The sequence below is a fragment of the Mustela putorius genome, unplaced genomic scaffold (assembly GCF_011764305.1).
Source record: "Mustela putorius furo isolate JIRA1106 unplaced genomic scaffold, ASM1176430v1.1 tig00000460_pilon_pilon_pilon, whole genome shotgun sequence".
NCBI lineage: Eukaryota > Metazoa > Chordata > Mammalia > Carnivora > Mustelidae > Mustela > Mustela putorius.
The window spans coordinates 6,032,486-6,158,818 of record NW_025421389.1 but is presented as its reverse complement, the minus strand read 5'-3'; the positions used below and the strand labels follow the sequence as shown (position 1 = coordinate 6,158,818).

Here is a 126,333-nt window from a genome sequence, read left to right as displayed (position 1 = left end):
GAAATTATTATTATTTTTTTAAAGTTTTTTTAAAATTTTATTTATTTGACAGAGAGACATCACAAGTAGGCAGAGAGGCAGACAGAGAGAGAGAGAGAGAGGAGGAAGCAGGCTCCCCGCTGAGCAGAGAGCCCGATATGGGACTCGATCCCAGGACCCTGAGATCATGACCTGAGCCGAAGGCAGCGGCTTAACCCACTGAGCCACCCAGGCGCCCGAGTATGGAAATTATTAAAAAATGTAAAATACAGGGGCTCCTGGGTGGCTCAGTGGGTTAAAGCCTCTGCCTTCGGCTCAGGTCATGATCCGAGGGTCCTGGGATCGAGCCCCGCATCAGGCTCTCTGTCCGGCTGGGAGCCTGCTTCCCTTCCCCTCTCTCTGCCTGCCTCTCTGCCTACTTGTGATCTCTGTCTGTCAAATAAATAAATAAAATCTTTAAAAAAATGTAAAATAGAAATATCATATGATCCAGTAGTTTTACTACTTGGTACTTACATGAAGAATCAAAAATACTAATTCAAAAAAACGCGCACCTTTGTGCTTATTGCAGCATTACTTAAAATAGCCAAGATATAGAAGCAGTCCAAATATCCATGGATAGATGAATTGATAAAGAAGTTCTGGTATATATATTTCATACATACACATGCACATTCATATACATACATAATATATATATATATATATATATATATATACATATGCATACACATACACACAAGGGAATATTACTCAGCCATGAAAAGATTGAAATCTTGCCATTCATGACAACATGGATAGGTCTAGAGGGTATTATGCTAAGTGAAATAAGTCAGACAGAAAGACAGACACCATATACTTTCACTTATATGCGGAATCTAAAAAACAAATGCACAAACAGAAATACATAAATACAAAGAACAAACTGGTGGTTGCTAGAGGGGAGGTGGAGTGAGGGTATGGGGTGAAATAGGTAAAGGGGATTAAGAGTTTTAAACTTCCAGTTACAAAATAAATCATAGGGATGAAAAACACTGCATAGGGAATATCGTCAATAATCTTGTAGTAACTTTGTATAGTGACAGATGGTAACTACACTTCTTATAGTGAGCATTTTGTAATGTATATAATTATTGAATTACTGTGTTTCTACCTGAAACTAATATAAAATGTGTCAACTTTACCTCAATTAAAAATATAAATATACATATACCATGCAAATTCATATTAAAAAATCTGGAGTAACCATATTAATATCAGGCAAGTAGACTGAATAATAATAGTCATTACCAGATATAGAGAGTTACTGATAGTGATAAAAGATTGAACTCATGAAAAGATATAATTCTAGAGTTGTAAATTCTAGAGTTCCTAAACATTTAGCCTCAATATATAAAGCAAATATTTCTAGTTCCATACATAGAACAAGGACAAATAGAAGTACTTTATATTTGAGAAAAGTTTTTGAAATTGAGATATGGTTCATATATGAGAAAACCCATCCTTTTAAATTTTACAATTCAGTAGTTTTTACTGTCATATATTCATAAGGTTGTTGTAACCATTGTCTAAATCCAGAACATTTTTATCACTCTGGAAAGAAATCCTGTACCCATTAACAGTCATTCCCCTCTGCCCCTCCCCAGCTCCTAGCAACATTAATCTACTTTCCATCTCCATGTATTCACCTATTCTGAACATTTCATGTACATGGAATCATACAATATGTGGCCCTTTGTGACTGGCTTCTTTCACTTGGCATAATGTTTGTAAGATTCATTTATGTAGCATATATCAGTACTTCATTCCTTTTTAAGGATAAATTAAATTCTGTTATACGGATACAACATTTTATTTATCCATTCATCAATGAGTGGATATTTCTGCTTTTTGGCTATTGTGAATAATGCTGCTATGAATATTCACACTCAGGTTTATGTGTGAACATATCTTTTCAGTTCTCCTGGGTAAATACCTAGGAGTGGGATTGCTGGGACACATGTTTAATTTTTTGAGGAAACACCAGACTGTTTTCCTAAGTGGCTATACCACTTCACATTCCCACCAACAATGAACGAGGGTTGTAATTTCTCCACATCTCCTCACTACACTTGGTTTAATCTTTTTTTTTTTTTTAAACCAGTATAGCCATCCTAGTGGGTGTGAAATGCTGCCTCATTGTAGCATTGATTTGCATTCCCCCAAACATATATCCCTTTAAATACTGAATATAAAAATCTAACAATGGAGTCATGTAACTGTACTTCAAGATAACAAAAATAATCTCTGAAACTTCATCTGCATTTCAGCTTTCATTTTCACAGAGTACTAGTATTCCTCAGCAAGTGTCATGTTACGATAACTTTTCATCTCAAAGCATATCAATGTGCTGCTTTTTCAGCAGGTTCAAGAAAATAAATCATTTGTTGTTTGTATGGCCTTCTATGTTGCTATTATTTTCTGTAAAGTTAGACTTTGGCTTTGTTTTGCTTTCTTTTGCTAAAGCTTAATTTTTTTCTGTACTTCTTTTTATTTCTTTATTTTTTTTCTTAACTTTAATTTTCTTTGCTAAAGCTTAATTTTTTTAAAACATGTTTTAGCTGATATTCAACCTTTCTAAACATCTTGCATAAAGTAAAGGGACAAGAGAGTTTCAAAATATCTTGTATGTTATGAAATTTGTTTCTAGTTGAATAATGCTAAGTATATAAAGTATATACCACGCTGAAATTACTTTCTAAATAAGGAGCTGAATGTCATAAATGATATTTGTAATTCCTTTAACCATGTATGTCCTCTGCTAATGACAAATACATAGTATCTGTATTTCCTAATTTTTCATTTTATAAATATTTCTTAGTTTGCTGTGCTAAACTAAGATATCATGGTAACAAAGTAAAGGAGAAGCATAGTTAAACTCATCACTAATTTATTATGATGTCAAACTTTAAGAAAATTTCTCTTTGTTCCTATATATCCAGATACCTGATAGATAAAATATGGATATTTCATATCACTAACTGGTGCATAGCAAAATATAATTTGGGGAAAATGTTTTCAGTGACATGTCTTATAGAAGGAAATTCACACCTGGGAATCATAAGTTGGGCAGATTTTTAAAAATCTTTTGGCGTTTAGAAATGATGGAAAATAGCAAGATAGAGCAATTATTTTGAGACTTTTTATTTAGCCTCCATAGACTCAAATAATAAGAAATTGTCTTCTTAAAATTTTATAAGTCTGTCCTTTTGAAGTTTGGTAGTGAGAGTAAAAGTGTGTTTAATTTTTGGTTAATGTTTTCATCCTTTCTTCACATGTTCATTCTTTGTCCTATCTGGATTGAATGTGATTTTTCATAGATGTAGCTGCATATCATGTTGCAGATTTTCCTCCTCATGACATTTCAAGAAGGCAAGAATTCCCAAAGAATACTTTTTTCCAAGACTCAAGGCTGCAATGAAATTATGTAATAATTATATTCAGCTTATAAAAATTGTGTTATTTATTGTTATGAATGGTAGACATCAAATAGTTCTAAAGTTATAAAATTGTGATATAACAATACTGATAGCTCTTAATTATTTATATTTTTACTTTGTATGCTATGTAAATAGATGTCTATCTTCTTTATTTTCTTTAAGATGTATTTCTTTATTTTAGAGAGAGAGATGAAGAGAGAGTGCATGTAGGGTGAGGGAAAAGGAAGAGGAAGAGAGGGAATGTTAACCAGACTCTCCACTGAATGTGGAGCCCAATGCAGGGCTTGATCTCATAACCCCGAGATCATGGCCTGAGCTGAAACCAAGAGTCCTATGAGCCACCCAGGTGCCCCATCTTCTTTATTTTCTAAAGACCATTTATTTACATACATTTGTTGGCTCAGAGAAGATAGGATATTCTTCTTTAGAACTTGTAACGCTAATGTACTCTCTTAATATTGTTACTGGCTATTAATGTACTTCTCTATGTGCTTAAGTCTTTGAAAGTTCTTAGAATAATTCTGTACATTATGGTAATGTTTCCATAATAATCATTAATTATTACTTTATTTTGCTTAAACTTATCAATAAAATTTCAATGTTTTACTTCATGTCACATCTCAAATGTAGAGTTAATAATCAGATATTAACAACAAATTCAAATGATGAGTCCATTTCTCATTTCTGACAATGTTGTACTGTCTGTATTCGAAATTAACCTAAATGATCATTCTATCACAGAGAATGCTGATGTATGCTGACTCGGTCACCAGCCGCTAGCCACTTCACCTACTCAAGGACATTGCTCCAGAGATTCTGTAAAGGCTCTGCTGCTTCACAGTTTTCATCTCTTTTGGTCACGATCACTATCAGCGTACAAGTATGTGGTAGTTTCTATCCAAAATAGAAATGAAGATAGAATACTATCCCTGACTCCAAGTTAAGAACCACCAGCTACTCTTCAAATTACTGATTCCCCTTTCACTCTTAGATTCTTCATCCTTTCTAAACCTACTCCAGGGACGCCTGGGTGGCTCAGTTGGTTAAGCGGCTACCTTCAGCTCAGGTCATGCTTCTGGGATTGAGTCCCACATCGGGCTCCCTGCTCAGCAGAGAGCCTCCTTCTCTTTCTCCCGCTGCCTGCTGCTCTGCTTACTTGTGCTCTCTGCCAAATAAATAAATAAAATCTTAAAAAAAAATCAACCTCCTCCAGTCAGCTTCTCTGCCCCTAACCCCCTCCTCCACCTAAGCTGCCTGCATCCTAGTCACCAAAATCCTCCATGTACTGAATCCATTGATTCATTATCAGTCTTAACTTGACCTGTCAGCACCATGTAATGTAGGCCATTACTGCTTCCTCCTTGGTAACTTCTCTCTCGGCATTCAGGATGCCATCTTTTCTGAGTGTTCTTCCTACCTTACTGGCCGCTCCTTTTAGTTCAACTTCGCTGGTTTCTCCTGAGTGTCAGGTGCCCCAGGGCTCATCCTTGTCCTCTCTTTCTTTGTCTGCACTTACTTCATTGGTGAGCTCACTCAAATTCTTGCCTTTAAATACCAACTCTATGTCAGTGTCTAAATTTATATCTCTGTGACAGACCTCTCTTGGGAACTTCAGGCTTGTGCATTCAATAGCTTATGTGATATCTCTTCTAGCACATTCACAGGTATCTCAAAACTCAACCAGCCCAATTTGTACTTCTGATATGTTGGAGTCATTCTTGAATCCGCCTTATTTCTCTCACCTCACAAATGATCCTAGAATCACAACAGTCCTCCAGTTTCTGCTTTCAAACTATTTCCAGAAATCCAACACTTCCCACCTCCTCTATTCCTACCACCCTTGTGTGAGCCAGCATCATATTCCACTGGGATTGCTGCCTCAAAGCTGGTCTTCTTTCTTCTGCTCTTACCCACTCCTGGTGAGCCAGGGGAGTCTTTCAAAGCATAACTGATGTCCAAAGTCCACAATGGCTCCCATTTCATTTCAGAGTCCTCTGAAAGGCCTTCCATCGTTAGGCCCCTGTACTTTTCTGTCCTCCCGGCCTGTCGTTTTCCCCCTCCCTTTCACTTCCCACACGGACTTTGCAGTTCCCAGAACACTCTGTTATGCTCCTGCCTGAGAGCCTTTGCACTGTGGGTTCTCTCTGCTTGCCTAGCCCTTCCTCCAGTTATTTGCATGCATGGTTAACTCTCACCTCTTTCAGATCTTTGCTCAGTTAACATGGTTTCAGTAAAGCCTCCTCTGTGCATTCCCTTCCCCCCGCCCTGCCACACACACTCACAATCTCCTTCCTTTATCTACTTTCTTTTTGCCATGCAATTTATTATCTCTGGACAAACTCTATAATTTACTTATTAATTTGTTAATTTTTGTTTTCTTTCTTCCTCAGCTAAAATATAAATTTCAAAGGGAAATTTATATTTTATCCTCATCCTTTTTTTCCCACTGATGTACTGCAAGCACCTAAACAGTGTTCAGCCCACAGTCATTAAACGTTTGCTGCTTACTTCTCAATGAATTAGGTCTTTGGCCTTTCTGCCTTTCAAAGGCTGAGGCTGAAAAGTGATATTTTTGGACTTCAAAGGCCAATGATGAAGTTCAGTGCATCCCTCCCCAGTGCATACATGTCCCTTCCAGTCCCACTGACATATCTCTTGGGGTGAGAGGACTTATTTATCTTAACTTGGATTTGCTTTCTTTTTCTTTTTCCAAGGCCTAAATCACCTTCTTGGGACTTTCTATTTTCTATCTACGGTTGAAATTGTCCTCATTCATTCCCAGAAATTCCTCCATGTTCTTAATTTATTTGCTCAAGAATCTTCGGCAACTTGGCATCATGACTAGTTTTGTCATGTAACCTGGAGCAAAAGAGCTGGAGTGAGTGGGTGGGGAGGGCTGGTGCAAGTGTCTATCTTTAAGGAGGAAGGTGAAAAAGAGCTGAGGACCTGCTGTATCACAGAAGCCACATTTTGCATCTTGTTCTCATGACTTTAAGAAAGATTTTATCAAATGTTTTTCTAAAATTCAGATACATAACTCAGATACATAACTCTTAAAGCATTAGCACAGTGCACGAAAAAATAAGACACAATTGATCTATAAACCTGTTTGTTACCTATTAAAAAAGACAATAAGGTTAGTTTGATATGATTATTTTTCTTGAGAGCCTCCACTGTACTGATTCTGAATGACTATAGCTTTTATTCCCCTCTGGAGTTCTTTGTATACTATATGGGATACGTGACTTCTCAAAGAAAGAGCTGAGCTCTCTGGGTCTGTTGGAGCTCTAACTTAAAGTCGTGGGCTGAGGATGACAACAGGACTTCATTAAAAAAAAAAAAAAAAAAAAAAAAAAAAAAGTTTTGTATGTTTTCTAAACCAATGACGCCAGAAAGGTAGCCTGTGAGTAGTGATTCCTGAACATCAGGGATTTGTTTTCATCTCACACACTTTGCCAGAGCACAGTTTTTACATCTCTACCAGGCCTGCTCATTTAACTGTAGCTTCTGTTCCCAGGATTTGAGTATGTCATTGTCTACTTTGGGTTAAATTCATTACATATTTTGGAAAGGAGTATTTTGAAGGAGTATCTTGCTAATATTTTAAAAACCAAAAGTCTCAACTCCTCAGCAAAACATCTCTCAGACTAGTGCTATCTTTGTAACACTCTCTGTGGTATCATTAAAGCCAGATAAAGTGAAATTGTTCCTAAATTGTGGGTAGCTGTATCTATGGTTCTGAGCTTCCCAGAAGTTAAGGGCTAATGACTTTTTTTTTTAAGATTTTATTTATTTGATGGAGATCACAAGTAGACAGAGAGGCAGGTAGAGAGAGAGAGGAAGGAAAGCAGGCTCCCCGCTGAGCGGAGAGCCCAATGCAGGGCTCGATCCCAGGACCCTGAGATCATAACCTGAGCCGAAGGCAGAGGCTTTAATCCACTGAGCCACCCAGGTGCCCCTAATGACTATTTTTTTTAAAGATTTTATTTATTAATTTGATAGGCAGAGATCTCAAGTAGACAGAGAGAGAGAGAGAGAGGAGGAAGCAGGCTTCCCGATGAGCAGAGAGCCTGATGCGGGGCTCTATCCCAGGACCCTGAGATCATGACCTGAGGTAGAGGCAGAGGCTTCAACCCACTGAGCCACCCAGGCGCCCCCTAATGACTTTTTTTTTTTAAAGACCTAAGTTATTTTTATTTTTTTCATAAATAAGAATGAGGGGTACAGGGATGGCCCAAGAATTTCAGAGGTTTTATAGCTCATATTATCAGGTTTTTACTAATATCTGAAGAAAATATGGAGATGCTGATATTGATTATTTTTTTAATAAATTTTTATTTTTTAATTAACATATAGTGTATAATTAGCCCCATGGTATTGATTATTAACTTCAGGATACCCTGATGTGTGACTGATTGTACTACTGCCCAGCAATATCACAAGGAGAGAAGGGTGAATGTTGGGTATGTGCCAGGTCTCCAAAGGTAAAAAGGGGGCTAACCTTTGACACTTTCTCCGTATCTCATGGGCTAGCGTTTCTCTCAGTTATAGCAGAATATTTTCACCATAGTCCTAATAACTATCATGTCTTTAAAAAAATGGAGAAAAGTACTGATTTTATAAAGTGTGAAAGGAGAGCTACTTCTCTAAGTGTCTCCAAGAATGTTTCTGGCCCTGCTATCTCTACTCCTACCCCTACCCTTGTTTGGTTGTTTTTTCCTCTCCTTGGTTTAACTTTCTCTCTAGTAAATATTTGCCTAATGCTTGTAAAAGGATCCTTCACACCAAACTCTGCAACTTGAACTTGTTCTGAGAAGTAAAATATCATTTTGTCCCTATCAGCTTTACAAGTTCAAAACTATGTACATGTGTAGTAAATGGTTTTGAAACATGGAACAGGGACACTTAGGTGGTCAGTCCGTTAGAGGGCTGCCTGGCTGCCTTCAGCTGGGGTTGTAATCCCAGGGTCCTGGGATCCAGTCCCGCATTGGGCTCCTTGCTCTGCAGGGAGCCTGCTTCTCCCTTTGCCTGCTGCTCCCCCTGCTTGTGCGTGCTCTCTCTCTGACAAATGAATTTAAAACAATCTTTGAAACACACCACAGGGGATATTTTCTAGAACCTCGGGTGCTCTGAAATTACATTAGCCTTCCTAGAAAATGTTTCAGATTTTCTTTCAGTAAAATCTGAATTTTGTTCTTGGGATGAATTGGGTGTGTGATTGTTAGAAAGCATAAATTTGTCCAAATATTACACAATATCCTTTGTGACATAATTCTGTACCCATAGGAATTGTATTTGTCCTTTCATAAAATGTAAGGATTTTAGCTGGACTTTTTTAAGATGAAAAACCGAAATTACTGGGAGTCAGGACCAGAACAAGACTTGTGGAAACTAAAGGCAAAAAATATTTTGGTGCTCCTTCCTCTTCACCTCACCACGCCCCACGCTGTTCAAACGTGAACCACACTGTCCTAAAACATGTCTAAAGGAAATTTCACAATGTTCTGACTTTTCATATGGTAGTTCACTACCTCAAAATGTTTTTCTTCCAAATCTGAACTGTTCTAAAACATTGTGTCGGCTTTGCAGGCACCGCATTCAATACATGCTTGCTAATGTAGAGCGCTGGTGGGTGTGCTCTACGATCCGCAAGGACTGGGCAACAGGAGCCCAGTATCTTTGCACCTGTTTGCATACCACGTGAAGGAACATAGAGACAACCAGCGCCTCCCTGAGACTAGGGGGAGTTGACGGAGGAGACCGGGAAAGCCTCCCGGGAACCTTCTCGGAGCTGGAAACTGCTTGGGGAGGCAGTGCGCCCCGCCTCCGTCAGGCTCCGCCCCCGCCTACGCTTAACTTGAAGCGCGGGGGGCGGGGCCCAAGGGCTCAGCCAATGAGTGCCTGTGGGCCAGGGGAGGGGGGACGCGGTCCGGTCGCCCGGGCGACCAGAGTGCGGCCCCGCCCTCCCCCCCCCCCCCACCGGCCCCGAGCCTCCCGCGCGCGGCTGAGCTCTGGCTACAGTGCTAGCTGAGGTCTCTGCGCGCCGCGGGAACGCGCGATGGGCAAGTGGAGCATCGGGCGAAAACCGGGCCGCGCACTCGGACTCCTGCTGCTGGTGATCGTGGGTTTCCTGGTGCTCCGCAGGTGAGAGAGTGAGAGAGCCCCGCCCGACACCTGCCGGACTCCTGACATCTCAGCCTTCCACACCCACAGTTTTCGCTTCCCTTCTCACCTGAGGGAGGCAGCCCCAGGTGTCCGCGTCCCGCGAATCGCGAGACCCCACTGGAAAGGCGTTTTCGACCTCTTTTTTTGCTGGGTCTGGCGTTCCTCTCCATCACTAGGCACTCTGCTCTTACCTCGAGATCCAGGCTTCCCGGGTGACACCAGGCGTTGTGCTCTCAGTCCCCAGGCTTCTGTGCCCTAGAACTTCCCCCACTTTCTCGAAGCTTGTGATTCCTGGGGCTCTGCTTTTCTCGTGGATACCCCCAGCTCTCTGGGAAGAGCAGCAGAGCTAGCCTTCAGGACTCTTGTCAGATGTCCCCCGATCACTGCTCTTTCTCTAGTCCTCCTTGGGGAGCCCACTTCTGCTGTTCTCCCGGGTCCCCACATTTCCTGCCAAGCCTGCTGGGATTCTTCTCTATTCATCAGAAGCCCGAGCTCCAAGGCTCACAGATGTGGTTGATATCGCCTGCCCAGCACAGTCATGAGATTGCTGTCCCACGGTTCCTTCAAGGTCCTCAATTCTGGGTTTATTAGCCCCACTTTAAGACTGATATGTCTTCTCTCTCCACTTTCCCACGTTCGTCAGTCATCAGCTCACTCCTTCCCAACCCCCTTTTACAAACTGTTATTTGTGGCAAGTGGTTGTGTTAATGGCAAAAGGACTTACCCACAGCCAGTGGGTGCCGTGGCCCAGAACTTTCATAAACTGTATCTATTTATAGGATTCTACTGTCCTGACCATGTTTTTCAGGTCGATGGTTGGCACTTTTCATATTCAAAACCTCCAGTGTTTCTGGGAAGGCAGACCAGGAGTATCAAATGCTTTGGCACTGCAAGTTAACTTTGAAACAGGTGATGGGGCAGACACACCACCCCTTCAGCTTTATCTTTTGTTTCTGCTAAACCCCTTTGTTAGTTTCTCTAAATTTCCTCTGGAAAATAGGGAAGTTTTTGATGGAGATGAATATCTGAATGTTTTTGCTGGCACAGAACACATTCAGTGACTCTACTTCCACTTTTTTCAGACTTACGTGTCTTTGTTTTACCTCTTCTTGGCTTTGGAATTGACGAGGGTGTCATAATATTGTTTGAGAGAAAGAAATGGTGCTCTTCTCACCCGGGGGTCCAGAAAACTGAAAGAGGCATTTTGTTTCCTGAGTTGTTCCCAAGACTTTTTTCCATCTTGTCAGTGATCTCTAATCCCTTCCTCTTTGAAGACTGCTCCTGGCTCTTGTAGGATGTTCAGCATTCCTCCTGATGCAAGGCTGATGCAAAGCCCAGGAGGATTACTTAATACAGCAGGGTATCAAGAAGCCCACATCCCAGAGAGAAAGGCCAGAATTGCGCAAGTAGCATGTGGTTTGTCCATTGTTGGAAGTCAAGGATATGGCAGTCTATGCAGGGGCATTGAGGGGCAGCTCTGAGGGGCTTGAGTTGGGCCAGGTAGTGCACCCTAATATTCCACAGGAAAAGGTATAAGAAGGAAGCTGGGTGTTTGCTGGTGTCTGGCAGGAAAGAAGATGAGGTGTCAGGGAACTGACTGGCTGTGAAGCCTGAGCTTCTCATAACTGAGTTAACCATGTCCCTGCCTGGGTTAGAGTGGCCGTAACAGGAGTCACTCCTGGGTTTATGGAGGTGCCTGGGAACAGCTATAATTCAAGCCTGAGGAAATAGTTTGAGATACTTATTAAAATCGTTATTCCTGATATCTCTCATTTCTCAGCAGGTAAGATAGAGGCCAGAGAAGCTCTGACCCCTATTCAAGGCCATCTCTTAGGGTCCTTCAGAATATGTGTCTTTTGGGCATCTTTTAAATTTTATCACCTTCATGGTATTGGGCTTTTTGCCTAATTCCTCCTGTTTGCCATGGGCTGGAAACCAAGGATTATCTTTGGAGGGCAGAGAAGAACTCACTCTTTGTTGCTTCCTCTTCTTGCCTTGCTCTAGTTTTGACCATCATTAACTGAAAGGGAAGTGAGGACCCCTCCCAACCTTTGCTGGAAATGTGGATATGGCCAGGGGAATATAGGTCACATGGGAATTTGCTACTCAGCGGCAGGTTTGTGGAGCTGAGCTGCCAGGATCAGCCTTTTCCTGTACCTCAGAGGGCAGGTATTTGGTTGGGGGAGGGACCTTCTGGGATCCATTTTTTGTTTTTTTTTCCCATGAACTTTACCTTGGGCTGGTTCACGGTCAATCAAAGCTGTTTGATTATATCGTATCTGAGAAATAGGAAGACCAAGATGACTTTTGAGGATGATTTCAACCTTTGCTATTTTTTAGCTTGAACAGTGGTCTGAAATTACCTTTATTGCAGTATAATTGTCATGCAATAAGCTGTTCATGTTTAGCTTATACAGTTTGATAAGTTTTGGTGTATATATCCATTTGTGACAATACCACCATAATTAAGAGAGTGAAAATATCTATCAGCCCTAGAAATTTACTTTTGCCCCTATGCATCTCTCTCTCCAGCCCTTCTCTGCTCCCCAACTCCTAAGCACACTGATCTGTTGCTTTCACCATATATTATAAGTTTGCATTTTCAAGAGTTTTATAGAAATGTAATCCTAAAGTATGTACTCTGTTTTGATTTGGCTTCTTTTACTCCGTATATTATTTGGAGATCTTTGATGCATATCAGTGGGAACCATGTCTAATCTGGTTGCCTTTCCTTGTCTTTCCTCCTCCCACTCCATGGACGCAAGAATGCCTACTTGATATGATCAAGGCATGGTTGTGATTCTTTTACTTAATATAAACGCATCACTGAGCAATATTTCAATTAACTTTGCATCTCTTATACCTGATATTTTAGCTGGCAAAAGTCAGGAGAGGAAAGTGGCAAGGTAGGCACCCTGCATCATGCCTTCTCAAAGGTAAGTTCATCTGTTTGCCCAGCTCTACCTCACTCAGTGCTCCTATACTAGCATTATTTGAATTCTAGACCCCACACTCTTCCTGAAGGAAAAAAGAGGAGAGCCTATAAACATCTTCTCTCTAGAGAAGGTGGATAGCTTAGCAACATGACCTGGTCACCTTTGATCCAAATCATGGCCAGTCCTGCCTGCCAAGATGTGTGGGCAAATTGTGTCTCTCTTCCTGCGCTTCTGTGAGGTCACTGATTTTATGAGCTTTACCTGTTCTAGGACTCTACCCTGCTTGAGGCCTGAGTCATATTCCCTGGAATGTTCAAACTCTTTGAACACTGTTCCTTTCATCTTCTAGTAGTGAAGTTTTCAGCATCTGGGAAGTGTCTTTCAGCAGGTAGTCATTTCTCTGACAGAACTGGAGAAACATGGCTACCTGGGCAGTGGCTTTCTCAGAGAAAGAGAGAGGTAAGATGTCTGAGCCACCCTGTGCTGGGAAGATAGAGTTGGCATTGGGATTCTTTTCACTGCCATACTAGCCAACCGAAGGGGACCAGAGTGTCTTAGATCAAGAGCATGGACATTATTGCTGTATTTCTGATTAAAGGGACTGGGATACCCAGGAGATTCAGGGCAAAAGCTACACAGCCTTGGCAGCAGAAGTATCAGAAGGTTGGCCAAAGAGTTATCTGTACCTTGGGTCAAGGAAGTAGCAAAGGAAATAAAAGCACTTAATCTTTGGTGAAATGACTGAATTCCACTGTATCACCTAGAATGCTCTTCTAATAAAGATTCAGGAGATGCTGGAGTTTAGAGAGGTCTTTTCAGAGCATTTTGCACCTGAAACAGACTCTGGAGGCCAGCCCTCCTCTTCCTCGTTCCTCCCCCATCATCCAGCACAGTTCTGCTGCTGCTTCCTCCCCACTAAGTTTTATTTCTTGCTTAAATCTATTGCTCTGGATATGAAAGGTCATGTTGAAAAAGAGTTCCTGTTGTGTGAGACTTCTCCTGGGAAAGAAGGGCAGGGGTATTTTTAGAGGCTAATGGTAATGAAATAACTCTTCACTGGGGTCTACTAAGTAGAGATCCTTAGTTGATGGGATTCACTGGTTTCATACTCCCACATATAGATAGTGGCATTTTTGCTTTCAAGAACATGCTGTGTTTTCCTACAAAGTTTATTTTGTGAGTAGGTAATCTATGTAAAAGGATTAAAATTCAAATAATATAAGGAGAAAAATAAACCCCCACTCCTGGCCCTTAGGCACCCTTCTCCACCCCACCAGAGGTGATTACTAATAATGGCTTCTCTCAGGGGTATTCTGTGCATATATAAGAAGGCAGCTATATTTATTACCCCATTGTCCATTAGGGATATAATTTATTCAAACAGTTCCTTATTGATGGGCATCGATTGTTTGCAATCTTTTAGCTACTACAAAGTTGCAATGTATGTTAACTACACTGGAATTGAAACAAAATAACGTAAAGTAAAAACAACAAAAAAACCCCAAAGTTGCAATGAATATCTGTTGGGTATATTTCTGTTCCTAGAATTGCTGACCATATGAGATATTCACTTTAAATCCTGACAGACGTTTAAAATAAGTAAGTAAAAATAAGTTAAAATAAGTAAAGTAGCACATTCTATTTTTGTGGATCAATGTGAGGGAGATTCTCAGCTCTGTCATCTGAAGGGGAGGTACTGTTTAATCTGCATGTATATGGGTTCTTTGTATCTTTAAGAACTAGTCCATCTCTTCTGTATCTATGTACATAAGTATCATGTGGTGGATTTTAAAAAAATATTGAACATATTTATGTTTCCCCTGTTTCATGAAATAATTTTATTCTGATACCACAAGCATCTCAAGAGCAGAGTCTTGCTATTAGTAGAGTCCTTTGGGTTATCTAGCAGAATTTTCACCCCTTTCTAGGTTGAGATATAATCCTTTTTTTGTTGATGATGCCACAATGGAAATTTTTCCCCAAATGAAAAATTTCTGTCACATAACATCAGGATACTTTTTATTACTAAAATGTGGTTGATTACTATTATTAATACGTGGTTGGGCAGTTTTGTTGCTTCACCCATGCGTCTCAAGGTTTTGGTCTAATTAGTGTTTATTCACATATAAACTTCCTATAGTATTTAAATGGTCCAGAGCATGTCCCTGGATCATGTAGGCAGCCACTTGGCCTGACTTGCTGGAGCCTGGGTGCTATGCCATTTCCTGGCTTACCAAGAAGCCTTTTCAGAGGGAAGGACAGAGGTATGAAGGTTGCAGTAGTGCCATTGACCTGCAAAATGCTGCAAAATGACCTCACATCTCTGCAAAACGAGTATACTAGCTTTTGGTATGGAAGGTTCAAGCCCTTTGGAAGTATTTCATGCTGTCCTAGCAAAGCAGGAGCCTAAAGCACTGGGCCCCAAGCCAAGGATCACAATTAGGAAGCTGGATCAGCTACAAGGACAGAGTTCTGTTTTGCTGGAGCTGAAGTTTTTGGGGTTCCAGGATTGATCCAAGAGCCATTATTCTGGATTAGAGGCATTAAGAGTACTGGCCTGGGCCAAAGAAGGGTCTGCTCCTTCCTTAGGCCCTCAAGTTCCCCTGCTGAGGGAGGAGTGTACAGCTTAAAGACTGTTAAGGCTGAAACATCCCCAAGGGAGCAGTTGAAGGGAATGGAATACCCAAGAAAATGGGACCTCATGGGAACCTGTAACCATATCAGAATCTTGGACTGATGACTAGAAAATTTGTATTTTAGATCCAAGTGAGGAGATTTCTATGTATGATGATATCTTTTGGGCAATTTAACATAACTGCCATCTAAATAATAGTCTCTGGCATGACCACCTGGATGAATGAAAATGTTAGTGTTTTTTGATCAGTATCTTTAATATGATGCATTGGACTCAGATGAAGGTGAACCTCTGCATAGGGCGGCCCTAATAGGATCACAGTGCACCTGGAAATTGGATTTGTAAGTTATCTCTCAATTATACGTTATGTGTAGTGACAAAAGAACCAATCTTTAGGATCAATGAAGACTTATGCTCTGTAAATTGAAGAACTATATCTGCAGATTCCTACCTCATGTACTGAGCTTGTCCATATCCATGGCCAGTTTAAAATTGCCTGGGCATTGCCTGGTCTCTGCTGGAGGCCAGTATGCCTCAGTTAATGATGGTATCTCTACCACATCTGTTTGAGTGGATACTGGCTTGTCTGAATCTGGTCACATTGTGTGCATGATAGAAAGCTGAAGGAGATGGCTGTGACTCCAAGTGAAGCCTCCCAATCCTACGATGGCCCTCATTACTAAGCAGTATTTGCAGGTACAGGTGACACAGAGATGCCTTCTGGCATGGCAAGGGCCATTTCAGACCCACCTTGATGAGCGCACTCTGTTCAAGGAGATCATTCAAGTAGGTAACTGATCTGGCTCTTCTCCCACCCCACCTGAAAGACTGTCTCTGAGAGCTGAGAATCAGTTCGGGGGCCCATTTCACATGAAAGAAGTTGTAAGCTTGTCACCAGCTTATCTGCCTTTTTCCATTCAAGCAGATTAACCCAGCACTTTTGATCATGTCAGGTGCCATCCGGCCTGTGTGGAGCCTGCAATGTGTCCTTTGTCATCATGATCCACGAAAGGGATAAAGCATAAGAAGGATTGGTCCCTCTTCCCCCAACAACCTCCTAGTCACTGCCTAATGTCAATTCCTCACCATAGGGAACTCAGGCCCCAGGTCCTCTGCCTAGTTTCTGCTGTAACCTGTTAAGTTTATAGCTTGCACAACCTTTATCACCTGCCAAAAGGGATGGTAGCAATCAGAATGTGGAGGTCTTGTTACATGGTGTGAGGCCTTGTCAGAAATTGTGACACATGTGGCTTCTTCTAGGAAGAAGTTTATTCTCAGACTGAAAATTTACTTAGCCTACAATGAAGCAAAGATATAAAGGCAACAAAATTTCCAGGAAAAAGTAATATATGCTTCAGCTAGAAAGAAGGCAGATGCCCTGGTTTCATAAAAAAAAGTTTCAACAAGGAGCGCCTTGGCTGGCTCAGTTGGTGGATTATGTGACTCTTGATCTCTAGATTTGAGTTCGAGCCTCATATTGGGCAGAGATTACTTAAAAAAAAAAAAAAACCCAAAAAACAAAAAACAAAACTTCCCATAATCTAAATAAATAAATAAAACTTTCTAATAAAAGCTTTCTACAATCCAAAGAAAAAAAGTTTCAACACGAATTACTTGCTCACTGGGAAAAGCAACAGAAATAAGGGTTTCTTGAAGATTTGATTACCTCCTTGGTAACAGGCCTAATTTAGAAGGAAAGTCTCTCTGACCTGATGTAACCAAACAGTTTCCATTTTCTTTATTTTGTTATTACTGAGTTAGTAACTCAGGAAGCATGGGGGTTATTATTAATTTATGATCTCTAGTACTAATGACTGTTATCAGTATTAATAACTATTTGCATGGTGCTTTCTCGTTTATGAAGTTCTAATGTGTATTATCTCATTTCCTCACAGTGAATTCCTTGGAGAAATCCCACATTTATCATCCTCATTTTCTCAATGAATTTATCCTTTTCATTAATATATTAAAAACTCATTTAGTAACCTACCAGAAGATTTTCAGAAAGGAAACAGTTGAATTCTCCAGAATTTGGTATTTGATATGAGCTAGCTTTAGTTGTTTGCAGTGTTAGCTTCATGCCTCTTAAGAAGCACTGAGAGGAAATATTTTTTTAAAAAATCTAGAAAATGATAGCACATAAAGACAGTAGCAAATAGAAGCTCTATCCAGGAAGGGATGATAAATACATATATCAAGGACAAAATAAGGATTAGTGCTTCTCAAACTTTACCTTGGGGTCTGGTTGAAATGCAGATTCTGATTCAGGTGTCAATTAAGGCCTGAGTTTCTGCATTTGTAGCAAATTCCAGATGAAGATACTCTGCAGGTGCAGACCACATCTGGAGACAACACCCCCCTGCCCAAAGGAGATTTCCTAATGATTAGCTAGGGGACAGATTAGGGAGAGTGTGTTACTAGCAGAGATTATGTTGGAACAAGGGGTCACAGAGAGCACTTCCAGCCCTGTATATACCTCTACACTGAGTGGGTAAGGAAAGGGAGGCTCTCACAGCATTTGGGAGACACCTTAAAATTAAGGTCAGTGATATGAGCTTGGTGAGTTGCAGACTGTTCCTTTGAAGCTCTGGCCAGTGAATAAGGAGTGCTGCCCAGTGGAGCGATTGCTAAGTTGTATTTTCACTGTCTTTAAAAATAATGAAATTTTATGTGTGCCTGTGTGTATTTTCACCACTTGGACTGTCAGTATACTCCCCGAGTTTAAGAAGAGAATCTGTCCATCAGTTCTTCCTCATTCTAGCCTGGGGCCAGCCTGGAGGGTGGGGCTCCTGAGGGAATGCCTGGGGGTGTCAGGAGGGGAGAGTACATAAAGCCTAGTGAGTACATGAGGCAAGAAGGCAGAGTGTGTGCTTAGAGCAGATGTGATGAAAACTAAGGGACACCAAACTCTTCTGTGCGTGTGGTATGAGAAACCTCAGACACAGCCAGAACACCAGGAGCTTGTGGCCAAAGGAAAGGGGGGTGGAGGGGTGGAGGGGTTGGGAAGAGCCAGAGCAAGGAGGTGGCTAGGAGGTCCAGACTGTGGTCATAGGGGACCTGAAGCCTCATTTAAGTATCCTAGGCCTCATCCTTTAGGGTAGAGTTGGCAAAGTTTCCTGTAAATGTGTTCAGCTTTGCAGACTGTACAATGTTTTTATCATAGCAACGTCACTGTGGCCCAAAGTAGCCAGTCAGGACTGGAAAGAGTGGGCATGGTGGGGTGTCAGTAAAACTATTTATGGACATCGAAATGTGAAATGTGAAGTTGATATAATTTTTTGTGTCCCCAAATCTTGTTTTTTTAGTTTCTTTCAAACCACTTAAAAATGTGAAAGACAAAAAAAAAAAAAAAAAAAGTGAAAGACATTTGTAGCTTGCTGGCTGCACAAAGACAGGAGGCAGGGTGGCTTTGGCCCACACCTGGGGTTTGCTGACACTGGTCAGGGGGCTGGGTTGGTTTGACAGGGTCCTGGTGGATAAAACTTTTCATTGTAACATTTTAGAAATTGTAATATGATGGGACAAAATCTTCCATATAAAATGTGATTAGACAGTAAATTAAATGGTTAAGAATGGAAAGATTGGGATTATTCCATGTTAAGGACATAAAAGAACCTCACTGAGGCTATTCTCTAATATGCAAAGCATGCAAAAATAAACTTATTTCAAATGGTGACAAACTCTGTTATAACACATTACAGAGTATTCCATTTATATCTGATCTTCACAGCAGTTAGGACAGGCATTCACCCCGTTTCACAGAGGAAGAAACTCATTCCCACACGGCTCGTGTCACTGACCCAAGGAGGCCATGCTACAAGGGTAGGGCCAGGATTCGTGTCCAGATCCTCCTCTTACAGATATTGTTCTTGTTTTTGTTTCCCCATATAGGTGGTCCCTTGGAAAAACTGTATTATTATTATTATTATTATTATTATTTAAGTAGCTGCCATGCCCAGTGTGGAGCCCAACATGGGGCTTGAGCTCATGACCCGAGATCTTGATCTCAGGGCCTAATGAACTGAACCACTCAGGTGCCCCTAGAACTGTATTCTGAAATATCCTTTCTAAGTCACTTGGAAAGTGGAACTTTTCTCTTTTGAGAAAATAGTAACGAGGTCCCCAGGTTATACACAAGTGACGTTTGAACTGTAGTATAACACAACTGCAGTCCTGTGGAGCAATAGGAGTTCTGGGTCCTGGGGGCTGTGGGAAGTAGAAAGGAAGGGGTGAAATTAATTTTCTTTGCCCATGAGTGGCTGTCGACAAAATTTCCAAGTAGTGAAATCTATGGCACTTCCTGTTCTCCCACCTCTGGCCACTGGGGCCCCTGATTTGCCCTAAGCCCTCCTGTAAAACCCTCCAGGGGCTCAGCCTCATGGGGTCTGTGGAGGAGCTTGTAAATACCACCAATCCCTGGGCTCCACCTCCACCATCATTAATTGGTCAGGGGTGGGGCCTGCACATTCCTTGTTTTTTTTTTTTCTTTTTTAAAATTTCTTTTCAGCATAACAGAATTCATTGTTTATGCACCACACCCAGTGCTCCATGCAATACGTGCCCTCCATAATTCCCACCACCAGCTCACCCCACCTCCCACCCTCCCCCCCTTCAAAACCCTCAGATTGTTTTTCAGAGTTCATAGTCTCTCATGGTTCACCTCCCCTTCCAATTTCCCTCAACTCCCTTCTCCTCTCTAACTCCCCATGTCCTCCATGATATTTGTTATGCTCCACAAATAAGTGAAACCATATGATAATTGACTCTCTCTGCTTGACTTATTTCACTCAGCATAATCTCCTCCAGTCCTGTCCATGTTGCTACAAAAGTTGGGTATTCATCCTTTTCTGATGGAGGCATAATACTCCGTAGTGTATATGGACCACATCTTCCTTATCCATTTGTCTGATGAAGGGCATCTTGCTTCTTTCCACAGTTTGGTGACTGCAATTGCACTACTGGGTATTTACCCCAAAGATACAGATGTAATGAAAAGAAGGGCCATCTGTACCCCAATGTTTATAGCATTCCTTAGTTTTAAGCTTCCCAGGTGATTCAGATATGGGGCCAGCTGTGAAAACAGCTGTGGCTAAACCCGAACCTCCCTCTTGTCCTATTGGCTGACCTCAGTCAAGTGCTAGGAAGGGTGCCGATGAAGCGATTTCACACTGTTTTGGTCTCACGCATCCTGCATCCATTTGGTTACTAAGCCTGTTAAACCCAATGGGTCAATATGTTTGTTCTCTCAGCTCTGATCACAACTGCCCAAAGACAGACTGTTGTTTCTGGTCTCAAGTAGTACTTCTCACTCTTTCTGTGCTGCAGCATCATTTTCCTTTTCTTCTTTAAAAGTCTTTTTCCCCCCAATGTTACTTTATCGAATACATTGAAAACAGATACTAGAAAAAGGAAATGAAAAGATTCACAAAGTATGTGCCCCAGTCTTTTATGATGAGCTTCAACAGACAAAATGACATGTATTGCTCTAAAAGTATGTTTCTTTCTTTCTTTCTTTTTTTTTTTTAAAGACTTCATTTATTTATTTGAGAGAGAATGAGAGAGGGGGAGAGAGAGAGAGGACATGGAGAGGGGAGGGCCAGAGAGAGAAGCAGACTCCCCACTGAGAAGGTAGCTAGATGCATGAGGGACTCAATCCTGGGATTCCTGGATCATGACCTGAGCTGAAGGCAGTTGCTTAACCACCTGAGCCACCCAGACGCCCCAGTATCTCAGTTTCTGTACCGGTCACAGACTAGTAGCTAGCGGTTGGGACTGGTGTGTGCTAGGCCAGGCCCGTGTTGTCGAGGGGCCCCAGGCTATCCACATGCTCACACAGCCTCTTCACCTGTCTGCTTGCTAGTCCTTGAGTAGATATGCTCTCACTTTTTAATGCTTTTGCCCCTAGTTCCTTCTGCTTTCTCATATTGTCTGCCTTCAAACTTGTGATAGTGTCATCTTGGACAAAGCTTTCTCTGGCTGTACCTGGATAATTTAGATAATTTCTGCTCTCTCATATTGTCTGCCTTCCAACCTGTGACAGTGTCATCTTCTTGGCAAAGCTTTCTCTGACTCTACCTGGATAATTTAGATAATTTCTTCATTTGACAATTACATATGTGTGTGTGTGTATATATGTATATTTATTTCAGCTACTGTCCTCTGCCCTTGCTAAGCCAGACTACCTAATTTGTAGAGCCCAGTACACAATGAAAATGTAGGGCCTTTGTCTAAAAAACATTGAGAATTTCAGGATGGAGATAGTGTCTGAAACCATGTATACAGTGTGTGCTCTGATACATTTATATATTGTAATGTGATTGCCACTCTAACAATATTTATCACGTGACATATTTATAGTACAATACGGTCTATATTCACTATACTGTACATTAGATCTCTATGGCTTATTTAACTACTTTTTGCAAGAGAGCCTTCTAAGCATGGGGACCTGGAGGATTCCATGGGTCATATGCCCCAGAGGCCAGCCTTGGGCTTATCTCTGTGCTTGCCTTACAACAGCACTCTGACACCGACTTGTAATTATCCGAGTGTGCACTGAGGTGTAGAAAGACTGTATGTGTCAGAATGCCGTATAGGACCATGAGGTCTGTGGCTTGGAGAAGCTTTGTTAGGATGGGAGCCAGCTTCCTGAGGAGCATGCACACCTGCACTGGATTTTCACTAAATGCCATTAACATTTTCCCCCCCATCAATCGCAGGGCTCTGGCTGTTTTGCAGTGTAGCGTATGCAAGTTTATGTTCAGAGCTGAAGCACTTGGCATTGTAGGCAGAGGAGAAGCTGGCTGGCATGTAGGGAAAGGACGTAGGAAAAGGACAGAGCTGTGGCAGAGATGGAGAGTGGAAGGGATGGCTCATCCCATGATCACACTGGGAGAGTCATCTATGGATGTGCAACATGCATGTGCCCTGTGCTCCCGTGACCTGCACTGCTGGTCCCCAGAGAGACCAGAGCTCTGTGAAGGAGCTGCCCCTTTGAAGGACACAGAAAATTGTTGAATCCAGAATCAAGATGGAAACTCTCAGCCTAATTTTTGTTCATGCATTTCTGTTTCTTCTAAGAGATGACAGTCTCCAGTCAGTGATTATCAATATTGATTGAGTGGAGCAATTTGGGCCTTAAACAGAGCATGTCTCTCAGTGGCACAGTTGTAGCCAGTGTTACAAAATGAATAGAAAGACAGGTGGGCAGCAGTTTAGGGAGCTTTTTTTTTTTTTTTAACGCAGAAGAGCCCTGCGGGGGCAATACGCCCTCTAGTGTCAGGAATTGTAATGAAAAGTGGGTGTAGAAAAGGCATATCCGGGAAATTTGCTTTCCTTTCAGACTCAGACTGCGCTTTCCTGTCCTCAAACTCCTCAATTTCTGGTCTCCCCCAGCATCTCTTGCTGGGTTTCTTCCATGGCCTTAAGAGACTGGGGATAAGAGAGGGAGGGAATTCTAATCATGAGAATTAGTTTGAGGGGACTCCCCTCGGTCAAGACCTGATTTTTTAGGGACTAACACTTTCCAACCTCTCTGTTGTGCTGGATTATCTCTTGAACTTAATCTTTAGTTAATAATTAAGACTTGGAAAGTTGGTCAATGAACAGATGCTGTTTCTAACCTCCTTCTAGGTATTTACACCTCAAGCCGGGCAGCTGTGACCGTGGGGTGGCTCAGAGGTACCATTTGAAGTAGCTGTTGCTTTGATGTTAAGTCGAATGGCCTGGAAGAGCTGGCCATTGTAGGAACCTGCGTGCCACACTTGTCCTGGGTACCCTGTACTCCCCTGCGAATACCCTTTCAATGCTGTGTGCCCCCACCATGTCCTCTCTCCTGTTAGCACATAGTTTCCTCATTGACCTTTGTGTTTGTCTTGTCCCTGACAACGGCCTCAGCTTGCTCTTCCCTTGCAGTGGGGTGCAGATGAGTGTACTAAAGAAAGACTCCTTCTAACGTTTGACTAAATCAGAGGGTAGGGAGCCTTTTCTGAAGGCCTCGGAAGCAGGACCTCTTAGAAAAAAGGAGGGCCTGTGGAGGAGGAGAAAAAGCCTCTCTCCTAAGACTCTGTACCCCTGCTCATTGTTGAGAAGGAGCCAAGTCTCAGCTGCCTTTTCTCTTTGCAGGTCGGATTGGTATAATCTGATCCCTGCATGGCTAAAACACCGGCAGTCAGGGCTTAAGGCCAATGGCCAATACTTCATGCTGGAGGACTCCACTTTCTGGATCTTTGGGGGCTCCATGCACTATTTCCGGGTGCCCAAGGAATACTGGAGGGACCGCTTGCTGAAGATGAAAGCCTGTGGCTTGAATACCCTCACCACGTGAGTGCTGCCCCACCCCACCACCAAGCATGGGCATCTGTGGCATCTGTGTCTTGGGCTTCTTTAAGGCAGCCCAGACTGTGGGTCTCCATCTGGCAGGATCAGCCCTGCCAGATCCTGAATGTGAGCTGTCCCTGAAGAGAATCTTTGGGCTGAATTTTGTGAGGAAAAATATAGGAGGAGCCCAGTCCTCTGCACAGGACTGCCAGGTATAACAACTGCCTTCCCTCACCTGCACAGTGCTCCCCGTTTGTGTGGATGAGAAGACAGGCTGGATGTATAAGCTTTAGAGGAATAGAAAGAGCAATGGCATACAAAGGTATACAGTGAAGGAGGTGAGTGTAGGTGTAGGAGGTGATTAAATTATCGAATATATATACATCTATATCTATATACATTGATATATCTATATCTAGCTACCTAGATATAGATATATATAGATATATTAGATATATTTAGATATATTTAGATATAGATATTTAGCTACCTAGGTAGCTAGCTAGATAGATATAGATATATTTAAACAAGCACACCACCCCTCAGTTTATTCAGCAAATGAGTAAGATCTTTTTCAAAATAGCTTCCTTGGGAAAGCATTTTCAGGCAGAAATATGTGATTATAGATTTTCTTGAACAGTTTATGAGGTAGCTTTGTAGACAATTTCTAAAAAGAATTACAGGAATGTTCTGGGCCATCACAACATAGCTAAAACAAATGTATATAATTTTCCAGAAAGATTACTTAAAAGGATCCATTTATTTGCATATGTGAATTCTGGTCCTATGGGTACATTCACACATCACAGGACTCCTCAATCTTGTGGGAATATGGCAAGCTAAGCATTCTATGTTATTAAAGCTAGGTAATCTGTATTTTCTCAAACACAGAACTCCTGAGTCTGAATTGGAAGCAAGCAAACCTCCTCTCCCTATACCTGAGCACATTCTTTGCAGCTGAAGAGCGTTCCATTGGAAGCTGGGGTGGGTGGGGGTCCAGGAGAGGACCAGCTGTTACTGGTTACTGATGTGTGTTACTGTCATACATCACCCCATATCTCTGCCTCTTGAGTTGGGCCCTTTAAAGAACTTATTTTATTTTCTTATCTTTTCAAGAGAATACAAGGAAAGAATTCTTTGGAATTTTGGTTGCATCAGTAAAAATAGGACTGACCACTGAGGTTTCCTCTTATTTTACTTTTAACTCTTTCTCTTAATAAATTACTTTTTTTTCCTCTGATGAAGGAAAAACGAGAGAGGTGGGGAGGGAGGAGGAAGTCGGGGAGTGGAGTGCATGCTCAAGCTGACTGGTGGTCCCATCTTAGGCTTTACCGAAATCTTACTGGCCTTCTCTCGCTTCTCCTAAGGAGATGACATATTAGCCCCCACACCCCATCCAGGGACTGGCCCTGGATTCTCTAAGGTCCCTAGATCTCTTCACTTAGTTCTTGGTTACAATCATGACACCATTACAACAATGTACCTAATATATCCTCAGACATTTTAGGGATAAAGGAGGTAATCTAGACGACAAACTAGAATAAATGAAAAGCTCAATCCTGTAAATATCTTCTATTACAGCTATGTTCCATGGAACCTCCATGAACCAGAAAGAGGCAAATTTGACTTCTCTGGGAACCTGGACCTGGAGTAAGTGCTGTTGCTGCTTCTGTGGCCTGGCCTGGGGTTGGGAGGCAGAGAGGTGACCCCTTGGGGTTGATTAGGAACCATGGGACCATCTCGGTTATGCTTTGAGAACCAGAGAAAGGCAGGTCAGGAGCCTTATTCTCAGGACCCACATTGCTGTCTCGCGACGAACCTGTTACTCCTGGGGGTCTGGGTCTGCCTACTCTGAGTCCAAACCTCTTCACTATAGCCCATCAGTGCCTAAACCCCAGTGTCTGTCCTGCTTTGCAGTATGGTCCAACCACCTGGGCTGGGACAGGGGTTGCCCCTCTCTGGTAGCAAGGCAGTTGGGGTCAGGTTCACTGTTAGGACCTCCGTACCCTGTCTAATACCCTTCATCCTTATGCCCCCAGTGGGGCTGGGCAGAAGGTCCTAGTCTGGGAGCAGGTGAGAACCCAGCTCCCAGGGCCTCTGAAGGCAGGGAGGAGAGGAGCTGGGCAGCTCCACCACCTTGGGATGCTGGTCTTGTCTCCACCCTCCTCCTCTGTGTCTTGAGAGTTGCTGACGCTGACCTCCCTAGGGCCTTTGTGCTGATGGCTGCGGAGATCGGGTTGTGGGTGATTCTGCGTCCAGGCCCTTATATCTGCAGTGAGATTGACCTCGGGGGCTTGCCCAGGTGAGTGGGGGCTATGTGGGGCTCCAGCTGTGGCTTGAACTGTCCTCTGAGCTTGTGCAAAATAGTGATCACAAATGTAGGTTTAATTTTGCTACAAAAGTATATTTTTCATTTTGTACTGAAATTCTTTTTCAGAATAAGTGGTACTAAAGGAGGCCATTTTAAATGATGTCACTTTATTTGATAAAGTATAAGAGAAACAAATTAATATTTTTGTTTTATCTTCAAATTTCAGGCTTGAATGAATTATGTTAGGAGACTATGTATAGTCTCCTATACATTATGTTAGGAGACTATGGATAGTCTCCTATACATTATGTTAGGAGACTATGGATAGTCTCCACTAAGGTCAGTAGAGTTGTCTGGGGTTGGAGGAGAAATCTGGACAGTAATCACCTGGTACCGCATTCATTCCTTGTCCTCATTATTACTGCATTAACTTTCCACAAAAAAGACTTTCTTGTTAATAGATATAATCTTTCCTATCTTTAGGGTGTTCCAGATGGTTAGATCCACTTTCTCCCTACCCCATGCTGCCCCAAGAGGGAGGAAGACTGGTCCTGTTTGCCTTGTGGTCTCCTTCGGGAATGGCCTCTCCCCACTGCACAGCCACCAGCCCAGGCCTTGTTTTCTCTTTCCTCTCCAGCGCAACACAGCCCTACCCTAGGGATCCAAGCAGCCTCTATCTCCATTTCCTTTGATCCCTAGGATCACCTCCCTGTCTCTGTGCCCTTGACAAGGCTGTGCACACAGCCAGAGTGCCCTCCCCCTGCACCTAGGGATTAGAAATCTCTGTGTCAGCGATGTCCTCAGGTTCAGCCGGAGCTGCCAGGAGGACAGAATTTAAGTGTTAGCTCAGAAGCAATGGGAGTTCCAGCACTTAGCCCTCCTCCTGGGCAGCACTGTCCATTCATATCCTGGCATATGGACACACCCTAGGGAGGCCCAAATAAGCAGAGACCCAGTGTTGACGAGAAGCTAGACCCTTCTAGGTGAGATGGAGGGTGGAGGTATCCATCTTGAGGAAGCTGCTCTTTCCTCAGGCATTTTTACCTACCTAAATTGATCATTTTCTGACCTGTTCAGGGCTTCCAATTTAGGAGAGCCCTCAGAGCCTTTATAAGAAAATATAAATGTTTTCTCAGAAATTTCAAGTTAGAAGGAAAACTTTCTGACTCCAGGTCTGGAAGGAATAATATGATCTGGGGAATGCAATGACAATGGACAAGTTGTGGAAAACATTCCCCTTCTTCCTCACCCGCAACTCCCCTGAGCTGAGGTCTGAAGAGCTAAGGAGGCTGATGCTAATGTGCCCCCCTCCCCCGCCAGCCAGGACAGCAGGGGGAGAAGTCTGATTAGCCTCTGATGGCCTCTGTGTCAGGACTGGTTTTCTGGGTGACACTGGAAGGTTGCATCTGGCCCCAGTGATTCCTTAACGCCTTTGGCTTCACTAATTTGTAATGAGATTTTAGAGTAAATGCTTCAACGCTGGGCCTTGCGTTCAGTGAAAAGCTTTTCTCACACTGCCTGGCAGCCAGACCTATCTATATAGCCATAAAGCTGGAAATAAAATCCCTAGCTGTGCTGGTTGTCTTTTTGTAGGGAAGCAGTGCAGAGTGCAGGGCTGGAGCAAACAGATCTCTCTGGATCTGTTTGCACAATCCACCTTCCTGGCTGAGTGGGGTGGGAATGGTCTCACTCCCCAGGACTCTGAAGCTGCTTTTCTCCCCCACCATCATCCTATCCAGAATAAACCCACAGACAGTGAAACTAATTCCCCCCCCCCTTTTATTCAAGCTGGTTACTCCAAGACTCTGGCATGAGGCTGAGAACAACTTACAAGGGCTTCACGGAAGCAGTGGACCTTTATTTTGATCACCTGATGTCCAGGGTGGTGCCACTCCAGGTAAAAGCAAGGAGCCTCCTCTTTGATCTTCAGCTGTCTCCTACTGGGAGTAAATAGTCCTAGGTGACCTCTCAGACTAGGGGCTCACAGTTCCTTTCAACACAGGAATGCTTTCTTTTCCACTGCCTGAGATCTTTAATTGGAGGGGTTTGTAATAGTTGTTTTCTAAAAGATATATTTCAGTGTTGTCTTAGGTGGCAAAGTGCTGAAGGGATAGACAGGCACAAGGACTGACATTCATCCTCCCAGTGTCAGAGCTGCCACATGTGATGTCTTGGTAACTGAAAAACCCACCAACTGGTGTCCCAGTACCAGTACCAGTGGCGTATTTACTGGCTCAGTCCTACATGGAGAAGAGCGTAAATGGATGGGCCCTTACCTGTAAGACAGCAGGACTTTTTGTGGTTATAAAATTACAGTTGATGACTTTTCAAGGTACATCTTTTGGCTACCTACCAAAAAAGTGCTGTGTGATACACATTTTATTCAAAACATAGGTGACAAAAAATCAGTTTTGGGGAGAAAGTATCTTATCCTTGCATGTAATATTTGGAGGCAATCAAAAGGCAGGAATGGGAATAATTAATCCAATAGTATATAAAAATTAGAAGAATCATGCTGAGAAATTAGTAATTTATTAAAAAAATTAACATCTACAAAAATTGCTGTTGAGTTGGGGCGCCTGGGTGGCTCAGTTGGTTAAATGGCTGCCTTCGGCTCAGGGCATGATCCCAGGGTCCTACATCGGTCTCCTTGCTAAGCAGGGAGCCTGCTTCATCTACCTACTGCTCCCCTCGCTGTGCTCTCTCTCGCTCTCTGACAAATAAATACAATCTTTAAAAAACCATGCTTTTGAGTCAATCGTTTGGAATGTTCAGAGCACACATAGACCAAAGGAATTCCTTGACCATTTATAGGGTAGGCCAATAAAACACAAGGTGCTCAGTTAAATTTGAATTTCAGCTAAACAAGGAGTATATTTTTTAATATAAATATGTCCTTAATGTTGCATGGGATGTACCTACATTATAATATTCATAATTTACATAAAAATGTATTCATTGTAAATCAAGTTTAGCTGACTGTCTTGTACTTTTTAACTTCTTAATTAAACCTAGAAACCCTAATCATGAAAGAAGTAAGAAGCCAGGAAATTATTAGCCTAGATTTTTGCAAGGAAGATGGGATTACTGAGATGATTCAGCAGGTTGTAGTAGATTGGGTGCTGGAGGTAGAGGCAGGGGTTGTAGGGAAGGTCATCCAGGAATATGGCTCAGAAGCATTCTTAAATACGGAAGTAGTATACCAGAAATTAAAAAAAAATTCTGGGTATAACATAATTATTTTATTTTTTGTTGTGGCAAAATATACATAACAGAAAATTTACTACTCTTACCATTTTAAAGTGTAGAGTTCACATACATTTACATCGTTGTGCAAACAGTATTACCATCCATTTCCTGAACTTTTCCATCTTCTGATACTGAAACTTTCCATTAAACATTAACGTCCCACCTCCCCTCTCCATAACCTCTGGCAACCACCATTCTACTTTCTGTTGCTATGAAGTTGACCACTCTAGGTACTTCATATAAGTAAAATCATACAGTGTTTGTCCTGTTATGACTAGCTTCTTTTACTTAGCATGTCTTCAAGGTTCATTCTTGTTGTAGCACATGTAGCAGGTGTCAGAATTTCCTTCCTTTTTAAGACAGAATCATAATTTTTTGTATGTCTGTATCACATTTTATCCATTCATTCATGAATGGACACCTAGGTTGCTTCTGCCTATTGTGAATAATGTTGCTATGCTAGTTAGTCTTACTAAAGTTTTATCAATTTTGTTAATCTTTCCAAAGAACTAACTCTTGGTTTTGTTGTTTTTTTTTTTTTAAAATTACCTGTTATTGTCACTATTCTAATCTTTATTATTTCCTTCCGTCTGCTACCTTTGAGTTTAGTTTGTTTCTTTTTTCTAGTTCCCTAAAGTGAAAAGTTAGATGTTGACATAAGACCTTTCTTCCTTTTTAATGTGTTTACTGGTATAAATTTCCCTCTTAACACCACTTTTGCTGCATCTTGTAAGGTTATGTTGAATTTTTATTTTCATTTGTCTCAAGATATTTCCTAATTTCCTTGAATCATTGGTTGTTTTTAAGAGTGTGTTGTTTTATTCCCACATATTTCTGGGAATTTGAGGTGTGAATTTTTCATTGTTCTTTTTGCTGTTGTTTCTAGTTTCATTCTGTTGTGATCAGAAAAGATACATTATATGACTTCAGTCTTTTAAAATGATTTAAACTTGTGTTGTGGCCTAACATATGATCTGCCTTGGAGAATGTTCCATTTGTATATATTTGAGAAAAATGTGTATTTTGGATGGACTGTTCTCTATGTATTTGTTAGGTTCATTTGATCTATAGCATTGTTGAGTCGAAATCTAGGTCTTTTCATTAGGGAATTTAATCCATTTATATTTAAAGGAATTATTGCTAAGGAGGAATTTACTTTGGTCATTTTTAATTTGTCTTCTCTATGTTTTATAGCTTTGCTCTCCCGTATTTCCTCCATTACTAATTTCCTTTGTATTTAGTTGATTTTTTAGAATTACAAGTTTTAATTCCCTTTTCATTTCTTTTGTGTATGTTCTATAGTATTTTCATTGTGGTTACCATGGAGATTACAGATACTGTCCTAAAGTTATTACATTCTATTTTTATATCGGTGCCAACTAAACTTCAGTTACACACAAAAACTACTCCTTTACACCTCTACCTCCCTGTATGGTATTTGTTTTTCTCTGACTGACTTATTTTGTTCAGCATAATACCCTCTAGTTATATCCACATTGTTGCAAATGGCAAAGTTTCATTCTTTTTGACATTCACCTCTGTTGGAGAACTTTGTATTTTCCTGTGGCTTCAAGTCACTGTCTAGCATCTTTTCATTCAACTTGAGGGAGTCTGTGTAGCATTTCTCATAAGTCGATTCTAGTGTTATCAAACTCCCTCAACTTTTATTTTAGAACGTCTTAATTTCTCCCTCATTTTTTGAAGGACAGTTATGCTGGATGTAGAATTCTTGGTTGATAGTTTTTTTTTTTTTTTTTTTACCTTTCCCTTCAGCCCTTTGATTGTATCATCCTTCTGTCACTGCCCTGCAAGATTTCTGGTGAGATATTCACTAATAGTCTTATTGGGGATCACTCACACATGCTTTTCTCTTGCTCCTGTCAAGAATCTCTTTTTGTCTTTGGCTCTGACAGTTTGATTGTAATGTGTCTTGGTTTGGTCTTTTTGTTAATGCTACCTGGAGTTAACTGAAGATTCTCAGATTTGTATATCTATGTCTCCTCAAATTTGAGAGGTTTCCAGACATTAATTCTTCAAATAATCTCTTTGCCCTGTTTCTTTCTTCTTTTTGGGATTTCTGCAATGTGTATATTTATCTGCTTACTGATGTTGTGTATGTCCCTCAGGGTCTGTTCACTTTTCCCCCATTCTGTCACTTTTTGCTCTACAGATGAAATAATTTAAAATGACTTGTCTTCAAGTTTTCCTATTCTTCCTGTTTGAATCCATTGTTGAACTTCTATGGTGAATTTTTCTATTCAGATACTGTTATTTTTCAGCTCCAGAAATTTTATTTTTTTAATACATTCTCTTTATTGATATTTTCACCTTGCTGATATAGCTTCTTCCTGATGACTTTGTCTAGGTTTTCTTTAGCTCTTTGAAAAAAAAAATATGTGTGTATATATGTGCGTGTGTGTGTGTGTGTGTGTTTTAAAATCTTTGTCTAGTAAGTCCAGTGTGTGTTCTTTAAAGACAGTTTCTAGAGATATACTTTATCCTTTTGAATGAGCTATGTTATGCTGTTTCTTTGCCTGTGTTTGTTGTTGTTGTTGTTGAAAGTCGGCAGGATCCTAAGCATTAAGATCACAGTGGGGTGATGGCTTTAGATCTTCTCAGATGTTTTCTGGACATGTGTCTAGTCTTGCCTGTGTGTGTGCCATCTTTTTTTCCCTCCTAATTTTCCTTGGCTGCTTTTACATGTCTTAATTTCCCAAAGAGTCTCACCTCAGTTTTTCTTTTCTTTTCTTTCTTTCTTTCTTTCTTTTTTTTTTTTTTTTGTGGCCTTAGGTGTTCTATCATATTCCTCTACCTATAACCCCTTGCACCTGGCATACATGGGCCTTTAGACCCCCCCTGAAATTTTCACATGTTGTGATCTTCATTGCCTTGTATAGCTTCCAACCTGAGGTCCAAGCTATGCTCTTTCCAGTATGAGCTCCAAGTCAGATGAGACAGAAACTAGTCTACTGGGAAGCCTATAGACAGTCCAGAATATTGCAAACAAGTTTCATTTTTCTCCTTCTGTCTTCAGGGAGGGAACTGGGGATTGGGTTGCTTTTTTCTGACTATGCCATGCTATGCCGGCGAGGAGGTGGGGCAAGGGTGAAGAAAAACACCAGGAGATTTCTTATGCTTTTAAACATGCGTTTTTCTTGATTTGCTTAAACATTTAACTGGTTTCCAGAGCTCTTAAAAAGTTATTTTAGTTGGCCTGTAATTGTTTATTTGATGTTCCCATAAGGGAATGAGGACCTGGAACTCTCTACCTACTCTTGTGTCCTACTGACATCATTCTCAATTATATTACCAAATCTTTTGAGACTTGTTTTCAAATGCAATATTTTGCTGGTAATTGGTGATAAGTGTGGTGAAATTAGTACAGTTTCCACTACAAACTCAGCTTTTGATTATTTCTCTTTTCCCAGTATAAGCATGGAGGCCCCATCATTGCTGTGCAGGTGGAGAATGAATATGGTTCCTATAACAAAGACCCTGCCTATATGCCTTACATCAAGAAAGTAAGAGTCAGTTTGGTTTATTTCTTCATATTCCTTCCTCTGAAATGTAGTATGGGCTATGATGTGATGTTGGTCTAATTCTTTTCTCATATTAATACTACATTTCCTAGCACCATTTATTAATTTTCTAACACCTTTCACCTAGCATATTTCACATATGGTGAATCCTTTCACCGTACTTTTATTTCAGTGGTGTCATCACTTTTATCACCATTTATCAATTGAGTCTAATTGTGGGTTGTAGTACATATATGGTATCGCAGTGGCTGAAAATAAAGGGATGGGTTTCATTGAGTGTGATGACAAGTGAAGTCTCTCTGCAGAGGCTGCTCTCATTCTAGCATCTAATGCAAGGGTTCCCAGCTTCATGTGAACATTAAACATCACTTTAAACATGTGAACATCACTTTAAAAATCCCTGTGCCCAGGCCATGTACTGTACCAATTAAATAAGAATCTCTGGGTTCTTATTCCAATGTGTGGGTTATTTTGAGAACCACTGATTTAATGTGTGGCAGATAAGGGTAGGGCAGGGCTAGATGACACTTAAAACAACAGGGATATACTCTGCTCTGGGTTCTATCCATTTGTAGCTAAGGCCTTGAGCAAGTGCCTTAATTTTTCTAAACCTCCATTTTCTCTTCTTTGAAGTGGGACTAATGAGTGAATTTGCCTCTCTGAATTGTGCATGTGTGTGAGATCACTTGGCTCAGGACTATTCTAGCGATATAGTAAGTAGTCAGTAAATAAGACTTTGATAGATTATTGGCAGTGGTTTTATAGTACTTAGAAGGGCGGGCCATGGTGTGGGCTGAGGAAATGGTAAGTGGCCTTAGGGAATCCACCTAATTAAAGCTGCTTTAGCTTTGGCCCTTGATATCAGCATCTCTTCTGCTGTCATAGGCAGATTCATTTTCCATTTGGAAATTACTTCAGTCCCTGCACACAGGCTCAAGTGCTCCAGCTTATAGGCTCTCATGTAGTCTTTCCCCCTTCTTATCACCTGCAGAAAGCCCTGTCTCTAGGGAGCAAGCCTGTCTCCAGGAAGAGGCATTCCCAAAGCTGGGAAGGGGAGCTCCAGAATTAGCTTCCATTCTGATAGTTAAGCCCAACTGCAGCCTATTTAGATCACACTTCCAGCTTCCTCTTTGCCTTTGAATTAACTAGAGAGATCTCAGCCAGGCCTCAGGATAGGAGGGCTTCTCCCACTGTAACTCCTTGGACTGTCTCTCAAATGCTGGGGTTTCTCCAGAAGGTGTTTACTGAGTCCTGAGCTGTAGAGAAGGAGAGCTCTGCTGATGGGTGGAGAGGAGAGTGCAATCCTTCAGGGGCTTCTCCGGTTCAACTTCCTTGGTGTCTGGGGAAGGTATCCACATGTGAGACAGGTGGATAAAGAGAAGCTGCAGCTTCTGTCATCCTCCGTCATCCTGAGCTCTTGGGAGGATCCCCTCCTAGAGCTGCCATGCAGCTTTTCCTGGATATTGCAGATATACAGACACCATCAGCATAGGATGACCTTGGGTCAAACACCTGACCTTTTTAAGCCTTAGCTTCATCATGTGCTCAGTGGAGTCAAGAATGCCTTTTTCTAAGGCTGCTCTGGGAATGAAGTGAGATTACAGATACAAGACCCCTAACTCTGTTTGACAGTTCACTGGTGCTCAGGAAATAGTAATTACCCCTTATGGTATGCAGTCAATAAATTAATGCCTGTGAAAAGTCAAGTGTAAATAGTACAGCTGTAAAAGAAGGTCACACCCTCCCAACCAACACGAGGCTGTATGTGTAAAGTAGGAACTGAGGCAAAGCCTGTTATATATCGGCAAATGACTGGGTTGGGAGTTGTGAGATGCTGAGTCCAGATTTTAATAAAAATCTCACCCTGCTTAACGAATTGAACTTCTGCAGCTTCTGTTGTTTCTGTCTGTACAGTTATTGCGAAGAGTGAATAGGACAGTCTATGTAAAGTATTTAGCAGAAGGCCTGCCATGATTGTAAGTGGTTCATAAATGTAGCAGTTACTCTGAGTAGTAAAATGGTTACTGCCTTTCAGCGCAGTGTGTGCTCCTTCTACTTCTTCATTTGATTGACAACTTTCGAGGAGATCTTCCTGTTCTCCTAGGCACATGCAGCATGTCTTGGGCATGTGACTATGTTGAACAGAGCCCACCCTGGCCCGGTGTGGGGGAGGGATGGGCTGCTTCTTTCTGATGTGGGGTAGCTAGAGGGTCAGGAGGTCCTGACCTGCTCATGGACCCCCTGCAAGCTGGCCTCTGCATAGGCCTGTCTAGGAACGGCACATTAGTCAGAACTGGTCCCTCACCAGATCTGTGGCAGCCAAGGGATGCCAGAGTCTGATAGCCCTGACCCTGCCTCAGCTTGCCTTCAGCTGATAGGAGCTTTGTTGAACATGTTGAACATAAACAGGATAGGTTTCTGTCTACATTCTGTGGTGAAGTAAATACTTTATTCTGAAACTTTCCTTCTTTCTTTTCTGTCTCTTCCCAACTCTGAGGAACGACATGTTGACTTGTTTTCTTTTCCCCCACAGGCCTTGGAGGACCGAGGTATTGTGGAGTTGCTCTTGACTTCAGACAACAAGGATGGCCTGCAAAAGGGAGTCATGGATGGAGGTGCCTGCCTGGAAGCTGTGCGGTGGGAGGGTGGGAAGCAGTACCCTGGCCTCACTCTGTATTCTTCCCCAAATGGCCTGGGCCACCAGTGGAGTTTCCCTGATGTCTGAGCTTCTCCCATTTGCATGGCATCGGGCCCGAAGCTCTGGGCCTCAGAGGGTTGGAGGATCTGTGGCAGACGGATCTCTGGTCTCCCACTTCTGCTGAGCACTCTCTCAGGACACTAATAGTGCTCTGCAAACTCCAAGATGGGAATGGTAAGTTGGTCATTCTAAAGGAAGGTCTTTTTGAAAGTCTGCAGAGAAGGCAGAACAGATGAATCAGGATGGGGTGTCCTGTTAGGGTGGCTTAGTCAAACCCTGCCAAAATCATGGAGATGGCTGACCACTGTCCAGGGGGTATGTAGCCCCTGTGGTTTTGGCAGCTGGCTGGGCAATAAGTATACAGTAGTACAGGGTATCTGTTCCCCTTACTCTGAGTCTCTTCCTGTTACTGTAGAGGCACTGGCCCAGCTTCACCCTTGTGCACTAAGCCCCTTGTCCCTGAGCTACTCAAGGACATTGCTCCAGCAACTCCTGCTTTTGCCTTAGGTCATCAGATTTTCTCTATCTATTGGGTCATTCCCATCAGCATATAAACATGTTGTTATTTCTCTCTTCTAAAACAACTCTTGACTCCTTTCCCTATCCAGAGGCTGCTGTGTTTCTCTGCTCTCCTTTCAAGAGATCTCTCCATGCCCATGCTCATTGGCTGCCCCAGTCTGTTTCCTTTCCATCTCTCTTAAACCGTGGGCATCATGTAACCATCCTTGCCATTTCACTGCCGCTGTTCTTTTCAGGGTTGCCAGGGACTTCCATGTTTCAAATTTAAATGCTTGTCCTTGTCGCCTCTGACCTCTCTGATTTTGTCAGCAACCATCAGTCTCTTTCCCTTGAAGTGTTTTCCTTCCTTGGTGTCTGAGACCCAATTTCTTGGTTTTTCTCTGACCTCACAGGCTGTTCCCACCTGATATCTCCCACCAGTCACTTCTCTGTCCCTGAGTTCTGATATTTAAATTCTTTACCTCTCACTCGTTGGAATGAATGTTCCTCCTTTCCTTACTTTCACCACCCTGGTGATATGATCTAGGTGTCTTTAATCTGACATGTGTACTGTTGAGTGTAAGATGCATGTCACCATGAGCGACCTTCCTGAACTCCTGCCTCACGTGTACATCTGCCTATTGCATACAGCACCCCAGAAAGTCTGCTGGTATCGTGGAACCTGCCGGGAACTGAACTGTCTCCCTCCCAGGGCATGCCCCACTTTCAGTCTTTTTCTCAGTAAATTGCAATTCCATTTCCCCCAGTTGCCCAGGCCCTAAACTTTGTAGGCACTCTCAAGCCTCTGCTTGTGTATGCGTGACGCACAGCTAATCCTTTTTATCTTTAGTTTTATCTTCAAATTTATCCAGATCCAAGTAAGTTTTACCACTTCTGCTATAACCATCATTTTCATGTGCATTGTTGCAACAGCACTGAACTGATCTTTCTTCACTGTTGACACCTGCATAACTTTTTCTCAACATGACAGCATTTGCAAATGTCATTTGGATCCCCTTAGGCCTCTCCTTAACTGAAGGTTTACCTTGCCTTCCTCAGACTGAAGCACAAGTTATGAGAAAGTCCTCAAAGGCCCTCCTTTGGCCTTTGACCTCTGTGACCTGTCTAGGTGTCTCCTGGTCCCCTTCCTATCTGTTTCTGGAACATACTGGACACCCCCAGCCTTCCTGCAGAGCTATTTATGGCTGTTCCCTATCCTCCCACTTTTCTGCCTGGTCACCTCGTAGTGCGGCTTCCCCTGAGCACCCATTTGAAATACAGCTGCTTCTGGAGCTCACCCAGCCCCTCGGCCCTGCTTTCTTTTTGCCTTCTAATATTCTAGATAGTTTCTTTGTTTTATTTACCTGTTTACGGCCATAAGTTCCGCAAGGGCCTGGATTCCCTCTTGTTTGGCTGTGCCCCTGTGCCTGGACATGATTCATGTTCGTAAAGACGGTGGTGGTGGAAGGGCCTCCTATCAGCTGCCCGATGCTTCCTGAGGGCTCCCACCAGCTTACTCCTTGGCCCGAAGCCGCCGCGCTTCCGGTTCCTTCGGCGTCGCCCTCCCCTCTACTAGATTGAACAGATAGGGCCTTTCATCTCTGCAGCCCTAGGCCAGCGCCGGCCTGCGGGGGGCACTCAGGGTGTGACTTGGATGAGCCCGCAAGAGAAGTCAGTCCCTTTCCCCAAACCCACTGACTGGGTTTCTCAAGGACCAGCAGCGATTCCCGCCACTTCCACGCGATGGCACTGTCCCCTTCTGGCCGCTTCGAAAGCCTCCGCCGGCCCAGTCCTTCAGGGGGGCCTGGGAGGGGCTGCGGCCAGAGCCGGTAGGCAAGATTCTTTTGGAGGCTGCTGCACAGGTTTAGCGCGTCAGCATGGTCCTGAGCAAGGCCTCCGGGGCCTGGAGGGAGTCAGCGAGGCCGGCCGCGGGACTCCAGGCCCTCCTCCAAGGCCCGCCCTCCCTGTGCCCTACTCCCCGCTCCCGCCCCCCACCCGCTTCCCCACTGTCCCACCCCTCTCCCCCCGCACGCCTCCCCGTCCCCCACCTCTCCGCCTCCACACCCCTCCCTTACCGCCCCCCACCCGTCTCCTCGCCCCCTACCGTCTCCTCGCCCCCATCCATCTCCTCGCCCCCTACCGGTCTCCTCGCCTCCGCGCCTCCCCGCCTCTGTCCTCTCGGTGCCGCCTCCCTCCACCCCTCCACGCTGCGCCTCCGCCCCTGCCTTGTTTGTCTCCCTGCCTCCGCCTCTCGGTGCCTCCTCCCTCCCCGACGCCCCGCCCCGCTTGCCCCTTCATCTCCTTACCCTCCTCTACCCCCGCGTCGGCGCCCCCCCATTGCCCTTCCCTCCCGGTGCCCTGCACCCCAGCCCTGACCTCCTGAGCTCTGCCTGCTGTCGGCAGAACTTTACTCAATTACTTAAAAACGTAATTAAAGTAAAGTGTAAAGATACCAGAAATGCTGCCGCCGCTGCCGCTGCCTCCTCCTCCCTCTCCCCCTCCCCCTCCTCCTACTTCCCCTCCACCCGCTGCCGCGACCCTGGCCTGTGCCTTCTGGCTATTCTGACCCGGTACTGCGGTGCGGGCGGTGCGGTATGGGCGGTGCGAGTGGTGTTCGGGGCAGTATTTGTGAAGTGACTCGCTTTCGGTGGGGTTAGTTTTCACTTTCGGTGTTATTTATCCTGACACATGTTAACACAGCTGACACATGTTACATTAATTTTAGGTGTTCCCTACACCTTCTCTTTAAAACAAACCCTTTAGGGCGCCTGGGTGGTTCAGTGGATTAAGCCGCTGCCTTCAGCTCAGGTCATGATGTCAGCGTCCTGGGATCAAGTCCCACAACGGGCTCTCTGCTCAGCAGGAAGCTTGCTTCTCTCTCTCTCTCTGCCTACTTGTGATCTCTCTCTAATAAATAAATCTTTTTAAAAATAAAATAAACCCTTTACCAAAGATTTCCCAAACTCCTGTCACACGTGTTCCAAATACTGTATATATCGGATTCTGTGTCAAGTCTGGTGGGTCTGAGACCCCACCACCCTCTGACCTGATGGAAGTCCACTAACTGGTTTCACCCAAGGGAGGCTGAGCTCTGGGTCTCCTGCCCCATCCCTTCTCTGCACTATGCCCAGATTTTCTAGCACCCGTAGTCACTGCTGAAGTACAAGGACATTCTGGTTCCTGATCCTTTCATATGTTGTTGTTGTTGGTGGTGGTGGTGTGTGTGTTTCCTTCCCATTCTAGAAAATAACAGGATTTTCTCTTTATCCTCGGTATCCTGGTATTTCACAATGATGTTCTTTGGTATGGGATTTTTTTTTTTCTTCTGTAGAACTTTTGTGCGTTATTTGAATTGACACAGTTCTGGTACTTGTCAGTGGGATATTCAGTTAGTGCATTATTTTGGTATGCTTTCCTTTCTTTTTTCTATCTTTTGATCACTCCTGTTATTTGTAGATTGGACTGTCATATCTATTCTCTAAGTTGCTTATCTTTTTGATGTATCTCTGCCCTTTAGTTCCACTTTTTGGGCGACTTCCTCAAGTTCTTTCATGTAATCCTTCTCTTATTTCCTGGGTCTTGTTTTCTTGAATATATTTCTTTTCTCATGGCATACTTTTTAAATGGACACTATCTTTCTTACTTTGCTTAGAGGATATTTTAATTTATATATATATATATATATATATATATATATATATATATTTATATATATAATTCTGCTGGACAGCCAGCAGAACTAGTAAATAAATTTATATATATATATAAGACTGCTCAGTCTTCCATGTGAGGGGATTTTCTCAATTGTTTGGCTCTTGACTGAGCAGTTTAAAGAGGAGGCACTAAATGGCCAGTTGGAAGCTGAGTGCCAGAAGGGGCTGGGGAAGGTGTGCTTCCCAGTGGGGTGATTGGGCTGGGGTGTGCTCTTTCCAGGAGGGAAGGCCAAATGTTGGGGGTTGGAGATACTGTCTTTAGCTCTATTAAGTGTTTGCAGAGACAAATCCTTTGGTCTGTTGCTATAGATATTCTGGGAGCCAGCAGAAGATATGGACAGGAATACTTTGGCTGATATGGCCCTTACTGATCTGTAGCACATCCCTTATTTCACACTTTGCTGTGCCAATCCCAACCTGGAGACACCTGGGCTCAGCTTTCCCAGAGAATGTGGTCCCCTGGGGTAGGGCTCCAGTGGGGAAGAGGTTTGAGGAGTGTGTGAAGCAGGGGAGGGAAGTGTGCTCCTGGCTGCACAGTGCCTGGGATGTGAGACAAGGACTGCAGCTGGAGGTGGGGAGCTGGTTGAAGCTTCTTCCACTCTCCTGGGCCATTCGCTGACCCACTGCTCTTTGCAGCCTCCTGAGATTTTCTTGAAACTTCCTCTCTGCTTTGTCTCCTCTCTAGATATTGTTCTTTATGGTCTTCCACCTTTGGATTCCTTTATTTTTATATTAGTGAGGATTCAGGAAGACTAGGAATAGATGCCAAGTCGTTAGCCATGCTAATCCTGTTCACTTCTGAGATTTCTGCTTGCTTATTTTCAGACAGGCCTCCTGTTTTTGAGGTTCCTCCTTTAGGTGAGGAGGGGTCTAGATATAGGGTCTTATCCAGTGGCTTGCTGGAGGATGGTGCTAATCGTGGGACAATGGGTCAGTGTCCGATTGGCCTGGGTTGCAGCCCTACTCTGTTGCTTACTAGTTGTGTGATCTTGAGGCAAGTTATTTAACCTCCTGGAGCCTCAGGTATTGTTTGTTTTTAATCACTGGTAATCAGTAGCTTATGTCCAATAGGAGAGTATCAGGGTAGCCAGCTTGGCAGGCTTGCTCAGTCTCTTTCATGCATTCCCAGACCTGCTGGAGCTCAGGCCAAACCCAGTTCATGTGAGGCCTGCTGTCCAAGCAGACAACAGGCAGGCAAGGAGCCTCAGAAGCCAAGTTCTGCAGCTGGGGTAGGCCAAACGTAGCATATCCTTCTTGGGCATATCTTTCACTGATGCCATTTAAAATATAACTTTAAACTAAAAAATGGACACATTGTGGGATGGAATAGAAAATTAGCCCTCATTTAAGAAATAAAAGGGTTACCATTCATTGGTGTATTCATTTAGGTCATTACTTTGCACTAGATGCTTAAGGTGCAAAACAAAGATCAGAATCTAGGCTCCTATGAAAGAATAATTACCAGAAATGTACCCTCTGCTTGTAAAAATTACATTAGTCAAGAACAGATGCCTAGTGAATGATTGCCCTGTAAGCTCTGTGCTGAGTGGTGGAGTTTCTGAGAGAAACAAGATGAATCTCTTGACATCTGAGGAACTAAACTCTAATTGGAGGTGGGAAACAATGCCAAGGTTAATTTATTTTGCCGGTAAATTGGGAAAGGTCTGGCTTAGTTCAGAAAGTCTCCTTGCCTTTAAGACCTGCTTTGTTTCTCTTTCTCCTTCCCATTCACAGTGCTGGCCACCATCAACTTGCAGTCACACCATGAGCTGCAGTTATTAACCAACTTTCTCTTAAGTGTGCAGGTAAGTCTGGCCCAGGGGCAGCTGTTTGCTCTGCTTGGCGTGTGTGTAGAAAGTCCTAGAGCTAAGTGGAGCCTCTGTCAGCACTGTACAGTGCTGTGAGGTACCTGCAACTATACCCAGGGCTCTGGGAGAGAAGGACTCTGGGCTCACTCAGACTTTCACCTCTCAGCCAACCTTCTGCACTGTGACGCTCAACCTTTGTGGCCCCTGTGTTGCCATGCCCTCAGGTAGGGAAGCGCTGTAGGAGTGTAAGTGTTCAAGGTGGTGGTGTATAGACTGATGCATGGATGTGGTTTCTTGCCTCTTGAGAAAGGGGCCCTTTTGGGAGGCCTAGGCTTGGTGTGTTCACAGAGGCTCTGGACTAGAATTCTATGGACTCCATTAGCCCAAGATATGCTCATTTGGGGATTGAGGAGAGAAGCTTTCCTGACCTATATTGTGTGTGTCTGACCTTAACCCGTAAGACCCCCCTGGGCCTAGAAAGATCATTGTCATCAGCAAGATGGGAGACCTGGGCCTTTCCAGGTCACAGGAGAGAGGAGTTTCTGAGTATAAGGTTCACATCCTTCAGGTTGATGGGAATTTACAGTTAAATCCTATTCTGATTGATTTCTGTTCTCTTGAGTTCACTTGTCTCTCCTTAGGAGGCCAATGGGATTTGGCCATGGTAGTGGCAGCCCGTTCACAGAGCTGGGGCCCCATTTCTCACCGTGTCTTACTGAAGGGTGTGAATGCCCCAAACTGTCACCACCTATTATGTGTAGGCATTGATTCCCCAGGCCTACTGTGGAGTTGTTGGAACATGAGTATCCCCCATAAATGCAGAGATGCTGGGGCATCTCCATTCTACCTGTTCATTTCTTGGAGCAGAAGTAGGCCCAAAGGCACATCCATATGAAATCACCAGGGGAGTGTGAAGCTGTGGAGCATGAGGGCCACCTGTGTGTATGATGTGGCTACTGCCTGAGTCAGGAGGATAAGTGGAATGTGCAAGGATGGTGAGCAGGAAGAGAAGAGACAGGTTGGGACCTGATGCCAGGCAGACTTTGTTAGGCCAGTGAAGGGAGAGACAGTTTCTCCCAGAGGGCCCAGGTCTAGCTACTTTGTCCTTTCTTTCCTTCCTCCAGTGTTGACTGAGTGCCAGCTCTGTGTGTGGAATGTGGCTAGGCCCTGTTACCTTGTGGTGACTAAGATGGCAGGTCTTTGCCCTTATGGGGTTTGTGACCTACCTGGGGAGATAAACAAAAAGAAACAATTGCCCAGCAACTAATTAGGATCGTACTTGAGTGCTGTCTAAGGACACTGTGAGCAGTCTCTGCCCACTGGATAGAAATTGTCACCTCTCTGTGCTTCTCTTTCCTCTTCTGTGAAGTGGGGATGATGATAGTACCTACTCATGGGGTTGTTTGAGGATCAAATGAAGTAATATTTGGAAAGCACCCAGGAAAGCAAGGTTTCATGCTGTTTCCTTTATGGTCATCCTTAGATAGGGGCCCCACACCTATGTACCCAGGCCGGGTCATCCTGCTGACAGACAGGCTCCATTAAACGGCCTTTCTGTCCGCAGTTCAGTGCTGTCTGTTTTCGTCAAGGAAGGGGACTTCGATCAGAGTCTGCTTTGGATGATCAAACAGGACAGGCGCAGCTCTGCTAAACTTCAGGATGTCCAACAGCACCCCACTGCGCCCTCCTGTGCATGTCCGGTGATGGAGATAATTAACATGAGTGTTTCTTGAGTACTTTCCAAGTGCTAGGCACCATGTGCTAAAGGGGTTATGTGCATTATTTCATGTAATTCTCCCAGGAACCAGGTCAGCTGGTTGTGTAGTTAAGGAGACAGATTTGATAACAAAAAGAGCACCCAGTAAGTGGCACATGAGAGGAGGCAGAGCACAGTCTGACTGAGGCAGAACTTCAGCTCTTAACCACAACATGCAAGGCAGTGACCTGGGCCACTGGTGGGCACCCCAGTACTTGACCCTGGCACCATCAAGTCAGGGAGCCCCCTCCTAGCTGTGGAGACTATTGACATGTGGCACAGAGAATCTATTTCTCCCTTAGGGACTTAAACATTGTACAGTATATCCCCTTCTTGGGAGGTAGACAGCCACCAACCTTGCTAAAAAAATTGGCTTTTGGCTTTTCCTCTGGCATGGTTGGTATCTCCTACTCAGCAGATAATAAATCTACCCCATGAGTCTGAACCAGATTTTGTTGCTCTGTATGTGTTGCCTTCTAAATGTCAGGCCATCACTAACGGAGGAAGTACTTGATGAATGAGGACAGCTCTCTGGTGCGGAACCTGAAACACCAGCATGTTAGTCCTTATATCTCCCTCCTGATGCTCCGGTGCTCCTGCAAACACAGCACAGTAACAGTACAGTAGAGCATGGTTCTGGAAATTGTTTCTGCATCCTTGGGGCAACCCCGCACCAAAGGCAGTATTCTGAAGTAATATTAAGGACTTAATTGTTATCAAACATCCTAGCCAAGGTACGAAGCCAGATACTGAGGCTGCAGGGCCTGTACTATGACTCACTGTGCTAAATAACTCCCTGATTTTCCTGTCCAGTTTTGTAAACTTATGTTTAAGCTAGATCTCAGAGAGGGGCACACTCTACAGCCCTCTGACTCTTCCAGCTAAAGGGAAACAGCAGCTGAGGGGTCTGTATCTCTGGGGTGCCTGTCAGAAATGGAATTATCCTGTTAGAAGATTCTCTTTCCCCAAGAGAGGATAGGAAAAGTGTGGCTTGCCCAGAAAGCCATGTAGGAAAAGTCTCCCAGAGTACATGCTGCATTCTGATGCAGGCTTACATCCCTGTGTTCTCTTGCCAGCTCCGTATGTAACATTAAAATCACATTAAGGCCTCAGAGTCTCCTGCACCAGCTTGGGTAGTTCATTCCACTTTCTACCTGCAGTGTGGAGGCCACATGTGGAAGATAAGCTGGTGCAGATGCCTTTGGTCCTCACCTGTGCACTGCTTTTGATGGCTCTTACAGCAAGGAGTGTGTGGTCAGGAAAGATTTGGGAGGGTAGAAGGGCTGGGATTTCCCTGAAGGAAGAACTCCCCATTTGCCTCTTTTGGCCAGCTAACTTTTCATTTTGTGGTGCTCAGAGGGTTCAGCCCAAGATGGTGATGGAGTACTGGACAGGGTGGTTTGACTCGTGGGGAGGCCCACACAACATCCTGGATTCTTCTGGTGAGTGCTTTGCGGTACCTAAATCCAGCATGTGTATTGACCTATGAAATAAAAATCAGTTCCAAATAACCTGCTAATTGATGTAAATGAGCTGTAGGGTACAAGGCTCCTGGATTATCTGCATGTCATAATCAGCTGTTGATATTCCAGAGTCATGTGTCCTGACATTTGTCATGAATGGTAGGACCCTTAACACTGCTTTATCATGTTTTTATAATTAGATAAGCAGTGCACGCCTATTGCAAACATCCAGCAAATACAGAAAATATAGGAAGAATAAATAAAAAGCCCAGAGCCCAGACAAAACACATACAGTTGACTTTTGAACAATGTGGCAGGTAGCAGTGCTGACCCCCTGCACACTTGAAGTCTGGGTATAACTTTGACTCCTCCCAAACTTAACAACTAATAGCCTATTATTGATCAGAAACCTACTGATAGCATGTAATTGATTAACACATATTCTGTATGTTATCTGTGTCATATACTTATTATTATGATAAAGCCAGCTAGAGAAAAGACAGGGTTATGAAGAAGATCATAAGAAAGAAAAAATACAGCACTGTACTGTAAGAAATCATGCATAAGTGGAGCCGTGCAGCTCAAACCCATGTCGTTTGAGGGTCAGCTGTATACTGTGCAGGCAGTTCTGTGTGTCTGTCTGCAGCCCTATATGCACACACAGAGATATGGACACTTGCGGTCCTACCTGCTCTTTGTTACTTGCTTGTGCCCTGATGGACACAAATGAACAGCCTTCTGAGAGATTCCATCACCGTTTTAAAGAACAGAAAGAACCCTATAGTATTGGTGATTAAACCACAATTTATTTAGCCATTTTCTTATTGATGAACATTTAGGTTGTTTCCAGTGGTTTTTGTTAATTAAATGCCATTGCAGCGACCATGCTTGAACATCCAGTTTTGCATATTAGTGCCCTAGGATAACCAATAGAATTCCCTAACCAGTGGAATGCTGCATTAATTCAATTTTGATATATATGTACTAATCTGCTCTTTCAGAAGATTACAGCAATTCTTACTATTATTAAATGAGAATACGTATTTCCCACAGATTTATTGACACTGGTTATTAAACTAATTTTTAATATTTGTCAATCTGATTGCTTGTGTGTGTGTGTGTGTGTGTGTGTGTGTGTGTATGTTAATACTGTATATTTCTCTTTTGATGTTATCTTTCACATCTTTGGTTAATTCTATAATAGAGGCGGGAGGCGGGATTGGGGAGGTGGTCAGAAATTACAGCTGCAATTAGGAGTCCAGTCTTTCGCACCTTACCAAGTGTGAGTAATTGTTGAGAAGTGTGGAGGTAGAAGGCTGCCATTGTTCAGACCATAGTCATTGGAGACTTGGCCATGGTGGAACAAACAACTATAAGGCTTCAGCTCGGGGGCTTTGGTGCTTGCTGGCCCTTTTCTCTTCATACCCTTCATCTTTTGTGATTGCAGCTCTAGTGGAAGCTGAAGGGCAGAGCTAGGGAGTTGAATTTGATGGGGTTGGGGGAGATCAGGAAAGCTGAGACATCAACAGGACTTGTGGCTCGTCCTAAACTTTGACTCACTCTGCACATGCCCTTTCTCCCCTCCTCCTGCAGACGTTCTAAAAACAGTGTCTGCCATCCTCGATGCTGGCTCCTCCATCAACCTCTACATGTTCCATGGAGGTACCAACTTTGGCTTCATAAATGGAGCCATGCACTTTCATGAATATAAATCTGATGTCACCAGCTACGGCAAGTATTCCCCAACACTGGCCCTTCGTGGAACACCCCACTTTTGCATGTTTGGAGCTTTTTATGCAGAGTCCTTTAGGGGCAGTGTCTGGCACCTTTAATGCATTTGGTTCTACAGTGCCTGAGGAAGGGATGGTTTTGCTGAGATTATCAGTTTTAAACTTCTAGAGCAGTAGGAGGTACTGAAGCCCACTGACATGCCTATGAGCCTTTGGAAGTCACTGGAGGAAGTGAGAGGTACAGCCAGGGTGAGGGAAGGTCCTTTGATGAAGGCAGCCTCTTCTCCCTACTCAGGCCCTTGAAATGTGTGACCTCTGAACCCTTTAGGTTGACAGTCCCCTGAAGTCAGGCAAGGTGCAGGAAATTGTGGGTCATGCCATGGCTATGGCACTGTTGGTGATATTTCATAGTGTTTAGTACTTATTGTATTTGGACTGATGGCTCACACCAAAAGTGTTGCTGCCAGATTTCTGGGGTGAGGACCCTGTTGCCGTACCCAGCTTCTCCTTTCTCTTTTTGCTGCTGTGGACACTGCTCTGTGACACAGGTGACCAGTGACAGCATTCTGGTGTCTTGCAGACTATGATGCAGTGCTGACAGAGGCTGGGGATTACACAGCCAAGTACTTCAAGCTCCGAGGTTTCTTTGGCTCTCTCTCAGGTACCTGAAGACAGAAGACTCAAGCGCCAACTTGGGCCCTTTTTGCTCTGCGACTCCCTAAAGAGTTACTTCTTCACTACCCTACCTCAACTCCAGTTGACTTGTATGTAAGAATGTCCCTAGACAGGCAAATTTGAGAGACTGTCTTCTTTATCATGGTCTGTGTGTCACCACCTTCACCTTCCAATGGGTGTTAAGACTCCTGAGAATATGAGGAAGTCAAGTTCCCGGCACCCCCCTGCCCCATGTTGCTTTCCTAAGTCTAAGGCCAAGCAGTCTAAGAATGTTTCCCTCTTGGCTCTAGGATAAAGGAGCACATTGGACTGCAGAAAGGAGCCAGGGCCTGGGGAGGTTGGAGGTGGCAGTGATTTTGGGTCCTCTTGGGATGAACCTGTTGTCTGTATTGCAGGTGTCCCTCTTCCTCCCCAACCTGACCTTCTTCCCAAGACTGCATATGAGCCCTTGAGACCATATTTATACCTGTCACTGTGGGACGCCCTGAAGTACATGGAGGAGGTGAGTGCCGTGGGGCAGGGAAGCTGGGACTGTCGCTAGGTGGGCTAATGGAACTGTGGAGAGAGAAAACAAGTACTTGATAGCTTTAAGGTCCACTTTGACTTTAGAGCTCAGAGGAAAGAGAATAAACTTGTGTTAGAGTATGGAGTGGAAAGGAACAAAAATAACTTGAAGAAAAACTGGGTAATACAGTAGGTAGTAGTCTCTCTCCAGCCTTGGTGGACAGGGAGGAGGGTAAAGAGGCATGTGAATGGGCTGTATCCCCTCTGAGAAGAGGGTGCACCCCTGGAGCTAACCCAATGGAGTGTAGTGATGCAGAAATGAAGGCAGGTTGAAAGGCTACAGGTCTGGTACATTTCCAGGCTTCATTCTATTGTTATCACACATCTGCCATCCCTTTGACCCTGGACAGCCCTAGGGCTAATGAGATGAGAAGTCAAAAATCAGAATTTTGGAGCTTGGAGAGCCTATCAACTGGATTGGCTCTCCATGTTTGTATAGTGAGAGGTCAAACTAGAAGAAAAGGTTAGAGGTCCTCTTCCCCCAAACCCCTAGTCCCAGATGGGGATCTGTCTGCTACCCTGCACTCCCCCAGAAGTCTCAAGGTGAGGTTGCTGCCTCTTTTCTCCTCTGCCTAGCCTTATCTCTCCATACTCTCCTCTATGCAGCCAGTCAATTCTGAAAAACCAGTCAATATGGAAAACCTGCCAGTAAATAATGGAAATGGACAGTCCTTTGGGTACACTCTGTATGAGACCACCATTGCTTCATCGGGCATCCTTAGTGGTCTTGTGCGTGACCGCGGACAGGTAGGGGTGATTTCTCTCTTTTTTTTTTAAATTTGAAATTCAAATTAATTAATATACACTGCATTATTAGTTTCAGAGGTAAAATTTAGTGATTCATCAGTTGCATGTAACACCCAGTGCTCATATATTCAAGTGCCCTCCTTAATGTCCACCACGCAGTTACCCTATCCTTCCGCCCACCTTCCCTCCATCAACCCTCTGTTTGTTTCCTATAGTTCAGAGTGTCTTATGGCTTGTCTCCCTCTCTGTTTGCATTTTACTTTATTTTTCTTTCCTTTCCCTTATGTTCATCTGTTTTGTTTCTTAATTCCACATGAAGGAAATCATATGGTATTTGTCTTTCTCTGACTGACTTATGTTGCTTAGCATAGTATACTCTAGCTCCATCCACATCGATGCAAATGGCAAGATTTCATTCTTTTTGATGGTTGAGTCATATCTATATATATACCACATCTTCTTTATCCACTCATCTGTCAATGGACAACTGGGCTCTTTCCATAGTTTGGCTATTTTGGACATTGCTGCTATAAACATTGGAGTGCATGTGCCCCTTCAAATCATTGTGTTTATATCGTTTGGATAAATACTTAATAGTACAATTGCTGGGTCATAGGGTAGCTCTATTTTTAACTTTTTGAGGATCCTCCATACTGTTTTCCAGAGAGGCTGCAGTTTACATCCCCCCGTTCTCCGCATCCTCACCAACATCTGCTGTTTCCTGACTTGTTAATTTTAGCCATTCTGGCCACTGTAAGGTGGTGTCTCATTGTGGTTATATGTATTTCTCTGATGTTGAACATTTTTTCATGTGTCTGTTGGCCATTTGTGTGTCTTCTTTGGAGAAATGTCTGTTCATGTCTTCTGCCCATTTCTTGACCAGATTTTTTTGTTTATTTGGGTGTTGAATTTTTTTTTTAATTTTTATTTATTTTTTAAATTGCTTTTCAGTGATCCATAATTTATTGCTTATGCACCACACCCAGTGCTCCATGCAATATGTGCCCTCCATAATACTGACTACCAGGCTCACCCAACCTCCCATTCCCCGCCCCTCCACAACCCTCAGAGTTTTGTGCAGAGTCCACAGTCTCTCATGGTTCATCTCTCATGGTTCATCTCCAATTTCCCCCAACTCCCTTCTCCTCTCCATCTCTTGGGTGTTGAATTTGATAACTTCTTTATAGATTTTGGATACTAGCCCTTTATCTGATAAGACATTTGCAAATATCTTCTCCCATTCCATAGTTACCTTTTAGTTTGTTGACTGCTGTGCAAAAGCTTTTTATCTTGATGAAGTCTCAATAGTTCATTTTTGCTTTTGTTTCTCTTGCTTTTGGAGATGTGTCTAGCAAGAAGTTGCTGTGGCCAAGATCAAGAGATTGTTGCCTGTGTTTTTCTCTAGGATTTTGATGGATTCTTGTCTTATATTAGGTCTTTCATCCATTTTGAATTTATTTTTGTGTATGCTGTAAGAAAGTGGTCAGTTTCATTCTGCATCTGGCTGTTGCATTTTCCCAACCCCGCTTACTGAAGAGACTGTCTTTTTCCTGTTGTATATTCTTTCCTGCTTTGTCAAAGATTAGTTGACCATAGAGTTGAGGGTCCAATTCTGGGTTCTCTATTCTGTTCCATTGATCTATGTGTCTTTTTTTGTGCCAGTACCATACTGTCTTGATGATTATAGCTTTGTAATAAAGCTTGAAGTCTGGAATTGTGATGCCCCAGCTTTGATTTTCTTTTTCAACATTACTTTGGCTATTTGGGATTGTTTCTGATTCCATACAAGTTTTAGGATTGTTTGTTATAGCTCTGTGAAAAATGTTGATGGTGTTTTGATAGGGATTATATTGCTTTAAGTAGCATGTATATTTTAAGAATATTTATTCTTCCAAGCCATGAGCATTGAATGTTTTTCCATTTCTTTGTGTCTTCCTCCATTTCTTTCATAAGTGTTCTATAGTTTTCAGAATATAGATCTTTTATCTTTTTGGTTAGGTTTATTCCTAGATATCTTCTTGTTTTTGGTGCTATTGTAAATGGGATCAATTCCTCAATTTCTCTTTCTTCTGCCTCACTGTTAGTGTACAGAAATGCAACTGAACTCTGTGTATTTATTTTATATTTTGCCACTTTGCTGAATTCCTTTATCAGTTCCAGCAATTTTGGGGTAGAGTCTTTTGGGTTCTCTACATAGAGTATCATGTCATCTGTGAAGAGTGAAAATTTGACTTCTTTGCTGATTTGGATGCCTTTTATTTCTTTTTGTTCTTTGATTGCTGAGGCTAGAACTTCTAGTACTATGTTGAGCAACAGTAGTGAGAGTGGACATGCCTGTCATGTTCCTAACCTTAGGGGAAGAGCTCTCAGTTTTTCCCCATTGAGAATGATATTCACTATGGGTTTTTCATATATAGCTTTTATGCATGTATGTTCCCTCTATCCCTACAGTGTGGAGAGTTTTAATTAAGAAAGGATGCTGTATTTTATCAGATGCTTTTTCTGAATCAGTTGAGAAGATCATATGGTTGTTGTCCTTTCTTTCATTAATATGATGTTTCACATTGATTGATTTGTGGATGTTGAACCATCCTTGAAGCCCAGGAATAAATCCCACTTGGTTGTGGTGAATAATCCTTTGAATGTACTGTTGGATCCTATTAGCTAGTATCTTGGCGAGAATTTTTTTATTCATGTTCATCATTGGTCTGTAATTCTCCTTTTCGGTGGGATCTTTTTTGGTTTTGGATCTTTTTTGGTTTTCAAGGTAAGGCTGACCTCATAGAATGAGTTCAGAAAGTTTCCTTCCATTTCTATTTTTGAAACAGTTTCAGAAGAATTTCAGAAGAATAGGTATTAATTGGTATTAATTCTTCTTTAAATATTTGGTAGAATTCCACTGGGAAGCCATCTGGCCGTGGACTCTTGTTTATTGGGAGATATTTGATTACTGATTCAATTTCTTTGCTGGGTATGGGTCTGTTTAGGTTTTTTACTTCTTCCTGGTTCACTTCCTAGGTCACTAGGAATGCATCCATTTTGTCCAGATTGTCTAATTTGTTGGCATATAGTTGCTCATAATATGTTCTTAAATTTGTTTGTATTTCTTTGGTGTTGGTTGTGATTGCCCCTCTTTCATTCACAATTTTATTTATTTGGGTCCTTTCTCTTTTATTTTTGATAAATCTCACTAGGGGTTTATTGGTCTTACTGATTCTTTCAACAAACCAGCTCCTAGTTTCCTTGGTCTATTCTACTATTTTTTTAAATTTCCATACCATTAAATTCTCCTCTAATCTTGGGGCATCTTCTCTTATTTCCTGTGACTTTGTAGTCATCAAGCCTTACCAAATGCATCTGACTTGCTCTCCTCAACGCTCACATATCTGCTTGTTACTAGTGTCTAGAAATGGCCAATCACCATCAGCTCTGCCGTCCTTTTCAGCTATAATCATGGGCATTCATTTTTCTTCTGTGCTTGGCTAACCCCGGTTTCCACTGTACACACATAGTGTTACCCCTTTCCTTCCTTATCGGAGATCCCTCAAATGCCTCCCTTCTGTTGACACATGAATGCTTTCTGTCTGTTCATTTGCAGGTATTTGTGAACACAGTGTCTGTAGGATTCTTGGACTATGAAAAGAAGAAGATTGTTATTCCTTTGATCCAGGTTTGTTATCCTGGGGAGCTGGGTGATGGCTAGCACCAGCTGCTTCTTGAGCAGGTTTGGTGGGAGTCAAAGAGGAAGACTTGGAAGACAGGAGGCTCCTTAACCACAGAGCTGCTGATGGAAAGAGGGGCAAAACATTGCTTTCTGATCAGTGGGTAATCTTTCATCCCCAGAGTTCAGGGAAGAGCTGGGGTTCCACAAAGAAACTCTGAGGTACAGCTGTGATCTTATGGTTGGGTAATCAGGTGGTCATTATTGACCACTATGTTCCTGGCAGGGTTACACCAGGCTGAGGATCTTGGTGGAGAATCGTGGGCGAGTCAACTACGGGAATAACATTGATGACCAACGCAAAGGTGGGTCATAGCATGTACTGAGAAAAGAGCTTCTAGTCCTCAGCAATGCCTCAATATCTATTCTTCAAACCAGTGCACCAGCTAATGATGGATGCTGACTGTAGTGAGGTGGAGTCATGGTAGCCCATTGGAGGGAACTGGGTTGTGGAAACCCATTGAAGGGAGGTGGGTCATGGAGACCCACTGGAGGAGATTTGTGGAGGCCCATTGGAGGGAGGCAGATAATGGAAACCCACTGGAGGGGGTGGGTTATGGAGACCCACTGGAGAGAGGTAAGTTGCAGAGGCCCATTGGAGGGAGCTAACTCACTGAAGCCCATCGGATGGAGTTAACTCATGGAAGCCCACTGGAGAGAGGTGGAAATGGGCCTTCTTAAAAGACCCATGTGAGTTCTGACCTCTTCCTTATGCATCTTGTTTACATGTCCATGGTGAACACACAGGGAACACTGAAAAAACCTCTCCAGACCTCCCTGGGTTGTAGTCTGCTTTAACAGAGGACTCTCTGCTGGGGCTGGGCTAGAGGTGGTGAAGCTTAAGCAAGGGGATTCCCAGGAAGCCAAAATTGGCATAGGACCCCTGCCTTCTTGGGTCTCCATACTGAGATTTTTTTCCTTTTTTTTGAGTTTTTATGTATTTATTTTAGAGGGAGAGAGAGAGAAAGAACATTCACACATGTGAGTGAGAGGAGGGGAAGAGAGTGAGGGAAAGGGAGAGAATCTCAAGCAGACTCTGTGCTGAGCATGGAACCTGACACGGGGCTTTATCTCACAACCCTGAGAATATGACATGAGCTGAAACCAACAGTTGGATGCTTAACTGCCTGAGCCACTCAGGTGCCCCAGAATTTCTTTTCTTGACCCATTGTGGAAACCCACTGATGATCTCATTTGTGGGGGGGAGGAGGTGGTAGTACATAGAGTAAACAAAATGCTCTTGATGGAGTGCTCTCCTAGGAATATTCCAACTCATTTTATTTTTCCTGGCCTTCTAAACCTTCTCTGCTTAAGTTTGCCTCTTCCTTTTCATCTGTCAAAATGTAGGTGGTTTCATGTAAGTTATAACAAAGAATTCAGACAAATAAATACTACTATGGTAAGAGATGCTGGTGGCCTCCCAGCTCTCTCACGGGTGTTTGCCTTTGTAATGAGGAAACTTGTGCATCTCTTCCTTTCCTGCCTGGGAAGCACTGTGGCCCTAGCCACTGGGGTTTTCTTGGGTCCTGGGGTTTGGCTCTCTCCAGATAGGTTTCATGGTAGTTTCTAACACTGTCCAGGCTTACCCTCTTTTTTCCCTAAACAATCCCTGAGTGTTCCTCTCTGGATCTTCGCTTCTTCTCCTAAGGAGCTCTGTCTTCAGGGCTATCTTCACTTCCTTCACTCTTCTGTCTGTGGGAAGGGATTGCCAGCCTCACCCTGCCCTAAGTCTTTGCTTCACCACGTTCCTGGATAAGATATGCTCTGGACTCTCACTGTGGAGTACTTATCCCTTGGAACAGTTCAGTGTTTATAAGTTACACACCCCACATCATCCATACCTGTACCTGCAACTTTAGATTCTTCAGGCTCCATGAGACCCGTTTGCAATCCCCAGCCTATTCAAATTACCTCTCAAAAAACTCAATAGCTCCATGATTGTGAGTACCATGGGAGCAGCTCCAGGACTAATATTGCTGGCCCCTTCCCCAGGCCACTAGCTAATCACTATGCAAGTGTGTGTGTGTATCCTTAGACTCAGATACCCAAGTCATGTTGCTATCTGTTCACAATATAAATATTTAATTTATCTTCAATTCCAGGTCATGTAGAAGATTTTTGGCTGAGTTATTAGGTCTGTTTAATCCAGGACCCTACTGAATCTGACCTTGAAGCTAAGTTAGAACTGTTGTGACCTCTTGATTATCTGCCCTTTGGGCCTCATTTTATTGTGTTGGAATTCTTATCCCCAAAAGGGAGCTTCCCCTTCAGAGAGAGACTAGAGATTGTTCTCACCCAGCGATGGCCTCTGCTCTCACTACCCTCGGAATTTTTCTTCTCTGCAAATCCTTGGGAGGTCCTGGCAAACACTGCTTTTTACTCATTCTTTTCTCCTTTGGGATTCCTAGAGAAAGTTTTATGCCATAAGAAGAGCTCTGTAGGGAGTATATACTTCTGGAGGAATCCTAACTGGAACTTTTCAGAAATTCTCCATGTATGTGCAGGGCCTTAGCTGGGTCAGTTGTGCCCCTGCCTTTGACCTCATTCATGTTTCCTTGCCTCCTTCCCACAGGTTTAATTGGAAATATCTATCTGAATGATTCTCCCCTGAAAAAATTCAGAATCTACAGCCTGGATATGAAAAAGAGCTTCTTTCAGAGGTGAGTCCCCACCCCATGAAGTGTGTGAAGCCATGGATAATGTGCAGTAAGAGCCAGGAAGGCCTGGAGAACTGCTCTGCCCTAGACCCTCCCACTCAAGTATAAACAGACCCAGAGCAACTTGCCCAAGGTAGGGGCAGTACCAGCGCTAGAGACTAGGAAATTTCTGTGATACCTTAATTAATTAATAGGTTGGGGGTGGGGTTTGGAATGCCTTTATAATTAGATTTGGGACAGAGTCCAAATTTGAGAAAGTGTCCTCTTTTCTTTCTTGTCTTCCATTCTATTCATAGGTTCAGCGTTGACAAGTGGAGCCCTATCCCTGAAGTACCTACATTCCCTGCTTTCTTTTTGGGTGCCTTGCCAATTTCCCTTTCCCCTTTTGACACCTTTATGAAGCTGGAGGTTTGTATCTCCTTCCTGCCTGGGTTCTCCAGTCTTCCCTCAGAGAGCTCTGAACCCAAGCCCTCCACCTGTTCTTGCTGGAGCCCTCTATACCACCTGCACCCAGAAATTCTCTGTCTTGGCCTCTCTGAAGGGCCTCTAGGGCCTTCCTTGGGTGGGGGAGTAGACTCAGAGCAGAAGAACCACCGGGTGGTACTTTTCAGGGTCCAGGTGTGCATTTGGGTACCTTGCTGAGGAGGCTCAGAGCTAGTGGATTCGGGAGATAGAATACCCATGTGTTAACCTCATGGATGTTGAAATATTCATTCACACTGATATCTTAGAAGCTGAGAGAAGCGCATGGCATGTGTCCGTCTCTGTCTTCTCATGTGACTTTATATTTGGTGGCTTTTGTGGTCAACTAATCCTTTCCCCATTCTGCTTAAAGGGCTGGGAGAAGGGGGTTGTATTCATCAATGGCCAAAACCTTGGACGCTACTGGAACATTGGACCCCAGGAGACCCTCTACCTCCCAGGTGCCTGGTTGGACCAAGGCAGCAACCAGGTTGGAGCACTTGCAACTTCTTCCCTCGTCTCAGCCCTCCCCGGTACCACAGTGTTTTCCCAGGGAGGCCCAGATCACAGTCTATTTAGGCTTGTTAGGGTGGGAGAGGGGACAGAAGGTTTAGCCAGCCCCTTCTGCATCCCTCCTTGGTGCCAATGAGTTGTGGGTCCCTGTTCCTTCCAGCGTGGTTCTCAGTCCTTTCCCCTAAGGCACTGTCATCTGGCTCCAAGACAAACCTCTGCTGCTGTCATATATCAGCACTTCTCTCCCCTCCAGGTTATTGTTTTTGAGGAGAAGATGGCAGGCCCTGTGATACAGTTCACTGAAACACCCCACCTAGGCAGGAGCCAGTACCTTGAATGAGCAGCACTGCCCCGCGCCCCCTGGTGGTGGGAAGCAGGAGAGCACCACCATCCTCTCAGCTGACCAGAGCCTGGTGCTCTGTGGCCTCACAACCCACCCATGCAGGAGAGTTTCCTGAAGTAGTGTCCTCAGGCAGCCACATGTTCAGCAGGGTCCACTAGCTCAGTTCAAGACCTTAAACTTGGAAGAACTGAAGAAGAAAAGTGGGATAGGAAGGAGGGACTTACTTCTTACCTAAGTGGCTTCTTGACTGGGCTTTGTTGATGGGATGTTCCCTACTTCCCTTCTCTTCTGAGAGAGGACAGAGGGGTGCCTTTCTAGGGAGGACTGTCTAATCAGATGTCCACTGATGACACCTGGGGCCCTCTGTTGGGCATGACTTCTAGACACAGATTTGCTCCTATGATGTTCTCACCTGTGCTTAGCCACACCCCTCCTGGCCCTTTTCATCTGAAAGAGAAGATTTGTCACCATTTGCAGAGGATAGGGAAGCAGGTGGATGTCTTGCCTGAATCAGCTTTGTTCTTCTCAACCCTCCAAGTCTTCTCTGGGATTCTGGAAGAAACTTCGTTTGAGAGACACACACATTTTCTCCTTCTCATTTCTACTCTAATTGCATCTGACAGGATGACAAGCCAAACTTAAGAAACAGAAATACTCAGCTACTTACCTTCCTGAATTAGAAGGTCTTTCCAGTTTTACTCAGTGAGAAGCATCACCTGAGGAGGGAATGCAGAGCCTAGTAGGAACCACACCCTAATCTAAAGGCCCAGATCCAGGGGCATGGGCAGGTAGTCTCCCTGGAATGTTGCTGTAGCCACGGGGCCTGCAGGCCTAACCCAGATCTTGCCTCCAGCTCAGTCTCGCTCCCTCTACTTCCTGTAACTTAAGCAGTAGGGAGGAGAGGCAGCCTTCCTTTGCAATTGTCTGTCCAAATTTGAGGCACTTGTTCTAGGGATTGAATCCATTGGGTTAGCTCAGGTTCACTGTTCTGAATTGCAATAAAGCAGAATTCAATCAAACCCCTTTTGGTGATACTTTTTTGATCCTGTCTGTGCCCCTGTTCATCACTGGCAAAGGCCTTGTAGGGTCAGGCACCTATTTATCTCAACTGGCACTCAGAGTCTTGACACTGACTTACCCGGTTAGTGGATGATCCAGTCCCTGGTTCCTTACCACCTCCCTTCTGACCTTCATTCTGCCTGAAGTGTCACTGTGGATTGGAAGTGCCATTGGGGAGGGGAAGTCATTGGCCAGAAGCCATTCTGGTGCTGGTGGGCAGGTGGTAAGAATCTGCTGGACAGCCAAGAGCTCTCCATTAGTGGGTGAGTTTTCCTCACACATCACATCTGTATTGCACTGCCACTGGATTATCTTCAATAGTAATCAAAGTTAGAAAGCCAACACCTCCTTGGGATGGTGCCTGTGCCTGGAGCCCATAAAGACCTTTGGAGACTAGGAGGCCATGAGGTTCCCAGCAGCCCCATGGCTTGCATCTTGGGCTTGGCTAAGGAAGGGGGCATTTGTGGTGCATAGCCACTGGTAAAGTCCCCAGTCTTGTGCCACAAATTCATCTGCTATTTCTGAATTGCCTTGGAATGGAAAGCACAAAGCTAACACGTGGATAAGACCAGGGCTTGGGCACGGCCAACACTGGGGAGCAGTGTCATTGTGCCTTACCTTACACCTGAGCATGATTTTACAAAGGTGTATGTAAAAGTTGGCTTCTCTTGGAAAATGTTATAGGGAACTGGTATTTAAATGAACCTTACTGTGATCCTTTTGTAAAGTGAAGAATCCTCTTGAATTGCTTTTATCCAAATCTGTGCAGGGCTGCATTGCTCCTTTTGCACCAACTTACTGTTCTTGATCTTCTTATCTGTCAGCTAGCCCTGCAACTTCTATCAGAGCCCCTTGGCAAAGCTCATCTTCCAGCATTTATTCATGGTCTGTCCAGGCCTTCCCTACTGGATGGCCTCATCATAGGGTCTTTAGAAGACTCTTCACAACCCCTACCTCTAAATGCTGAAGGTCTCCAGGCCTGCTCCTTGGGCCTTTACTTCCTTCTGTCCACACTCACTGTGGGTGGCCTCACTGACTGGCGGTTTGTAAACAGCCTCAACATTCATGCTCTCTGATATTTACCTCCAGGCTCACTCAGTGTCCACTCACCTTCTTTCCTGCATGTGACACCAAACTCCCATGACTCTTCTGGGATTCCTCCTGCATTCCGCCGGTAGCAGGAAATGGGCAGTTCTATACTCTGTCTCAGATTAGTTTTGGCTCCTCTCTTTCATATGGCACAGCCACACCATCAGCTGCCTCTCCTGGCTGTACCTCAAACAGGTCCAGAACCTGACCACTTCTCAGTGCCGCAAGGTTTGCTCTTCTGACTCACCATCACCTCCTGCCTGGGTCACAGCATTGGCTGCCTCCCCTAGCCTGCCCTGCCCGCTGTGATTTCTTTACAGGTCAGTTAGATCATGTTGGCCCTTTGCTCCAAACCTTCCAATGGCTCCAGTTACCTTTTCACTCGGGAGAGAAGCCAAAAGCTTTGCCCTGGTTCCCAGAGCCAACAGCTTCTGCACCCTCCATCAACTGCGTCCATCCCACCTCCCATCTACCCCTTCCCACCTTGCCAGTCAGTTGCAGGCATACTGGCCTTTTTGCTGATCTTCAAACATGCTAAGTACTCTCCCCATGGGAGCAAGTTCTATTTTCCAGAAAGCTCTGACCCAGGTAAGTGCCTGTCTGCGCACTGCAGCTCTGCTCTGTACCCTTATCAGGGAGGCTCTTCTGATGGCCCTGGAGAGGAGATCAGCTCCTCCTCAGCTACACTCTGACACCCCCATCTGGCCTCATACTTCTCCTTAGACCAGATCACATCTGAAATACTGTCAGTTTGCCTAGTGTCCATCTGTCTTGTTTCCCAAGGAGGGAAGCACCATGAAGACAAGTGCTCTGGTTTTTCACTGCTCTGTACTAGATCCTAGAATAATGCCCGCCAAATAAATACTTGTTGGATAGTTAAGACAGTTTCTGAGAATAAAGTAAGGCAGGGCTGCAGAAGATTAGGGCTGTTAAAAACCATGTTTGACTTTTAATTTTGGAAACAAATTAAATACAGTTAAATTAAAACAGACCAGATGGTGCAGCTGCATGGGCTCTGCCCTCCCCCACAGGCTCTGTTCTCGGGGCTCTGAGCCCCCAGCCTCACTCCTTTGTGGTGGGGAGCAGGAACAGACTGGGTCTGGGAAACAAATTGTTGTAATGGACCCAGCTCTGATTTGGAAAAAACTCATTCCCAACAAAGATGAAAGCTGCAGTCCACCAGGATTATAATTATAAATAAATACACATGCAGCTAAGAGAGAGGCTATTAGGTGGAAAGAACAGAAATAGCATCTGCCAAAAAAACAAAAACAAAAACCGAGAGAGGATATCCCATTTTGTTGTTCATTATCAATTTCTTGAAAAATGAGTCCTGGGTTTTTGGCTAAGAAGGTGGCCTAAGACCAGCCAGGCTGACCTGAGCATTCAGGGCTGGTTTTGGTGAGTGAGGCAGTGCCGTGCCTGGGCATAAATTCACCCGTTTGGTGGGTGCCCTGTGCACATCTCCTCCCTTCCCTCCCGCACCACCCCACTTGGCTCCGAGGGGTTGATTCCAGAGCCACCATCGAAAGTGTAAGAGTCTGGGGAACGTCTCACAAGGTGTCTCAGGGTTCTCACAGACAGGATCCCACTGGATGGTTTCACAAATGCTGTGGGAAGTTAAATCCATTTCAAAATCGGCAGCCAAGGCTATTTTTTGAATGTTAGGTTGCTGGACTGACTCCTACCCACCCACCCAGGAGTGGGTTCTCAGCAGTCCTCAGACGGGTCCTGTGAGTTTAAACGGGGGGTGGGGAGGCTGTTAGCGTTAAAAAATAAACACCTCTTCAGTAGGCTCAGGCCTTTCCCTTTCCTCCACTTGGGAGGAAAATTGTGCTTCCAACTTTCAGGAGCATGAGTGAGAGAATCAGAAGAGGCCTGTCCCTGTCAGGGGCCTCTCCTGGTACAGGGGGCAACACATGCACACTGTTCTTGCTCTTGGGGGTGGGTAACTGGGGAGAGAGGAGGACAAGCAGCAGGCTTATTCCTCATGCTCTCAACTTAGGGACAAGGGAGGTTTTCGTTCCCATTATGTGTTTAAAATAGAATGATTTTCCAAAGTAGTGTGTGCTCAGGTTTCCTTTCCCGTCAGGGTCCAGATGATCTCTGCCCCTTTCCCACAAATCCTTCTGTTAACCCAAGGCCCTTACCCCTCCCTCCCACCCCTCCCAACCAGAGGAGCTGCCCCTACCTGCCCCTACCTCCCTCTTCTTTCCACCTTGTCCACCCCTGGCTCACGTTAGCCCCTGAGGTCTGTGGTTCTCAAGAGCTCCAGAAAGAGGGCTCCTAACCTCCCCAGTCCCAGCCCAGGTGAGGGGCCCTGGAGCCCAGTGGACAGTGGGGAGGCAGTGTCTAGACGGGAACCTGCATGGTCTTAGTCCAGGTCAGTCCATGACCTGTGCTGGCTCAAGGGCCCACCTCCTTCACTGTACTGGAAGGAGCAGGCTTGGGGATGTGGGGCCAGAGTAAGGGGCTCCACTCCTACCACAGCCTGAGGTATGGGGGAGCCTGATGGCAGGCTCAGGTTCCCCTCATGCAGGGTGGTCATCAGTTGGGATCAAAGACAGACTTATGCTCTGGAAATGAGAACCAGAGGAAAGCCAGAGAGGTATGTCTACTTGAGAGCAGCTCTCTGAGGAGGGGAGGGGGTGTTCCTGATGCCTGGGCAGGGGGCTGCTCTCCAGTCTTCAGAATTCCCTGGCCGGATGGCCTGTGCGGTCATGCTGGGCCCCAGGAGCAGGGAGCCAGGGAAGGCCACACTGCACTTGACAGCCGGGGTCTTTTCACCTCTCTCCCAGCCTGGCCTCACTCCAGGGCTTCAGTGCCCATTGCGTCTGCTCCCGCAGGCCCTGTCAGTGCAGGAAGCTCTGGGGAGGCATGCTGGGGCACTGGTTTGCTGGCTGGCATGGCTTGACTAGCAGCTGGGCCCCTGGTCATGCTAGATGGAAGAGAACAACAGGTCTGGGATTTCTGTGCTTTAGGTTCTCCGTCCTTTGTCCTGGCATCAAGCTGGGCTCTCTCTGAAGCTCCCAGAATAGAAAGTAGAATGATGGTGATTCCTTAGGAGTTTGCCTCGGAGGGACCATCAGCCATGGGGAGAAGATGGAAGGCCAGGCACAGGATCTGAGAAGGAGGCTCCTGTGAAGGGGAGAGGAGGAATATGGGTGAGGCTCGATGTGGGGAGGCAGGTGAGGGGCAGCCGTTCTGGCCAAACTTCCTAATCCTGAGCCACCATCAGAGTTCACCCAGGAGCTCTGCAAAGCCCAACCCTCAGAGTCCTTTGTGGATCCCTTATTGAGAGGCAGGTGGGTTCTTCTGGTGACCAGGTGAGGAGGCAGGGAACAGGGCTCTGGACTGATGCATTTTCAGCCACACTGGTCAAGCTGATTTTTTGGTTCAGGACACAAAGCAGGCAGACTGACACCCTGTGATCTCCTGTGGGCAAGGCAGTTGTGAACATGATAGGAAAGCTGAAGCTTAACTCTGGGACCAGTGGACAGAGGTGTATCCCGCTGTCTGAGCTCTCACCTCTGTAATGACATAGAAAAGCCCACAGAAACTTCCTGACTTGGACAATCAGCTGGCACAATTCACTTCATATAGCTTTTCTGAACACTGTTTCTTAACCTCTAAAATATAGATAGATCCTGTGATCTACTTCCATAGAAAGTTTTAAAGAATCAAATAAAAATAGCAATACCTATATGACTTCTTGGGTACCAAAGATTGTTTCTGGTGCCCCCCAAAACCCATTTTACAGATCAAAAAACAGACTGAGAGAAAGTAAGTTAAGTCAAAGGGTGAAAAGTGGTAGGCCTGGAGGCTGAACTAGGCTCTAGGGTCCCTGCTTTCAGCTCAGCACGACACGGTTACTACTAGGAAACACATGGATGTGCTTGATGAGGTGGAGGCAGGGAGCGAGGGGTCCCTGTCACAGAAGCATGGCTGAAGACCACAGGGGAAGACAGAGCCTCGGAGAAAGAGTCTACATAGCACCACCCTGCAACGGGACTGGAGCTGTGGCCAAGATAATAGCAGTAATGACAGAAGGCTGTCATGAGGCCATGTCTAGAAGGTGAGGCCTTCCAAGGAGCTGGTGGCACAAGGACCCAGCTGTGTGACGGAAGTTGGTTCTTGTGAACTTCCATGTGGCACAACGGGACGAGGACTTCAGCCATGCCCCTTCCGCGGTCTTCTGTGAGCAGGCAGTTGTGAACATGATAGGAAAGCTGAAGCTATGCCCCTTCTGCTCTTGCCCTCTTCTGCCCTGTCCTCCCACAATTAAAAACGAGAGGAAAAGCCTCTGCAGATTTATTCTGCATCCAAACTTGATGTGCATCGAGTGTGTGGTTTACCCTCGTCCCTGCCATACCTGAATCCTGGGGCTCAGATCTCCACAGCAGGGTCAGTGAAGCCTTTTTTCCCCTCATTCACCAGCACTGGCTTCTCTGTCCGTGTGTGCCAGACCAGGATCTGTGTGTCCAGAGACATGAAACAGCATGCGGCAGGCCCCCCTGACCTCAGCCCACCACCTCCCTGCTCTCTCCTACGCTTTGCGAGTACTTTTCCTGCCCCTCCTGTTCTGACCCCGTTCCATCAAGATTTTCTCTATTGTTATTCCCACCTACCTCCCCCACCCCCACATTCTTGCTGTTTGTACATATGAGGCATTCAAAATATCTGTTGGAAACAAAAGGTGTATAGCTACAGAAAATAGATCAGTTCCAAAACCTCTTGCTTTTTGTCTTCCCCTGTATTTCTTCATAGGTCCCTCCAGAGAGGGAAGAATTTCTTCAGGAGGATTCGGATCAAACTAGTGATAGTTTAGGCCCTAGCTGGAGAATTCCAAACCAGAAGTGGTGTGTGCCTGTCCACGTGCATGCATGCGTGTGTGCGCCCATGCATGTGTGTGCATGTACCCAGGCAGGCATGTGTTCGTACATATGTGCACACACTTCTGGCAGGGCAGTTGCAGAGCTGTGCTGTGTGGAGGTTTTGGGGGAAAGGTAACCCTTGGCCCTGCTCACTGACTCTCTCTATTTCCCTGCTTGACTTTAGTGTGACAGCCTTGGGTGGGATAAACTACCTTCCTAGGAGGGTGTTCTAGGAAGGCATGGCTCTAGGCTGGTCCTTTGCGGGGCTGTTTTGAGGTCTTTATTTCCTTCCCTCTGATCTAAAGGAGGGTTTGGATGGGCTGGAAAAAGCTTGCATTATAGGTGTCAGTTCTGGGAGGGTTTACCTTGGTGCAGTTGGCTGCCTTGGGCTCCAGGTCATTGAGGGTCACAAGTTCTCGGAGGAGGCTGCTTTCTTGGTAGCCTCCTTTCACACCACGCAGCTTGAAGTAGGCCTGGCTACGCTGTAGAATGAGCCTCAGGTTGACGGCAAATCCAGCCATGTCTATTGCAAATGGTCGGTGTGGGTCGAACACTGTCTTCCAGCCGACCACCTTCCCTGCCCCGTTGACCCGTGGGGCCTCGTACCGAAGGCCACCAACGAAGGCAACGGGCCACACAGACACCCTCCTGGTGCTGCGCATCTACAAGAGGGGATCCAGAGTCAGGGCAGGTGGCACTGCTGATGGGGAATGGAACCTGTCCCCAGAGAAGGGGAACTCGATTAACTCTATGCAGACAGGCCATCTGAAGCCGTACCAGGGGATCCAGCCCAGCCCTGTCTCCAGATGCATTCTCCACGGGGGACACCTATAGGGAAACCTGCCTCACTGCGAACAAGGCCTGACCTCTCACCCAGCTGACATGCTTCTTCTCTGCAAGACTTGCAGTCCAGCTTCCTCTCCTGCAAAACCTCCATCTTTCCAATTTAGAGTCTAGAATGACTCCTTCCCCTGCCCCAGACTTATGACTCACAAACACCAAGGACAAGCTGTTCCACATAGAATGACCCCACTCGAGGCCTTTACTGAGACAATGCTTCTAAGGCCAAGACTTTGGTCTAAGAACTTCACCACCAACAACTTTCTTCCCTTTAACTAGTGGTGACAAATGAGACTTGTGAGTTTTCTTCATCTCTTCCCTGGTTACCCGCAGTCTACACGGACCCCAATTGGCACTGGCACCCGCATCCTCCCCCCGCCCCCACCCCCAACCCGGCCAAACCCCAAGTTTTCTCTATGTACCCATTCCAAAGGGCCCCTCAGGAAGAGTCCCGGGGCCCCACACCAGAGGCCCTGAGCCGGCATCCTCCCCACCACTTCCCCGCCTTCTGCCCCGTCCCACACCTCCTCAAAGAGCTCCAGACTGTAGGTGTTGTCGTCGTCGGCGAAGTACACCACGCCCGGCTGGCTGGAGTTGCGCGGGAAAGTCTCACGCAGCCAGCGCAGGGCCAGGTTGCGCTGCATGGTACCCCGCGGGATGCGCGGGTCGCGGGCGTCGCCGCGCAGCTTGTAGTTGCGGGGCGTCTCCACGTGCAGATGCGTGTAGTTGAGGCCGGTGTCGCGCAGCAGGCGTGCGGTTAGCGGGGTCCGGCGCGGCGCGTCCTCCACCACCAGCCAGTGCAGGTTGGGCACGTGCAGCAGCGTGTTGGCCATGCGCGTCAGCTCAGCCTTCTGCACCGGGCGGCTGTAGGTGGGCGTCACCACGTGGATGGTGGGCAGTGTGTCCGACCACGGCGGGGGCCGTGTATACACGTACTCCGTGCGCACTACCTCCACGATGTCACGGTCCGACATGCAGTATTCCCGGGGGTCAGCACCCGGGGGCACGTCGCGCCGGGGGTCACTGCCGTCATCTGTGGGGTTGGGAGACACACGGTGTGTGGACGGACCGCGCAGGCCTGGCTCTGGCCTCAGGTACTGGGCAGGAGGCCACCCGTCCCGCTAAGACAAACCTCTCCTCCACTCCTGCAGGATTGTCATCCGAAACCTGCCTGGGGCTCTAGCTTTTAAGCTAAGAGAGAAAGCTGCATCCTTGGAATTCTCTCGGGCATTTTCCTAGGTCTGACTCCTGAAAGGGCACAGAAATAACCTCTTCCTCCTTCTCACATTTGACAACTCTGTAGCTATTTGAGCGTGGCTGGCCAAATTCCAAGACTGCCTTCCCACTTCTGAAATGTTTTGGGTTTTATATGACACAGTGTCGGGATGCTGCCCACTCTAGTGCTTTGCCCTCCCCATCTGGCCAGAGCTGCCTGCGCTTGCCCCCTGCACTGGTGTAGCTGCCACAGAGGCCCAGCCCAGCCTTAGGATTTTTCTAGCCACATCACACTGTGGACTCGATGAGCCTGACTTTGGCTCAGCCCCATTTTTCACAAATTTCTACTTAAGTGGGGCCACCCCCTTCCTGGTCTTATGAAACCTGGTGTAGAATTTCATCCTTAAGTATCACATTTCCTTCCAGGGTTATGCCTATGGTTGTCAGGATAATTGTGAATCCTGAACTCATTGTTTGTACTTTTAGATGTTCTTAAATTTTGGCCTACACCAAAAGACAGAGTGGAAACCTAGGTTTAGCTCTTCTGCTGCTTCCATGTCAATCTCCCTATCTGTACATTCTGGACTCATTCAACCGTCTGGAAGATTAGCTGTACCACTGACCCCAGCTGTGCTAACATCCTTCTAGCGTATAAGCGTTACTCCCCGAGACACCACGAGGGACAGTGTGTGGAACCTTGCAGAGCCCTGGCCTCTGGTGAAACACTCACAGCCACGGGGAACCCATTCCTTCCTGAAGGCAACCTGTTCTGGCTGGGGCAGCTCTAAACCAACATTTTTCTAGATCCTGGACATTTTCCTCATTACTGATGCTAGTAGTTCTATCAAGAGGGGAAATCAGGGCCATTAGTATTCTTGCTTTTAATGAGCCCCTCCTCTACAAGTTAAGTCTTTTTGTTTGAACAACTGTGTGGCCCTCACTGCTCTCACAGCATCTCAGCAGGAGGTGGTAAAAGTCAAAGGACATACTTCCGGAATCTGAATGCCTGGGCTCAGACTCTGTTCAGTTCTATCATTAACTACTGCCCTTGGGGAGATTCCTCAGCTTCTGATGCCTCAATGTTAGCAACTGTAGTATGGAGCTAATAATAGCATTGACTTTACTGAGTTACTCTAGGACTAAGTCAATATACGTAAAAGACTCAGAACACTGCTAGGCATGTTCTCTTTCCTCGTGTGTAGAGTGAGAACAGTTGCCAGCCCTGTGTCTGCATGGCTTCACGCAGCCAGAGAAGGGATGAAAGAAGCATTCTCACCATGGGGTAGAGGTATGGTCCTAGAGAGGATGCTGGGAGTCAGCCATTGTCACCTCTCCTCTTCCCATCATTGTCAGCAGATGGGGTGTGTATGGTGCTTGTATGAGGTGTGCCGCTGGGCTCTGGGAGGTGGTACCAGCTCTGGCTCTTAGGGAGTTCACACAGGTCAACAGTACAATAAGACATACAGTGATGGAACCTGCAACTGGGGCAGGAGACACCATGCCCCCAAGGGTGTGAACGCACATGTCAGGAGACTGGCTCAGGCTCTGTTGATCAAAGTCGACATTTTGGAAGGGTTTTGGGGTCAAACTGGGAAAACAACAAAGTTGAGGTAAGAGAGATGGGTGTTGGGGATTCTGATCAAGATATATAAGGGTTTATTTATTCTGCAGTCAGTGAAACTGAGGCATGGGAAGAAAGATTCAAAGCCATCTTCCCCACTTTTTCTTCCATTTAAGTCCTCCCAAACAGGTGGGTCTGGGCCCTGGGAAGGTTCTCTATGCCTTCTGACCTGGCCACAGTGTGATCTTAGCCCTTTGTGCTGTCTTCAGGGCTTCTGCAATGTCTGAGTCACAAAGGCCTCCCAGCCACCCTGACATGATTTCAGAGGCTTTCGTTCAGCCCCTCTTGGTATACTCAGGAGACAGAATGCCAGCTCCACAACCCCAGGCAGCAGCATCGGTGCTTAGCAAAACATTCGGACACCTCTGACCCTAGAGCTCTGCCAAGAATGGAATCCACATGATATTATGTCACTTTACATATGGTAGCTTTCACCCTTCTGGAATGATGTGGTTGTGGGATAACAATTCCAAAATGAAGAGCACCAAAGATAGATGGTGGAGGATAAATGTCAGGAGAGGCTCTAAGTGCTCAGCATTGGGCAGTGAGAATTCCTTGATCTTCAGCCTGGAAAGTCTTCCTCATGGAAGCTTCAGGAACTGCTGGGGCTGAGCAGGACCCACTGCATACCTGTGAAGCAGCCTGGCTTGTGACTAGGATTTTTGACTACTGACGGCATCCAAATCACTTGGGCTTATGAGCTCCATGTTAGATCTGCAGGCCCTACCCTGGATCCAATGGCTCTTTGGGATGGGCCTGGGTGCTTTTTTATTTTATCCTGTAATGTGATGTACGTTTCAATAGGATAACTGCTGCCTTAGAGGATTGAGGCTGTGTGTGCATGGAGTACACTGGAGGGTAGAAGAGTGTGAGATGAGAGACCAAGGAATGAGGGGACAGGCTAGATGAAGGGCACTTCGAAGGGGCCAGGCACAGGGAGCCCAGTATGAGAAGGAAAGGCAGCCTGGTGGGAAGTCTCTGGACTCAGAGCCAGGAGAACCTCGTTCCAGCCTGTTCATTCACGAGTGCTTTGTGGGACTTTTTCTCTAACCAGGCCTATTTTCACTAGGTAGGACTGGGTAGGTCAGAGTTGCCTAAGCAGGAAAAAGAACCAAACATTATGCTCTCCCTGAAGAGTTTTAAAACACAGGCCAGAAATCCTGTCCATTCATCCTTCGCTACCCACAGCTGAGAGCAACCAATTCTTACACGTCCGGAGACTGGATGCAGAGTTGTGTGTGGGGTCTCTGCATGTGTGTCTCTGTACATGTCTCTGTGCATGTGTGTGTGTTTCTGGGCATACATATGTGTGGGGATATTCTTCATATTCCCAAAGGGACCAAGACATCCCTAAAGGTAAGGTCATTGACCTCCCAGCTGCCTAATAAATGAAACCATGAGCTCCATCGTTGTTGGTTGTGGTCATTCTTAAAACAGAAGCCTGGCTGGGACTTGGGGCCAGAGGTTGGGGGGGCTCACCCTTGTGCGTGGTGAGCAGAGGCGCGATGGTGCTCTGGTGCCACACGGTGACAAGTAGTGTCCAGGGCAGTACGATGAGGACAATCGCAAGGATGTCCCGTCTTTTCGGCATCTCCAAGGCTGGCTGGGCCCACAGCTCCTCGTTACCTGAGTGGTGGCAAGGTCAGGAGAAGGGTGGCCCCAGGGGCGACGGCAGCAGACAGTGGTGAGCACAGGGGAGAAAAGAATAGGAATGGGCCGGGCAGGCCAGGCACAGGGAGAGCAGAGAAGCCGAATGTTGGCTAGCAGGTCTTACCAGCACTCACAACCCACCCATTGCGGAAGCAGGTTTGCGGAGTCTGGCCAGACCAGAGACTGAGAAGGGGTGGCTGTCCAAGGGCACGATCAGGAACCCTGTGAAGTGGACACCTGCAAGAGAGAGCAGAACAGGATGGCCAGAGACCTGGGGCCTTGCTGTGGGGCTCACAGCATTGGGGTCTTCCCAGTGGAGTGTGGATTGCCATCTCCCTGAGGACTGCCCCAGCTTGCCTGCCTGAATGAAATGAACTTCTGTCCCCCCCAGGCATGGGGACATGGTGGTGCCCAGTTACATGATTCAGCAGGGCACAGAAGTTACGGGCATGACCTTGAGACACACGTGCCTTGTTTTAAATCCCAACTCTGCCACCAATAAGCCATATGCTCTTTACCAAGTTATGGGTGCTCTCTGCGCCTCTCTGTTTTCTCATCTGTGAAACGGGGTATGATCACTACCTATTTCACAAGGTTTTGAGAATTAAATCAGTTCATACCCACAAAGGCCACAGAATGGCGTCTGGTACCTTGAGTGAGTAACTCAAGACCTGTTAGCTACTCTGATGTCCACATGTGTCCAGATGGTTTCTTTCATAGCCTAGATAAAGGGGTCAACTTTGGGGTGAGGGCCAACAAAAGATGTTTTTGGGGAGAGGCCCCAGAAGGAAACGCAGCAAGTGCCTTCCCTTTGTCAACATCACGTTGGGAATTTTTGTGAATTTCACATGGCTTGGATATCAGCAAGGTGAAGAGGGTCCCTGTTGAGGCTGCCATATGCTGAGGAGACAGCACTTACAATGCAAACAACGGGGTTCCAGGAGAGATTCCCTTTCTGTAAGTAGGATGAGCCCGGTAGCCTCAGTTCTGCAGAGTGAGTGTCTGTCAGCAGCATCCTTCTCTGGGCCTTGTCTTGTGTGACAAGGACAGTAGGCACAGAGCCCTCGTGACCACTGTGGAGACTGTCACACCCTATTCTCTGCTTTCCTTTCTCCTTCTGTGCTGAGCCCTGTGCAAGATGCAGGATCCAGGCAGCCCTTGGCTGGTTCTGGCATGCCTACTGCCTCTAGCGCCCAGCCCTGGGCAGTGATATGCCTTGGAAATGGCAGCTGCCTAGTCCAGCCCCGGTAGCACATGTTCTCCCCCTCTGGCAGTGTCAAGAGCCAAGGTCAAGGAGAACCTCTGTCCGACCCCCACCCACCCAGCTTGGGAAACAGTGTGTTTTCCTCTCCTTGTCTGGTCCTCTCTCCAAATAGGTTTGTCACCTTGTGGAAGAAGTATGTCTTCCAGTGAAGAGCACCGCTGTTTCAGCCAGCACGTCCCCGCCAGCCACCTACCTACGAGAGGCCTGCTCTCCCTCCACCATTTCCTTGGAGGCAGGTGGTAAACAGGCGGCCCCACCTTCCTCAGGGAAATGGAAAGTCCCCCAGGCTGAAAGGTTACAGGCAGGGACAAACGATGTGGACACAGAGCAGGGAGAATAATTCTAAAACTCCTCTTTCATGGCCCCCATCAGGTGACAGAACCCAATGTCCTACCCCAGGAGGCTTATCTGGTTCTTGTGTGCTCAGTAGGACGAAGTGGGGTGACCTCTTGCCACCCCCAGCCTGCGCCCCCAACTCCAAGGCCACGGACAAGGCTACAAAGAGCTGAGTCAAGGCCTCAGTTTGGCTGGGTGATCTCAGGCCACATTTGATGGAGGACAGGGGAGCTCCTAGGAGGCCTGGTTGGGAGAGTTCCTTCGGATTCTTAGTGATTAAAAAAGAAGCTTTTCCAAATGTCCTTCATCTTGGGGAGGGTTAAGTCCAGGGTGGAGAAAGCACCAGAGAGGCAAGCTCTGGGCCAATCTACTGCATGCAAATTCAGCCTGCTCAGTGCCTGCACTTGCCTGCTTTTAAATTTTCCCCCTCTGGGGAGCCCCTTACCCCAAGCCTCCTACCTCTGGCACTTGCTCAACCTCCCCAAGCTTGTCTGCTTGGGCTGTCGTTCGTAATAACAAGCTGTTAGGCAGCACTTGGTGATGTTCAGAAATGACACTCAACACATTACACTCAATCCTCATGGCACCTCTGACCACAGCTACCGTTGTAACCCCATTTCACAAGGAAGTCATTGAGGCCAGAGAAGATCAGTGCTTGTCCAAGGCTGTAATCAGGTCATGGTAAAGCCAGACCTAAGTGCTGATCCTTTGCCCCCACGCTGTCAGTGGGACTATAGGAAGAGAGGTTCCAGGTCCCAGAGCCTCAAAGCCGGCTCAGGTGCAGGGTAAGCACAGGTCTACACAAAGACCCTGGTCTAGAGCTGCTTCAGAGCCAACCTTCTTCGCAAAAGCTGCCTCCACCGTGGGGTCCAAGAATTTCCCTGGAGGTGGGAGCAGGAAGCGGGTTCTGGGGTTAGGATGTAGGCAAGGGTGTAAGGGGGCTCTGGAGATAATTTTGATCCTATCTAGTCTTTTTGGTCAAAACATTTATGAAAGGAAAGGGAGGAGGGAATGAGGGAGAAAAGCTCTAAAAATAAACTTAGCAATAAACCCAGTTGTGCATTAATTACTCTGGAAGCCATTACGGCTTGAAAACCCCATAACTTTAATGGAGGCTATTATAAGCATAGTAGCAAAATCGTGGAGCTCATTACCAGGCAGTTATTAAGCCGCACAGAGCCCTCAGCCTTGGAGAAAGTTGGCTGGCCAGCAGGGGGCAGGTTTGTGGAAAGTGGGACCTGGGGCAGGGGAGGGTCCTGGGAGTTGCACCTACTCCTACCCCAGACCTGGGCTTGGGTGGGAGATGGCAGTGCAAGGATGACCACCTCGCCACAGCCTGCTCTTCTGCTTGTGCCTTGGGGGGAGGGCAGTAGCTTGCCCGTGGTTGCAGGCTCAGACCTCAGAATTCCTTTGGGCCCTCACTGGCTAGGGCACAAGAATCAACACAAAGATGGAACAGGTGCTTGACCACACCCAGAGGCCAGCAGAGGGGAGGAGGCAAGGTCAGGAAGAGTGGGTTGCCTGAAGAAGCGTTGAGTGGAGGCTGTGAGGGGTGGCTGATGGGAAACTGCAGGGGCCTTGCTGGGGCCGTGACTCTCCATCTGACCCTGGTCACCCCTGTCCGTGACCAGCTTCAACCTGAGGTTGAGACCGTTAGGCCTCTGTGACAAAGAAGAAATGCCTTATGTGGGAAAAGTGGGGCCAGGTGGGCATTCAAGGCAGGAAGCCAAACTAACAACTTTGTATGGAACATAGTCATGATTTAATAGCTACAGAGAGTGTCCATGTCTGGGAAGACCTATTTATAAGAAGTTGTCTCTGGGGTTAAGGGTGTCATGGTCTGTGTATGAGAACCAGGGGCCATCTGGGATCCTGAAGGAAGTGCCCAAGAATGGGACAGAGACAGTCAGGCGGAGCAGGAGATGCTGGGCCTGGGGAGGCAGAGCTGGAGGCCAGGTTGGCTTCAAGGCTGAATGATTCCAAGTGGATAGAAAGGCTTCCTCCTGAGCCTACAGGTGTTCAAACGAAAACCACATCAATGCCCCTAGTCCCTGAAGAGGAGCGTTATTTAATTACATTCAACAAATATTAACTCAGCATTCTATCAGCAAAGCAAAGCAGCAGCATGGGGGAGGGAGGTAGGGGCTTCCTTCCAGGATCTCCCAGCCCAGAGAGAGGGAGGTAGGGACTTTACACAGGTGTCTTTGAGGCTCCCTTAACAACACTCAGGGTGATGTGTGATGAGTACTCATGTTGCAGAGTGCATGTGTGCGCACGTGTGTGTGTGTATGTGTGTGTCTGTGTGCGTGTCTGATGGAGTTTAGTTACAAACAAGCTCAGAAACAATCCAAGTCACTTGTCTCTGGAGGATGTTAAAGCCATGTCACCCAATAAGACTGGGAACAGTAATTGGCTAGTCAAAGGAATCCATTAAAGTGAAGAGTCCTTCAAAATACGCACATATGATATATGTTTCAACTTAAGTAACTTTTAAAGTGCCAAGAGCTCAATAGGTGATGTTTTCCCAGGACTGCCCTGTATGTGGTTACTTTCCCCAAATCCAAACCACTCAGCACTGGCTAGCTTGTTTCGACACAGGGCCTTAGCCTTTCCTAGAGCCAGGAGACAGCTGAGGTGAGTTCCATGTTGCCTTTCTGACATCTTCCTCACCACCACGCACTGCCTGTGCCCTCCAGTGATGATGTCTTTGAAGTGGTCCAGGCCCTGAAGGATACCTGGTGAGCAATTCAAGTGCTGTACCCTCTAAGATTTTTTTATGACATTTTTTATGACACACATCTTCACCTAATTTGGAGAACTTTCCCCCTGGAGTCATCTTATGCAGTCTTTTGAGAGCATTCAGCTTAGTTTTCATAGAGACAACACATTTATTTCTTTGCAATATGTGGTTCCTATAATATCCTATGATGGTGACAGCAAGCATGACCATTGTAAACAGGCTGGGAGCAATCATTATGGCCTCTCCGTAAGCATGCGGCTCAGCTGGTACAAGCTGCCAGAGGGGAGGTCCAGCACCATGCTTCCACAGGCAGCCATTCCTGTGCTTTACAGATGGGGTGGAGAACATCAGTTACGTGCGCAGTCAGTCGAGGAAAGGCTTGTTAAGAGAGCTTCTGCTGCATGTGTGAGGGGAAAAAGCTGTCCTCTGTCATCTGGGAGCCTGAGACACTGGGGCTGAGAGGCAGATGCTGAGGCCTCCCCACACAGAAGCACAGCCAGCCTGACTGGTCTGGACCCAGAAGGAGGGGGTGGGTGGGCGGAGAGAGCTAGGGCAGCCAGAGTGACTGGGGAAGGCACCAGACCTTTGAGCATGGGAACAGGGATGTGGCTACAGGAGGCAGAGAGAGGGGAAATTTTAAAAGAAGATAGTGGGAGGGATGCTGGTCAAGGCTCTATCTAGCATTACCCTTTAGCCCCAGACAGCGCGCCTCTCAAAGAGAGGCACAGACTTTGTCCCTGAGACCCGCAGGAGCCCCTAATGGGATCAAGGGATTAGTATTGATTCTGCTGCCACTGCTCAGGAAAAGCCCAATGCCAGAGCTAATCAGCACCTGGGCCAGTCAATCCATACTTCATTAACCCAGCCCCAGTCTTCTGCCCCACGACCCGGTCCCGGCTACCCCCACTCTCCATCCCCCAACCTGGCCCTGGCTTCCAGCCACCAGCTCCTGCTGGGGAAGGGGCAGCACACAGGCATTGGACACTCATCGGGGGAGTGTCCAAGGAGCTGCAGTGAGCAGGCTTCCTGCTCCTCTTCTTCCTCTCTTGTCCCCATGACCTCAGAAAACATGAAGTGAGGTCCTGTGGGACACCTGTTTGGGACTGTAAGCCTTCCCTGTAACAGCCTAATGCTGGGCCAACAGGATTCATCTTCCTTTGATCTTCCCAACAGCCCTGTGAGGAAGGCAGGAAAACTGTATCCCTATTTTATCTTCAAGGGAACGGAGGCTTAGATGGGCTATGTGACTGGCCCAGGGCTGAGTCGGCTGCTAGCAGAGCTCCCGCTCAGGCCTTTGGACTCGGAATCAGCGTGCCCCTCCAGGTCCATGCAGCTCGCCTCACTTCAGACCTGGTGCTTGCCTCCTGCCTTCTCCACCCGGCACTTCGGCCCCAGGGACGGCTTCCTGAGCTTGCTGGGGCCCACCACTGGCCTGCCGTCCTGGTGGTCAGGCCCAGGGTCCTAGGAGGAGCTCCCTCATCCTGCCTTCATGGTGCATCACTGAGGAGAGGAAGATCCAGGCCCTGGGGAGGTCTGTGTCCTGCCTTGGGGCCCAGCCACTGCTGGCTTTCGCTCCCGGGTACTTCTGAAAGGAAGGAAGGCATGGATTCCATATCTTCCCCCATCTTGTCCCTTTCTAGCTAGGAAAACCAATCCAAGCGCTTGGGCAGAAAGAAGAGTTCATTCATTTCAGGCTTGGCATAAAGCATACGCTTTGTTTTCTTCCAGCCCAGCAGTGTCAGAAAATGCAATGTATGGTTTGTTTCTTTTAGGTAACTCCTTTGTTTTTCTTTTTGGTTTTTCTGAAATAGCCTTTGAATTCAGTAAGAAATAAAAATTGGGGTTTGGTTTCGCGTGGTACTTTGCAAAGCCAAGTCCATTCTGGTTCATTGCATAATAAGAGATGGTCCCCAGCGGGTTTCACTGAAGTTCCTTGAATTGTGTAGCTTGTGGGCTTCAGGCAGGGAGGCGTTACACATCCCAGAGCCTCCTCCAGGCAGGAGGCCCTTAGAGGAAAAAAAAAATGCTTTATTTTGTGGGGACATTGGTTGCTACTTTCAGTTGTGGCCTGCAGAGGCTGTTCCCTCAAGAGTGGGGACAGCAGGGAGTGCACAGTGGCCTGGGAGACAGCCTGTTGAAGGACACAGGCCTGATGGAGGGTTGTGGAGAGTTGGGCAGTGGCCCAGGGCCATGGGGCACCCCCGTTCAGAGCTAGCCTACGGCAGGATGTGAGGGCTAAAAGCGGAGGGCTGGGTGGGCAAGACGGTCAGCAGGGATGTCCTGGTCACCCGCAGGACAGTGGAGAGTCCCAGTCTGGCAAACAGCAGCACATAGCTGCTCGGCCCTTGCCTGCAGGCTGGGGGAGAGCCGGGGGGTCATGCCTAGCTCTGGAGTTTATGGGACAGGGAAGCAGTCCCTGCAAAGTGCCGTGCAGCCCAGTTTCTGGCACGGCATTTGGCTGGGGCCTTGGGGCCAGGAGAGGGCTCTGGGCCTGCAAAGTGCCAACGCCCTCACCTCCTTTGCCCTCCTTGCTTGTTCTCTTTCCATATTCATCCCAGGCCCATGCCGGCAGCCATGCCAACTTTTTGAAAGGAAGGTCACTGCTCCTGAGTGCCTTCATTTTCTTCCGCTATCTAACTAGTTATCATACACTCAGCCGCTTAAAGTGACCCTCATCTACTCTCTTCAGTTTCTGTGACTCAGGAGCCCAGGCACGCACAGCCCAGGGGCCGCCAAGCCTGCACTGTGCTGGCTGGGCTGCATTATTCTCTGGAGGGCTCACCTGGGAGGAACCTACTTCCAAGCACAGGCTGTTGGCAGAGTCCTCTACCTTTCAGGCATGGGAACGAGTGTCACTCTTCCTGCTCCTAGAGGCTGCCCTCGGCTCCTAGAGACTGCTCCAAGTTTCTTGCCATACAGGTTTCTCCAATACAGCCACTTGCTCCATTGAGCCAGCAAGGGGAGGATCTAGAGCCACTGAACTAACAAGACGGAGTCCTACACACTTATGGGAGGGATAGCCCTCCACTGCTGCCACGTTCTCCTGCGAGAGGCTGGTCACAGGTGTCATACACAACAAAAGGGGAGGAGGTTATCCAAAGGCAAGAACAACAGGAGTCAGGAGTCATCAGGGGACACCTCAGAGTCTGTCTATCAAAACAAGGAGGTCAGATCCCCATCTGACCTTCAGCTCCTGTCTGGCCCCCATGGCTGCTGAGGGGACAGCAGGGTCTAACCACAGTCACAGTCTTCTGTTGCCTCCCTTCCATCTTCCTTTGCTCTCCTCTGCCCAGCAAAGTGGCACACAGATGGATATTGAAGCAGTGGGAGCCTACGCCCGGAGCCCGAGAGCCCTGGGCACAATTCTAGGGTCCTTCCTCCTCCTGTGTGACTTAGACAAGGTGACCTCTCTGGGTCTTGGTTTTTCCAACTATAAAACAGGAATAAAAACAGTATTTCCCTCACTAGGGTTTTTAGGGTGATGAGGCAAAATCTGTATAAACTATCTGACACAGGGTTGGTGCCAATAAGAGAAGCAGTTACAACTGCCAACCTTGTAGCCCTGGAAAGGGCCCGAGATGGGTCTGCTTGGCCTTGCTTCCCTCCAACTCCCTCCAGCTGAACTTCTGGCAGCTGGAAGGCAGGGTGGAAACCACAGGCCCTGAAAGCCCTGTATCACCCCCAAAGGAGGAGGCAGTGAGGACAGGTGGGGGCTAGGCAGAAGGGACATCTCCCTGTCTCAAGGGCTGACCTTGGTCTTCTACAGTATGGGGCCATTAAAAAGTACCTTTGATTTCTCCAGCCTCAGGCTCCTCATCTCCAGTGTAGAACTGTTGTCTGTTTTATTGTCTGGCATAGTCCACTGTGACCTCAAATACATGACTAAAATTCGAGTATCATCTTTCCTCCTAGAGTAGCTCCCCATCCCTTCCTTCTGCCATTCATCTTCAGCCAGTCCCAGGAATGCCCTAGATCCCTCCCCCTCTTTGCATCAGCTGGGGCTTAGCACCTTTGGCCTGGCCTGCCCCTAGGCCTTGGGGCACATCCCTCTGATGCAGGTCCAGATCATATCTTTGCTCCCCTAGCCACCTACTGTGATCTTTCTTCAGATTCCAGCTCACTGCCTGGGCCCTCCCCCCTTACTGACTTGCTCACACTCAAAACTTTTTGTCTTTCCTGCTAACTGCAACTTACTTAGCTTGGCATTCAAGGCTCTTTACCGTGTGGCCCAGTCTAACTGAAACAAAAACAGAAACAGAAACTCTTCTGTTTCCTATCTATCTCCTACCCAGGGCAGTCTCTGACTTCTACCATCCAGAGCCTTCTCCTCTCCCTGCAGCAAACTTGGGAAAGCTCTGGAAGCAGGTAAAACTGCTTGGTTCATTTAGATGGTAACTGCTCTTTCCTAGGACCAGCATCTGGGCCAGCCCCAGGGACAGAGATCTTGATTTAGAGTCAAGGTGTCCTGAGAGCAAGCCAGGCCTGGCCCTCACAAACTAGCATCCCCCTATTTCCTTCCGTCTGCAACCATGCTTCTTCACCTTGGCCTCTGACCCCTGCTGTCCCTCTTGCTAGAACCTCTGCCATCATCCCATATGGTAGGAGAGGGTCCTACACAGGTCCTTGCCTTGTGGAAGTCTGAGTACCAGTTCAGTGTTTGGGGCCCTCTTGCCTCTTACTCACCACCGTCTCTACGCTACATGACTGGGGAAGGTGACTGAGGCCTCCTGCTCCACATCCTCCTGGCTGTGGAAAATTTGTCATTTCACTAAGGAGAATAGCCAGGCTGAGTCTCCCATTTGAATAAGTCATCAAGGCTGTGCCAGCAAACTCTGAAGCCCCCTTCAGAGTGATTTCACAGGGCAGCAGCTCACTTCACACACAGGTGCACACAGTTCGGCGCTCACAGCCAGCACCCCATCTTAATGAGTGCACGTGTGTTCATGGGCACATGCGAGCACACCCTCGGCTGGGTTTGGTTATTGCTTCTAAGCCCTGTTGGAGAATCCCATGATTGGGTCTCTGCTCAACTGAAGGATTACCTCATGGGCCCTTGGTCTCCAATGGCCTCAGATCTCAGAACACAGATATAGACAGGCCAATTCCCTTTCTCTGTGGGGCTGTGGGTAGGGGCAGCCCCAGTTCCCTAGAAACTACCTGGAACACAACTCAGTACTGATTTGCAACTTCCCAAATGATTTCACATTGGTCATCTCATTTAATCAATAAATCCTTGTAATTCCAAAGCTTTATGGATGCTTTGCAGATGAAGAAATTGAGGCACAGAGGAGTTGAATGTCCGGGAATCCTGGGTCCAGTCTGACAGCAGCCCAGCCTCACTCCTGCCTGAGACCTGCTCCCTGGGATGCAGTAGCCCTCTTCTCTGCTCTTCTCTCTCCTGGTCCAAGCTCCCTGCAGGCTGCCTCTGGGGGACACTCTCCCACCTCTGTGCTGGGCTGGGTGGAAACTAGGGCTCATCCTCCTGGTCTTTGAGCCCATGCTGGGCATCTGTGCTTCAGTCCTGCCCCTTGGCCCTGTCCATCAGAATAGGTGGGGGCCATATATTTTACTACCAAACCAGGACCTTTCAGACTGTGATGATGAGTCAGTGCATCAACAATAGGCACGCTCAGGGACTGGCCTGGGCACACTGGGTAACGGTCCCCTAACTGGAGCCCACTGTCACCCAGTCATGGGAATGAACCTTGTGTACAGAGTCCTTCTCCCCTCTGCCTACTCCCAAAATCGGTCTTTACCCCTGCAAAGGATCAACACACTTGGTTTGTGCTGTGAGCAAATCCAGAACGGCTCTTCCACCCTCTGCATTATAAGCTCTGGGAGCACTGGGGTTCTCACTGTTGCTGGGAACACCTCCCCATATCCTCTGCCAGCCCTGGCCTCGCCTCACCCTCTTGGAGACAGGGGAGCAGAACTGGCAATGTGTGTTACCCTAGCACAGGTCAAGGCCACACGAGGATACAGTAGTCCTGCCTTGAATCCCACGTTTATAGCAAAATCCTCTTCAGCCTTTCAGCTCAGCTGCTGCAACACTTGCTCTGTGAAAGGTATGGGGCAGTTTGGGACACAAGGTGGGGTCTTGCCTCAATGTGGCACACACCCATGGGGTCAAGACACCACAAACACCTGGTTGGCTGAGAGGGAGTGAGGGGAGTAGGAGTGGAGGACTGAGCAGATTCTGATGTAAGATGAACAGCAGGGACCAGTGGGGGAGGACACGCAAATCGACAGTTGCTAGTGGAACAGTGGTATCAAGGGCCATGCAGGCTGCTTTATGACCCTCCTTTTCTTCCAGGCTGCCTGAGCAGTAGGGGGTGGCCTGCTACCTGCTGAGGCTGAGGTTAGGGTACATTCCAGAACCCAGAAAAACTGTAGTATCCTAGCCTCCTGGGGTCTGATTGCTGGGAGGACACAGCCCTCATCTCATCAGCACTTGACTACGGGGGAGGCCCAGGGAGGATGACACAAGTCCAGTGCTGGGATAGGTAGGTGCCAAGTACTGGCTCCATTGAGGGCCCATAGGATGGAGCAGGGAACAGGTCATAATGACTGAATTGGCACCCATCAGACCCTTGCAGACTGGTGGGCAGGGCACGTGACCAGGGCCTGGGGGACTGGAACGAAGCAGGCCAGGTAACCCGGTGGGTCTGGCCCAGGGACCGAGGGTCCATGACAAGGGTGGGCAGGGATAGCCATACAGAGCCTCCTGGACTGTGGGTGAAGGTGGGATTCAGGCATCTTGTGGAGAAGGTGTGAGCAGCCAATGTTCATCTGTCCCCACAGTACTGTCCTTCCTGCCCTCATACTGTCCAGGCTGCTCTCTGCCTCAGTTTCCTTTGATGCTGATGTTGTGCAGTTCTGGGTGAGGGTGCTGACTAGGTGAGGCCATTCTGAGCCCTATGCCCTCAGCCTGCCTTTCCTGCTTTGAAGCCTTTCCTGGCCATGCTCTTTCCCAGGCCTGAGCACTCCATGTCCATGAAAGCAAGGTCCAGCTCCGGAACCTTCTGGGCACTTTTTGGTTTTCATGTTTGTCTCCAGCTCCTGGGCCATGGGTTCCTCTGGGGGCACCAGGCCTTACTTACCTCTGGATCCCTTCATAGGGTCCAGGCCCTGACACAAAGCAAAAATTGCACTGATATCCCTGTGACTCAATTTCCTTATCTGTAACTCTTACTGACCTATTTTTGGGATCAAGTGAGGGAACCACGGAAAACATCCAGCGTGAGGCCTACAAACGATGAGTACTAAAAATGTTAGATAATGTAATGTAAAAGAGTAATTACAACTTGTTTTAAGATTCAGCTAAATCCAAGTGCCTAAAAGAGAAGGGAAGAGAGAGGGGGCATCTCAGTTCCTTCCTGTCTGGTCAGCACAATCGGCCTCTGGGACAGTGTTTCTAGCAGATTCCTCCCTCTAAGGATGAGGCTGTGCTGAGAATGGCCCCCACAGAAAGCAGGCACACGGGCACACAGCAGGATGATAAAGAGAGGCGCCTGCCTGCTGTGGCCTGGAGAAGGCAGACTGGCCCTGGGGAGAGGCCATGCCTAGGAAACCCAGCACTCGGGCCTTGTTCTGACCCCTCTTGCAGGCTCTTCGCAGTTTACCAAGCTCTTTCATATACAGCTGCCCAGCATCGTCTCTCAGTACAGCTCCCTTGGGAAGGCAGTGCTTTCTTTGTTCCTTTTTTACAGATTCAGAAGCCGAGCACAGAACTGAAAGGCTGTGCCAGGAGTAGACAGCCGGGCCTGCCCTGGTGTTGGGACACGTCCCTGTGTTGCCCTCCTCCCCCCATGACGTCAGCCCAGGTCTCTGCCCGACTCTTGGAGACACACGCTCAGGGAAGGACTGGGGATTTCAGGTCAGATGCCCCTTCTTCTCTTCTGTCTCCAGAGATGTCAGGACATGGAGACTCTAGCAGCCTTGGGGCTGAGAGCTGACCGTCAGCAAGGGGCTGGTGCTATTGACCCCTGAGGCCTGTCATCACTGCCCTTTCTCCCCTGGAAGCAGGCCAGGTTCCTGGAAAGCTTCATCTCCCCCCTTGGAGGCTGCCCAATTTCCTCTGTTACTTCTGCCATATCCCTTCGATCCCTCCTGGCATTAGCTCACCCTATTGCCTGGGTGGAGACTAGTTAAGGGAAGGCATTGAAGGTGGAGGGGGGGGAGTGTGGCGAGACCAGCCTCAGCAGGCCTGTGAGTCTAGAGTGGGCAGTGTGTGCCCTCCCCACCATGGGCAGGCTGGCACGAGTGTGATGAATGGAGGATCCCTAAATCTCAGTCCCCCAGACGGTAGATTATGCTGACACTATCTCTGTGTTTTACAGGCTGTATGTTATACAGCTAGCAGCAGGGGGGCTACAGATCACCAAGAAGGAGCCTGCACAATGCAAAGGCAGGTGGTAAGGCAGTCTTGCCACATACACAGGGGCTCTCTGGGATCACCAAGGGCTCCTGCCCCCAGGGAAGAAATCTGGGGACAGATTTCTTTCTCAGGGTCCTGAGAAGGTGGCAGGTAGGGAGGGGTCTGTGACAGGGTGTTGACCTTACCTCCCTGGAAGGTACCTCTGCCTGGAATGTTTTTCTCCATACTGTTCCTCAAGGAACAGTTCCCCACTTGACCTTCCAGGACTGGGCCAGGTACATTTCTCCTGGGGAATGCCTCACAGGGGCTGGGCACTGAGGAGGCTCCATCAGCACTGGGCAGTGAAGGGAGCAACCAGAGGTCCAAAAAATACACCCTTCTCTTCAAATAAAATGGGTCTCTCTCCTCTCTGTGCTCCTATTATGCTTGTCACGTAGGTTAACTCAGAGCACAGAGGTCTCTGCTGGGCCCTTATACTGAGACACCCACTGAATGGGAAGGTCAAATGGGGAGAACCACCACTATCAAGCACTTCTTGCTCCATGGCTTGGCACCAAAGAACTGGTCAATTGTCTGACCAGATAAACAAAATGCAGTGTACATGTGCAATGGAGTAGTACTCTGCCTGAGAAAGGAAGGGATCCTGAGCGACACTGCAATATGGATGAGCCTAGAGGACACTACGCTAAATGAAAGACGCCAATCACAGAAGAACAGATACTGTACGACGCCATTTACCTGAGTTATTGGAAGGAGTCAACTCAGAAACAGAAGGTAGAACAGTGCTTACCAGGGCTGAGGGAAGGAGAAGTGGAGAACTGCTGTTTAACGAATATACTTTCCAATTTGCAAGATGAAAAAGTTATGGAGATAGACGGCTGCATGTCAATATGAATGTACTTAATACTGAATACTGCTGAACACGGAGAAATGGCTCAGCTGGTAATTTTCACGTGTGTTTTACTGCTCACACCAAAAACAACTGGTTGTCCAGAAGGTCTGGTTAGATCTGCCAACAATGACACATTCCTTAGGGCCTGCATACTAGGCAGGGAGAGGGGATGGTGGGTCAGAGGGCTTTCCTGGCAGCAGGGCTGGAATGGGCCCCTTCGTTTTAGTCCCAAGTGGGGCTGCTGGTGCACCTGCCTGGTGGCTGTCACGGGGGAGTGCTGCCGTGAGGAAACATGCACAGAGAACCCTACAGAGGTTCCAAAGGTGCTGCTACGACCGAGTGAGGTGTGGTGGAGGAGTGTGTGCACACATGAATGCATACACACATGCACACGTGCACGCACTCACACATAGAGCAGCCTGCTGTGTTGCCCAGTCATGGGGCCTGGGGAGGGACAGAGAAGCTGGGGCATTTGTTTCCAGAGAGACAGAGAGAGATTTATGAGTGGGAGAAGAAGCTGGTATCGACAAATGATGGAGTTAGGCTAGTAACACTTCAGCTTAAGTTCAGAAGCTTTGATGGAAAAAGAAAATAACTTGCCCAGAGCCTTTACATTCACTTAAGCAGGCTGGGGTGGGAGAAAGCTGCTGCCCTGGAGTAAGGATTCTGCAGCCCCTGGGGGAGTGCTGGCTGGCCATTGCCATTGCACCTAGGGTGGTCCTTCCTGGTCTGTGTTCTGTGCATGAAGCGGGTAGAGGAGAAGAGAGCATGAAGTAGTGAGTGGGAGAAATAAATATGTGCCCAGGATGGCCACAAAGAAGAGGCATCTCCTTGAAAAGCTTCATGTGGTCTGCTCACCCTGGCCGTATAATCCTATTAACTACACCTTCCAGGGGACAGGGTGCTAACATCTCCAGAAGTCAGCACTTATCTATCTCTAAGGGCATCAGGATGCTGGTGATGGGGAGGTGGGCTGAGAAAGATGCCTGGATATCCTTAGGCTTCAGAACACATCCCATAGGACATCCCCAATCAGCCATTAGGGACCCAGAAGCTTCGGGTCTGGGTTGAGCTGGAGCCAGGTGGCCCCAGAACCTCAGTGTCAAGCCACGGAGGGCCCCTGATGGCTCTCTCAGACTGATGATTTCTAGGCTGAACTTATTCCTTTGGTCAGAGTGTACATGGACATACAGTAGCAGGTTAATGATTCACTGATTTAATTAAAGTTTTCTATGTATTTTTAACACATTGCCGGTGGCCAGAAGGATCTGACCTTCCCTGGGGTCCTGTCAGAGATAGTTTAAGTTCGTCTTCTTGGGCCAGTTGTCAGAGAAGGGGAGAGAAGACTTGTCCCAGACTGGATGAAAGGAGCTGGGTTTCAAGTGTCAGCCTCTTACCCCACGCCCCAGGTGAGGCAATTCCTGATTCCCTGTTGTGCATCTCTGTCCTGCCAAAAGGACAGGCAGCCTAACAGAAAGGGAAAAGTAGGGAGGTGGGAGACTGAGGTCAGAGTCTAGGAAAAGGCACGACAGTGCTGTGTGACCTGAGATAGGCCTGGAACCTCTCTGGGCATTGGTTTTCTTACCTATAAAAAGAAGGAATCAACAAGTGATGGAGTTAGATGCAGATGGAGTTAGTTACAGATGGACTCTGTAACCCAGAGTCACAGAATCTAAATTCTGTGTAAAGCCTTATAGCCCAGATAGTCTTCAGTGTTCATCCAATAGTTTGTGGCTACACATGGCAAATTCTTGCTTCTCAGACACATTTCCTTTACCAAGGTAAATGGTATAATTCAGGGGGGGCAATGTTCACATGGTTCACACTCATATTTTAGATGAGGAAGATGAGGTTCTACAAGATTCTGTCACACAGTGAGCTGCTGACAGAGCTGTGGCGAGTCACTGGGTCGGCCAGCTGATTTTTAAATCCTGTCCAGCCAAGGGCCTTGCTCCCTCCTGGCCTCTTTCCACTGTTGAGCCCAGGGCAGCGGCCTCCTAGCTTTCCTTCCCTCCAGACCAGGGAGGGGGTGAGCCCAGGCAAGAGCCACCCCCCACCCCCACCGCCAGTTGGTTTTTTTTTTTTTTTTTTTAAGATTTTATTTATTTATTTGACAGACAGAGATCACAAGTAGGCAGAGAGGCAGACAGAGAGAGAGGGGGAAGCAGGCTCTCCACTGAGCAGAGAGCCCTATGCGGGGCTCGATCCCAGGACCCTGAGATCATGATCTGAGCCGAAAGCAGAGGCTTCAACCCACTGAGCCACCCAGGTGCCCCCCGCCAGTTGGTTCTTTCCCCACTCAACAAGATGCATTTGCCCCTTTTATTTCAAACTTATGGAGGCTTAGGCTTAGGAAATGCTTTTTTTTTTTTTTTTTTTTTTTTTTTTTTTGGTGAGAGTGGTTCCAATAAAAAGAGAACTTAACTTGTATCCACTTCCAGAAATGTTACCCCTGCTTATCCAGAAGTATCATGGGCAAAGGAAGACATTACTCATCTCAGTGCATCTCATCGGGGCAGTGGTGAGGGGTTACTATCTGGCACATTCCCATCACAGGTGAGGAAACTGAGGTTCAGGGAGCAAGATCACAGGCTTATGACTGACAGCCCCAGCACCTGGCATCACGCTGGCATAAAGTGTGTTGTTCATTAAGTGTTTGTTAAGTGAATTGTTAAATAAATGAATAATAGAAATTGCTAGGCAAAGCACTTAGTATTGCATTCTCCGAGTGATTATCATGATTAACCGTAATGACTCATTCTCTCCTCATAAACACCCTGGGATTATCCCCATTTTAGAGATGAGAAATCCGAGGCACCAAGAGGATAAGTAATGTCCCAAGACTACACGGTTATTAAGTAGCAAAGCCATATTTGAGTTTAGCCAGTCAGGTTCCAGAACCCCATTCTCTTAGCCACCTTGCTAAAACCATCCATGTCGAGTCTAGAATGGCACTTTCAGTAGAACTTTTTGTGATGCTCAGAATGTTCTGTATCTGTGCTGTCCAATATGGTTGCCATTGGCTCTCAAAATATGGCTGGTGTGAATGGAAGACTGCTCACCATGGGAGGGAAAGCAGCTCACCCCACATCTAGCGTTGGGCTATAGAGGTTTTTGAATGATGGTCAGATGAATAGCCCAGGATCTTGAGCCTAAAGAGACTCATGGCCTCAGAGGCCCAATTGCCTAACTGCCTCATAAGGAAAAAAGCAAGATGGAGAGAAGCAGAAGGAGGGAGAAAGGATGAGCTCAGCCAAACCTAGCCAGTCAGGGAGGGCTGGCTGAACCAGGCTCCCAACCTCAGGTCTGGTCCTATATTTCCACTCCAAATAATCCAGACCATGCTGTTTTATCTCTGCTCCTTCCAGCCTTCTTCCCATCATAAAGAGATAAGAACAGCTTACAGTTCACACATACAAGAAGAAGCCCTGCCCATGCCTCTAATATTTTGTGAGATATGTAGCCCCGTGGGCAAGGTTTATCCCTAAATCCAGTCAACTCTTGGTGATCCAGACTGAAACTCTCCACTTTTGGGCTTATTGGTGGCAAAGCCCTAATCCCTGCCAGCCACTTGGCTGGGAGGCTGCCTGCCCTGCTGTCAGCTGGTGTGTGCAGGGAGCGCAGACTCATTTTAATATTGGCTGGAGCTGAACCTCATTAGAAAAGTAAATTTGCTGTAGCTGCAAAAAAAAAAAAAAAAAAAAAAAAAAAGCAACCCACATAACCCTTCCAAAAGCTAAATAAAAACTCCTGATTTTGGATTATTTGATGCCTTATGTTCCCAGCACTGGCCCAAGGCCTAGAACACAGTAGGTGCTCAGTCAACATCTATGGAAGTGAAAGGAATTTTGAGTGACATCTGTCCACCTTGCCATTTTTCACCATGGATAATAAGAGGTCACAGAGCTAGAGTTCTTCTAAGTTGCATAAATTGTTTTATGAAATCACTAGCTGATGAATTGGAACAATTACACTGACCACTAATTAGACATGAAAACACTGCAGTTGCTGTTGTTCCAAGAAGACATGAGAGTGTCCAAGCAACAGAGGCACATCCCAGGTGGGCCTGGGGAAGGCCTAGAGTCTGGAGGAGTGGCAAAGCAGATGGGGTGGAGTGGCGTGGGAGATGGAGAGACTATAACCATCCCAGTGTAATTGGTTCCATGGTTGGCCCGAGAATTGCTACTCCAAATTCTGTAGCCATCCAAATCCTGGAAGAATGTGGGGGAGGGTATATAAAATAAGTACATAAATTAACATTTATCTGGCACTTCACCTAAAAACAGCCTGGTGGGATGAGGCTTCCTCAGGTTAGGTTTTTAGGAAACCAGGGCTTAGAGGGCTCAGTTTTTCCCAAAGTCCACTAAACTGGTCAAGGAGGGCCCCCCAGAACTGGCTGAGAGCCAGTGCCCTGCACTGCACTACTTCCATACCCCACCCCTCCAGCCCCCAATGCTCTTCTGCAGGGTCTCCAAATGTCTTGTCTGGAGGCCTGGGGCATCATGAAAGAGGCTTTTCTTTTCCTTCTTCCCAGAGCCAGTCTCTCCAGAGTCCACACCCTTCCCCACTCCATGCATCCCAGTATGAGGAGGGGTAGTGGGGCAGGGGCCAGGAGATGGGGGAAGCCCTCAGCACTGGGGGGTGAGCCTGGGCAAGAAAGTCTTCCTGAAGACACTGATCCAACAGCCAGCCCTCTTTTGCCTTTAATCATCCCTCTGAACCTTCCCTCGCATTCATCCGAGGCCTGGAAAGGGCCTTCCTCAGGAGACTGTCCGACAGCTCCTCTAAGGACCCCTCCACTCTGCCCTGGTGGATGACTGCTGGTACTGTGGAGCTTGGGAGGGCCCTGGACTGGCCCCAACAGCACCACTGGGCAAGCCACAGCTCTGCCTCTGGGCCCCCCACCCCATCGTTCTGTGAGCACGCCTCTGTGTCTTTGTCTGTTGTCTCAGGCTGGCTCCACTGCCTGCCTCAGACTCTCGGATTCCTTCTCTTCCTGAGCCCTGCCTAGCTTCTCTTCCAGTGTCAGCAGACAGGAGCTCTCGGGCATCTCTAAGGCCTGCTCATTCCTCTTTTCTAGCCAAATTGAACCAACGATCTCCCCTATCTTTGAGCCCAACTCCCAATCAGCTCATCCTCTTGCACTCCTCACACTTGCAAAGCTCCTGTCCTACCTCCTCACCTTATGCTTCACAACAAGAAGTACAGCTGACTTGTTCCCCTCACCCCTCAAACTACTGTGGGTAAATCCAGGTCTATCCAGATGCCAGAGACAAGGAACTGAGCTACCCCCTTCTCCCCCCATGCTCCTCTGGAGCCCATGGTCTCTGCTGCAGGCTCCAATCCTGTCGTTGGAGCTGTCCAACCTCAGTGATTTACTTGCCCCATGCTTCAGGTGGACCAGTTAGTGCCTGCTCACCCGGAAACCTATATGCATATATTCAATCCAGCAGATATGAACTTCCAACATGCCTGAAAACAGAGTGATTTCCAAGCATCTAGGATCAGGTAGAGAAAAGGGCACAGCAAACCACATGGTTCCTGGGCTGAATGAGGCACAAATTCATTTACCCTCCCTATTTCATGAACCTTGGCAAGCTTTCTTGTTCCCACCAAAAGGGGCAGAGGGAAATGGCATGCAACTCCAGAACCTTTGGGTGTGCTGGACACAGACTTGGCAGAGTGGACAGTTTCTTTGAGGGTCTCATGGGAAGAGTCTTTATTCCATATAGACGGGGAACTTGTTGTTTGGTCCAGTAATAATGGTCACCAGTTAATCAAGTTCTGGGAGGAAATGTCTCAATCTCTGTGGTGGCTATTGGCAGAGGTAGGGTGACATGGGGCACAGAAGACAAATCTTAGAAAACACTAGAGCATCAGTCCTGTGAAGCCACACACCCCCATAAGCCCCAACTTAAGAAGCTGTGTGCTTCCCATTTCCACAGAAACACATAATAACTTCACAGTGCTATTACGCACTAGGACATTCACACCCAATCCTTTTACAGTGCAAGCCACGGAATCCGACCGGGTCCCAATGCTTCCTCTATCCAGATAGAGCTGCCCCACCAGCATAGGGCTAGTAACTGTCAGCAGAGGTCCCCTTCAGAGTCCTGTGAATTGGAAATCCCTGGAATCCTTTAGCTCCAGCTTCTACAAGAATTCATCAGACTAGTTCATGGCTGATGGTAGGCCTGGCTGGGTGGAGGTAGGGGAAGGGGAGGCTAGTCAAGATTGCTTATGTATTCATATGTGTGTGGGGGAAGGGGTGTCTCTTGACCTAAGCTGTCACCTCCTTTCTCTGGCACTGTGAGATCCTATGGCTTTCTCCTTTCTTCTATCCTGCCTCACCTCTCAGCTTCCTTTTCTAAAGTTTAACGCTCTGACTTCAGAGCAATCAGGATGTCAGGTGCACCGGGGTGGGTGGTGAACTTGGTCATGCCTCCTTCCTGGCTACACCGATGGGCCCAAGAGCCCTTTGCCACACTTACCACCTTCTAGCCCCTCAGACTCCCCAGTAGAGTGGCAGAGGCTGGGTTCCCCGAAGATAGTTAACTTGCCAATACCTGCGGCTATAGAGCGACTGGGAATGGCTGCTGGGGAGCAGGGGTGCGGCGGGTGTGCTACCCCTGACTCCTCCGCGAGACAAGGAACCACCTGCTGAGGTGGAAAGGGGCGCAAGAGCTCGGAGCCTGGGCCAGTTGTTGGAAGCTGCCGAGAACCAGCTCTCTTTTCCCTTAAGGCCGGCCGGAGGAGGGCAGGCACCAACGGGGTTTTGTTTCGCAGCCCCTCGGCGGCTGCGCCTCCCGGCCCCGGCCCGGTTCCCGGCCCCTTTCCAGCTGCCCCCGCTGCGCGCGCGCGCGCGCACACACACACACACACACACACACAGACACACACACACGCGCGCACGGGAGGACATGGCGTGGGTACTGATGGGGACGCATAATGGGACTCTTTGCGCTGTGGCAGCGCGCGGGGGGCGCGGGGGCACTGACCTGCGGTGGCGAGTCCGGATCGTCCCCGGCGCGGTCCATGGCGGGCGGCGGCCCCTATGCGCCGGCCCCGGCGCCCCTCGGCTGCTGCCCTGGGCCGCGCGCACCTCCCTCCCCGGGGGCTCTCGGGCTCCGGGCCCCTGGGGGCCACTTCATAGCCGCGGGGTCCGCGCGCCCGCCCGCCCGCCGCCCCGGCCCGGCTCCTGGGCTCAGAGAGGCTGCAGCCGGAGCCTGGGAGCGCGCGGGAGGGCGCAGGCTGGGAGAAGGGGGGTGGGGGAGTAGGGGCGGGGGAGGCACAGGGGACGGGGTGGGGGAAGCAAGGGGGGCAGGCCCGGGGGGCGGCGAGGGGGGAGGCGCGGGGCGGCCGGAGCCGAGCCGACCCGGCGGGCGCGGAGTCCCCTCGGCGGCAGCGGATGCGCCGGTGCAGCCGCGGCTCTGACAGCGCCTGCCGCCCCGCCCCCACCCCTTGCTCCCCGCCCCCACTCTCCCCGCCCTCGCCCCCGAGCGCGCGCTAGCTGCGGGCGGGACCCGCGCCGCTAATGGGCGGCACCAACCTAGCCAGCCGAGGCGGGGGGCGCGAGAAGGAGGTGGCGCACCCCCCGTGATTGGTATCGCCCCCCCGCCCCCTACACAGAAGCCCTTAGACTGGGCGGCTCGGGTTTGAGGCGCTAGAGCAGGGGCTGCGAGGGCGGGGTTGGGGGGGGGTGGCGAGCCACACCGGGCCTCGACTCTCTAGAGTTAAAGCTCTCCCGGCCCGTTGCCTGCACCCCCATCCCACCCCGCCTCCATCCTGGCTGTTCCTGGCGCCCAGCTTGGCAGCCTTTCTCAAAGGGTGATTGTTTCCGGGCTGGGCAGTTGGGGGGCGGTTCTCTGGGACCGGGAGGCAGAGCTGGGGAGTGGGGAGGGTGCGGCTCCCTGCTCGGCTTCAGGCACCCAGGAGTAGGAGATAGCTGGTGGGGGTGGGTGTTACCTGCCTGGATACAGGGCTATGTGTGGTAGAGATGGGAGTCCTCAGGTACCAGCCAACAGAATGGCCCCATCTGTCGGCATTGCTGCCTTGTCGAAGGGCATGTCCAGCTGCTGAGGGTTAGCCTCCTCTCCCCGTCCCACAGTGCCCTGGACATTCCAAACAGACAGCAGGGAGGCAATGCGTGGGGTAGAGAGGGAGCTGGGAAGGAAGGGGCAGAGATGGAGAAGGGGGCTAGTAGGCTATCCAGTAATTCCCCAGGGCTCCCTGGGCAAAGATGCCCCTGCATGTTTTCCTGCCTGTGTGGAAAGGCAGCCTGGGTGGGCTGGGGGTGTGTGTAACCAGGGAGTCCTTGCATAGGCACATGTGTGTGCATGTATGTATGGGGTACAGATATAGCCATGGCAGGTAGCTAGCTATGGAGATACTTCCAAGTGCTCTTGTGTCAAGTTGCCAGAGACTTAGAAGCTATCATAAATGTTTTAAAGGTTTTGTACACCCAGGCTTGTCGTCTTCCTGGACACCTGTAGTCAGGGCCACCCTGTTTTCTCTTCACAGCCTCAGCAGAGGCCAGTTCCTGTAGCTGGGGTTCTAGTCACAGCAGGGCCAGAGGATGTCAGTGTTTTTTAGGAACTCTAACTCTCCCACAAGGTCTGATGCCTTCTTCCTTCCACCATCCCTAGACCCACTGTCAGGCATTGCTGAGTCAAAGTAGTACCACCGGGCAGTTTTTCTATGTACGCTGGGCTGATTCTGAGAAGCTGTCCCACTCTCTTATTCCCTCCTATTTTTTCTTCCTTAACTGTCTAACAGCTCTCCTTGCTGTCAAGGAAGTTCTTCCACATCTAACCTGAGTACCTTCTGCTATAACACAGGATCATTTCTTCATTCTTTTAATGATGTATGAATTACAGCAACCCCTACTCTATTTTCTCTTTCCCCTATTTTAATAACCCTTGCACCTTAGACTCTGCTAAGAGAAACTTTTCAGAGATCAAGTTTTCCTTGTCCTCACATTCTACTTCCCCACCGCACCAACTGGAGCAGGAAAGGGAAGATCGAGAGAGTGCAGAGGAGGGACGTGGCCATGAGTTTGCATGGAGTACAAACTGCCCATCTCCCTAGTTAAAGCCGCTGGTCCTGGATATACAATCACCAAAGAGTAGGATAGAAATGCCCTTTTAGAGTTGCTGGTTCTAGCCCCATCATTTTATAAATAAGGAGACTGAAGCCCACAGAGGATATCAGGATCAGCAGTGTGTGGACTGTGTGAGGCTATGACAGGGGTTACATCCATTTTTGCCATCAATTCCCCCAGAACAGGGCACAGCTCAGGCAATGAAGAGCTTCAGGCTGACTGTGAAGACACTACCTGGGTGACTGGGTAGTCAGTCCTTCACAGCCATTCTTTTCAGTAATAAAACCAGGTGTTAGACTAAATGGTCATCAGTCCCGTCTGGTCCTGACGGGCTGTAGCCAGTTGGACACTGTCTGCAGGTGTTCTTAGCTGCTCTCCCTTTCACTAAGGGGAGGCTAACCAGATGGAACAGGATGGGTGTCGAGCTTCACGAACCTCACTATTGTTATAAGAACAATAGTGATAATAAAACCCCTTTCTAGGGACCTGTCTTGCAATTTAGCCCCAGGCTGTTTACAGAATTTTTTAATATTAATTTTTAGAGCCAACTTAAAACAATAATGTGGGATTAAAATTAGCATGATAAGCCTCAGTGAAGAGAAAACAGCCTGCTATTAGTTTCAGTGGGAAGTTTTGGCAATACCCCAAGTGCGTGAACACATATAAATACACAAACAGCTATATAGATACAAAATGTTCACACAGAGGCAGATACACATGCAGACATGCACAACTCTTCTATTCCTGGAGTGCGTTTATGCATGCATGCAGATGTGCATACCTGAAAAGCCACACAGATAGACATATATGTGCACACACACACACACTCCAGATTCCACAGGCTGGTTGGGGCTGTTATAATTGCCTTCTACTCTCTTCTCTGTTCTCCTGCTTGGCCTCTGCAGATCTGTGGAAACCCTTCCACATCTGGATTTAGTGCAACCCACGATTTAAGCCCTTGTTCCAAACATCTGGAGCAGCCCCTGAATCTCCCTGAACGATTGCTCTTCCTCTTCCCCCTCTTCCTTGCCAGGAGTAAGTGAGCCCCTCTTCTTAGAGGCCCCCAAAGCCTGCCACCAAAATGTTTAGTATGCAGAGTCTGAGTCTGTCCTCTGGGACAAGCTGTTATGTGTTTATTGTGTAGTTAAACAGGATAGGAGCTCTGTCCCTGCTCTGTTCCTGGCCCAGCTCCTGTAATCTGACTCCCAGAAGGATTCCATAAAACCATCATCTGCAATGCAAAACCCCAAAAACATCTGGGAGGGTCTGTAGGCTTTCTCCAAATCACCTGTGCCCTAATTTAATATGAATAGCAATTAGTTTACTCTTATCAGTTAATTGTTCCCCTTGTGGGTTCCCTCTGCCTCTGCAGGCCTCTCTTTCAGCAGGAGTTTTGGCCTTCCCCTGGTTTATAATGGTACTTCCTTTTCTGACCACCCTTCCTCCTCAGCTCACCAACCACCCCAGAGAGGTAACAGAAAGCAGCTGAGCTGCTCTCTGCCTATCTGGGATCCAGGGCTGGGCTTCGTGGTCTAGTTGTTGAGGCCCCCTTTTGATGTGGAAGTCCTGGTCCAGGAAGACGCTCCCCACCTACCACACGCTGCGTGTGCTCACCTGTTATTGCAGCCCCTCCCTCACCAGAGTGGGGGAGTTGAGAGCATAGAGCAGTTGGGGTGAATTCCCCAGGGCCCCGGAACCTCTGACAGGCACACATGACTTGTCCCTGCAATGGCTTTCACTGGATGTGTGTGCGTGTGTTGTTTTGGGTGGTTGAGCTCATGGCCCAGAGAGAGAAAGGAGAGGAAACCTTTAAGCTCTTCTCCTTTATCAGGAGGCCTCTGGTCATCTTTGGATTTTGAACATTCTCATTTCCCCATAACAAACTGGAAATGGTCCTTTGGTCTCCAGGACTCTCAGCCCTCCCCCTCCCCCTTCTCCCCCCCTTCCTTTCCAGCACAGACATCGTTGTTCTTCTTGAGCTACAGTGAGAAGGCTGACCCTGGCCTTCTCAAAACCCTGCATCTATGGGGAAAGTTCAGTTGTACGGCTTTAGACGCCTAAAGGGATCTGTTTTTTAAATTCCAGTATAGTTAGCATACCGTTTTGTATTAGTTTCAGGTGTACAATACAGTATTCACCAATTCTGTTCATTACTCAGTGCTCATCATGATGAGCATGATAAGTGTACTCTTTTTTCCCCCCAAAGATTTTATCTATTCATTTGAGACAGGGAGAGAGAGAGAGAGAAAGAGAGAGGGACACAGAGAGAGAATGAGCAGGGGGGGAGAGGCAGACTCCCTGAAGAGCCAGGAGCCCATCCCAGGATGTGGGGCTCCATTCCAGGACTTGGTGATCATGATCTGAGCCAAAGGCAGACACTTAACCATCTGAGGTACCCAGGAGCCCCTGGATAAGTGTACATTTAGTCCCCTTCTCTTACTTCATCCATACCTGCTCCACCTCCCCTCTGGTAACCATGTTCTGTATAGTTAAGAGTCTGTTTCTTCGTTTATCTCTTTTTTCTTTGTTGGTTTTCTTAAATTCCACATATTAGTGAAATCATATGGTGTTTGTCTCTTTCTGACTTTTTTTTTAAAGAATATTTTATTTATTTAATTGACAGACAGAGATCACAAGTAGGCAGAGAGGCAGGCAGAGAGAGAGGAGGAAGCAGGCTCCCTGCTGAGCAGAGAGCCCGATGCCAGGCTCAATCCCAGGACCCTGGGATTATGACCTGAGCTGAAGGCAGAGGCTTTCACACACTGAGCCACCCAGGGGCCCCTGACTTTTTTTTTTTTTTTTAACTTGTTATTTTACTCTCTAGATTCATCCATGTTGTTGCAAATGGGAAGATTTCTTTCTTTCTTTTTTCTTTTCTTTTCTTTTTTTTTTTTTTACAACTGAGTAATATTCCATTGAATATATATACCACATCCTTATCCACTCACCTATCAATGGACACTTGGGCTGCTTCCATAATTTGGCTATTGTAAATAATGCTGCAATAAATTAAGGATGCATATTTCCTTTAGAATTAGTGTTTTTATATTCTTTGGGTAAATATCTAATAGTACAATTACTGGGCGATAGGGTAGTTCTATTTTTAACTTTTGGAGGAAACTTCACACTGTTTTCCACAGTGGCTGCATTAGTTTGCCTTCCCACCAACAGTGCACGAGGGTTCCTTTTTCTCTACATCTTCACCAACATAAAGTGATCTCTCCCACTACTCCCTAACTATTCCCCAGAATCCATTCCTCCCAAGTCCCTCTAGAACTCCTTATGACTGGGCCTGGGTCAGTCACAGTGAGACCTAAGGACTCCCTCAGTTCCTCCAAGAGTCTGCTCTGGTCCTGCTGTCCTCATCCTGCAGCTTCTCCTGCCTGAGCCTCCTAAGGAAGTAAGCTGCCTTTCTCTCAGTGCCATCACATCTTCTCTAGGCTTCTTGGAGGTTCTTATTCATGCATGCATGCTTTCATTTGTTCAGCAGATATTCTGAGTCTATTCTAAGCTCCTCTTATGCCACACTCTGTGCTAGGCACTAGGATAGAGATAATGGATGTTGCAGTAAATAACAGCAATGAGAAAAGTTAACTTTCACTGGGCTCCTTATTTGTATGAGGCAATATTTGAATTCTTCGTGTGCATTAACAAATTTCATGACATTTGTTTATGAGGCACTGTTAACGATAAGGTTCTATTATAAATTGCATTTTATAGGTCAGGAATCCAGGGCATAGTATTTAGGTAATTTAATCAAGGTCACATGTTCAGTGAGTGACAAAGTTGGCATTTGGTACAGGCAGTCTAATTCTAGAACTCATACTGTTCATCATCCCAGTATACCTCAGGGGCTTGTATGATAGGGATATAATAGACAGGCAAATACGCTAAATAAACACAGATGTTGAATTAGATATAAGAAGGAAATCACACGACAAAGAGCTAGGGAGAATCTTGAGAGGGGCTTTTTACATTGGAGGATCAGGGAAAGCCTCTGTCAAAAGGTCAAATTTGAGCTATAACTTGCAGGGTGGTAGGGCCAGTAGCGTGCAAGGCTGGAGACCTGAGGCTCAGTCCTAGAGAACAGCAACAGGCAAAGTCAGGAGGCAGGAAAGACTTAGTATGCTTGAGAAACAAAACCAAGGCAAGTGAAGCTGGAGTGTGGAGAGTAAGCAGAGAGCAATGTAAAGTGAGAAGAACATTCCTTTTCAGAGTTTGAGGATTTGTGTGCATGACTGACCTCCCTTACAAGTGTCTTTTAGAGAGGAGTTGTTCAATAAATATGATGGATGTAGTTGCTTAATTTCCTGCCTAGACTCCCCTCCACAGCCAGGTTGATGGGCTGACATCTTAGACCTTCAGTGTTAGCAGAGCTTTTGCAGAAGTGACTTCCTCCTCCTGAGCTGCTCTCACCTTCTTTTGAAATTTGAAAAACATAAAGGAGGATTTAGAGTCTATTCTTATGGATGTTTTGATTTCATTCATTCATTCAATCATTCATCTCAGTTTCTGGGAGGCTGCTCTGTCCCAGGACCTCTAGTAGGTGCTGAAAAATAGAGAAATAAAAGATTTGGCTCCTGTTTCAGTCTGGCAGTCCTCTCAAACCTGGGGTTTCTGTGTTTTGATTTTTCTGCTTTTTCCCCATGTGCCCTATCACTGGATTCTTCTGAAAGAAAGAAGAAGAATGGGTTGTCCGGAGGGCAGGCTGAGACCTGGGCAAGGCTGCTGACCAGGACAAAATGTAGGAGGGACAGAGAGGAGAAGCACCGGGCAATGACCTCCCAAATTTCTCTTATTGTCCATGATGCTTGGTATCATGACTTCTTTTGGATAAGAGAGGAAGAAAAGGAGTCTAACACTTGTAGGTGAAATTCAGACTTCAAGTAATGATTTTTGATCAGGCATAATCTGAACGACAAGTTTGGGATTAAAAGGTTTGAGAAATCCTTTTTTGTGCTCAGGGTATCAGACACACAACTCTCTCCTCCCTCTCCAGACTCCTTAGGCTTGTGAATTTCCTTTCTCTTCCCTTCCCTTCCTTTTCTTTCCCTTTCCTTTCTTTCCTCTCCTTTCTTTTTCCCCCTTTATTTTATTCTTTTTAATTTCTCTAACCTCCTCTCTCTTCTTTTCTTTCCTGGAGCCATGTGAGGAGGGGATACTCAGAATCAGTGGGCACTGATGCTTGTTGCCCAGTGTGGGCGTGTGGCCTGATCTATGTGTTATAGAAGATGGGAAAAGAAGGAACTAACACTAAACACTCTCTGACAGCCTCGTTGATCATGGGAAGCTGAGGGATTGAGGAATACATCCCTTCTGGTTTTGTCAAAGAAGCAAAAATTCTGTTGGGATTTCTGGGCAGCAAAGAGAAGGTATGGACATATGAGTGGAAAGGGTGCTGAATGTTGAGTGTCAAGCTTTTCCTCAGACTTTGGTGAGAAATGGTGGAGGCAAGGCTGCTTGAAAGCCTGAACATTACTCAGCAGCAGGCTGTTCAGTAAGATCCCCAAGATGCCAGTCTTGAACCTCCTGCTCTGATGATTAGCCCTCAGGCCACTGTGGCTGCTCACCAGGTATCCCACCCACAGATGCCTGCTCCCAGGCGTGTAACTGCCTTTCACCTGATGACTACTTCCTGGCTGCATGCGTTCAGTGTCTCTGTAGGGGAACTGGTGATCTGTCTTCACATAGCCTATTGATGGATAGGGGGCTAAGGAGAGTTAGGGAGAGTTCTAATAGGACCCTCTGGGTTAGAGCACACATCTGATAGTTCTAATTCTCCAGCTCTGATTTTCTGCAAATGGATGGTCATTTTGGGCTTTCTGGTCTCTAATCCCTCATTCAGCAAAGCAAACACCCTAAATCCTCAATAACGTAGGTTTTACTGTCTCATATACACAGATCTATGTTTCAGCACCGAGGCCAGCGCCACTCATGAGCGGCATATGTTCTCGCATCTGGACATAAGCAATATTAGGACTCTGGAAGCCCAACTTGTGCTTGGCAGGACGGCATCACATTGTGGGAGCCAGGCGGACATCCACATAAAACCCAGTTTCCAGGCCCTGTAGCTATGTTTCTTTGAAAAAGACAGATTCTTTTTTAAAATGACTGCTAGATAAGGCATAGAGTGGAAACAACATATTTGGGGACTGACTGGAAAAGGTTAAGAGGGCCCATGTTCCAAATGAGGGGGCTGACCTAGATCAGGGATGGCAAATCAATTTTATTTTGCATGTCAATTTCATTGAGTTTGGTTGTGGATGTGTGAAGTGTTATGTGAAGTGTTCTGAAACTACATCTGTGGTAAGCAGGACAGTGTGCTATGACCCATTAGTGATTTTGCCTTGAGTGGGTGGTAGGACATAGAGAAGGCCATTTCTGCTAAGTAGGTGATATCTAAAATCCTTTTGACTTCTAGGATTATATGTCTTTAAAAGTCAGTTTCTATGTGTTCTTTTCTTTTAGTTCTTCCTTAAAAAAAATCCGCTCCTTTGTTCACCCATTTAACTAACATTTACTGAGGGCCTGCTAGGTGCTTGTCTTGGGCAGTACATGTTACTTACCTTCAGTGAGCTTGCAGTCTAATAAGGAAAAAGGACAACTAAGGAGATACAACATAGTGGATAAAGACAAATTCTATGTAACTGATGCCACGTTTTTGGTGTAGTGAAGTTATAATAAAGTCCTGCGCAAAGGGTGTCCAAAATCAAAATACATTCCTTTCAACACACTGTTGGCCCAACTGGCAGAATTTGAAAGCAGGCTTCCCATGACTTAACTCTGAGGTTGAGAAAAGAGGTCCCATGTTGGTAAACCCACCATGTTAAGTGACACTAGCCTATTGATGTAGTGAGGGCAATTGCAGAGTCCTCTCCTAGGCCTAGACTAGCTATGGTCACCCACAGACCACCTAGTAGAACTCCACAGTTGCTATACAAGGAGGCTCAGCATATTTCCAATTTGAAACCACCTTTAAGACTCCTAAATTTGGGGAGGAAGGAGGACACTGGAGTGTCTTTTTTAAGGATTAAAGGGAGGGATAAGAGTGTCTTCACAGTGAAAGAAATTAGGAAGACCACCAGAGATGCTGGAATAGGCCATTTCTAATGAATTTTTTCCTTGTTCTCTGGTAAACTACTATCATTTTTGTGAGTTTCAGTAGATTCATTTGTAATAAATCAGGCTTAAGAAAACTTAAACAATGGGAAAGTGTACATTATAGTTTTACAACTAGGCACACTGAGGCCATGCATGACAGCAATCCTTCTGCATGCTCAGACTCTCAGCAGGCCTGCAGAACCAGGACGTTACAATGTCTCTCCTTACTTTCTCCTTACTTTTCTCCTCTTACTTTTAGTCTCTCCCCTGAGACTGAAAGCTAAATCCCAATCCAGTCTTCTTAGTGGTGAATGGTGAATCTTTCTACCTCTCTTGAAGGTCCCACAATTAAACAGGCAAAGAAATGTATTTCATAAAATATGTATATTGTTTGCTTTGTATAAAAGCATTTTAATCTCTCATAGCTCATAGCCAAGATGAGCAGTGGAAGAAACAATCTTTCACTGTACATTACAATCAGGCACTGGGGTGAATCTTCTGGGGTGAATACCTAATCATCATTGTCATCATCATTTTCATCACCAGCATCCCTACTATTTATTAGGTAACTGTATAATTTCACATGAGTTCCATGAAAGTTCAGACTGTGACTTATTCATTAAATCAGCTCTTTTAACTAGCAGTGTTCGGTACCTGCTGGATATCTAATAAATATCAGATGTCATAAATCTTTATTAAAAACAAATGAATGAGTAAATGAGGTTTCATATAAATTATATTGTTTGTTCCTAAGTGTAATTCCATGAGGTGGGTAAAGTAGGTCTCATTACCCACCAATTAGGTATAAGGATACTGAGGCACAGATGGATGCCTTGTCTTCTTTACCTGGCCCTGTCTTAGGATCTGACCTCATAGAGGTAATTGTCCTGTTGTGCTCAGGTTTTTTCCCTTGGGTAGAATCTGATCACGAACCTCCCTTCTTGGCCCTGGTTGGGAGCCTCTGTTAGGTGAGCCCATTTGGCTCCTGTGTTCTGTCAGACTAACCTTACTCCCACGGATAATGGTTCACTGTCAGCCCTAGAGCCTGAGGATCAAATTCTTCATTATCAGATGGAGCTGTCATGCAAGAACAAGTGGACTAAATTGATTGTATTTTCTAAATCATCACCCAGCTTCTAATTCTATCTATGAGATGGGCTAATCTGAACAAAAATTAGGCTCTAAATTAGGAGTCCAGACCCTTGACCAGGAAGGGAGAAAAGGGTCTTATGTATTTTAGGCAATCAAAGGGTTTTTAGGCCCAGTAGCTTTCCAAGAAAGGGTCTCTGGGAGGGAAGGAAATAATGTACAATCAGGATGGGCCTCTGTCACTTTCCTTTGCCCCATTCTGCTGTCTTCTACTACGACATCTGTATTTAGTAATGGTATCTCAAAACCAGCTAAGTAGAGTAGTGAGCTTATATTCTGACTCTACTCCTGGATAGAACAAACGCAATGTGCAGAGGTTACACTTAAAAACCTTATACCTCAGAGTTAGAAGAAATCACAGGCCATCCATCTAAACTACCGTAGGACACTCCATTCCCCTGTACAACACCCCAGAGAGGTGTCTTTCCTGTTTCTGTGTTAACCCAATGATAGAGGCCCCATTACCCTTTAAGACATTCCATTCCATCTTCAGTCTGTCTCCAAATTAGAAAGTTCTTCCTACTGAAACAGAAATCTGCCTTTTTAAAAGTTCTTTGGCCATGTCCTTTAGAGCAGTGATTCTCAGACTTTAGAGTATGTAGGAATTTCCTGATTCTGATTGGAATCTGATGAAAATACAGATTCTGATTCAGATACTGATACTTATGCCATGGGTCCACTAAGCTCACTTTGAGTGGTGAAGTCTCTGTCATGGGTCCAAGACAGGATCAAATTTTGAAGGCTGTGATAATATCCATATTTTAATTTCTTTTCACCAATATAAAAGTCCTACATTCCATTAAATTCATAGTAAACACATTTTATAAACTCATAGAATGTCAAGTTTAGAAGACACTGTCTCATCCAAAAGAGTTCTTGACTAATTTTTTTATTTTACAAATAAGGACACTGAGGTCCAGAAACTTGCATAAAATCATAATTCTGGCAGAGCCAGAAATAGCTACATTTAAGTTTTTTTAAAAAAATTTAATTTTATTTTTCCAGTGTTCCAAGATTCGTTGTTTATGCACCACACCCATTGCTCCATGCAATACCTGCCCTCCTTAATACCCACCACCAGGCTCATCCATCCCCTCACCCCACTCCCTTCCAAAACTCTCAGTGTATTTCTCAGAGTCCACAGTCTCTCATGGTTCATGTCCCCTCTGATTTGTCCCAATTCACTTTTCCTTTCCTTCTCCTAATATCCTCCATGTTATTCCTTATGCTCCACAAGTAAGTGAAACTATATGATAATTAACTCTCTCTGCTTGACTTATTTCACTCTGCATAATCTCCTCCACACCCATCCATGTTGATACAAAAGTTGGGTATTCGTCCTTTATGATAGAGGTGTAATATTCCATTGTATTTATGAACCATATCTTCTTTATCCATTCATTTATCGAAGGGCATCTTGGCTCTTTCCATTGCTCTTGGCGATTGTGGCCATTCCTGCTATGCACATTGGGGTACAGATGGCCCTTCCTTTCACTACATCTGTATCTTTGGGGTAAATACTCAGTAGTGCAATTGCAGGGTCATAGGGTAGCTCTATTTTTAATTTCTTAAGGAATCTCCACATTGTTTTCCAAAGTGGCTGCACCAACTTGCATTCCCACCAACAATGTAAGAAGGTTCCTCTTTTTCCACATCCTTTCCAACACTTATTGTTTCTTGTCTTGTTAATTTTGGCCATTCTAACTGGTGTAAGGTGGTATCTCAATGTGGTTTTGATTTGAATCTCCCTGATGGCTAATGATGAGGAACATTTTTTCATGTGTCTATGAATCATTTGTATGTCTTCTTTGGAGAAGTGTCTGTTCATGTCTTCTGCCCATTTTTGAACATGATAATCTGTTTTGTGTGTGCTGAGTTTGAGGAGTTCTTTACAGATCTTGAATATCAGCCCTTTGTACTGTCATTTGCAAATATCTTCTCCCATTCCGTGGTTTGTCTCTTTGTTTTATTGATTGTTTCCTTTGCTGTGCAGAAGCTTTTGATCTTGATGGAGTCCCCAAAGTTAATTTTCGCTTTTGTTTCATTTGCGTTTGGAGACATATCTTGAAAGAAGTTGCTGTGGCCAATGTCGAAGAGATTACTGCCAATGTTCTCCTCTAGGATTTTGATAGATTAATGCCTCATGTTGAGGTCTTTTATCCTTTTCAAGTTTTAGATTTAAGTTTTTCTGATCTTCTTCTCTTAAGCTGAGCTACCTTCAGATAGTAGAAATAGGAGTAGCAGATAAAAGAAGGTGATAAAATGTGTTCCCTGAGCTTCTGTGAAAGGCAAAAGCACAGAAGAGGTGGTCTTCTCAGTGATGCTCCATGAGGGTAAGGATAGTTGGTATCATTAGCTTTCACCAGGGAAAAGAGGCTGCAATAGAAGAGATATATGAGAGGAAGAAGTTAACAGTCAAAAGAGGTGGGGGAAATACATCATGGAGATTAGAGACAGAAAGAATGCAAGGCTCTTAGGGACTCCTATTGAATAGGAAGAAATGTTAAAGGTAAAGGGAAGAAATAAAGGATTGGATCCCTTAACATATATCAGAAAATGGGTATCCTTTCTTCTCATTCCCACAGCACTTGTCCTTTATTTCTATATAGAATTTAGCCCTCTGTACATATTTCCTGTTTACATGTACATTTTGCCCACCTATATACAAAAAGTATGTTGGTTTGCTATTCACTTTCCAAGCACCTAACCCAGGCCTGGCATATAGTTGGTGTTAAATATATATAAATATAAATATATATAAATATTTAACACCAACTATATGCCAGGCCTGGGGTATATATATATATATATATATATATATATATATATAGAACTAGAAGCAGGAAGTAAAAATCTAGGACTGTACATCCTAAAAAGAAAATGTGACTACTGTAGACATATGAAACAATATCTTGATAGGATGATGTGGTAATTAGACCTAGAGTAACCAAGAAGACTTGATAGGTTTTGGAAATGCATGATGAGGGAAGTGGAGAGATTAAAGCTCGTGAATCAAAGAACAAGAGGGCAGGGAATCGGATTTCTTAGCAAAAACCCAGAGTTCTGTTTTGGTCATTAAGTTTGAGATGAATATTAGGTACTTCAGGGAAGATTTTGAGTAGTCAGTTAGATAGAGCTAGTCTGCTTGGATCCAGAGAAGCTGCTGGAAGTTCTAGGGATGCTCAGAATCCCTCCCCACCCCTGAAGCTGCAAGTATTACTCCATCTGCCACAGGGTTTGAAGGAGACAGCCTTCCTTCAGAACCTTGATGGAGGACTGACAGCTTTCCCCTGGGACTCACAGGAATCCTGGTTTGTCACTACCCAAGAAACCTCAGTGGCTTAGCAAAACCCACAAGGTAAATGTGGATTGCAATGGAAAACTGAAGCACACTGAAGGGGGCCCTTCAGCATGAGAGAGAACAATCAGAATGCCCAGAGCAGGTGGCTGTACTAGAGAACACAGGGGAAATCTAACCTTAATAACTACCAAACCAGGGTAACAAGTGAGATTAAAACTAACATAATGGAAACTTTCTGTGACTAAAACTCATGTTTTCCTAGTTGAAAAATTCAGTAGCTAAATTAAAGAAGAAGGCAGCAACTTCTGAGAGGTAGATTAGTGGTTTAGAAATCAAAGGGAAGAAAAGCCTGAAATATGAAGCAAAATATAAAGAGCTGGAAAATATGAGGAGAAAAGAAAGAAGAAAAAAATCTGAAGGACAAATTCTGGACACTTCACATATAAATAGCAAGAGTGCCAGAAGAAGAAATCCAAACAGATGAAGAAGCAATAAATTAAGAAATAATACAGATAAATTGTCTTGGTTTGTCAAAAAACTTGAGTCTGAAGATTGAAACAGCTCAATGAGTTCTAGGTGAGACTGACAAAAATCTCCCACCTAGGCATCTACTGGAGAAAGGCAAAACGTATGTCTTCATTTTCACCACATCTCTCTCAGTTGTAGGGAGATGAGTATCTCTAAGCACACTGGCATCCTTAACATCCACCCTGAGAGGAGCTTTGGGAGGGATTCAGTGGGTCTCATCATTCCTCATTCCTGTGAAGGGATGAGGGGGAAATGGAGTGGCTTTAGGCTACATTCCTTCTGTGATATTCACGAATCCATGGACATGCATAAGGAGCCAAATCCTAGATGCAGGCTGAAGAAAGTGGTCTAAAAGCTAGTGTCTCCTCCTCTCCCTCCCCTTTCCCTGCTGCTCCCCCTCCCTCTCCCTCTCCATCTCCTTTTTCTTCCTCTTCCTCTTCTTCTTTACCTTTACCATGGCTGTGAGATGAGTTTCTGCCCCCTTGGCCTGGCCCTGGAACCCCCTACTTGCAGACCTATAACTCGAAGCTGAGTTGCCCCTGTTGACCTGCTCACCTGTGAGGACAAATGACTTGTTTTAAGCCACTGAGGCTTTGTGGGTCTCTTTTCACTATGTAGAATTATTATACCAATAGTTAGTTGATGCTCCTGGACAATATGTCACTCAGTACACCTTCAACCTTTGTGTACCAAAGAAACACTGAGGTTCCTGGGCAAACAGACTCATAGAACCCTAGGAGATTCTGATTTACTAATTTGAGAGGAGGCCCAGGAATCTGCCTTTTCACTTGGTGCTTCATGGTTCTGTGACAGGCTGTTTGCCTCATACGCATTGAGTGGGAAGAGTTTGTCTCAGTTCACCAGGGGCGGGGGTGGGGGGTAGGAATGTGGGAGTGCATTTCCAGGACTGCTGGCTCTCAGACTCCAAATACCTCCTCTTCTAGCCCATTCAGGGCAGGGAGAATGTGTGTGCGTGTGTGTAGTGGGGGCTTTATAGCAAGTACATTAGTATTGCAACCCAGGACCCTACTCTGTGTGCTATGAATGCTATAGTTCTAATCTAGCAAATTGTTCCAGGAACTTGGTTAATGCTGTGCTCTGAACTGCTCACAGCTGCAGCTTCTTGAAGAGAGCTGCCCCTCCCTACACATACACATACACACACGCGCGCGCGCAAGCACATGCAAGATGGCACTTTTCTTTCTGCAAAGATCAAATTGGCCTCCTTGTAGCAGGCTCAAAGCAGCTGTTTATTTGTTGTTTTCATGTTTTCAACTGTTGTGATGAGGTTTGCTTCCTTCTCCTTTAACTGAATTACGTGTCATTTAGCTTTTGAGTGCAAGCTGCAGACTGAGCAGGATCCTTCTGCATGTGGGGCTTCAAATTCCTTCCCTGTCTTACAACTCACTTAGATGGACACAGCCATCAGGCCCTGGGGGTCTGGGGCCCCTCACACACACACAAAAGACCAGAGGTATAAGCTATTCCTTTGGTCAAGTTTGATGTTCTTCCTCATCTTACCTCCCTGGGAGTGCCGCTCTAGATCAAGGACCAAGTGGAAAGTGGGGATCACCCAGAGGAGTGTATTCTCTCTCTTGTACTTGTCCTGATGCCCACAGTCCATGAGCATTCAGGAATGCAGGAACCCAGATTTCATTAACCTTTGTTTATGGGTTCATTGGGTACATTTCTTTGGCCCATGTTAGCTGAGTTGAGTACAAGGGAAAGAGAATGGAAACAAATTGCTTGCAAGAGAGCCTGTGAGCACACTGAGATGACTGGAGGCACTGACATGGACCAAATATTTTCCAGAACCTTCCTTTTATCTCTTAGGACCCAAGTTCTATCAACCCTGACCTTGAAGGTGCCAGAGAAGCACACCATTAGCCAAATGTCATTTCCATTTTCCTGCTGTTGAGCCCTGGTCTCCACAACTGCCATTTAGTCCTGCTCCTGTCTCCAAGCAGGAGATACCTAACCCATCTCCATCACACTGCAGGGTCCAGAGGAATTGTTGTTACCTTTATAAGTGATTGGCTTGCTGTGTGACTGCTAGCACTTATCCTTCCTTCAGTCTTTTTAACCCTGAAATGGGGTGGTTGGTCTAGATGAGCCGGGTCTAAGAATCTTCTTAATTCTAAATGTCTTTGATTGCATGTATGGCTGTGTCTAAACTGATTACTTCTTAGTAATTCTGCAGCGAATTAGTCTGACATAGTCAGTTTAGCATCACAGTGATAAAGAACCTTGATCCTCAGGTAAATGAGGCATGATGATGGGCTTAACAATATTCAAAGGGAACTGGGCAGATTCTAGAGCCAAGGTCTCCAGGACCTGAGGCTTTTTCTTGGCAGCAAGTACATCTGGGGATGGTGAGGTCGAGAGATGGGGCAGTGCAGGGCAGCCAATAAGGCAGGTTTTTGCAGCAAAGAAACCAGCCAGGTGGTTCACAAAGGCTATGCAAAGCCTCAGGCTAAAAGCCTGTCAGGTAGGGGAGCTTGGCACAGAGGAACCCAGGAGAAGGTCAGGCTATCAGACTCTGATACAGAAAGGTCTCGTAGCTGCAGAAAGACACCTTCTGTATGAACTGAAGTTTCTAGTCTGTCCAAGGGTTTGGGTAAATGGTAGGGGAACCAGCTCTAGAGGAACAGCTCTAGAGGAAAGCAATTGCTGAGCAGGGAACAGACAGGGATGCTTTTAGGAGGCTGAGGGTTGAATTGCTGTTGAGCATACAATACACAGGGTTTACAGGTACTAATACACCCCTAGCCAAGCCTGCTTTTTGGGTGTTAACTATCTTTAGCTGAGGGACCTCACCACTCCAAGTGAGGGGAGGACCCAGCTCACCTTCCCTTTTGTGAATGTCTATCAGGGTGGGGTCATACTATTCCCTGCCCTCCCTTGCACCTGGCATATTAGTAGGGACAGTGGAGTGCCCAGCTAGAAGCCAGGAGCCTGGAGGGTTTATAAACCAATGATGGCTCTGTTCTGGAGGACTCACTGTTTCTCAGCCCCTCCTAAGTAAATTGCAGCTCTTCACAGCAGGATTAACTGATGCTTTTACTAATAATGCAAGAAGATTATATATTTTTTCTTCCCAATTAAGCCTCTATAGAGAAAAACACCAAAAACAGAGTTCTGAACAAAGGAATGCTATTTCTTAGAGGCAGCAAGCCAGTGTTTTTTCCTTCCAGTAGGAGAGGAAGGAGATCTGTCCCCAGGAAGGCTCTCCTATGTGCTTCCATGTATCAGACTGACCTTTCAGGGAAGCATTTTCTTGTTAGTTAACAGATGAGGAAACCAAATGTCAGGGAAGCTAAAGCACTTGCTCAAATGCACATAACTATAGCAGGAGGGCGATAGGCCCCATGTCTTTCTGGTTGAAGCTATTTGGCTCTGTGGGGAAGCGTTAACTCACATCCTGGTTCTTTCATTCCACCTCCTACTGCAAGGATGTCTCCTCATGGGGCTGCCCAGGATACTGACTTTAGCCAGGCTCTGCTCTGTTCTCCAGGTCCACTGAGGATACCAGAGGAACAAGAGCCAGAAAGATTCTTAGAGATATTCCAGTCCAATGGTGTACATACTTGATTTTTCCAAACAAAATTGTATGAAATGCTCCAGTATTTAAAACGGGTAAAAAATACCCTTCAACAGATGAATGGATAAAGAAGATGTGGTCCATATATACAATGGAATATTACTCAGCTATCAGAAAGGATGAATACCCACCATTTCATTGACATGGATGGAACTGGGGGGGGGGATTATGCTGAGTGAAATAAGTCAAGCAGAGAAACACAATTATCATATGTTTTCACTCACATGTGGAACATAAGGAAAAGGGTGGAGGACCACAGGGGAAGGGAGGGAAAACTGGGAACAAATCAGAGAGGGAGACAAACTATGAAACTCTGAACATGGGGCAACAAACAGGGTTACAGAAGAGAGGGGCCATGGTGGGGATGAGGTAACTAGGTGAAGGGTATTTAGGAGGGCACATGTTGTGGATGAGCACTGGGTGTTACATGTAACTAATGAATTGTTGAACACTACAACAAAAACTTATGGGTACTATATGTTGGCTAACTGAACATAATAATAACAAAAAATAAAAAAAATAAAAATAAAGAAAACAGTAATAAAATAATAAAATAATAACTGAACATAATAATAATATGTATATCCCCCAAAACATTAGCTGTTAAAAATAATTTCCAAAAACCTCCTTTCTCATCATAAACCTTCTGTGATTTCTCAACCTTATAGAATTAAAAGTTCAGATTGTTAAAAAAAAAATGAATACCAGAATTAAAAAAAAAAAAGGTAAAAGAGTTGCTGTTTCTGCTCCAGGGAAGCCACGTGAGCTGGGGGTGAGATGGGGTGGGGTGGGTGCAGGGCTTGGAGAACCTCCACAGTGTTCCAAGTGCCTCAGGAGAGCTCCAGAAGGTGTTAGAAACCACTGACTGATCCCACCCACCCATTTTCTAGACTTGGAAACTGAGGCTTTAAGTGATTTGCCCAAGACAACAGACTGAGTGCTTTGAATAGTACCCAGGTTTCTTGGTCCTTCGGTTAGTCAAATTAATATGTCTGGCCACCTGAGATGGGATCTGAGGTTATTTCTTCTCTCTGCAGTTATATTTCTTCTCCTTGGGCATTAGGAAGGTGAATCTATAGTCCTTTATGACTTCTGCTTCAGGGTTGCCTGGGAGCCAAAATCAGTATTTTATTAGTTTTGCTTAGGATGGGTTTGTCACAGCCCAACCCAAAGCATAATGAAGTTAATTCATCCCTCCCCTAAGAGGATATTTCTGGTAGTTTTGGGTACTGGGTTTTGTAACTGTTGACTTCAATTGATTATATTCACTTCAGTAATTGGATTCCTTAAATGGGTCACCATATGCTACTTAATTTTTATCTTAATTTTTAAGATTTTGGTTTTGAAAATATGGTCATTATAGGTAGAACTCCAAATTTAGGGATCTCTTTGCAAAAGCAGGCCCTCTGCTCCCACTGTGGGATGGTATTTCTGGGTCATCATGAAAGCATCCAATTTCCTGGAAGTCCCTCTCCTCCTTAGTGTCCATAACTTCCCTCCTGCCCACTGCCCCTGCCCCCTGAAGTTAACTGTTAGGCAGCTCTAGGTCGTTGGTGCATAGACTTTTGGTAGAGTTCAGGTCTGTTTAAATTTGTCTTTTGCTGAATGTCTATTATGAGCCATTCAGTGGAGATACAAACATGAATAAGGTGTAGTCTTCCCTGGAGAAGCTTACACTCCTAGGAACGAGAACAGATAAACAGTATGAGAATAGATAAACAGAATATATGTGGTAGGTTCTGGACCCTTCAAACTGAGACTTGAAGGGGAATGGGGAGTCCTAGGGGAGAGGGACTGGGAGAAGGCATTCCACACATGGGGAGTTGCAGATGCCCAGTGACCTGAGGGACATGCCATCTACATTAATTTTTCTCAGAGAGTCGGGGAGTGTATCTGAATCCTCTGATCCTATTTTCTTCGACAATAACGTTGCAGTGAAGGAAAACTACTGTAGGAGAGTCCTGTGGTTCCAGCCCAGAGGCAGCTGTCCAGCTGTGAGAGCAAAGCCAAGCCAGAAAATAGCTCATCTTCTGGCTGCCCGGCAAAGGAGAACACCCCTGGGGAAGGTTAACACGGCAACATCATCATTAGCTTCAGCAGGCAGAAGGCTCCTCTCAGAGACGCAGGCTGCCTGCTGGATCTGTCTAATGATGGGCATTGGGCACTAATTACCATGAAGTGACCCCACATGCAGCCATACATCAACTGCATGCCCCATGGGGTCATCAGAGAGGTGCCCTTCTCCATTCTTTAAAAACCAGAGTCTTCCCTTACCTTCTCAAGGCACTTTTTTGGTAAGGAACATTCACATCTCTCTACTGATCTCCCGTCTTCTGTGCGCATCATTGTTCTTATTTCACTGGTGAGGAAGGGAAGGTTGAGCAGAGGGTCCAATTTACATGGTTAAGATGTGGGGAGCTGGTATGTGAAATGTTTTTGACCACATTTCTTTCTAATTTATTTTTGCTTCTGGTTTAAGAGCAAAGGAAGAAAGTTACATTTATTGATTACCTCTCCTTTGTAGGCACTTTGCCAGTACCAATTCATTGAATGACTAAACCCACTTTATAGGTGAAGAGACAGAGGCTCAAAGAAGTTAAACAATATACCCAATGCTGCACAGCTGCTGAGTGGTTAGCTGGGATTAAGCTTCACATCCAACTTCACCATATCATGCTTCTTTGAAAGGTGTCCCTAGATACTTCTGGCCCTGGAATAGGACTATGGTCCTTATCAATTGCCCTTTGGTTGATTCAGGCACTACGCATACTGTGGGTTCAGGCATTGGGAGCTCACTTAGGTCTATGCAATAAAGCTTTGTAGAGGAGTAGGCTATTTTATCTATTTACTTATTTTAGTCAGGTTTTTACTTGGAGGGCCTCTGCAAAGCCTTGTTTGTTTGTGTTGATGGATGTTTCAGAATTAGAACTCACCTCTGCAGCAGTGAGGACCTGAGGAATGGGTCCTTCCCCTAGAAGTCACTAGAAGTCACTGGGGATCTGACTGTAGCCTTTGTAGGAGTATGAAGACTTACCCTGAAGACCTTGAGCCCACTAAAGTGTCCATGGCACTCAGTACTTTTTGCATACTACTGTCCTGTAGTAATAAGCTGTCTCCTGTGCCTGCTCCTCTCAGAACCTCCCAAGCTCTGTCACTTTGGCTGTGGCCCCCATGCTGGTCCCATTTCATTGGCCATGGAGGAAAGGAAATTGGCCAGATCACTGTTATCCAGTCATGATCCTCTGACTCGTGTCCCCATGCCTTGACTCAGCATGGGGGCAAACACTCAAGGAATCCAGTCCAATGTCTTGTAGGTGTCTTAGGTTTGACTATAAAGATCACAGATAATAATGCTGAAGTTAAACTGTGTTTTGTGTAACTGGAGTTAGGAACCAATGAATGAGATCTTCCAAATTTTTCTAACCAGTAAGAAATGTAGCCACAATAGTTTGCAAGTTGGCTGGTAGAAATTCAGAGAAGAAATCCCAAAAGTTTATTTTCATCAAAATCAAAAGCTTCTGCACAGCAAAGGAAACAGTCAAGAAAACAAAGAGGCAACCTAAGGAATGGGAGAAGATATTTGCAAATGACAATACCGACAAAAGGTTTGTATCCAGGATCTATAAAGAACTCCTCAAACTCAACACACACAAAACAGACAATCATATCAAAAAATGGGCAGAAGATATGAACAGACACTTCTCCAATGAAGACATACAAATGGCTATCAGACACATGAAAAAATGTTCATCATCACTAGCCATCAGGGAGATTCAAATTAAAACCACATTGAGATATCACCTTACACCAGTTAGAATGGCCAAAATTAGCAAGACAGGAAACAACATGTGTTGGAGAGGATGTGGAGAAAGGGGAACCCTCTTACACTGTTGGTGGGAATGCAAGTTGGTGCAGCCACTTTGGAGAACAGTGTGGAGATTCCTCAAAAATAGAGCTTCCCTATGACCCTGCAATTGCACTCTGGGTATTTACCCCCAAGATACAGATGTAGTGAAAAGAAGGGCCATCTGTACCCCAATGTTTATAGCAGCAATGGCCACGGTCACCAAACTGTGGAAAGAACCAAGATGCCCTTCAACGGATGAATGGATAAGGAAGATGTGGTCCATATACACTATGGAGTATTATGCCTTCATCAGAAAGGATGAATACCCAACTTTTGTAGCAACATGGACGGGACTGGAAGAGATTATGCTGAGTGAAATAAGTCAAGCAGAGAGTGTCAATTATCATATGGTTTCACTTATTTGTGGAGCATAACAAATAATATGGAGGACAAGGAGAGTTAGAGAGCAGAAGGGAGTTGGGGAAAACTGGAAGGGGAGGTGAACCATGATAGACTATGGACTCTGAAAAATAATCTGAGGGGTTTGAAGTGGTGGGGGGTGGGAGGTTGGGAGAACCAGGTGGTGGGTATTAGAGAGGGCACGGATTGCATGGAGCACTAGGTGTGGTGCAAAAACAAGGAATACTGTTATGCTGAAAAAAAAAAAAAAGAAATCCAGAGAAGAAAAAGAATTTCAACATTATCTAATCCAACCTATTCACTTCACAGATGAAAAAACCAAGGCCCAGAGAGGGGAAGTGATGTCTCTGGTTATGCAGCTGGTAGGCAGAAGAGCTAAGAATAGGATTCATGTTTACGAGTGCTTTTAAAAAAATTTTTTTTTTTGTAATTATGCCATGATGTTGCTACTTTCTGCATCCTATTTCTCATCTTCATTTTGGTCCAAATTACCAAATTATTTCAGATCAAAATGTTCATTTGGGCTGTAAATTAGCTGAATAATTGGTATATGGAGCTCATACCGACACACCAGGATGGGCATAGCTCTGCCCTGTGCTCTCTGCCTCCAGGGGAGGGAATCCTGTCAAGAAGGCTGGGTGCTCCCTAGAGTCATAGCACAACCCACTGCCTGCCCTCATGCCCTACGTAAATAGAGCAGAGCACATTCAGGAAGAACCTGAGTAAGAAAGGAAAATGGGAAGACTGGATATCATAAATATATCAATTCTTCTCATATTAACTCATAGGTTTAATTTTTCCTCAAACTCCAGTTTTTTTCATGGGGTGGAAAAGACTTGACAAAAATAAATTTTAAGTTCATTTGAAAAAATACACAGGTGCAAATAGCTAAGAATTATGACAGAGAAGTTGAATGAGGGATTTGTTTTACCACGCATTAGAACATATTGTAAATCATCACTGAGACTGTGTAATAGTTAAGGAGGAGGAGAGAGATTTATAGCACAGGATAACCCAGGTAAAGGCCTTTATATAATATAGGTGGTATGGCATCTCAGTATGGGAAGGGGTGAGTGATTGAACACTGTTGGAAGAAATGGTTTTTTCTTTGGGAAAACTAAGCAGCTAAGAATTTCACTTTATACTGTATATCAAAAGAGATCTATGTTAATAGGAAAAAAAATCAAACCATATTGAAATTAGAAGAAAATTTAAGTCCATGCTTGCCTTTAAATGAAAAAGGGTACTCTAGGCATAAAAGTGATGAGAAAAATAACAATGGATTTGGTTACATTTTCAAAACTCCATGCATCAAAAATATTTGGCAATGAAAAGGCAAATATAATGGGAAAAGTTAAAGCTATCAAAAACAAAGAATAAATGATCTGAAGAACTCATGCCTATATTAGTAAGAAAAATACTAAGATCTCTGTAGGAAGATGGACAAAAATCATACATGGGCAGGTCCCAATAACAATGCCTGAGAAACCTTTAAAAAATGTTAACTCTTTCTTGGAGTGAAATAAATGCAAACTGACATAAATGAGATACTGTTTCACCAACTACATTTACAGAGACTTAAAAGGTAGAGTTTGGATTTCCTGCATATAATCTCTTATGCTGCCTGCTGATAGGAGCATAGTGGGTGCTGCCTTTACCTAAAATAGTGCGGACACACATATTAAATGCCTTTATATATGTCCAAGCAATTTAAGTAAACACTTCTCCTTTGTGTTTGGGATTCATCCACAAGGATATTTATCTCACTTTTGTTTAGTACAATTGCAACCCAAATGTTCATTTCTTTTTAAAATAATTTATTCAATAAATTTCAAGACTGGTAATATTCTAAATCCTATATTTGATGTTGAAGACATGTTGGTGAATAGAATGGACATAGCTCCTGTGCTTTGTGCACTTAACCATTTAGTGCAGGAGGCAAGAAGCAAAATGAGACATTTGAGACTGTTCATCATCACAAGGAAAAACATTGTAACATGTGAAGTGATGGATATTGACTAAACTTACTGTGGCAATCACTTCACAATATACCCATACACCAAATCACTAGGTGGTAATCTTAAAACTAGTACAATTTATATGTCAATTCTGTCTTAATAAAACCACAAGAAAAAAGAAAAAAGAAAAACAGAACTGTTTAACAAGTATGGTATAATTATAGTATATCCTCACAATAAAATATTATGTGACCATTAAATATAAAGAATGACATCCACCCATCCATCCAACAAATATTTATTAAATGCCTAATATGTATCAGGAACTATACAAGGCATGAACTATTAAAACAGTCGTATTTCTTGTCATCATGGCCCTCACATAACAAGGAAATTCTTATACTGTTGTTAAGGCCTCTGGCAAAAGAGGTCAGGACTGAGGTAGCCCGCAAGAGAGATCATTACCTGAGGTGAGAGTGGTCGGAGAAGTCTTCCTGGAAGAAATGCCATTTAAGCTGGAATTCCAAGAATGAGCCAGTCAAGAGATCTGCAGACAATTGTGTTACAAAGAGACATTGGGAAGTGCTTAAGAAAATGAATATACAACTGTACGTATAACATAACATTGGCAGTATAAAATCTGTAAAAATATGCTAGGAGGAAATTTGTTAAACTGTTAGCTGTGGCTGGAAGGATTATATATGGTCTTCATTTCCTGCCTATTCCTCTCTTTGGAAGTCAGGCTGCAGAGTTTTAAACTCTGCTTTCTCCTCCCATGTTCCCCCAGTAACTGCTGGGGAGTCTTCAGGCTTGGCCACCGGGCAGCCAGCTGCCATAGCACCAACAACAAGAGGCGGCTATCTGGGATCCCAGGGCTTCAAGAGAAATGGTGTATCTTGTGAAGACAGTGCCCAGAGCAATGAGGGAAGAAGAAGGGAGTCCTTACTCATAGAGACAAAGTAGAAAATTGTATTTTCAAGATAAACTGTGTTCAAGAGACCTTGAGGTTTCCATTTTGCTTTTGATAGAAAAACCTCTTTCTGGATCAAGAGCAGCAAACGCTCCACATGGTATGAGTGATGTTGAAAGAAGGGTGCTTGCTTTCTCAGTGGCTGAGGGGAAAGGGGCACACCTCCAGGAGCTGGCTGAGCAGAACTTGGTGGTTGGCCTGCCTTCTCCATGCCTATCCAAAATTGCCAGGCATCCCAGCGCTGTATCTCTAGGATCTTCTACTTCTGAATGGGGAAAATGCTCCTCTCCTCAAGCCACTCCCTTGGATTTCACATTTCACCCCTGCTACATCCATGAGCAAACTCCTGCTTTGGTGGTCATGGGTTCCAGATGTCCTTATAACTGGCCCTCATTAACCATTAACCTTACCCTCTGTCGGGAATGTGCTCACTTTTCTCTAGCTGCTAGAGCAAAGCCTGCTTGTTTTGCAAGATCCTGTTAAAAACTTCACTCCCTTTATTGTCTTTCCTTACCACCCCAATTCAAATGGGCATTTTTCTCTAACTCGTCTGGCATTTACTGTCAGAAACACTCATTTGACATTTATCACATTCTGCCCTTTATTGCCCGTTATTAGTTACTGTGTTTGCAACTCCCCTCTCCAATGTGTAATGTTATTCTCTTTACTTAGAAGATGACCATTCTCTTTCCCATCTGCAGAACTCCTACTAAATGGCTCCCAGACCCAGCTCAAAAGTCCTGGGCTTCCTCTCTGCTTTTTTTGTGAGTCAAAATTCCTTTTTATCCACCAGAGTGTATTCCTGGTAAATCTAGAAAGTGTATCTGACTTATCCTGGCATTTCCCGAGGTGCCCAGCTGTGTGCTGGGGCCTCATGGGTGATACAATTAAATGCTGAGTCAGTGAGTGAAGGAATGAATGGAAATGAGTGAGTGCTTTTTGAGGATGTTTCAGTGTGTTAAAGGTTATGGGTTCACTGTGGTCTGCTCTTGTTTTTATGCACAGGAAGTACTGTGCATGTAACAGGTACGTAATGAATGTGAAATGTTTATTAATTCCAATATATGTATTAATACCTTTAGTAGTAACATCAATATTACCACCCCTGATAGAAGTCTGTCAGAATGAGGTAGATGCTTGATCCCTTTCCCTCTCATGAAGGAAGACTTCTTTCTGGAGCTGTTCTTGTTTATAGAGGAAGACCCTTGTGATCTACAAAGAGGACAGCCAGATTTAAATCCAACCCTTGTCTGTATCTGGAGGAGGGTCTTCTGACAGTGTCCAGCTGCTGTACCCAGGTGACCTGCTCTTACAGAGCTCCCCCACAGGAAATATGACTTCCACCCAGGTCCATCATGCCCTATGAGGGCCTCAGGTGGCAGGAGCAGATGTCTGGGTCTACTTCCCCTTTGCCTGCCTGCCTATATGACACATTCAGCTGTGGACAGGACTAGAATTGGGATCAAAATGCCTGAATAAACCTAGAGGGCTGGAAATTCCCACTTACTACTCTGACTTGCCCCTTAAGTCAGGGGTCCAAGCTCTGGGCCTGCTATCAGCCTAGGTGGCTAATTCAGACCCTTTTCAGAGTCCTTAGCTCTTCCCTCCCTTTTCCTGAGGGACCTCTTAGTGAGAGGAGGTATCTGTGCTCCACAGTAGTCTCATGAAGCATGTTAGCAAAGAGAAAAGAAAAATAAAACAAAACCCCCCAAACTCTAGCTCAGCAGAGTCATGCTGTCTGACTGGCTGTATTTATCATGACAGTTTCTGTCTCTTGTCCACCCGTCCCCCCCACCTCGACTACGCCTGTTCTTTTGGTCTTAGCAGCTCTCAGAAAGAAGCATGCACAGAGATAATTCCTTTTTAAAGTTGCTGAGGCATCATAGCCATTGGAGAGCCTGCCTCTGTGAGAAAGCAGATCCTGCAGGGAGAGAGTCTCTCAGACTTTCCCCTCCATCCTTGGTGTGAGGGGCCTTGGCTGGTTGCCAGGTCATAGGCACAGGTGCTTCTGGAGTGGTCCCAGCCCCCAGGCTACTGTTCAGACCCCAGCCAGCCCTGGCTCATAGGAAGAGCCCTGATGCCATGGGTTTGGGTCATGTTGTTCTGGCAGAAATCTTTGCTGGGTGACTGAGTTGTAGAAGGACCTGGAGGTAGATCCAGGCCACTCAGAAAAGGAGATAGGGCACAGGGATGAGGAGAGAGCCAGCAACAGTAGATGGATGGGAACATGCAGAAGAGAGACAGATGGCAGTGCTTCAGGCTCCTTAAGGAAGCAAAGCCAGGTGGGTTGGGAATAGAAATTTGGTTTCTCAACCCACGCAGTTCCTGCTCCTTTCAAATTTACCCCTGTGGAGAAAGAAATGGATGGCATAATGTCCATTTAGGGTCAGGTAAAATTCTGGGGAGTCCAGATGGAACACAGACCCCCATTCTTTTTTGGGTATGCCAGGCTGATTCCTGAGCCAGGTTTATTGGTAAGGGGGCTGACGCCGCCTCATCCCTTCCAGAGACCTGGCTAGAAAGACCACCCTGGGGTGGACAGAAGTCTTCAGGTTGTATCATACTTCTGAGGCAGTGCTAACTTTTCTGGATCCCATTGGCTGAGGGACTCCTCTCTTTATTCCTGGAGCCATCCCCTCCCCACAAGGTCACACAGATCTGAGTCAGAACATGGGCTTGCCCCTTATTACCTGGGCCATTCACTTAAACCTCTTGGAGCTTGTTTCATTACCCATGAAATGAAAGTAGTTGGAGAGTCTAGTCAGGTAATTTGGATGAAACCCCTTGCAGTCTCTATCCCTTGTGGTCCTTCTTCCCAGACTGGTGCAGAGTGTCCTCCTACAGCGCTGAGGTCACTGTCTGTCTCACCCCTGTTGTCCAGCTAGTGGGTCTTGTCACCCCACTGGTTCTGGGGAAGCCATTGTGGCATTTGGAGTGGCATGACATTTCTATCTCCTACATTCTGAACTAGCTCTGTGATTCTGGGCAGACACAGAATACAGAACTGTACCTTTGGTGACTGCGACTAGATGGGTTCTGGGCTGTGAGCCTGGTAAGGAGTAGTGTCTCCAAAGTCACAACTCAGGGTCAGGGGACTTCCCAGATGCTTTTGGGTTGGGAGGCCCAGATTCTTCGGTCCCAGAAATTTAAAGTTTTGACTATGTGAGAGCCGGTGCTCTGGGTAACACTAGCTTCTTAAACCACCCAGAGATAAGAAAGCCTTCATCTAATTTCCACATTTTCCCTGAGGCTTTTGCTGCTCTTGGCTGAAGCACCAAAACAGCATTAGTGAGAACCAGAGTTCCTTTACAATGGTCAGTGATTTGGAGGTCTGCTCTCTGCTGGAGCGTCCTATTTTGGGGATTGTGGGTGGAAGGGGCATATTGGAAGCTTTAGGAAAAATTCCTGATGAGACTGTGTGCTTCTGGCCTCTACACTCTAATTATCAGATTAGACAACTCATATTCATGACTCAAGAACTAAAAGATGCACAGTTTCAGTTCCTAACGGTGGTGGCCTTTCTGTCCCCCAACTCCTCATAAACCTGGGTGAACCTCAAGATCCAGCTTGTTAGGCACATTGAGGAAATATTTAGCCCCCACCATCTGGAAATGAGTGACCACCCACCGGCTTCACCTCCAGCTGGTTTTGGGCAGAGTGGCCCTTCCATGGCTCCCAGCACCCTTCCCAGCTCTGTGGTTTGCCACAGGGATTACTCTTGTTTCTCTTTCTAAGTGGGGAGGGGGGATGTTGGTGGATTTGTTTACCCTAAAGATGAATTTAAGGAAAAAATGAGAAAGAAGCAAGTGAAAGAAATAGACCTTGTAGGCAGACCCCAGCACAATCCACAAAAAGGAAAGAAGACCTAGGGTCTGAGAACAGGTGACAGAGTTGCCCAGAGAGAGGACAAGCACCAGCCCTCTTCTGGTTTCTGGGTGGCCTATGGGCCCACCATTGATCTTCTCACTCTTGTGCAGAGAATGGACCATCATTAAAAGGATCATTTCTGTCAGTACATCCCCTGGAAGGGTCACCTCTGCAGAGCTGGTGATGGACCATCCCCCAGCAGTGGTAGACTGGGCTGGTTTTGTCCTTTTTGGGCAGCCTGTGCCAGCTGGAACTTGCAGCACACAGCGATTCTTGGTTCACTTGTTACTCCCCTAATAGGTCTCCCTTTGGCTCCCTACCTGCTGGGGTGGGGAGCCTGGAGGACTTCTCCTCATTACCCTTCTTTTTTCTGTGCATATTCCCACAGGGGTCATCCTCTTCCCTGCAATTTCAAAACCTCCTTTCCAGAGCACAAAGCCTCGGGCAGGCACAGAGTATGCCCATGGGAATGAGGTGTGAACTCCCCCTTCAAACTCTCCCCTCAAACTTAAGGGAGACACAGTCTCTTCCTTCTTTCCCAAGTTCCAGGCTGGCCTGTAGCTGCAGCTCATCACAATCAAAATAAAACCTCTTTCCTGGTCACTTCTCAAACCCAAGTCATCAGTGAACCCCACTGCCCCTCACCCTTGTCCATCCAGTATCTGTGACCTGTTGACTCTTCCTTCTTGCTTCCTGCCCACCTCCTTCCTGCAAGATCCACAGCCTTGACTCAGGCCCTCTGGCTACACCTCCCAGCCCTGGGCCATAATCTCTGCCTGGGCTCCCTGTAGACTGCAGGCAGATTAATCGTCCCAAGGCTCTCCTTTGATGATATCATTTTTATAGACACATAAAAAGAAGCATTTAGGCAGTCAGTCATGTTAAATCTTAACCATCTTTACAGATTTTTTTTAGCGCAGCCCATCAAAATTGTCACCAACCCCAAAGGTCCCACATTTACAGTGTCCACGATAGTCCCTCCTATGGCAGGAGAGAGCAGGCACCTGGAGATGTAGGGCACTGAGCTGCCACTGCGGAAGATGTTCTCTCCTGGGTCTGATCTCACATGGCTGCTGCTGGCTCTGACTTATATCTAGGCCCATTTCCTCCTGGGTACCACCTGGAGCCTGGTTATTGTACTCAAGAGGGATAAGTAATCACTCCCTCTGGACACCATCAGCACTTGTCTGCAAGAGGCAATATATCACAGCAGTTAAAAATATGTCAGGTATTAATCTTTTGGTTGCTGGAGGGGGGACGCCTAGAGGTCCTAAGGAGGTGCTAAGAGTGGGCAGAGGGGAAAGCCAGTACGAGAGCAAATATTTCACTCAGTGAAAGGGAAGAGAAGAAAAAAAGAAACAGGACAGTTTTGACTTGTGGAGTTGGACAATGGATAATTGTTTTCTGTTAAAGTTGATACTGCTACAACATAGAGTAATGATTAAAAAGATGCTACTTCTGAATAAATAAAGGCACTGGGAATAAAAACAACTTGGTGGATTCTGGGGCCAGATTCAATATCTAGCTCCCACACTTACTGGCTGTATGACTTTGGCTCGGTTACTTGCCCTCTCTGGGCCTCAGGTTTCTTGTTTGTAAATGGGTATGAAATGGCATCTAGTACATGAGGTTGGTTTGAATAAGTGCCTTAGGACCTGAAAAGTGCTTAGATAGTGCTTGGATACAGTGAATTTTCCAGACTGGTAGGTGGTTAGTGGCATGGTGGTATTGTGGGCATACCGATGTTGGAGATGGTTTGGGTTAGAATGCTAACCAACTGAACCTCTGGTTTGCCTTGTAAACTTGCCTCCTGCACTTTGCTGGCATAAGTCTGCTGTCCTAGGCAGAGGGGTCTGTGGGTTGTCCTCCTGACATGGCACATTTGTGCCTTGCCTGTGCACATGGCATGACTCTCCCCAACTGGAGTGCATTGACAAGTCCTGATTATAGAGCAAGCCCAACTTCATGTCCTCAGGAAGCCATTCTATGACTGCTTCACCTTGGCCTCTGCATTTTTTGGGTCCCAAGGATTTACTCTTCCAACTGTCTACTTGCCACTTCCTATGTGCCTCCCAGAGTTGTATATGTATCCAAGTGAGCAGGACTTGTTATCCCAACTACTTTGACTGTGTAATCTTCAGTACACAGACTCTATTTAAAGTCTGCCTCAACCTAAGTGTGTGATCCTAAATGATCCTAAGTACTCCAGGAATTCTGTCTAACTAGGGCTAATTCACTTCTGAAGTCTTGTGCTTGCTACCTGGTGGCCATTGGGGCTATGGGACCAAGAACGCACTGGTCCATGTGGGGCATTGGTCACAAGCTTAATATTGGCTCTGCCTTTTTCTCTCACTAATGTCCTCCAAAGCAATCTTTCTTTTGGTAGGATCAGAAAGAGCAGAGTCCAGCAGGCTCTTCTGCCCCTCACCTTCCTGGGATAAGAAAGAAGAAGGATCCCCAAGAAGTCCATTTAGTGGGAGAAATGTGAGCAGTTGATTCAGATGACAGGCTTCCTTGGCTGTACAGGGGAACGCTCCAGGTTTGGACTTAGCCTCTGGCCTTCCAAAGGCAATGGCAGCCCAATCAGGAGTGTCCTTACTTTGAGGGGTCATTGAGAGGCCCCCTCCCAATGGGGCCTCTCACATGTGTGCATCGCACCCTCTGTTGTGCATTGTACAACTTGCTTTCTATGCTATTAAATAATTAAGTTGGTACTACAAAAAAGCTTCAGTATTAGGAAAAGGCCTCAATTAATTGCTTTCATTTTAACTGTGTATTGTATCTCCAAGAGGAGATAAGAAAGAGAAATGTGGGTTTTGAAGCCAAAAGGAGAGGTGCCCTCATGAAAAATGACAAATGTCCTTCTCATATATTTGGGTCTACTCAATTACACAAGCACAGGGGCTGGGAGCCACCACCAGTCCCAGGCTCTGGCTGTCTTCCATGGCTCCTGGTGAGCTGGGGCAGGAGGTGTGGGGATCCAGCTTCTCACTGATGGGTGGCCTTGTGACTGATGGCCTCTGATGGGCTGACCCAGTTCCGTGACAGGCTGCAGCAGCGATATTGGGTTGCTTTACGGTACTCCTGTTGGAAAAACTTTCTGAGTCATCACATATCTTCTATCTGGGCCTTGTGAAGGAGGCCAGCTATTTACTGCAGGTGGCTGTTAAGGCTGAGGACATGCATGGTGTCTTGTGATGTTAGCACATACACAAGATGATGAAGTGAGGAATAATCTCATGATATTTTATACTTGCCTGAATTAGTGTCTGCCTCATTACGTTGCTGTTATTTGATTTTGTATCAACCTCCCCCACTAAATGTCCTATTCTGTGAGGGCAGAGGCCTTCCTTCATATCTGTTTCCTGCCTGGAACACAAAGCTCAGGGGCTTCTCCCACCAGATGGACTAGTCCATGGGTCATGAGGTGGACGATGCCTCCTGGAGTTGTAGGATCCGGTGGCCCTGACAGTATGTGCTTAAGAGATTATTTTGAATGAATAATGAGACTCCACAGATGTTTATTGAGTGTCCACTGAGTTTTGGGGACAATTGGATGCCTCTAGGGTTATGGTTAGACCAAGAGAGACAAAAACTCCCTCATGGAGCTCATTAATGAGGGAAGATGGACTGTAAACAAGTGAGAAAGGGAAATATATAGCATCCTGGAAGGTGATAAGGGTGAAGAAGGACAATGCACAGGGAGATAGCAAATGCCACGGCATCACTGAGGAGGGAGGGAGTGACAATGTTAAAAAGAGTGGTGAGAGAAGTTGTCACTGAGGTGATACTGAGCCAATACTTGAAGGAGAGGGTATTACCATGTGCATGTGTGAGAGAAGGGCTTTCCACAAAGAGGTCCTGAGGTGAGCACAGACCTGGCATACTTAAGGAATCCTGGTGAGGCTCATGTGGTTGGAACCAAGTGAGCAAGGGAGAATAGTAGATATTGACATTAAAGAGGTAACTGGGAACTTGATTGTGCAGGTTTTGTCAGGGCATTAGTTTCTTTAAAATAGGAGGCCATTGAGTAATTTTGAGCCTCCAGAGCCACATAATAGTAGGCAACAGTGGCCCCCAATGATGTCCACATTCTAATTCCTTGGCCCTTAGAATGTGTGCAGTTGACCAAACTAAGGATCTTGAGATAGGGAGATAATCTCAGATTATCTGGATGGGCCCAGTGTGATCATAGGGATCCTTGTAAGAGAAGGCAGGACAGTCAGAGATAGAGGAGATACAATTACAGAAGTAGGGTCAGAGAGTCACAGAGAGAGCTGAAGATGGAGGATTGAGCCATCAGTCAAGAAATGAGGGCACCTCTAAACACTGAAAACAGCTCCACTGACCTGCTTTGGACTCCTGACCTCCTGAATATTTATTATAAGGTAAGAAATATATGTGGCTTTAAGCAACTAATTTTATGATGATTTGGTCCCACAGCAACAGGGAGCAAATACAGTGGTCAGGAATGGCATTCCATAACTTGTAGGCAATCCTCTGAATGATTCAGGTGTGTGATGCCATCAGACAGAACAGAGTTGGAGGTTGGGAAGCCTGGGCTCCTCATGACTTAGAAGTGGATTATAGAGAGGGTGAGGTTGCCAGGTGAACAGCAAAGGATAAAGGACATTGTGTTTTGGTGAGTGACCCAGGGTCAGGAGTCCAGCAGGAGAAGACAGGTAAGCAAAGCAGACATGATTGGAACATCTGGAGGGAATCACCTCTCCCCTCCATGAAAGTGGAATTACCTGGGGAGGAGTGGGTGATGCCACTCCAAGAAGAACACCTTCATAAGGACCTTGTTTAGGCCAGTCATTTGAGGTCTTTGCATTTCCCAGACCAGCCCTGGTGACAATACAGAAGCCCCCAAGAGTTGGGCAGATATTCGCTGCTGTAGGCAAAACACAGTATGGGGGATCCTCTAACGGGGCATTCTGTGCTGACTTTAGAGGATGGAAGCGTTTTCCGCTAGGGAGGGTGGAAGGAGGCAGGCACCTTTTGGGCATTACCATTCTTATGAGGACTCAGAGGAGGGCCAAGGGCTAGAAAGTTGTGGCCACTGTTTAAATTCAGACTGGACTGTTCAACTTGAAGTACTGGTTCTCCTTATTGCCTCCTCCACCCATCAGTGAGGCCTGAACTTCAACTCAGCCTTTAATGACTTCTTCAAAGCAGGCCATATGTTCTTTTCCACTGTCCAGCAGAGTTTCATCCTCCTAACCGGGTTTTAAATCTTCCGTCCTTCTAGAAACCTTCTAAAATTGGTCTGGGAATTCTGATGGATATGTCTTCCTATAACCCCCCACTTTCAGTCCATTTTTTCCCAGTGTGGTTCTGATGTTAAATATGCCACTATCAAGTTACTTTAGTCCACAATGGACTGACTCCCTATGCCCTACTGATTTTTTTTTTTCAAATGAATGAACTTTACAGTATCTTAACAGGACTCCGACATGAACATATCCCTAGAAAGCATATCCATCTATCCATCCATCCATCCACCCATCTACCCAGTACTTACTGTGTCCCTACTGTATGCCCAGATTGATTCTCAGCACCAGAGATCTAGCTGGGAATAGTGCAGGAATATAGCTCCCGTCAAGGGGGTTGCATCATGGCATTTCTAACCTGGTGGTATGAATCAATATTTAAATCTTTTGGATATTGGTTACCACAGAAATGGACAATGTCAAGCCTGGAAAGGACCTTAAAGATCATATAGTAAAACATTTCACAAATGAGGAATATGAGAATGGGAAAGAAATGCAGGAGGCCAGAGGTCCCTAAGCTGATCAGTGGCCCAAACAGACCTGAACTCAAGTCTGTGTCCAGCATTTCCTGCTGCATGGTGCAGCAAAACCTCATGCTGTGATTTTCCAGGCTTAGACTTGGTGTCCGTGAGTGGATAATTTACAAGGTCTATGTGGCACATTGTAGTCACAGTTGGAACAGGGAATACAGTGACATTTCAGATGATTGAAATCAAGGGTGAGAAGAAACACTTTAAAAATGGAAAAGCTTCATGTCTGTGTGATGCATGGTAATGTCTCAAGGAAGGATGCTTCCGGGACATCCCTAGAAAGACTTGTTCACCTGGATTGGATTTGAACCCCAAATACACGCTCCCCAGTAGGGTGAACAACCCTGCAATGTTGCCCGCAATTGCTCTTTGAACCTCCTTCTGGGTCCTCCATGTGATTCCCTCCTGGGGGTTTGCTCTTCAGAAATTGGCTTTGCTGGGAAGATAGTTGAATTGTGGCTCGAGTGGCCCACTGCATATATATCATCTTTTATTCATTTCTCCTTGATTTTTTTCACAATGCTTCCTGACCTTGCTTCTTTTTCATGTCATGGTATACACAGAAAATAATATTTGAATGGTGCACTGGAGCAACAGAGGCATTTGGTGGTATCTATATATGTGGTGAAATATTAATTACATTCCTTTTAAATTAAAGTTGATGAAAAATTGAAAATGTAAAATTCTTTTTCAACAGAACTGTATATTTTTAATTTCTCATCAACTTTAATATAAAAAGAATGCAATGAATATGTTGAAAAAGAAAAACAAAACTGGGTGGGGGGTGCATCACGTTGCCTGATTTCAAGCTTTACTACAAAGCTGTGATCACCAAGACAGCATGGTACTGGCACAAAAACAGACACATAGACCAGTGGAACAGAGTAGAGAGCCCAGATATGGACCCTCAACTCTATGGTCAAATCATCTTTGACAAAGCAGGAAAAAATATTCAGTGGAAAAAAGACAGTCTCTTCAATAAATGGTGCTGGGAAAATTGGACAGCTATGTGTAGAAGAATGAGATTTGACCATTCTCTTACACCATACACAAAGAGTAACTCAAAATTGATAAAAGACCTCAACATGAGGCAGGAATCCATCAAAATCCTAGAGGATACACAGGCAGTACCTTCTTCAACATTGGCCACAGCAATTTCTTTCAAGATATGACTCCAAAGACAAGGGAAAAAACAGTGAAAATGAACTTTGGGGACTTCATCAAGATGAAAAGCTTCTGCACGGCAAAGGAAACAGTCAACAAAACAGAGGTAACCTATGGAATGGGAGAAGATATTCACAAATGACAGTACAGACAAAGGGCTGATATCCAATATCTATAGAGAACGCCTCAAACTCAACACACACAAAACAGATAATCACGCCAAAAAATAGACAGAAGACACGAACAGACACTTCTCCAATGAAGACATACAAATGGCTATCAGACACATGAAAAAATGTTCATCATCCCTAGACATAAGGAAGATTCAAATCAAAACCACACTGAGATACCACCTTATACCAGTTAGAATGGCCAAAATTAACAAGACAGCAAGCAACATGTTTTGAAGAGGATGTGGAGAAAGGGGAACCTTCTTACACTGTTGGTGGGAATGCAAGTTGGTGCAGCCACTTTGGGAAACAGTGTGGAGATTCCTTATGAAATTAAAAATAGAGCTTCTCTGTGACCTAGCAATTGTACCACTGGGTATTCACCCCAAAGATACAGATGTAGTGAAAGGAAGGGCCATCTGTACCCAATGTTCATAGCAGCGATAGCCACGATTGCTAAGAGCCATGGAAAGAGCCAAGATGCCCTTTAACAGATGAGTGGATAAAGACGATATGGTCCATATATACAATGGAGTATATGCCTCCATCAGAAAGGATGAATACCCAACTTTTGTATCAGCATGGATGAGACTGGAAGAGATTATGTTGAATGAAATAAGTCAGGCAGAGAGAGAGGCAAATATCATATAATTTCACTTACTTGTGGAGCATAAGGAATAACATGGAGGACATTGGGAGATGGAGAGGAGAAGTGAGATGGGGGAAATCAGAGGGGGAGACAAAAAATGAGAGACTGTGAACTCTGAGAACAAAACTGAGGGTTTTGGAGGGGAGGGGGGTGGGGGATTGAGTGAGACTGGTGGTGGGTATTATGGAGGGCACATATTGCATGGAGCATTGGTGTGGTGCATAAACAATGAATTTTGGAACATAAGAAGAAATAAAATAAAATAAAATGGAAAAAAACATACAATTCTAAGAAATAAATTAAATAATAAATTTGTATAAGAATTCTAGATATCCATGAAAATTTTTAAATGAGAAAGTTGAACTGGTTTCCATGAACATAACTTTTTAAATGTATCTGTTTTGGTGCTTAAAATAGCTACAATGCAATTGATGTCTCAGACTTGGTGATAATTTTTTCCAATTCTTGATAGGTACCATTGACTGGAAATTGTTCATACAAGTAGGCGATAAAAGTTTTAAAACCATTTTTTTATAACCACTCAAAAAATTTACAACATTTGAAATTATATTTAAAGGATCAAACGGTTCTTCCTTTTCTTTCACTGACAAAAGTAATGTTGGAATTTCTTGTAATATTTTAAATAGATTTCTTATCTTTTTCATATCAAGTATTCCAAAATAAAGAATGTGCGTGCACTGTTAGAACATCCAGTTCATCTACTGTTGAAGGGCGTATCAGCTGCAATGGTATGTGGACATATACATACAGACCCTTTGACTACATAT

At 45.9% G+C, this 126,333-nt stretch overlaps 2 protein-coding genes and 1 long non-coding RNA gene across 7 annotated transcripts; 1 reads left to right on the top strand and 2 right to left on the bottom strand.

Moving 5' to 3' along the window:
• The first annotated feature begins 9,443 nt into the window (after nucleotides 1–9,443).
• LOC101672478 (beta-galactosidase-1-like protein 2) lies at nucleotides 9,444–56,979 on the top strand. 3 transcript variants are annotated; one of them, XM_004763970.3, is made up of 19 exons: nucleotides 9,444–9,602; nucleotides 23,319–23,516; nucleotides 25,095–25,163; nucleotides 25,720–25,815; nucleotides 27,613–27,721; nucleotides 32,502–32,594; nucleotides 35,146–35,227; nucleotides 41,256–41,326; nucleotides 44,443–44,527; nucleotides 46,142–46,279; nucleotides 46,859–46,939; nucleotides 47,349–47,455; nucleotides 48,124–48,264; nucleotides 51,863–51,934; nucleotides 52,212–52,290; nucleotides 54,558–54,645; nucleotides 54,939–55,050; nucleotides 55,478–55,594; nucleotides 55,871–56,979. In XM_004763970.3, the coding sequence occupies exons 1-19, from the start codon at nucleotides 9,517–9,519 to the stop codon at nucleotides 55,955–55,957; spliced, it is 1,911 nt and encodes a 636-aa protein (XP_004764027.1). In that variant the 5' UTR covers nucleotides 9,444–9,516; the 3' UTR covers nucleotides 55,958–56,979. The 3 variants fall into 3 exon arrangements, 2 of the variants coding, with proteins under 2 accessions (XP_004764027.1, XP_044936259.1); XM_045080324.1 differs by lacking the exons at nucleotides 55,478–55,594; nucleotides 55,871–56,979 and having other exon boundaries at nucleotides 54,939–55,471; XR_006606865.1 differs by lacking the exons at nucleotides 52,212–52,290; nucleotides 55,478–55,594; nucleotides 55,871–56,979 and having other exon boundaries at nucleotides 54,939–54,961.
• LOC106006983 lies at nucleotides 32,561–38,015 on the bottom strand. Of its 2 annotated transcripts, none has more exons than XR_006606866.1 (3): nucleotides 37,949–38,015; nucleotides 37,173–37,380; nucleotides 32,561–35,522 (listed from the first exon to the last, which is right to left on the bottom strand). It is a non-coding gene; the product is annotated as an uncharacterized LOC106006983 (long non-coding RNA). The 2 variants fall into 2 exon arrangements; XR_006606867.1 differs by having other exon boundaries at nucleotides 37,913–37,961.
• A 2,049-nt stretch (nucleotides 56,980–59,028) lies between the features above and the next one.
• On the bottom strand, nucleotides 59,029–89,034 carry B3GAT1 (beta-1,3-glucuronyltransferase 1). Of its 2 annotated transcripts, none has more exons than XM_045080326.1 (7): nucleotides 88,916–89,034; nucleotides 68,433–68,545; nucleotides 68,138–68,284; nucleotides 64,347–64,855; nucleotides 63,348–63,644; nucleotides 62,481–62,581; nucleotides 59,029–61,246 (listed from the first exon to the last, which is right to left on the bottom strand). In XM_045080326.1, the coding sequence occupies exons 3-6, from the start codon at nucleotides 68,247–68,249 to the stop codon at nucleotides 62,495–62,497; spliced, it is 1,005 nt and encodes a 334-aa protein (XP_044936261.1). In that variant the 5' UTR covers nucleotides 68,250–68,284; nucleotides 68,433–68,545; nucleotides 88,916–89,034; the 3' UTR covers nucleotides 59,029–61,246; nucleotides 62,481–62,494. The 2 variants fall into 2 exon arrangements, with proteins under 2 accessions (XP_044936261.1, XP_044936260.1); XM_045080325.1 differs by having other exon boundaries at nucleotides 68,450–68,545; nucleotides 88,916–88,931.
• Between the last annotated feature and the right edge of the window lie 37,299 nt (nucleotides 89,035–126,333).

Excerpts from the sequence above, each read along its gene's own strand:
- LOC101672478 (XM_045080324.1), top strand. The coding sequence starts at position 9,517 with ATGGGCAAGTGGAGCATCGGGCGAAAACCGGGCCGCGCACTCGGACTC. Across the intron at positions 25,164-25,719 it reads TCTGGGAACCTGGACCTGGA|GGCCTTTGTGCTGATGGCTG; the intron begins GTAAGTGCTGTT and ends TGACCTCCCTAG. Across the intron at positions 52,291-54,557 it reads CATTGATGACCAACGCAAAG|GTTTAATTGGAAATATCTAT; the intron begins GTGGGTCATAGC and ends TCCTTCCCACAG.
- B3GAT1 (XM_045080325.1), bottom strand. Across the intron at positions 64,856-68,137 it reads TCTGCTCACCACGCACAAGG|ATGACGGCAGTGACCCCCGG; the intron begins GTGAGCCCCCCC and ends CCAACCCCACAG. Across the intron at positions 62,582-63,347 it reads AGGCAGCCAACTGCACCAAG|ATCCTGGTCTGGCACACACG; the intron begins GTAAACCCTCCC and ends CTGGACACACAG.